At 42.1% G+C, this 144179-nt stretch overlaps 1 protein-coding gene across 4 annotated transcripts; it reads right to left on the bottom strand.

The window, feature by feature from the left end:
* Window positions 1-10972: 10972 nt before the first annotated feature.
* Window positions 10973-111855, bottom strand: NGF (nerve growth factor). Of its 4 annotated transcripts, none has more exons than XM_040421858.1 (3): window positions 111726-111855; window positions 19524-19642; window positions 10973-12100 (listed from the first exon to the last, which is right to left on the bottom strand). In XM_040421858.1, exon 3 carries the CDS (start codon window positions 12086-12088, stop codon window positions 11390-11392), a length of 699 nt encoding a protein of 232 aa, XP_040277792.1. In that variant the 5' UTR covers window positions 12089-12100; window positions 19524-19642; window positions 111726-111855; the 3' UTR covers window positions 10973-11389. The 4 variants fall into 4 exon arrangements, with proteins under 4 accessions (XP_040277792.1, XP_040277791.1, XP_040277790.1 ...); XM_040421857.1 differs by having other exon boundaries at window positions 19524-19645; XM_040421856.1 differs by lacking the exon at window positions 111726-111855 and adding an exon at window positions 106999-107203.
* Window positions 111856-144179: the final 32324 nt, after the last annotated feature.

Here is a 144179-nt window from a genome sequence, read left to right on the forward strand (position 1 = left end):
TTAAGTTAGAAAAATAAGTAATTGAACAGTCTGATTCAGATAGAGAACCTAACCTCAATATACAACCTTTGGGAACTACTTGAATTGACTGTAAAGACTGCATTTCATGTGAATAGCGCTTGTGTGGATCACCTGCTGATCAGCTTCTGTAAAGTACTGTGGATTTGTTAACACCGGTCTCATGATTATATCACCCTACATTTGCACCACATGGTGCTAGCATCACAACAACCTGGACCCTGCCGGGCACAGTAAAACAGCACCATCAAGGGCTCAAGGCCACCTCAGCTACCATCAGGCAGGAGAACCGCAGAACCAGAGTGTGCCCCAAAGGGAAGAACCGGTGTGCCCTTCCCGTCACTGTACGTCGGCCCAGGGAGCATCAGGAAACAGTGATTATGACTACTGCACCCATCCAGCCACCCACACTCAAGGGCGCCTCTGCGGCTCAGACACTGTACATATAAATACAACAAGGCTAAAAGTTTCATGGTTCGCAGTCACTCAAGAAGTTGAGGGCACAGTTCTTACAATTACGTTACTGTTATTGATGCTTTCAGTGATTTCTCACACAAATTTCTGTGACTAGTAGACCTCTTGTACTGTGTCATACATAGAGGTTTCAAAACTCACTACTTCAGCTCAGTGCTAATAACCCCCTGTACTGGTAGCCAGGCATGCTGGATTACGTCTCTGGACTTGTACTACGGAGTGTCTCTTCTTCTTACCCCTTTCACTTGGTCACTTTCCAGCTGACCCTAACATTAGGGCTGTAGTGCAAACCCCACATACAGGCTGCAACCAGGGCACCTATTGTCTGCCCTCATAGCTACGGCATACATCACCCAATTTGTTGGCAGACAACCCATTATAACAGTTACCTATTACAGCTTTACCTCCTAGTGGCACAATTTATGCAACCTTCAGCCACCAGAAGATACCTCTTCCCATAGGCCACTGACTCCTACTAGCTAAGGTCACTTTCATACAGTTAGTGTTTGGTCATTGGTTTTCTTCACTGACTGTTTGCCAAAACTAGAAGTGAAGCCTACAGAAATAACTATAACATTATTTATTATTAGTTCTTTATTTTACGCACTTATATAGTGCTGCTATATTCCGTAGGACTTTACAGACATTAGCATCAAGCTGCCCCCAATGGGGCTCACAATCTAAGTTCCATATCAGTATGTCTTTGGAGTGTGGGAGGAAACCCATGTAAATACAGGAACATACAAACTCCATACAGATGTCCTTGGTCGGATTCGAATCCAGGACCCCAGCGCCGCAAGACCACCGTGCTGCCCACATGTAAAATAATGTTCCTAACAGGTAATTAAAGGGCAAAAAGTTGCTTAGTTTTACACAAAAGGCAGTTTAGACAAGACTAAGTTATGTTCTTATGTCATGATTTCTTTAGAAACATATTGTGAAGATTTAGAAAAGACAGTTCTGTTTACATATAAAGACCAAAGCCAATGGTTGTATAACCTGTTATTTCACACAGATGAAAACTGCCAGAGGCTTAATATAAAAACTGACATCACAGAGAGCCTGTTTCAGTATTTTCTCTAATGTAAGTGGTTAATAGGAATCTACTGTAAACTTAAACCTGATATTATTCTGTTCACATGGGTGGTATTTTGCCCCAGAGTATTCATGTGTGTTCTTATGCTAAACTGTTGAGTAGAAAGAAATGCACATGTGATATAATATCCTCAAAACATTATTTTTGTTTTCTGCACTTGCTTTGTGGCCTCTCTAGGCCATTTATGTCTTTAACTTTAGTGCAACAATAAGCCATTGCATCCCAGAGATGGAGGAGACCCACTTATTTTGCTCCTTTTTTACCAACCTGGAAAGATGGCCAAAGAAGAACACAACATAAAGCCACCAAATACTGTATGTTGATTTAGACTAGTATTGAGTGTCGTGGACTTCGATCCAAATTCCAGGGAAAAATCAATTTGCCACAAAGCTGAATTTCCTCATGCTTCTTGGTAACAAATCGATTTTCCCTGAATGGTGGTAAAAAAAAATCCTAATTACCTCATCCATTTGAGCGGGAATATCCGGCCGCCGCCATCTTGATTGAAGGTCCTGGGTGAAATCCTGTGCACGGTGATGTATGACGTCACCACGCTGGCCGACTTGATGACGTCATCACAGGCCGTGTGAGATTTAACGCTAGATGTTTAATCAAGATGGCTGCGGCCTGCTCTTCACGATCAAATGGATGAGGTAAGTATGTAATATCAATGTCAGATGCCGCGGTCAGATATGAACACAGCATCTAGGGGGTACAATGACAGGGAGAGGGGCAATCGCTGCTGCCGTCATTACACCCACTACTTACAAAGAAATGCGCTTCGTGATGAAGTAATTCACCACAAAGCAAATTATTTATTTTTTTATTCGGTAAAGCAGACAAATGTAATTTTCCAATACATCGCTCATCTCTAAATTAGACCAATTACAGTGTGAACCATAGTAAAAGTTACATAGACAAATTCTGATCGATCTTTAGTTTGGATGGATGAAAATCTATACAGCAGACACAACATATTTACTACTTCTGTCAAATATTATATTTGGCTACAACTGTATGATACAATTGATGAATCTTTCTATGTTAGACACTGTGCACTATCTATTGGTTGGCTTACTCTGTGCAAAAATGTATCTTAACACATAAAAAAGTGTACACACAGGCACATCATTCCCTCATTCCCTCCTGCTGCTGTGCACCGTGCTGACAAGCGCAGGAAGAAGGTAGCTTAAACTGTTGTATCTGTGCTCAGCGCCAGAGCTTACTTTCTGCTTTAGTCCAGTACTGTTTGTTAGGGTGTGCACAAGCGTGTCTCTCCTCCCTTGAGAGGCAACACTTACACGCCCTCCAACTCCACAGCTATGGCTGGATTGCAGGCTCTATTATAGGCGCTTCCTGCCCCGGGAAGGTGCCTGAGCAATCTTGGTCACTAGTCTAGTTCCTTGTGTGAAGGTGTTTGGAAGTTTCTGCTTCTCGTATTTTGCTTGTTTGCCACCTGCCTCTGACCTTGGACTTCGATTACGGACTTTACGTGATCGCTGCCTGCCCTGACTCCATCTTTCCCCTCTGTGCTTGCACCGGTATCTCTGACTCCGTGCTCAGCTGCCACTGATCTGGAGTGGTACCTGGTAACTACCCTAACGGCCCAAGCCTATCCTCACCATCAGAAGCTCTGGTGAAGGCCAGGTAGTTACTCAGTCATGCTCCTCCAGGGTATAGCCGGGGCACAGTGGATCCACAGCCGCCTGCATAATACTGGCACAAATTAAGGCTACTTTCACACTAGCGTTCGGAGCGGATCCGTCTGATGTTTCATCAGACGGATCCGCTCCTATAATGCAAACGCTTGCATCCGTTCAGAACGGATCCGTTTGCATAACAGTTTATTTCAGATCTGATTTTTCACTTCGGAAAACTCAGATCCGACAGTATATTCTAAACACAGAAGCGTTCCCATGGTGATGGGGACGCTTCAAGTTAGAATATACTGAGAACTGTGTACATGACTGCCCCCTGCTGCCTGGCAGGTGCTTCCAGGCAGCAGGGGGCAGACCCCCCCCCCTCCTGTATTTAACTTATTGGTGGCCAGTGCGGGCCCCCCCTCCCTCCCCAGTATTAATTGTAAGCAGTGCGGCCCCCCTCCCTCTATATTCATCGGTGGCCAGTGCGGATATTAAATATGAGCAGTGCGGTCTCCCCCTCCCTCCCTCCCTCCCCAGTATTAAATATGAGCAGTGCGGTCTCCCCCTCCCTCCCTCCCTCCCCAGTATTAAATATGAGCAGTGCGGTCTCCCCCTCCCTCCCTCCCCAGTATTAAATATGAGCAGTGCGGTCTCCCCCTCCCTCCCTCCCCAGTATTAAATATGAGCAGTGCGGCCTCCCCCTGCCTCTATTCATTGGTGGCCAGTGCGGATTCAAAGTATTGTGATCAGTGCGGCCTCTCCTCTCGACCCCCCCTCCCCCCCCATCATTGGTGGCAGCGGAGTGTACCGATCGGAGTCCCAGTTTAAATCGCTGGGGCTCCGATCAGTTACCATGGCAGCCAAGACGCTATTGCAGTCTTGGCTGCCATGGTTACTTAGCAACAAATAGCAGCATTATACTTACCTGAAGAGCTGCGATCTATGTGACCGGCCGGGAGCTCCTCCTACTGGTAAAGTGACAGGTCTGTGCGGCGCATTGCCTATAGACCTGTCACTTACCAGTAGGAGGAGCTCCCGGCCGGTCACATAGATCGCAGCTCTTCAGGTAAGTATAATGCTGCTATTTGTTGCTAAGTAACCATGGCAGCCAAGACTGCAATAGCGTCTTGGCTGCCATGGTAACCGATCGGAGCCCCAGCGATTTAAACTGGGACTCCGATCGGTACTCTCCGCTGCCACCAATGATGGGGGGGGGGGGGGGGGGGGGTCGAGAGGAGAGGCCGCACTGATCACAATACTTTGAATCCGCACTGGCCACCAATGAATAGAGGGAGGGGGAGACCGCACTGCTCATATTTAATACTGGGGAGGGAGGGAGGGGGAGACCGCACTGCTCATATTTAATACTGGGGAGGGAGGGAGGGGGAGACCGCACTGCTCATATTTAATATCCGCACTGGCCACCGATGAATATAGAGGGAGGGGGGCCGCACTGCTTACAATTAATACTGGGGAGGGAGGGGGGGCCCCACTGGCCACCAATAAGTTAAATACAGGAGGGGGGGGTCTGCCCCCTGCTGCCTGGCAGCACCTGCCAGGCAGCAGGGGGCAGTCATGTACACAGTTCTCATTATATTCTAACTTGAAGCGTCCCCATCACCATGGGAACGCCTCTGTGTTAGAATATACTGTCGGATTTGAGTTTCACGATGTAACTCAAATCCGATGGTATATTCTAACATAGAGGCGTTCCCATGGTGATGGGGACGCTTCAAGTTAAAATATACCATCGGATTGGAGAAAACTCCGATCTGATGGTATAATCCTGACTTTACATTGAAAGTCAATGGGGGACGGATCCGTTTGAAATTGCACCATATTGTGTCAATGTCAAACGGATCCGTCCCCATTGACTTGCATTGTAAGTCTGGACGGATCCGTTTGGCTCCGCACGGCCAGGCGGACACGAAAACGCTGCAAGCTGCGTTCGGGTGTCCGCCTGCTGAGCGGAGCGGAGGCCAAACGGTGCCAAACTGATGCATTCTGAGCGGATCCGCATCCACTCAGAATGCATTGGGGCAGTACGGATCCGTTCGGGGCCGCTTGTGAGAGCCTTCAAACGGAACTCACAAGCGGAGCCCCGAACGCTAGTGTGAAAGTAGCCTAAGTCAGACGTCTGGAGTATTTAGGTTAGTGAGGGAGATTTCACACATAGGTTTTTGCTGGCATTTTTAGTTGCATTTTTGGCTCTAAAAAAAAGTTTTATAGGAAATATGAAACACAGGACCCAACAGTTTTTTTTTTGCTACTGATGATTTTGCTGATTGCTGAGGTGGAGTTCTTTGTTTTTCTGGCTTCTTTTAAAAAATGTAGCATACCGAAGCTCTTGGCATTTTGTTCAGGTGTTTTGACATATCTTTTTCTATATGAGAAAAATGTTATGAAGAAAACACTATACACTGTTTAAAACCCTAGAAAAACCACCACAAAAAAATGGGAAAAACCACATGTGGCCAAAAAAAATGTGAGCGGTTATTCAATCCTTTATTAGTAGCTTAAAAATTGCAATTGCCAAATTCAGACTAGTTTAATTTATAGGTTTATTCTTTATTTAAATTAACACGTGAAATGGGCTATGGCTACGTGGCTGAGTACAGAATGTTTTCATGCTACTGATCAGTAGTGACAGCAATATTACTATAATAAATTCATGTAATGGTCACTTTATTTTAATTTTTAGATATGCAACTTTTCTGTGAACTTCCATCACCTAAAGCATGGAATCAAATTTTGACATAGAAAACAAAATCACGTCAGAATTGCAGTCATTACTTTGTTGCACAAGTTCTTTTGCAGCTCGGAACATTTGCCAAATATTTCTAGGATTTATTTTATTTATACAGAACAACACCTGAATTAACAAAAGAAAATCTGTCCATACTAATGCCAATTTTGGTGGCGTCATTACTGAGTATTTGTTTAGCCATGCTAATTATAATGTTCCCATCACTGGATGTAATTCAAAAATCCTCCTCGAGGTTATCCCTAACACTTGTACTCAAATACTTATTGCTGAATTACACTGGTGTTAAAATGTTAATAGGCAGCAATAAATGTTGTCTAATTAGTGTGTTGACCAAGATTATGAGATGGCAGGTCAGCTATACAAACTGATGAATACCTGGATTTATTCTTTAAAAGTAGCACTCCAGGATTTTTTCTTTGCCTATATAATGCATAATAATGCATTATTAAAGAATAAGATAGAGATTCTTGTGTATACCTGTTTTATTTGATGTGTAATTTGTGGGTTGTCAGCCATATTGATTCCTTCTCCTCAGATATGGTTTTCCTAATGAATGCTACTTTTTCTATCATGCCTAGCTTTGCAGAGACATAGGGACCGGAGTCTCACCACACTACACTGTCCTGTGTCCTCTGAGGGCAGCCATGACATATTCGCAACACAGCTGATATCCCCCCTTACACTGCAGGTGCTCCATGTGATTCTATGTGATGTAGTTTGAGCTTGTACACCTTCTCTGCCATTTCATCTCTCTACAGTAGCTACAACTACACTGGAGAGTCATCACACACAGTATAGAGAGGCAGTGTAAGTCAGGAGGTTTATATAACTGCATCTAATCACTGTATACACTAACCTACTATAAATCTATAATATTGGTTCTCTAGATAGGGGAGACATATCTCTTCGACAAAATACATAATATACAGGAGGAGTGTGTAGAGGTAAGGGGCTGGATATGCAGGAAGGATCTGACTGGTGATGATGTCATCCTGTGGTTCACAGGAAGTCAGCCACATGGGAGTGACTGTTTACACAATAGAGCAAGTAGTCAGGCTTCAGATGACATGACCAGGCTCTCAAAATGAAAAGGTTCAAAATGTATGGCTATAACAGAGTTAGGTAGGTGAGTTAGTAATATATGTAAAAAAAAAAAAAAAAACTGGAGTGATTCTTTAACCCTAGAAAACGTACCCTTAAGGATCACTGGGCTTCTAGCCCAAAAGAGGGAGCCTGGCACGGCAGACCAGTTCCTCAATTGCTGTTATACGTTAGTTCAATATGGGATTCATTGGGCAATCACTTGGATGTAGACCCACCATAATGTTGAACATTTACCTACTCATATGGACCTACAACATGTTTCCTAATTTATTATTCTTGTTTTGTTTTTTTAAAGGGGTTATCCTTTTATTATAATATCCATGGAATAAAACTATTGTTATTTTTTTAATTTTTTTATGTACATTACATTTCTGGTAGAATCCCCCACTGTTTCTCCTCTGGCCAAAGCCTTGTCCCCACCACCACCCTTCGCCTTTATTCAGTGGTGGGCTAAACTTGTGCTGCAGCTTTCCTTCTCCCTCCCTGCTCTCAGCACCAAAATAGTGATCTCATACTGAAGCAACCCAGGGATTTTTCATTCATATCTATATCGACCTCTAGACAATGAAGGAAATGGGAGAAGGGGTTAATACCAAAGCGGTAGAGCTAGGGCTGTCAGCTAGAGCTAACTGCAATGCACCCTTGGGATATGCAACTGTTTGATGGTCACATGAGACAAGCTACTGCCCACCCACAGAACATAAAGAGACCAGAGCTGCAGAGAAATTAAAGGAGAAGCAGAAATAGGAGAAAATTACACTTGAGAGAAGGTCTTTTTTGCATTGACATTTAAAATAGTGATGTGCATTACTGCAGATTTTATATATATTTGTCAACCATGTGATAATGCCTTTAAGCCACTAAAGAAGAAATAAATGTAGCTATTTGTTATTTTTAAAACAAAAATCTGAATAGACACTGCAGCAGAATGCCTGTGCTTGTGACAGAGAAATGTCAGAAATAATTGAAGTGAAAAAGTACAACCCCCTTCCCAGAGACCAAAAAGTAACAGAGGAGCTGCAAACAGAACTTTCTTAGTTATGTCCCTTTTTAGAACTAATTGAAGTTAATGGGGCTATTCACATGGATGTTTTCTAATGGCCAGTAAATAGTGGCCATCAAAAAACATGGCCGTTTTCATAACCAGATGGACCCTGTTGAAATAACCTAACGGCCATTAAAAATGGTAACACTAGTGGAAAATGGCCTTTTAGGAGTTAAAATGATCACTGGGAGAGCATGGGTACGTCATCACGCTGGGAGTGCAGGTCCTTCAGTATCAAGAAAGGAGCATCTGCCTCTGAGCGCAAAAGTGGATGAGGTAACCCTGTACATTCTGCTGGGGGCCACTCTGGGAGACATCATGTATACTGCAGGGGTTAAGATTTAAATACAAAAATTGAAAATCATTCATTTTAAAAAGTCATTAAAAATGAATGCAAAATGGACATTAAAAATAGCCAGAAAATGGATGCAAAAATGATTGAAAAATGGCCATGAAAAACAGTGTGTCCGTTTTTAATGACCATTTTTTTCCCACTGTTATGCGAATGAGTGTGTGAAGTGTTGTTATTCTACTATATCTGGGCTTTCAGCCATGCAAGAGAGCTGACATACCGTACACTTCCTCACCCTCCAGTAAGCTTACGCTATTAGTTTTCAAATCTTTGCAGAAAAGCTGACAAATGAGCTCCAGAAAACATTTGTTGTGTCCACTCTAGTCACTAGTGTAAAATTCTGGACAAGAAAACCTTAATAAAATAACCTGATTTTAAACTATATCATTTTAAGAGTAGATTCCCTTTAAAAGTTGACAGTACATTTTTACTTAAAATTTTTGAGTCTTTTTCAAATCGAATACTCAATATTTTTAACATTTTCAATTTATTTTCATTTATTAAGCCGTTGGTAATTATTATAGTTATGGCACATCACTTTGATTATTCTATATAAGAGATTATGTGTTGCCATAATCAATTGTTCTGCCGACATTGACATAGTCAGGGATATGTGGGGATTTATAAATAAAAATTATAGAAAAGATCAATCATATTTATAAGGAAAGGATTAAACTAGTATAATACAAATGAAAAATAAAGGGCTTGTCCAACCTCTTGATTTTTTCCCTGCTACAGCAATAACATATCGACCTGACATGCGTCCACTGCAGTCAATTACTGGCAGCAGTGGTATCCTCAGTGGTGTCAACAAGTCACTGCTACAATGGTCAAATGTCATGTCAACATATCCTGAATGGAGTACGAAAAGTAGAGGCCAGTGGGGGACCAGGAAAATACTGACTCCAGAGTGGCCGGTGAGTGGTAATGTGTGTAGGATTCCTTTTGTTTTTTCATACCATTGTGTTGTGTTTTTTATTTTATTTTTATTTTATTTATGTAGTTGGACAACCCCTTTAAACAATATTAATCATAGGACACCCTTTTTATCTTCAACTATGCAGCCCAATTCTCCCAATCATTGTGAAATTAAGCCATGGGGCACCATTTTAAAATGTTGATGTCTTAAAGTCCCTTTGCAGTGCTATGTATATACCTTTTATGACTAGTACAAAATTAAGTTATGTAAGCTGGTGCCGAAACAATGGGAAAAATGTATCATACCAGAAGTGCCAGAATTTCTGTGTAAAATGGCAGTGGCCTGCCCTTTTAGTGCAAAAATAGTGAATTTTTTTGGGTGATTTTACATCATTCTTGTCACTTTCCAGAAGTGGCCAGGAAAGTGAAGTGAGCTATGTTAAATAGGTGCATGCCAGATGACTGCAACTCTAGTAAGAGGGTTGCATACAAAAACTGGAGTAACATCTCTAGACAAAAGTGTTATGTTTAAAGATGCACCAAATTTATCCAATACTTGCAACATTTGACACATTTGTCTCAAATGAGGGAAGCACAGACTGAAGAAAAACTGACTTCAAAGAACTCCCTTAATGATAAATGAACCTCATATGCTTCAAATACAGTATACCAAGTTTGATAGTACATGTAGATGTTGTTAAGTCTACACCACCCAAATCCTTGCATATCACAAGCCTATCTTCAGAAACTCAGGAAAAAGCAGATATTCCAGATGACAATAATGTCAATATTGCCATAGTTGGCAAGATTCATAAAAATATAAAATACTGCAGTTTTCTTATGTTTTAACAGATGAATTCAGTTCTGCAGTGATTCATTTAATCTCATCATTAGAGTAGGAACTTTTCTCAATGGGGAGGTTAACGTATCTCAAGACAACAATGGATGGATGAAATGTCTGAATTCTGAAGAGTATGCCTACCAATAACACTGACTCTACAAATATTGTGTAGTCAAATTGGCTTTATGACTATTTACAAAATCTCATTATTCTGCACTAGCAATGCTAATAGCCATGATGAACTCTACACTTCTATGGGAGCGCCGGCTCAGCTATTTTTGGAACTCCCATAGAGGTGACTGAAGGGGTTGCTGCTCTTCGCAACACGCTCTGCAATCACTTCTATGGGAGTTCTGAGAATAGCCAAGCATGCTTGCTCGGCTTTTTTTGGAACTCCCATAGAAGTAAATGGTAAGCACGCTACGCATTCATGGTGCAATCTCCTTTGCTATGAGGTCCCGTTCTAGAGATAGATGTGGGTTCCAGAGGTAGGACCCGCACCTATTGGACATTTGTGGCATATCCTAGTTCATGAAAAAGTTTTCTAAATGATTATGGATATATATTATGCTATGTTTTTATACCAAACAGATTTAGATAGTAAGTAATTTAAGTACTGTACTTTAGAAACAAGTCATAGACCACCAACCAAAGGCTGCACCTATTAGACTTTTGGTCTCATGTTTTGACTTAGGTTGCTTTATTTTATATGCAGTATGAATTCTTAAAAAACTATAAAATTTCCAGCTTAAAAAAAATAAAATGATACATACAATATTTATTATCATTAGCATATCATATTTTCTACTCATTGATAGTGAACAGCAATGAAAATAATTTATCCTTGGCAATTAAATTATAAGAAAATATCAACGTCTAATAAATTCTATAAGGCATATATGTTTTGGTCTTTTTATTTCATGTTTCCAAATTAGAGGGCAAACAGACATGTTACCCCCAAAATGGTAAGGTATAAAAAATTACAAACAAACCCATTTTGAAAAGTTTTTAATAAATAGTCTCTTTTTTACAGTAAAAATTTTAAATATATCATGCAGTCCATATAATTTAAAATAATTTACAGGCTGAGGTAGGGGTGGGGAGAAGATGAAAACAGCAAGAAGGGTCTATTTATGATCGGCTCTTCCTGCTGAGCACACAGACACAAGCTGTATCTATCCGGATGAACCTCCATGCTGCTTGCTTCCCTTCCATTGTCAATGCTTTGACAAATGTATGCGTGGTGGTACAATAGGAGTTCCAATGTTTTGAATCAATCCCACGGCATCCACCTGAAACTGGTTTTGGGTCTCTACACTTGGTCTCAAAAAAGTACTGCTTAAAAACGTTATTATTTATATTGACTTCCCCCAGCACAGTTACTTCCTTTCCCTTGATGTCAGTGGCTGTGGTTTTTTCACCAACCCACATACTGACGCTATCGCATACGGAATACTCCCCACGATGTAGCACTGGATGCACCGTTCTTTTCGCTCGGATAGTTTTATTGAGGGATTCCTCATCATCTAAATATTCCAAGTTCCGTAGGTCCTCTGACAATGGTGGAGGTTGGGTGCTAAACAAAACCCTTGGAGAGCGGAATTTCCTCCTCCTGAAAAGTTTAGGGTCAACTGTAATGTTGTGAAAAGGTGCAGGTTCATTTGTTTCTATTCTGCCATGATTTCGGTGAAGAGACTTAGTTCGATGTGTATGATGATGCTGAATGCGATGCTTTGTTGATGAGCCGGCTGGGGCATGGTCCTTGGTCTTTGGTGCAGCCTGTATGCCGATCAGAAATGCTATAATCAGAGTATAGTACAACATGGACATTACTCTTTCCGCCTAGGGAAAAAAAAAAAAAAAGCTTAAAGAAAAACTGACACAAAAACAACTGGTTACATAATTTTGATATCATTTGCAACAAAAAGGTTTGACTCGCAAAATTCAGTAAATACTAAAATATGAACTTTTTAACCACAAATACAAAAATTCCAAAACAACTTATTCCTAGAGTGCTATTAGTATCTTTTACTAAGAAATTTCAAGTAAAATGTAAAAAACGCAAGCAACCCTGATGTGATATAAATAACATTCTGGCTACATACAGCCACCATAGGCAACCAAGCCAGTTTTTCTTTGCATTAGTTTTGATAAGGGAGAGATTTGATTAATTTGGTTAGACATTTTGTTTAGCCCTGTGTTCTTGCACCAGCAGCAAATCAGCTCAGCGGCTCGGCATCTTTGCAGTGGATCTGATTACTTTCTGAGCCCATCAGATCCAGATGCCCTGTGCAGAGTCAGCGAGATGACTTGGCACTTGCTAAATGCATCTTGCAAAGTTCGAAAAGCAACTATTCACCCTAGAGAAGTAAGAAACATTGTTTTACTCTGCATGATCAACCCTACCAGGCAATATACCCAGTTTAATAGGGTTGATAATGCTGATGGATGCTCTTTAAGTAATATAAATTGTAATGCTATGTTTCAATATCCAGACAGGTATTCACATTCCTTTACATTTATTAAATTCAATAATTTATACATATGTTTTACATCACCTCATTGTTCAATTGATAAAACTATTCCTAAAGATATACAGGTGAAACTCGAAAAATTTGAATATCGTGCAAAAGTCCATTTATTTCAGTAATGCAACTTAATAGGAATTGCATTAATGCAGCTTATAATTAGAATTTTGTGAAAAGGTTCAATATTCTAGGCTCAAAGTATTACACTCTAGTCAGCTATTAATCCATACCCCCTGAGCAAGGGGTACATCAAAATTGTGACTTTGGGGTTTCTTAAGCTATAAACCATAATCATCCAAATTATAACAAATAAAGGCTTGATATCTCGCTTTGCATGTAATGAGTCTATCTCATATATTAGTTTCACCTTTTATGTTGAATTACTGAAATAAGTGAACTTTGCACGATATTCAACTTTTTCGAGTTTCACCTGTAGTGGGTGTTCCTTACTTTTATTTACTTGCCTGGCTAAACAAACACTTTCAATAGATCTCTACATGGACCTTTTATGGATTGTGATTAATTCACCAGTTAAGTTGTCTTTCTCCCAAAGCAAAATTACCACAATCGATTCAATTGTGGATGCATTCTAATAAAAACTTGTATGAATCTCCCAAAACTCTCCATTTTCACCTAATCCAAAGTTTTGGGCATTTATCTGGCACAAAATCAAAATAGTGTCTGATATTTTACATATTCGAATACAGAGAAGTTGAAAAAGGAGGATCACATGACACCATGCTGGCTTGCCTTGCAATCAACCTCCATTTATGAGGGACTATAGCTGTGATGTCTGGGGATGTGTCTTAGGCACTATATCAGATCCGAGCCAGGATCTTCCATGTTTTTCTGGGCTTGTACATTGAAGGGATAACACATCTGTTAAATAGAGGAAATAGATCTTAAAAACAGGGTATGTTTTTTAGGCTACATTCACACAACCGTATGTGTTTTGCAGTCCGCAAATTGCATTACATCTGTATGCCATCAGTTTTTGTTTTTTTTGCAGATGCATTGTAACAATGTCTAAAATGGATAAGAATAGGACATGTTCTATTTTTTTTGCGGGTCTACGGAACGGACATACTGATGCGGACAGCACACGGAACGGACACGGAAACAAACAACGTTTGTGTGCATGTAGCCTAAGGGTTATTTCACAGTGAAGAAAAAACAATAGGTAGTTAGATTTCTTCATTAAGTGACAGCGATAGGTTTTAGAGAGGATAGGATAAAGTTTGTCATTGTGTAACCAAGGCCTCAGGATGACTGGCAGCTATTTTATTAAGAGTTGTATGAAATGCTCCATTTATTATTAATGTGAATCACTCCAACACCCCAATCTTCATAAAATAATTTCACAATCACAGACAGTCAGACAGCTGTCAGCCGTTTTACTAGGTGCTGCGTCATAGTTCTATGCATTGCAATTACAATAGACTCTGCTCAATTGACCATTTTGTCAGTCAATTGACAAAAGAAACTATTCCCCCTGCTGCTACTGCTACTACGACCAGGCCCATCGCTAACAGACAGGCAAAACAAGCAATTGCTTGGGGCCCCGAGCTGGTGCTTGTTTTGCTTCCTTTAAGGCTGCAGCCACCTGAGCGCTCTATAGAGAGCCTCAGGCGGCTGCAGCACTCCTGGTTACCTCCCGAGTTCCTCCTCTGCTGACTGCTGCTCTGTAGCGTGGCCGAGCTCTCCTCCTCTACCTCCTGGCTGTCACTCAGTCCGGCCGGGTACCGCGCGGTACAGGAACAGGGGATTCAGTTTCCTGTTCCCGGCCGGACTGACAGGAAGTGTACACTGAGTGCTCACTTCCTTTTAGTCCGGCCGCGGCCGGGAACAGGAAACCGAATCTCCTGACCTGTACCACGCGGTTCCCGGCAGCACTGAGTGACAGCCAGGACTGGAGGTAGAGAGCGAGGAGCTCGGCCACGCTACAGAGTCCAGGGAAGGAGCCGGAGGACTGAATTAACTTAGGAACTTATCTAAGGTAGGGTAGGGAAAAAAAAAAAAAAAAAAAAAAAAAACAGGGAGGGGGAGAGTAAGTAGGACACAGGGAGGGGGAGGGGGAAGTAAGAAGGACAGGGGGAGGGGGGACTAAGAAGGACATGGGGTAGTGGAATAGGAAGGGAGGGGGGAGTAAGAAGGACATGGGGTGGGGGAATAAGAAGGACACAGGGAGGGGGAGGGGGGAGTAAGAAGGAGGGGGAGTAAGAAGGACAGGGGGAGGGGGGGACTAAGAAGGACATGGGGTAGTGGAATAAGAAGGGAGGGGGGGGGAGTAAGAAGGACACAGGGAGGGGGAGGGGGGACTAAGAAGGACATGGGGTAGTGGAATAAGAAGGGTATGGTACAGTGGTGTTTTTTGCAAATGTTCATTTGTTGAAAATGTTCAAATTTCATGCACATTAAATGCAACAGCAGTATTTGCACTGTAAACCTCCTTTTTTATTTATATAAAGTGTGGGTGAACTTAAACTGTATGGCTATACTGTGGTTCCTGTAGGCTTTGCCTGCGTAAGGTGGGGAGGGCATGGAGAGGGGGGGGCTCCGTGTCTATTTTGCTTGGGGCCCCTAAATTCCTTCAAACGGCCCTGACTACGACCACAAGGCAGCACATTGCTTACCTTGTCAATCAAGTTCTATACCGTGCTGCTTTTGCCAGTACTAGCCCTCTACAGTCGCACACCTACTGCCTAGTCCACCATGTTCGCTACTGTGCTCCTGCTTCTACCATTACCCTTACACAGCTTTAACATCATACTGCGCTGCTGCAGGAAACCCTACACTGCACAGTATAAAAAAAAACGGAAACTGCTTAAAAAGATTTTTTATAATTTTTTAAAGCTTTTCTAATTAACCATTGCTTCTTCACTTTCCAGGTTTATCATTGATTATTTAAAATAACATCAAACCTGTTGCTATTATCACTGGCAGGCATTACCCCCAAAATGGGATAATTTTTGGACAGTTTATTTTTATTAAAAATCTGAAACTTTTTTAAGAGAACTCAGAGTGTCATATACAACTTTTCATGGCAATTGGGGCACTTTCTATTCAGTTCGAATTCATTTGGACAGAATCAATTCTGATGGCCAAATCAATGGAATCTGAACCAAAGTGAATTTCAGGAAGTTTGCTCATCTCTAGTTCTAATGTCTCAAAATACTGCATTCCATCCATTGTGATGAAGAGAAATGGCTCATTCACACAACCCCTTTCCACATCACATGAAAATGATAAGCTGGGGGGATCAAATATACAGGGTGGCCCACGAAAAAGTAGCCTGCCTCCAATATCTCGAACCATACCAAATAACGTGTGTGCAGGAACTGAAAGAGTCTGACAAAGCTAAACGCATAAATTACTGGACTCGGTTGCTATGATTGCTGACAGACATTTCGACCCATTGCTGTACTTCATGACAAACAAAGTTTGGTTTCATTTATCAGGTCATGTTAATTCCCAGAATAAGAGGTCGTGGTCTGCTGAAAATCCCCATTTGATTAGTGAAACACCACTTTTGTAGTAATTTCTTATTTATTTCATTATTTTAATCCATCCGCATAGTTAATTACTGGCCAACGTTTCGGTCCCACACGGACCTTGTTCACGGCCTCAGTGTTTTGGTCATCTTGGTCCGTACTACAAAAGTCTCTTGCGAGTGCCGTGGTCTATTAATACTATTTCTGGAGGCAGGCCACTTTTTCGGCGGCCAACCTGTACATTTCAGTCAGGGAAAATGTAGCCTTAAGTTATACAGCCATTGAAACTCATTTGGCTGTCTCCCCTACCCCCCCCCCACACACACACGTACGCACGCACCCACGGATACTCAGGAGTCAGGAGGCCCCTCCGTACACTTTAGATCAGATTGTTCCACCAACCTTGGTTGATTCAACTAACGTTAAAGGGGTTATAGAGTATAATTAAAAATCTGCGGCAGGCAGTAGTGTGTTAGAAAAGATAAATAAGAACTAGACTAAACTCACCTTTTTAACACCTCTCCTCCAGCACAACAGCTCCTGGAGGTTCCCACTAGAATGTAAGTGACAGGGCCTCTTCTTGGTCATAAGTCTGCTGCAGCAATCAATGGCCTCAGTGGTCACATGTGCAAGAGCAGGTCACTATCACTAAGTCCGGTTAGGACTCCTGAGGGTGCTGTAGCCAATCTGTTGCCTTGGCGATGTGTTATTCTTGAACATATTACCATTGAGACCAATGATTGGTTGCAGCAGTCTCATAGACAAGAACTGGAACCCATCACTTTCAGTCCAGCAGGGACCCCTGGCAGCCATACAGCTGGAATGGTAAGCAATTTAAAAGTTGAGTTAATTTTTTTTATTTTTAAATTATTTATTTATTATTGCCTAATGACTGTGTTTTAACTATGCTGGACAACCTATTTAATCTACTATAGTCAGCTTTAGATCCTTCCCACTAAAATACATATACACAATCGGACTCTTCGCTACACCTCTTAATTTATTTATTTCTAATGTATCCGAATGTCCTAACAATGCCTATCTTAAAGGGGTTGTCTCATTTCAGCAAATTGCATTCATCATGTAGACAACATTAATACAAGGCACTTACTAATGTATTGTGATTGTCTATATTGCCTCCTTAACTGGCTTGATTCATTTTTCCATCACATTATACACTGCTTATATCTAGGGGTTACGACCACCCTGCAATCCAGCAGCGGTGGCCGTACTTACACACTATAGGAAAAAGGTGCAGACTCTCTTGGGCCGGGACCATGGGAGTGCTTATAGGCCAGAGCTTTTTCCTACAGTGTGCAAGCACAGCCACGGCTGATGGATTGCAGAGTAGTCATAACCCCTGGATACGTGCAGTGTATAATGTGATGGAAAATTGAATCTAGTCAGTAAAGGAGGCAATATGGACAATAACAATACATTAGTAAGTGGCTTCTATTAACTTTCTGTACATGATATATGCCATTTGCTGAAGTGACACAACCCCTCTGGCAAGTGGCAACCCATTAAGTTCCTGAATACTATCCAGCTTTGGATCTCTTTTTATGCTATTAAATAATAATAACTAGTCTAAAAAGAATAGTTGTATTTTGTTCTAAAATAAGTAAAAGTGAAATAAATCACATTGTAAAAAATGGAATGTAATTATGCTGTCAGTTTGTGTTAATGACAGGAATTGAGATAAATGCAAAAAAATGTCTTTAATACTCCGGAATCTGAGTCACTGGTGTTAGTGATACTGTTAACATTGCTGTACAATATATAACACTAATTCATCACATACTGACATTGATACTGAGAAGAAGACAAAGAGTCAAAACTTGTCAATCAATCCATGAGGATTCCTTTTCATGAACTCTTTAATCCTATGAATTTACTGCAATCCCATAATAAAGATGACGAAAAATGTACGTAAAAGTCATTTTTATATGTTTGTCTTACCTAGAATGATTATGTCTACTACCACCTACATGCATTGCTTAATATCCTTGTGGCCAATGTAATGTAAATCAGATGGCTTAATACGTGTGTTTGAGTTTCATCCCTGGTAAAGTTAACAAGTGACCTATTTGTCATGAGGAAGCTATTATAGAGGCCATCAAATCAAAGCGTGCACAGTTTTATATAGCACATCAAACACTTTCTGCATTTTTTCCGCCTTGGAGATACCTGGACTATTCTAGTATGTAATCCAGAACAGCTCTCACAGCATGAAATATTCTAGCAAAGTAAAACCAGTACACCACTTCAAGTGTTATATGCTTACATATACGGTTATACAGCTTTAGAACAGAAAAACAAGAAAACATGAAAGGAAAAAAGGATAGTGAACAGAAAGCATACAAATTAGAAGGAAATGGAGCTATGGACTATGATCACTTGACAAAACATGAACGTTCATCATGTCAAGCGATGCTAAACACAAATGACCTAGAGACTATTAAGCTACTTTCAGATGGGCAATATTTCTGTTCGGATGCTATCAGAGTTTAGAACAGACTGAGCACTGACTCATTAAACTGGGTATATTAATATAGGCAATTTTCCACGTGGCCCATTGCTCCACACAGAGAGAATCGCAGTATGTGCTTTCCTGTCCATAATCCTCACTTGAAAAAACGAATGCATCTGCAGTAGAGATGAGCAAATCAGTTCTAAACAAATCAAATTTGACCCAAATTTTCCAAAGTTGGCGTCAAATCAGAATACAGATTTATCATAGACCGGCAGTGTACGTCAGTCTACGATAACCAGGCGATCTGCCAGAAGCGGTGTCTAATTTATGATGAGACGTATGTCTTAAAGTATGATGGGGTGGACAGCACACCTAGTAAATCAGTTGTGGGTGCACATCTCCCGGGAAAGTGGTAAGCCTGCCCATGTAGAGTAATACACAAGTAAGGTAAAGGAAAAAGATGCAATGTTTTGGCTAAGGAGCCTTGGTCATAAATTAGGCACAGCATCAGGCAGTCCGTGAGCCTATACTGATATGTACGTCAGCCGTAGATTTCTTTGTTATTTTATACCACAAAACTGGCCTAATAGATGATAAATGTAGCATGGGCCTGACCCTGCTCATTCCCTCACCACAGCCCTTTGTGGGAAAGTGTTGAAGGCAGCTGAGAGAAATCACTTGTGCAAAAGTTTTTAAGCAACTGATGTTGAAGATGTCGCAAACATGCAATATAGGTTTACAATAAATTAGGCCCAATATGTTGAATGCCCTACCTTTGGGTGTACAGTGTACAAAGCTGCTCTGTCCCAGAGGCCTTTATTCCATCCAAACACTGGGCTGGCTTGAGGCCCAGCATACCATCTGTACAAGGAGGTGTCTTGGAGGTGCTTTGCTGCTGATGGAACCAAAAAAAAAAATATGACATTAAGCAACTATTTAAAAAGCTAAAAAAATAAATAAATAATATAATATAATATAATAATATATATATATATATATATATATATATATATATATATATATATATATATATATATACACACATACATACATACATACACAGTACAGACCAAAAGTTTGGACACACCTCATTGAAAGAGTTTTCTTTATTTTCATGACTATGAAGGCATCAAAACTATGAATTAACACATGTGGAATTATATACATAACAAAAGTGTGAAACAACTGAAAATATGTCATATTCTAGGTTCTTCAAAGTAGCCACCTTTTGCTTTGATTACTGCTTTGCACACTCTTGGCATTCTCTTGATGAGCTTCAAGAGGTAGTCCCCTGAAATGGTCTTCCAACAGTCTTGAAGGAGTTCCCAGAGATGCTTAGCACTTGTTGGCCCTTTTGCCTTCACTCTGCGGTCCAGCTCACCCCAAACCATCTCGATTGGGTTCAGGTCCGGTGACTGTGGAGGCCAGGTCATCTGGCGCAGCACCCCATCACTCTCCTTCATGGTCAAATAGCCCTTACTTTCAAAGTTTTCCCAATTTTTCGGCTGACTGATTGACCTTCATTTCTAAAAGTAATGATGGCCACTCGTTTTTCTTTACTTAGCTGCTTTTTTCTTGCCATAATACAATTTCTAACAGTCTATTCAGTAGGACTATCAGATGTGTATCCACCTGACTTCTCCTCAACGCAACTGATAGTCCCAACCCCATTTATAAGGCAAGAAATCCTACTTCTTAAACCTGACAGGGCACACCTGTAAAGTCAAAACCATTTCAGGGGACTACCTCTTGAAGCTCATCAAGTGAATGCCAACAGTGTGCAAAGCAGTAATCAAAGCAAAAGGTGGCTACTTTGAAGAACCTAGAATATGACATATTTTCAGTTGTTTCACACTTGTTTGTTATGTATATAATTCCACATGTGTTAATTCATAGTTTTGATGCCTTCAGTGTGAATCTACAATTTTCATAGTCATGAAAATAAAGAAAACTCTTTGAATGAGAAGGTGTGTCCAAACTTTTGGTCTGTACTGTATATATATATATATATATATATATATATATATATATATATATATTAGAAGACGCTACACCCCTGATCTGCAAAAGCAGAAGAGTTTCTGATCTATTTCATTTCTGTCTATTCCAACACAAACTATAGACAGTTTAATTTATTTGATATAAGATTCTCAACATAATCAGAAAAACTTAGTTTGCTCATTTAAAACAAAAAATCACTAATGGATCCGCGCAATATAATACCGATGGTTGGAAATGTATGAGGAGACTGATCGCCAATGTCTCTTTTCATATAACTCACAAATCCGTGTGATGTCAGGCCGTAACTTTTCCACTATCGAGTCTACACGTTCATGTGCTGTGTACACGTGTTCCAAGACAGAACTTCAATCGTTACTCCAGCTTGCAAAACCTCAATATAAAACAATATTTTATTGCACTTACAAGATAAAAGTCTTGATTTCACATAAAAATCCTTGCCCGACCCGAGTTTCGCTTCTGGGGTGTGTCATAATTTGTTTCACAATCGGGTGCTATTTAGCCCTCCTTTAAAACGTCATATCCGCATATTTAAATCTTAATACTACGATATCATTTAAATATAAATAAATAAATGCATGATAATACACATTCAAAATATAAATTATCCTCATAATATCATCTCAATATTAAAACATACATTGAAATATATTCCTTGTCTAACAGTGATTGTATACTATGCACATTTCTCCCTACAGCCTCTCTCCCTACCCTAAAGTCCCTGGTAGCTGAATATAAGTGGGATCCTTATCTACATATAGTAAACTTTTCTTTAATAATAGTATTATATGTTAGCTACTTTCATAGGTGGGTTTGCAATCAGTTAGATTTTATTTCGACTAAGGGCTCTTTCACACTTGCGTTGTCCGGATCCGCGTGCACTCCATTTGCCGGAGGTGCCCACCGGATCCGGAAAAACGCAAGTGAACTGAAAGCATTTGAAGACGGATCAGTCTTCAAAATGCGTTCAGTGTTACTATGGCAGCCAGGACGCTATTAAAGTCCTGGCTGCCATAGTAGTAGTGGGGAGCGGGGGAGCAGTATACTTACAGTTCGTGCGGCTCCCGGGGCGCTCCAGAATGACGTCAGAGCGCCCCATGCGCATGGATAACGTGTCCATGTGATCACGTCATCCATGCGCGTGGGGCGCCCTGACGTCACTCTGGAGCGCCCGGGGAGCCGCACGGACGGTAAGTATACTGCTCCCCCGCTCCCCACTACACTTTACCATGGCAACCAGGACTTTAGCGTCCTGGCAGCCATGGTAACCATTCAGAAAAAGCTAAACGTCGGATCCGGCAATGCGCCGAAACGACGTTCAGCTTAAGGCCGGATCCGGATTAATGCCTTTCAATGGGCATTAATTCCGGATCCGGCCTTGCGGCAAGTGTTCAGGATTTTTGGCGGGAGCAAAAAGCGCAGCATGCTGCGGTATTTTCTCCGGCCAAAAAACGTTCCGGTCCGGAACTGAAGACATCCTGATGCATCCTGAACGGATTTCTCTCCATTCAGAATGCATTAGGATAAAACTGATCAGGATTCTTCCGGGATAGAGCCCCGACGACGGAACTCTATGCCGGAAGAAAAGAACGCAAGTGTGAAAGGGCCCTAAGATGTATAAATGAAAGAACAAAAAATCTTTATTATACAATGTATAGACTTTTGTTTGAGACTAAATTATTTGTGGTTCAAATTATACATTTTACGTGCAGAGGGTTGGGACGGCAATGGGTGGGAAATTCGCACCCAGCTTCGCAAACCTTTTTATGGCTTTTTGGGAACATCTCTATATAGATCCATTAGTGAGCGAAAAGGAAGATGATAGGAAGATATATGTGGGGAAGAGATATAATCGATGATTGCATCTTTCTGTGGAGGGAAAAAGAAGATGATCTGGGGGACTTTATCAATTCTATTAACAGTAATGATTGAAATCTTAACTTTACTGTAAATACCAGTAGAACAACAATTCAATTTTTAGATTTAGAAATCATGGTTGAGGAAGAATCTTTGTATCCAAAGACCTATTTTAAGCCAACTGATAGAAAATGGTATATAGATAAGAGTAGTTGTCATTATAGACCATGGGTGGATAATATACCCAAAGGTCAATTTTCGGAGGATTAAAAGGACCTGTACAAGATTGATGGATTACAAAAAGAACAGAGTGGAGTGATTCATCAACGTTTTAGGAAAAAGGGATATGAAGAAAGTATATTAAATAAAGAGAGGGAAGAAGTAGCTCTTATGTACACAGATATAGAACCACAAGTTAGGGAAGGGAATGGAGAATATGTTGGTAACAACAGGGAGATCGATAGGTACAAAATTGTATTCTTCACCCAATATTCCACCCTCTGTACATCAATAAAACGCATTATTCTAAAAAATTTGAAAATATTGCATAACGATCCAGTATTATGCAAAGTACTCCCAACAAACCCAGCATTTATTTAAAAAAAAGTTCCCACCATTAAAGGGATTCTGTCATCAGATTTAACCCCTCTGACCTAAACATATGCTCATGTCCAGACTAATAAGAAGAATCCTAAGCTGGCCTTATTAAACCTCACTGTGGCTCTATTTGACAGGTTATAAAAACCAGTTTTTTGGGCAATCACTTACTTAAGGTGCCCAAGGGGAGGTCCGTTAATACAGGGTGCCCGGCCGCACCCATCACCATCCGGTGCCTAGCGCCGCCTTCCCTGTCTTCAGCGCCGCCTCCGCAATCCTCCCTGTCCCTCTGCCAGATCCCGCGCCGGCGCATGCACACTTCTCAATAAAGCCGCTGCCAGGAGTCCGCACGGGCGCATCAGGCTGAGCCTAGTGCGCAGGCGCGGGATCTGGCAGAGGGACGGGGAGGATTGAGAAGGCGGCGCTGAGCTGTAGAAGGCAGCGCTGAAGACAGGGAAGGCGGTGCTGAAGACAGGGAAGGCGGCGCTGGGCACCGGACAGCGAGGGGTGCGGCCGGGCACCCTGTATTAACGGACCTCCCCTTGGGCACCTTAAGTAAGTGATTGAAAGGTTATAAAAAACAGTTTTTTGGGCAAATAGAGCCACAGTGAGGTTTAATAAGGCCAGCTTAGGATTCTTCTTTTTAGTCTGGACATGAGCATATGCTTAGGTTAGAGGGCTTAAATCTGATGACAGAATCCCTTTAAGGACAAAACGGTTCATAGTTGACTTGCGTAAAGAACCAGATCTACCATCTGGAGCATATTACCAGAGGAATCCAGCAGGCTTGAAGTTTATGGGTGTTGAGCTTGTAGGTAATAGATTGGGGGGGGGGGGGGAATCCGGTGGAGCATATTAATAAAAATGAGGTGGAGTGGATATACAAAATGTGCACTCTGCAACCCACTGGTATGAATATTGAGTGGTATGTGAAAGCAGTGTCTATGTATTAACCCACTCCACAGTATTCACATATGGTGACGGTACCAGAGCGGCACCTGTGAAAGTTGCTAACATATTATTAGAGAAAAGTTTCCTATATGTAGATAAGGATCCCACTTATATTCAGCTACCAGGGACTTTAGGGTAGGGAGAGAGGCTGTAGGGAGAAATGTGCATAGTACATAATCACTGTTTAGACAAGGGATATATTTGAATGTATGTTTTAATATTAAAATATTATAAGGATAATTTATATTTTAAATGTGTATTAGTATGCATTTATTTATATTTAAATTATATCGTAGTATTAAGATTTAAATATGTGGATATGACGTTTTAAAGCAAGGTTAAATAGCACCCGATCGCAAAACAAATTATGACACACCCCAGAGGAAGCAGAAGCGAAACCAGGGTCGGGCAATGATTTTTATGTGAAATAATCAAGACTTTTAACTTGTAAGTGCAATAAAATATTTCTGTTATACTTTGAAACGGTGAGCACTATGCAAATGTTTTATATTGAGATTTTGCAAGAACACGTGTGCACAGCACAGGAACGTGTAGACTCGATAGTGGAAAAGTTACGGCCCGTGGGCTACAGACATCAGGCAGATTTGTGAGTTATATGAAAAGAGACATTGGAGATCAGTCTCCTCATACAACATTTCCAACCATTGGTATTATATTGCGCAGATCCATTAGTAATTTATTGTTTATAAGAGGAGGACTGGGACCACTACTTTTTAGGATTCTGCTGCAAATTGATCACACATATATCAGATATCTAACTAATTTTTCTCTCATTTAAAACAATGTTTTCTAAAGCTTCCTGCCACGTGAAAGTGTCTCTGTGGAATCACACAATTGAGTAATGAATGGTCATCATCCTCATGCATTACAAACACAATTTCCAAGAAGGATTTTCTTACTGATGGAGACTAGTGTTTGCACTCTAGATAGTTCTTGCGTTAGAGCCAGAGGAAATGATCTGATATCATGCTCCTGCTTTTATTGGAGCTGTGAACTGCCAGCATGCTCCAATGTCTCATTCTGATGCCAGATCACAACGTTTGAAACAATACAGAATCTTGATGAGACTTGTTAGCATTTCCTAGAGTTGTGTAACCATTTTTTACTGATCATTATTTCCACCTGTACAGATATATTCACCAGATAAAATATGACTAAATAGACCATGTATCATAAATAGCATTGTATACTGTAGGGACTAACTTTTTTTTATACCTTTTTTGGTTGCTCCAAATCATGAGTGAAAAAGTCTAAGGGCTGATTCACACAACAGTGACCGACCTGGGAAACAAGGTCCTTGTGTTTTCTCCTCTGTGTTTTATGATAAAGTCAGTTTATATCTGATGGTGGATTTATTGTACAGTACTCACATGATGACTACAGTACAATAGATTCACCATCAGATATGAACTGACTGTCTCATAAAACACTATGGTACAGTTGGTTCGGATCAGAAGAGCCGTAGTTGACAAAGGAGATGCGGTCGATACATGGTCTGCATTTCTTAGTCTGATCATGGCGATGGGAACCAGTTCTTAGTCTACAGTTTTTTGAGGTACAGCTTGTATGCAGACCTATGGGTCTTTTATATCATCTTATTATTTTTTGCTGGTTATCAAAAAGAGCAGGCAAATGAATGGAGTAACACGTGAATACAGTATATAAAGGTAGACAAGGTTTGTTTGCAGTTTCTGCTTTCTAATTTTTTTAAACAAAATTAAAAGACACATTAGAGCAATGCAAAATTTTTTGAAAAGAAGTGCACATACCCTTGAAATAACTTCCTTCTATCTAGGAGATCCCCAAAAATTACAATATTCATTATTTAAACATACAATGACACCATTATATGAATTCTTGGATGGGTAACACACAAACCTGTGTACCATACATGACACTCCTACAGTACATACTCCGTTAAATTCAATTTCAAGACATTAAATAAATAGGGCATTTGAAATGAAGCATTACTTTAATATACATGCAATAAAATATATAAATTTGTATGAGCATTTTTCTCACTAGTAGTGCCCCCTGCTTCCTCTCCAGTGGCTGACATTCTGGTTCACCTTCTCATGCATTCGGTGGTGAACCCGACATGTTCAGTAGCTTCGCTGCTCCTTACTTCCTCCCAGTGCTGGCCTATATCTCTGTCTATACAGTAGAGAAGTTAATTTTGAGGGCGGGGGGGGGGGGGGGGGGGGGGGAGGATTATTGTATACCATAGTGGTATGTTAAGTAAAATCACTAAGAAAGTGTGTTTTCTAAGGAATGAGTTACCAAGAGCAGGTGCAGGTGCTTGATGGTCACCTAGGATGAGCTTCTGCCAAGGACACAACAAAACTAAAGTTTACATTCACATGACCGTAAAATAACTTGCTTGCACAGGGACACTTGCTCTTCACTGGAGGCAGCAGGACCTGATGCTCCCAGCATGGGGATGTCATCAAGCTGGGAGCACAGGTCCTGCTGCATCCAGTGATGAGAAAGTTTCCCCTCACATGCAACTTTAGTGACTTTTGATCAATAGTACTTCTGTATTACAATGCATAATTATTTTAACAGAAAAAGATAACACATCCTGCCTGAGACATCCATCTGAAGGTAGGATGCATTGGCGGATGGGACATGGCCATGCCAAGTACTTGGTACTCTGTGACTGCATTTGCAGGTTGCCAATCAGATGAAATAGGAAGCTCCTTGCCTCTGTCTAACAGCTCAGATGCCACAGTCACAATTGAGTACAGCATTTGAGGGGTAAAACTGCTGGGATCAGAGTTATCTCTGATCCCAACAGTGATGGCTGGGTGACTGCTCTGTAATAGCAGATAGCAGGCCCAGCGCCTGAGCCTGCAACATCGCACACAGAATAAATAACAATATTCTGTAATGTAAGTTTCTTAACCTATTTTCTATTGCAATCCACCCATTTACTTATAGGGGTTCTTTGGGAATAATGATTTTTTTGTACGATTTCCATTTTATTCTATACTTGCATATATCTGTCCTCAGCGATGATGTATATAAGTATATGCTTACGTTTGTGACTATACTTATCTAATGTATTTCACATTAGATTTGTCTTGACAAAGGTCTATTGTAGCCCAAAACTTTGCTTAAAAGAATCTGGATTCCTCTGACTTATGCTGACAACGATATGATGTTATCACATGGATTAATTTTCTGTTACTCAATAAATGTGGTTTAATTTACATCTTCAAAGAAGTGTGCCGCAAATTTCTTAACTGGCAGTAATTGCATTGGCATTTGTAGCTATGTTGGTGGCGGTAGAGGAAGTGGTAGCGATAGTGGAACCCGGGGCACATACAGAGGAGAGAATCAGGAGGGGGCCCTCCATGAGATATCACAGTCTTAAAAAAGTGGTGATGAGGACTGTGTGTTGGACAGGACCTGAACGCTGGAACAGAGTGCTGAGGAGGAGGTGACATCAGAGGAGGATGGCAGTGTCCGTGGTGGTAATAAAGAACATAGGCGACAACTCCCAAAAACTCCCCAAAATATTTCAGGGCCAGATTTGCTTCTATTGTGCTCAGCTCGGGAACTGGTGTTGCTGCTAAGGCCTCATGCACAGACTGTTGTGTGTTTTGCGGCCCGCAAATTGCGGATACGCAAAACACGGATGGCATCCGTGTGCTTTCCACAATTTGCGGAACGGCGTGGACAGCCATTAATATAACTGCCTATTCTTGTCCGCATTACGGACAATAATAGGACAGGTTATATATTTTTTTTGCGGACCACGGAACGGAGCAACAGATGCGGAAAGCACACAGAGTGCTGTCCGCCTCTTTGGCAGCCCCATTGAAGTGAATGGGTCTGCATCCAAACCGCAAATGCTGTGGCTCGGATGCGCACCAAAACAACAGTCGTGTGCATGAGGCCTTATACTGTGGATGCAGACTCAAAATATGCCAGACCTAGGCTAAGCTTGGCTGCTGCTAGCTCTGTGCTAGTATCTGCCGTATGGCATTTTATCTCCCAATGCCAGCATACAGAACCGCATCACTTTCCAAGTTCTGCATGATGAAAAAAGCTGTGGGCGTTCAAACACAAACATAGGAACCAGGCAGTGGCGTAGGGATCGCCATAGCAACCATAGCAGTGGCTATGGGGCCCTACACCACTGGGGGCCCGTCCGGACCGCATAATTATTTTTTTTTTATTAATACACACAGGCAGCCAGGCCCGACCGCCCGCCCAGTGTAGTGGGCGGGAGCAGGCGGTCCGCGGCTCAGGCCTGGCTGGGGGGGAAGCCAAGGAACTAAGGAAGGAGGAGTACTGTAGGCCTAGAGCAGGCGGGCCCGGGGCGCACTGCCGCACAAGGAGAACATGAGGTAGGCGGTGGAGGGGGCGTAGCGGAGGCGGAGCCCGGCTGGCACCAGCGCCGCAGTGCAGGAAAGATTTCCTCCGGGCCCCCCCAGCCTGTGTGTGCGAGTGCGGCTGTGTGCTGGCTGGGCCGCCCGGCCGAACTCGTAGTCAGGGCAACATAGCAGCAGCAGCTAGGCAGGCAGAGCTAGATGATCACAGATGAATGATAGATATTCATTCATTGGCTCAGCAGCGCCGCTCTGGCTGCCACTACTAGTGACAACTCAAGTCACCTGACTTGCACAGGGGGGGCGTGAGTAGACAGTCACACAGGCAGCTCTAATCAGATTAATCTGATAATTCTGATTCAATTTCTTGGCGGGCGCGGGCCGCGGCTGCCGTCTGACTCTGCTGAATATATTATGTCTGAGTGACTGAATGAATTCTGATCTAATTTAGATCAGAATTCAGTCACTCAGACATAATATATTCAGCAGAGTCAGACGGCAGCCGCGGCCCGCGCCCGCCAAGAAATTGAATCAGAATTATCATCAGATTAGATCAGATCATGATTCTTCAGTCAGTCATATATATTCAGGCTTCAGCAGAGTCAGTCAGACCTTCGGACAAACGCACACTGGCACTCTGGCAGGCGGCAGCCAGCAGCAGCGCAGGAGACGGCACTCGGCAGGCTTTCAGGACAGGACAGGGGTCAGGACTTGTTAGGGTAGGTTCCAATTGAATTTTGAATGTTATTTTATAATAATTAATATGATCATTTGATTTAAAATTAATTCAAAATGTTGAGATGAGCGCCAGGGCCATGTGAGTGCAAAGCGCTAGGCTAGCTAGCGCACACACTGAGGCGCTCAGGATTAGCACAGCATCAATGATGTGTTAAATTTTTTTTATGGGGGGGGGTCATGCCGTGCTAATCCTGAGCGCCTCTGCTCTGGTGCTAGTTTGCGTGACCGTGACACTGACATGATGGAGCCTGGAGGGAGGGCCGGGGGGGACAATGTAAATGTCTGTACTCTGAGTATGTCACTGTATGTGACATGGGAATGGGGCCAGGCCGCCAGGAAGGGCCGGCCTGGGGGGGGGGGAATGATGTGCCATGGGGATGGGGGGGGGGTGTAAAATGTGACACAATAGGGGGTAATGATGTGATCATGGATGGGGCCAGAGCCGTCCGGGCGGGGGGGGGAGAAATAGCCTATTGTGTGTCACATTTCTCCCCCCCCGGCCGACCCTTCCTGGCGGCCTGGCCCCATTCTCATGAAAAGAAAAAGAAGGTAAAAAAACATCTACCGTATGCACAGGAGGTGGGTGCGGTAGGTGCATTGCGTGTTTGCGTGGGAGCTCTGGAAGGGGTGGTGGGAGGCCCGATAGATATGTGGGGGCTGGGGGGGCCCATAAAATTTTTTTGCTATGGGGCCCATGCATTTCTAGCTACGCCCCTGGTACCAGGGCTCTATTGCAACACATGAATTGACATCACTGGTTCCAAATCAGAACAAGTCAGTCTTCCTTCTCCTGATCTTTTTGGCAGCTATGTCACATCTCCAAGCAGTACAGTGTCCTTGTAGTCATTATCTGCTGCTTTTTCTCCTACTTAGACTCCTCCTTGCCCTCCCCTCTGTCGTGAGATATCCATAATGGAATGCATGGCCCTGAGAAAACTATTCACGACCAGCAGTTAGCTTCTGTGCAAGCTTAGTTAGTTGTGGTAATTGTGGAACAGATCTGCGCCTTACTCAAAATTGAATTCATGAAGCCATTGCTAGATCTGTTGAGCTCCCCGCACAACCTCTCAATCAAGGAAATGTGGCATAGCTCTGTGATGACTTTTTGTCAGCCAGGTGCCATCTGTTGGAATTTTTGCCAGGTGTTTGTAAAAATTGCCTTGTCACTATGAAAATGTAGCATAGTTTAGCCCCTTCTCCAAAGCTTAATTCTACTGTATGATATTAGTACTGTTGTCCATTGTCTAAAATAGGCTATAATCATTCAGAAAACTAGACAATCTGACACATACCCTGTATCTTGAATCCTTAGACATTTGGGTAGGCAGATTGGAATTGGCCAGAACAGGCCCAGTTTGCTTTCAGTGTACTATCTTGTCCAGCCTCCAGTGTCACCTCAGAGTTTTCAGCACGGCAGTTGGCGTCATTAGACCCAAATGGACAAACTTGTTTTGTACACTGACAGAGGAAATCACTTTTGTCAAAATGAATGAGGCATGGTACCTTGAGGATTCTCACACACTTCTGGCTGAGGCTAATAAATAGATTAGCCATTGCTGACGGTGGCTATTTATCGCCAGCCCCAACATGCCACTGCGACTGTCTGCCTGCCTACCATCATGTTCCGTACTGCAATGCTGCTGCCACTGTCAACGGTGCTACTCTTTCTACTGCAGCTACCTTTAGCTCTACCCAGACACCACTATTACCCCTTCACAGCCACACATGTACTGCTGCTACTAGTGCTGCCACATGAGTTCCATAGTCTCACTGCTCTTACTGTAAAGAATCCTCTTTTATGTTTGTGTAGAAACCTTCTTTTCTCCAGACACAGAGGATGCCCACTTGTCACAATCACAGTCCTGGATATAAATAGATGATGGGATAGATCTCTGTACTGGCCCCTGATATATTTATACATAGTTATTAGATCTCCCCTCAGTTGTCTTTTTTCTAAACTGAATAACCCTAATTTTTACAATCTTTCGGGGTACTGTAGCCCACCCTTTCCAGTTATTACTTTAGTTGCCCTTCTCTGAACCCTCTCCAGCTGTGCTATGCCCGTCTTGTTTACAGGAGCCCAGAACTGTACACAGTACTCCATGTGTGGTCTGACTAGTGATTTGTAGTGACAGGACTATGTCATCACGGGCATACCCCTTTTGATGCACTCCATTATCTTATTGGCCTTGGCAGCAGCTGCCTGACACTGGTTTCTACAGCTTAATTTGCTGTCCACTAAAATTTCTAAGTCCTTTTCCATGTCACTGTTACCCAATGTTTTACCATGTAGTATGTACTAGTGGATCACTTTCAATTCAGGTAGAATCGATTTGGACCAAAATTAAATGTCTTGACTCATTTGACACAAAACTAATTTCAAGAAGGTTGCCCATTTCTAGTACCAACCTTTATTATCCGGTTCCAGTCAGGAACTTGCCCCCTTAAAAGCTGTCCAGTTTCTTTTGATTAGACCTATCCCACATAAACCCGTGCTAATGCTGTATTCTCAGGTTATTTTCACTGAGATATTCCAGGATACAATCTGTAATAAAATCTTAAAACATTTTAAAGTCTCACTTTTTGACCTCTTTTTGAATGTCGGGGCTACATTTTCTATATTCCAAAAATGTATTTATTAAGACCCAGCTATATAGTTGTATAAATGCTTTTCAAACATCTGATATAAAGATATTGTATATGTTTTATTCTGCTGGAAAAATATTTATTTTTGGCCATAAAAATGTTGAATTCATGAATTCTAAGGACATCATGTAATAATTCTGTGATTTACAATGGGCTTGCTAATCCTTTACTTACTGAGTAAAACAATCACAGATTACCATCATTGAGCCAACAGAAGTAAAAGCTATTAAACCAATAATAATTGAAAACAGATTTTTTGTTCTTTACATGCACTCGTTGAGGCAGTCTGGTTTACAGTGGTTAAGAACCTTTTAAAGTGGCTGGTGGCACATGAACAAACAGGTGGAGAAAACTTTGTGGTTTAGTCACCTGAAGAAAACTTCATGCTTCTTTTGAAGTATATTGGCCATTATAGATCTTTAGATTCAGATTTTTCAACATATTTTTTAGCTATTAATGCCATTTTATACATAAATTATAGGTTAATGATTCATAAATACTGATGATAACTAAGTGGGGCATTAATAATGTTGTGTCTTATAATTTCCAACTGTGATTAATGTCTTTGTGTATAAACTGTTAGAGGAAACGATTTCAGACTTCCTACTATATAACTTCACATAGACATAAGATCAGTTTATTAGGTATGGCAAGTGCTGACAGATGAGATTTCAAAAACCGGACCAGGCTTGAAATATCTCGCTTTGCATGTAATGAGTCTATCTCATATGTTAGTTTCACCTTTTAAGTTGCATTACTGAAATAAATGAACTTTGCACGATATTCTAATTTTTCGAGTTTCACCTGTAATAATCTAATGTGGAAGGTTGTATATCCAATGAGTTGACCCAAGCGCAGGGGGTGGAAGGGGCACATTCACAACTTGTCTATCTAAATCTACGCTGGACAGGATTTACTATATATTGTGTTAATATGATCTGTATGTCCCTGTTGATACAGAAAGGTGGCGCTGTTTGTTTAAGGTCAAATTTATTTGTAAATCAATAGACGTCAGAGAAACTTAAACTCTAAGGAACCTTGTGAATATTGTAAAAAAAAATCTGACCATGTCAGATTTTTTTTCAATTTTCCCAGGGTTGCTTGACACCCCAAGCAGTGGTAATGCTATGCTTTAACCATGAATTGCTGGTGACTGTGTTGCTTTAGCCTTCATCTGTTTTATCATGTTGATTGTGGATTATTTTGTGTCCTCCAGTCACAGTACCATATGGCAGGATCTTAGATCAGAGATCAATCATACTGCAATAGTCTGACATCCAGGTTCTTACATTGATGTCACAACTAAGTTGTTTTATTGCCTTAAGAGCATTATTGTATGTCTTTTAATGATAGTATGTTATAATACACCACTTTCCTATTATACTATAATAGACAATCCCTTTAACTAAGCCGTTTACAATTGAGGGAGGGATTTACTATCCCCTGCACTCCAGCATTCTGTCTTCAAAATGTCGCGAAATAGGACTTATAGGACTTTTTTGTGGGTCACTTGTAGTGTTCAGCGAATCAAAGTATCCGAAGTGGACTTCAGGAAAAATTTGGATTTGCCACAAAGGCGAATTTCCTCGCATTTCTTGGTAACGAATCAAGTGGTGGCTGAAAAATAAAAAAAAATAAAAATAAAAAACCTCGTCCACTTGCTCGCAGAGAGGCCGCCTGCTCCTGTCTTGATTGAAGAAAACCTCTTTCGAGCATCATGACATCACCACGTGATCAGGCTAGGAGAGCGCAGTGATGTCATCACACGTGCCCAGCATGATCACATGGTGACGTCATCATGCTTGCAGCAGGTACTTTGGCAGTTTTCTTCAGGCAACACGGGAGCCAGTGGATCAGGTGAGTATTATTTTTAACTCGAGAAAGGCTAAATGACAGTCACAGATGCCATGTTCAGCGTTGAAAGCGGCATCTGAGGGGTTAAATAACGGGGAGCAGCGCAAACTTCGTTCCCCGTCATTGATCCCGCTCCATACAATGGGAAACCATTCGTGATTAAGTCATTCGTAATGAATCAAATTTGGCAAATTTGGCAAAGCTGCCGAACTGAATTTCGCTAATCTCTAGTCACTTGCAGAGAAACTCCAGTATGGGGTTAGTATAGAAAACTGGGGTAGCATTTCTGGATAAAAGTGTAAGGTATAAAGAGGAGTCAAATATAACAAACAACGTGTGACATTGGATAAACTTGAGACAAAGTACACCAAAGCAGACTTGAGCAAAACTGGCTTCAAAGATTACCCTCATGATAAATTCCACCCATTGCATTTACAGTCCTAAAAAGATGACACAGATGATATATCTTGATTAAAACTATTTAAAGGGGTATTCCGGTTACAACAAGTTATCCCCCATCCACAGGTCAGAAGAATAGGTGCCCCATACCCTGTGCAGCTGATTGGAAATGTGTGCAGCTGCTCCATTCAATTATATGGGAGCGCCGGAGATAGCCTGTGAATAGGGGATATCCCTTTAAGGGGAGCCCGTCACCTGTACTATGGCGCCAACACTAAAGACAGCATAGTGTGGTGACAGACCCACTGATTTCGGCAGTCTGTCATTTCTGAGCTGGCAGTCAGTACTTTTATAGTACTGACCTGCCGAACAGTGCAGCGTGCACCAGTGCCACGAGGGACAGGAGTCTAATGAGACCGGTTAACTGTACCCACCATCGGATGATGAGTGACGGGTTTCTTTCCTATGCGTAACAGGAAATAAATCTATCACTGATTGTCCAGAAGTGGGGGAGGGTGGGGGCTATCAGTCTCATTGGACTCATCTCCCTCGCAGTGCTGGCGCATGGTGCGGGGTTCTGCATGTCAGTACTATAAAAGCACTGAATGCCAGCTCAGAAGTGACAGGCCACTGAAATCACTACACTATGCCCCCCTCAGTGAGCCTAGGGTAGTTGACAGGTCCCCGTTAAGATTTCACATAAATAATATTTAATTGCAAATTAAAGAAAAAAATCATATCAACTAAATAAATACTAGATGTGTTCAAATCTGCTGTGAACACAGATTTGTAATTGACAGCATTACGAATGAATCTGCATAGGCCAGCCACATGGTCTATCACAGTTATGTTTGCAGGATTCCGGAAAAGCATGTGAATATTTGTGGTTTTGTCTTACAACGAAGATCCAGTTTAACAGCTTTTACTGAAGGCTGGCTGCAGGCAATGAGTATTAAGACGATCTAAGCAGAATTTATTAGTAGACAAAAGGAAATTGAGCACATAGAACAGTTTGTGAATTAGTACTGTATTTTTAGAATGGCTATCAAATACCCGTATACCCAGTGGGAAAAATGATCTCTTACCTATCAAGCAAGTTTACTCCGTTTTTTAATAACTCAACCATAGGAACCTCGGAGGAGAGTTAAGAAGTGCTCAAAGGTTACAAGGGTTTTCCAAGATTGTTTAACTGATGGCCTTTCCTCAAGCTAGGTCATCAGTTTCTGGTGGGCATCCGACACTCGGGACCCCTGTCGACCAGTTGTTTGAGAAGGCAGTGGTGCTTGCAGTACATTGTACAGTGGTTGTGCTTTGTATTGCAGCTCAGCACCGTTCACTTCAAAGGGGCTGAGCTGGGCCTAGGCCATGTGACCGATGAATGTGACATCACATGGCCTAGGCAAAGCTGCAAGGACCAGTGCCAGCTGATCGGCAGGGGTCCAGAGTGTTGGACCCGTACTGATCACATACTGATAACCTATCCAAAGGATAAGTCATCAGTTAAAAAATCTTGGAAAACCCCTTTAACCTTCTGGAAAGTATTGCATGGCCATTTGTAAACCCTGCAATTCCATGAAGCCACTATCTCCAAATGAAGAAGACATGGAATGGTTATTAATCCTTCTCATGTAACCAGCCTATCAAACTTTTTCCAAGATAATAGTGATTACTGGTTTAAAAGTAGCAAAACATCCCAGAAAACATATAAAAGAAATGCTCACCTCTGTAACCTCAGCTGGGGTCATTGCTTAGGACTCACAGCAAATTCGGCCATACGCCTTCAATAGCTGTTGGCATTTTGCTTGTTTGGCCGATAAGTTATTCCTCCCAACTCCCCAAGACATGCTCTGGTCCAGCCAAATGTGCATGTGTTTTTAAGGGAAAAAGTGAAGTAATCCTCTGACAAACACTTGTGGTAGTGGCTTATCTGTCATGATAACAGATTATCAGGCATGTTGAAGCTCAACATGCCTGAAGGCGGGTTTAAACGTCCCGATGTAACAGCCGATTGCTTCCTTCCCAACAGTGGGCTACCCGTTCAGTGAAGGAAACCTCTGTATTTACATGCAATGATTTCCTTCACAGTATGAGGACAAGGGATCGTTATAGTGATCTCTAGTTCCCATAGAGAATCATTGTTTCTGGGCAGCAGATCACTGTTTAGACCACCCAATCTGCTGCCCAGGAATGATAATTGGTGTGCCTGCACAGGATCACCCGATGAACAAGTAATCTGGATTCTTAAATGGACCCATATTGCAGTACTGGTATATATCACATGCCTTACTGCCTAACCAGGATTGGACTGGCCCACCAGAGTACTAGAGGATCTGCTAGTAGTGGGTCCAGGTTCTTACACAGTTATGAGCCCCAGAGGTCCAGTAGAAGATAACCCCATTTGATGTAGATCTGGAGTAAACCACTTGCCACTATGGGCAGTTCTTGATGTTAGGCCCTAATTTCTTGTAGTGGACCCAAATTACCTTAATTTGATACTATGCCCAAGTACCAAAACAACAAATTGAGAATGTCTCAAGATCTGCCCATTTGCTTAAGTTTAATTGAGTTACGCAAAATAAGGATTCCGAAGCAAAGAAGCAAATCTACAATTCTACAATTTAAGGTTAAAAATGGCACTTGGTTGTTGCTTTGATAATTCTAGAAAAAAAATCTGTTTTGAGTACTGCTTAAAGAGGTACACCAGGTATGTTGACATTGATAATGTATCCTTAGGAAAGGCCATCAATATCAGATCAGTGATCGTCCATCACTCCGCACCCTCTCCAATCATCCATTGTGTACTGGATAGAGTTGGTAACTGCAGCTCTTCTCTCATTCACATCAATGGGAGCATTACAGCAGTTAATAGCTCCGTCCACTACATAAAAGTGGAGCTCTGTAGTGGAGCTGCCGGCTAAAGGACCTGTGGTGACATCACATCACATGGTCCAATCACATGGTCCATCACCGTGGTAATTGACCATGTGATTGGACCATGTGATCTGACGTCACCACAGGTGCTTTAGACAGCAGCTCATGATTAAAGAAGTAAGGAGAGACCGGCAGCTATGCGATCAAGAAGAGAAGGTGAGTTAATTATTATAATTTTTTTAAACCCTAAATTGACCACCTACTATGCATTCTGTATTAAAGAATGCTATTCTTTTCCCTTATAAACCATGTTATAAGGGAATATAATAACATCTACACAACACCGAACCCAAACCTGAACTTCTGTGAAGAAGTTCGGGTCTGGGTACCACAGTCAGTTTTTTATCACGCGCGTGCAAAACGCATTGCACCAGCGCGATAAAAACTGAACAACGGAACGCAATCGCAGTCAAAACTGACTGCAATTGGGTACCTACTCGCGCGGGATTTCCACAACGCATCTGGACCTGATCCGGACACGCTTGTGTGAACTCAGCCTAAAGGGGTTGTCAAGCTGGATTATTTTTTTTTTTTTTAAAGGTGTCACCACCTGGTCCCTCCAGATATGGGGATATTTTTTTACTGGCTGAGGTGGGTCACCGCTGCAGATATTAACTGACTGAACAGTCATTTCCTGGGTGTTGAAAGGGTCCAGAAAATTATGGACTAGTCTCCGACAATGTCAGAAGCAGTAGGAAGTATCTTTTCTGTTTCATTTTTATGCCTTTCCAATCCTTTACCAGCCAGAAAACTTTGGAATCTTCCTCATTTTAGCGCATGCTGCAGATTTTAAAATCCACAAATGCTCGATTCTTTCGCAGATTGTATGCCAGGTTTACCATTAATTTCCATTACCATAAAATGTAAAGATGAAATCTGCGGCAAAATCTGCCTGTAATATTTGCATGTTAGCACTAGACATGCATACATTTTCTGACTAATATAGGTGTTTTACATAGCAAAAAGTAGCTTTCATTGCAGTAATAGCAAATGCAAGAACTTTCATTGTATTAGCACCATGCATAGTGCTTAGTCACAATCAATACAGCCGCACACAGGCTATAAGATAAGGGTGTATCAGCAGATACGGATATGTTCTACCCTGGTTTCAAAGAGGTGCATAGTCCATAAGCATAAGAAATTAACATGTAAAAGTTATTTCCACTTAGGGCAGTTTTATAATTGCAACAGCATGCCCTGTGGTTTATAGAAGAGATCTTCAGTGGGTGTAATTAGAACAGAAAGCCATTGGATCTGAGCCCTAGCTCCCAACTAAACAAAGGGAATCAATTACCCAATTATAGTCTATGGAGGTCTAAATGTAAAAAGGAAAAGCTCAGCCTAGATTTTGCAAGCTTGGAACGCATAACGCATATCGTTAAAGGGAAAGGGCATCTAAAATGTTTATCAAATTAAATGTCAAAGTCTAATTAGGGTTTCCATGCATAAAATACACTACCAGTAAAAGGGATATTCCCATCTTCGACATTGGGGGCATGCCGCTTAGGATTTGCCCCCAACGTCCCACCTCTGGGACCTGAACCTATACTTAAAACAGAGCCCGCATAGTGCCAGAGGGTACACCATGTATTCCAGAGGTGGGACCCCCACCTATCAGATATTGGGGGAATTTCCAAGTTGGGAATGCCTCCTTAAGCTTTAGTTTGGAGCAATTTAAAATATTATATTAAGGAGTTATCAGGAATTAAATATATATAAATAAATATATTCTATTCTTTCTTTCGTTGTGATTTTTTCACATATTATACAGCTTAAAGGAAACAGGCATAAAAGGACATAAGCCTTCAGGGCAGTAGAGGAATGAATTTCCGGAACACTCCTTTATACAGGCACCTTAGGCTTTGCAAGTGGCCCTTGAATTTCACCATAATTATATGTTGGCATTTGCCAGTCATACTAAATCGCTTATACACTAGTGATGAGCAGCATAGGCAATATTCGTTTTCACAATATTTCGCTAATTTTTCGCATAATATTCACAATAAATTTGCAAATTCTAGAATTCGTGATCTCCAGTGATTATTTTTGCGATTGCGCAAATCGGCACTAATGATGCGCAATACATGCAACTTCACATTTTATCAGGTCTGAGTAGATATTACTGATTGGTGCACTAAGTATTGTTGGGACATCACAGTACTATGTCTGTAGCATGTATGTATGGTCAGCAGAACCTACCACACTACCTTAGGCTACTTTCACACTAGCGTTTGGTGCGGATCCGTCATGGATCTGCACAAACGCTTCCGTTCAGATAATACAACCGCATGCATCCGTTCAGAACGGATCCGTTTGTATTATCTGTAACATAGCCAAGACGGATCCGTCTTGAACACCATTGAAAGTCAATGGGGGACGGATCCGTTTTCTATCGTGCCAGATTGTGTCAGTGAAAATGGATCCATCCCCATTTGCCTCCGCATCATCAGGCGGACACCAAAACGCTGTAAGCAGCATGAACTGATGCATTCTGAGCGGATCTTTTTCCATTCAGAATGCATTAGGGCAAAGCTGATCCGTTTTGGACCGCTTGTGAGAGCCCTGAACGGATCTCACAAATGGAAACAAAAATGCCAGTGTAAAAGTAGCCTTACACTGGAACCTATCAGTTACACTATATCACTATATATATATATATATATATATATATATATATATATATATATATATATATATACACATATATATATACATATATATATACATACATACATACATACACTAACTATCTATCTAATGTAATTGGATAAGGAATAGGATCCAGATGAAAGCACAGAGCACAGCAATGTCACTGCTGTCTCTCTCAGAACTGCAAAAAAAAAATAGAAAATGGCTGCTGGGGAGGTTCTTATATAGTGAAGGGGTAGGCAACTTTCCTATTGGTTGCTAGGGATGTTGCTAAGCTCAGACAAGGACATTGCAGCCTTCTCATTGGCCCACAAGCAAGAAGGGAGGTTACGGATGGAAATAAAATCTAGAATAATCGCGATTACGAATCTATAGCACTATATTCTACATCTTCGAGAATTCTTGAAGTGCGATATTCGCGATAAAAATTTGTGATTAGAATATTCGCGATCAACACTTTTATACATGGTGCATTTACAAAAAACAGGCTACCTTAAACCGCACCTGCATTCTGCTGATGGCTCCTGCAGGGCATAAGCAGGAATTTTACCTCCCTGCAGTTTGGCAGCTTTATTATAAAAACTGCACCTAAAAGAGAATATTTTCTCATACAAAATAGTAGACTGCTATGAATCTATAACAAGCTCTTTATGCTACTGTATGCTTATTATGGAAGTACATAGGGGGACATTTATAGACCGGCGATTGATATCGCAGGTCTTAATCCCTGTGCGCTACCGGTGGATGTGCCTAATTATGTGGAGGCATGGCCTCTATATAACTTTGGTGCTGCAAAATGCTTTAATCTACCATGCTTTTATCTCTTGCTGGTCTAGCTTAAGATAATTCAGCTCTAAGAGCGTTCCGGAGACAGCCAAGTACAGTGCACAGCTATTTCTGGAACTCCCATAGACAGGAATGGAGCGGAAGCCTTGTCCCCAGTCTTGTGATTGCGATCTAATAGTTATATTATATCCTGTGGATAGGAGATAAGTTGTAACAACCTTAATACCCCTTTAATAATATCTATGGGACATACTTCCACCACAGTGCATCAGTTTTCACCTTAAAGGGGTTGTCCACTTTTTACTCTTGGCCTATCCTCAGAATAGGTCATCAATATCAGATCTGCAGGGTCCAAATCCCGGAACCCCTGCCGATCAGCTGTTTGAAGAGATTGCATCGCACATATGATCGCTGCCTTCTCTGCTCTATTTACCTATTCACCACAGAAACTGCAGTTGTGAGAAGGTGTAATTAAAAGTACGGGGTCCCTATTCACTTCTATGGGACGGCTCTGTCTGTTCATGTGAATACTACAGAGCCGTCCTATAGAAGTCAATGGGAGCACTATACTTTTAATTACAGAGCAGATAAACAGATCAGAGAAGGCAGCGCTCGTATGAGCACTGCCTTCTCTTTAAACAGTTGGTTCCCGACACCCTCTGATCTGATATTGATGACCTATCCTTAGGATTGGTCATCAATAGTAAAAAGCTAACAACCGCTTTAAGATATACTGCAAAAATATGGCAGTATGGCCTTCTCTGAAGAATGACTATATATGCATTACTAGGCAAGCCATTCATTTGAATATCTGGCATGTAATGCTACATTTCGCCGGCATCTGTCAGTGTAGGGAGAAATGTACAGCAGGGACTACCGGTCCATGTTGCACTTTGTCCAAGTCAAAGCAGTGGGAAGACCAACTAAGTTCTCCTTCATGTTTTCCCATGAATGGTTCAGAAAACAGAGCAGAAAATAGATGGGCAAGCATTCAGGTAAAGGCCATTTTTAATGCTGAGATTTGGAATGTAACAACATCTATTGTATGTGATAACACAATAGCACAATAGGAATATTTAGTGTACGTGAAACTCTTTGGCCAGAAAGAGGCATGTTAAGACACACACAAAGAATTGCTAGTACAGTAACATATACCTTTTCTCCTTATAAGTACATATTTCCACAGCCTTTTACTAAATGGTCTGTCTGCTGGAATGAATACAGAACCAGAGAAGGAGTCTTCGCAGTGATTTAACTGTGAATAATCTCTAACTGAAATGTGAGGATATTTTAGATCTAGATTGCTGTGAAAAAAAATTCTCTTTTGTAATTTGACAATAACCCTGAGAAAAGGTCCTTTTTAGGGATGAGCGAGGCAAGCTTCAGATCCGAAGTCACTTGGCTCAAAACTTCGGTTTAATGCGGTACGGAGATCCGTCTCAATACAGCATTAAAATTGTGTTGCCTCCGACGATGCAAAGTGAGTTATTCCCAAAGGGCTCATACACACGACAGTATGGCTTTTTCAGTGTTTTGCGGTCCGTTTTTTACGGATCCGTTGTTACGTTTTTTTTGTTTCCTTTGTGTTTTCGTTTCTGTTCCGTTTTTCCGTATGGCATATACAGTATACAGTAATTACATAGAAAAAATTGGGCTGGGCATAACATTTTCAATAGATGGTTCAGCAAAAACGGAACGGATACGGAAGACATACGGATGCATTTCCGTATGTGTTCCGTTTTTTTTGCGGACCCATTGACTTGAATGGAGCCAAGCATCGTGATTTGCGGACAAGAATAGGACATGTTCTATCTTTTCACGGTATGGAAATACGGAAATACTGAAACGGAATGCACATGGAGACACTTCAGTATTTTTTGCTGAACCATTGAAATGAATGGTTCAGTATATGTTCCGCATACTGAACTCAAAAAACGGCCAGTATACTGAACGCAAAATACTGTCTTGTGCATGAGCCCAAAGTCTCACCAGACTTCGGTGAATTACTTTGGTATTTGATTGAAAATTTTTAACTTATTGATTGATTGAAAGATTTGAACTGAAAAGCCATTTTAAAACTTGGATTCCAACTTGGCTTTGGTTCCGAGGTACCAGTTTAAAAACCAAATACCGAAGTTTTTCACCGAAGTTTCGCAAGACTTAGGTAATAACTCGCTTTGCCTCGTCAGAGGCCACACATTTTAATGCTGTACGGAGACAGATCTCCGTACAACATTAAATCAAAGTTTTAGGTGAAGCAACTTCGGATCCAGGATCTGAAGGTCACTTCCCTTATCACTAGTCCTTTTACATGGGTCAGTTATCAGGAATGAATGCTTATATAAATGTTCCTTGCAAACAAAAAATCCTGTGTAGATGTGGTCAGCTGACAATGCTCAATTGTTGGGTGACCACATCTTTCATGGTGCACCTAAAATCCTTGCTTTCCGGCAACACATTGCCCCGTGAAAATAGGGATGTGCTCCCGACAAGCAATGAACTGTATGGGATGGATTGATCATAACAATAACAATAACAATCTTTCATCCCGAAACAGTAATCATTGATGCGTGTAAATGCAGCTAGTAAGTGGGTAATGATTGAGAACGAATATTCTCATTCCTGATCAGTGCAAGATCTATCAGCCCATGCAAAATGGTCCTAAGCCTTCCTACACTGCTGTACAGGCTTAGTCTTACCCCATATGTACAGACATTCTCTCCTAGAAGCAGCAGAGCATGACACCATTTTTTCCATAGAGGTTCAGACTGGAAAACATGTGTATGTCTCCATATGAAAACAGTGGCAGACAGAGGCACAGCAGAGGACTTTATCGCAATCTTACTTGAGCACTGACTAAGGCCTCATGCACACGAATGTATTTTCCTTCCGTGTCCGTTCCGTTTTTTTTTTTTTGCGGACCGTATATGGATTCATTTCAATGGGTCCACAAAAAAAATGGAAGTTACTCCGTGTGCATTTCATATGTCCGTTTTTCCATTCCACAAAAAAATAGAACATGTCCTATTATTGTCCGCACGGACAAGGATAAGACTGTTCTATTAGAGGCCAGATGTTCCGTTCTGCAAAATACAATGCAAAAGGACATCATCCGTATTTTTTGTGGACCGCAAAACACATACGGCAGTGTGCATGAGGCCTTAGACAGGGCCGTAATACTATTGTATGCATGAGCCCTTACGCACATAAGTTGCACATTCAATTGTATTCTGTGAAAGCAGAAATATATTTGCCTTGAATGCAGTAACTTCTGCTATTGATGAATCAATGAATAAACTACACTGGCCAACATACAAGACATTCAGAGTTCATAAGTAGTGTTGGGCGAGCATGCTCTGCCGAACACCAGTAGTTCGGCTCGAACACCGCGTGTGCTCGAGCGTGATGCTCGAGTCTCCTCCCCGCATGTTTGTTTGCTGCTACATGCAGGTAAGTTCTGCCATTCACTGTGATGTCGTAGCCATGTTGGCTACTGGCATTACAGTGATTGGCTGGCCGGAACGCATCATCGGGTGCTATATAGCACCCGATGACACGTGTTCGGCTCAGTCTTAGGGCTCGTTCACACGACCGTTGGTGTCCCATTCCCATATTGCGGACCGCATTTGCAGATCTGCAATACACGGTCACCATTCCATTGTCATTCAGCATCATTCATTTCAATGGGTCCGAAAATGCGGAACGGAAGGCATACTCTATCTTTTTGCGGAAAGGAGGGATCGTGGATCCATTCAAGTGAATGGGTATGCGATCCCCATGCGCCTGCCCCACGGAAGGTGCCCGTGCATTGCGGACCGCAATTTGCGGTTCACAGCACGGGCACGGGACACCAACGGTCGTGTGAACGAGCCCTTAGTCAGGGAGAGTTGTGCTGAAGAAAGGACAGATAGTGTAGGGAGTGAAATAGTAATATTTTAATGAAAAAAAACTTGTTAGAGGCCCAAAAGTCCTTTTAAGGACTATTGTATCTGGCAGCAATATATAATTTTAGCGCAACCTGTGATAAATAGCTTGCAATTGTTTGGCCACTGCAGACAGCGACATTATCTGCGCTACATCTCCTGTGTAACGTGTGCGCAGCCTATAAATATCTGTGACATCCAATGTACTTTTTCCGTAGACTTTGTCTGCTGCGGATAGTTACATTACCTACACTACATCTCCTGTATAACGTTTGCCCATCCTAAATATCAGTGACAATAATTCAGTGTAATTTTTCATTAGCCGCTGGTGACATTACTTGCACTATACCTATAACGTTTGCGCATCCTAAAATTTTCTGTGACATTCAGTGTACTTTTTTCATAGACGCTGCAAACAGCGACATTATCTGTGCTACATCTCCTGTTTAACGTGTGCGCATCCTAAAAATATCTGTGACATGCTGTGCACTTTATTTGTGCATACACTTATAAAACCTGCGCTACTGTACATGTGACATACTAGAAAGCATATAACATTTAAAATGCGCAAAGCCAGCAATAAGGGACGGGGAAGTGACCGTGCACACAGAGTCCATGGCCCTGGGCACAGTGAAACTGTGCCTGCTGCCAGAGTACAAGAAACACACTCATCCACGATACCTAGCTCCATGTCCCAGTTTGCAGGTCGGGCAGGACACCACTCTCAAAGTCAGACCAGTGCGACCAGGTGGTCGGTTGGATTGCTGCAGATAATACTTCCAGTCAGTTAAGCACCACTCTGTCTTCCACAAAGTCCAGTCTCAGTAGCCAAGAGTCTGGTCAACAGAATCCTCACCCTGATACTCCTTCCTCCTACCATGGAGAGTCTTGGCAAACAAGTGATCCCACACTCGGATATTCCGAGGAGCTCTTTTTATCGCCATTTCTTGATTTGGGCCTCTCGAAAAGCCCGCTTGAAGAGGGACATAAAGAGATATTGTGCCCTGATTCCCCTTACTCTTGAGCATCCACAGTCAGAAGATGATGGTGGGGAACGGCAATTAGTGTTTCACGAGGTGGATGATGATGATGAGACACAGTTGCCAATAAGTCAACCACAGTTAGTGTCTCAAGAGGTTGATGAGGATGAGACACAGTTGTCAATAAGTGAGGTTGTTGTTACGTCAACAATTCAGGAGAATAAACAGAGTGAGGAAATGGAAAAGGAGGTGGTGGATGATGAAGTCACTGACCCAACCTGGGAAAGTGGCAAGCCGAGCGAGGACAGCAGTACAGAGGGGGAGGGATCCGCAGCACTGCAAAAGGCTGGAAGAGGCAGTGGGGTGGAAAAAGGCGGACCACACCAAACAGGCCCGCAACGGTTTCCTGAAGCACCGCCTTGTGGCACTCTCCCTTGCCAAGGGGTAGGTATTCTGCTGTCTGACTCTTTTTTTTGAGGAAAGTGCGGACGATAAAAAAAAATTCATTTTCAACCTGTGCAGTACTAAAATGAGCCGGGGAATGAACACTAGCAACCTTACCACCACCAGCATGATCCGCCACATGGCATCAAAGCACCCTAATAGGTGTGCCGAACGACTGAGTCCGCAATTAGTGTCTGCGCATCACACCACTGCCTCCTCTTCCCATGTTACGTGCTGGCCAATCTCCTGTCCAAGATGCAAGCTCAGATGCCTCCCGCCCTGCACCTGGACCTTCGCAAGCACCATCATCTACCACATCCACTTCTGTGTACCAGCGCAGTGTACAGATGTCTGTACCCTAGGCCTTTGAATGAAAGCGCAAATACCCACCCACCCACAGGCCATGGCACTAAATGCGCACCTTTCAAAATTGCTGGCCCTGGAAATGTTGCCATTTAGGCTTGTGGACACTGAGGCTTTCTGCAGCCTGATGGCCGTGGCCATCCCGCTTTACTCTGTCCCCGGACACCAATATTTTTCACGGTGTGCAGTCCCAGCCTTACACCAGCATGTGTCCCGTAACATCACCCGTGCCCTGGCCAACGCAGTTATTGGGAAGGTCCACTTAATGACTGACACATGGACAATTGCTTTTGGCCAGGGATGCTACATTTCCCTGACTGCAGACTGTGTGAACGTTGTGGAGGCCGGGAGCGAGTTGTACCCTGGAATGGCACAGGTGCTATCGACGCCAAGGATTGCGGGCCTTACTTACACCAGGGTTTCCGCCACCACCTACGTTAGTGGCTGCAACACCCCCTTCTCCTCCTCTGCCTCCTACTCCACTTCCACCTCTGAATTCTCATCTTGCAGCACCAGTCAGTAGCTGGAAACAGGGTAGAACTACAGTGGGGAAGCGGCAACAGGCCGTGCTTAAACTTATTTGCTTAGGTGATGTAACGGACCGTTTCCGCAGACAAGGGGTTAAAATCCGTTTAGGCGATAAGCCCCTTTCTGAGAGACAGGCACAGCTACTGCAGAACACCAACTCCCGAACTGGATACAAAGTAGCACTCCAAACTGGAACCTCACGAATAGCTGCTAGCAGACGAACAGGGATCAGTTTACACTTCTGGCAATCGGTCCTCTAACAGCATACAGTGAATCCCCCCAATAACGAGACAAGGCTCCGTGTTGAGGGTCAAACAGTGGTCTGACTGTACTTCACGTACAGCCTCTTTTATTCATAAACCACAAACATAGTACTGCCCACAGGGGTTTGAAATACAACCAATCAGTAATTTACAAAACATACAATGTAACTACAGCAACCAAGCTGACAAGTTACACTTATTATAAATTGTTATAACTTTGTGAGTTTACATTGGCCATACATATAACTAACATCAATTTAAACAGTATAACGTGGGGACAAACCTATCCAAAATTCACTTGAATAGGTTCAGGGGTTTAAAAGTTAGTATATGGCCCATAATCCAGGGGCAAGAGGCCAGCAGCCAGTCCTCTCCAAAACCCAGTGGCGAGGTTGGTTTCGCCACAGGTGACAAACAGCAAACCACCGCAGAGCTGTGGCAGGGGATAAGGGACCAGACTAAGCTGTGGCTCTCACCACCCAACTTACAACCAGACATGGTTGTGTCAGATAATGGCCGTAACTTGGTGGCAGTTTTGGAGCTCGGCAGGCTCACACACATACCATGCATAGCCCACGTGTTCAACCTAGTGGCTCAGCGGTTTCTCAAAACCTACCCCAATTTGCCTGAGCTACTGGTGAAGGTGCACCACGTGTGTGCCCATTTCCGCAAGTCATCAACAGCTACCGCCACTCTGGCAACGCTGCAGCAGCATTTGCAATTGCCAGATCTCAGACTGTTGTGCAATGTGAGCACGCGCTGGAAATCCATGATCCACATGTTGGCCAGGCTTTGTGAGCAGCAGAGGGAAGTAGTGCTATACCATCTGCAACATGGTCGTCGCCTTTCCAGTCAGCTTCCACTCTTCACAAGCGGCGAGTTGGCATTGAGGTCTGACCTCTGAGGTTTTATGCAACTTTGAGGAATCAACACAGATGGTTAGCGGGGTTAACGCCATTATCAGTGTAACCATTCCACTTTTGAGTTTACTCAAACGCTTGCTGCTCACAATTAGCGCAGACCCATTAGTAATCCTGGGCCAGTCATGCTTTTCTCATCCTGTACAACCACTTTAAAGATTTTTTTCCATTTGTGACTGGAGAATATTAGGGAACCTGCCACAATAAATATGTATCCAGTAGGCGAACAGCATGTTATAGAGCAGGAAGAGTTTAGCAGAATCAGTATATGTCAAACGATTTAGCATACGTAAATTTTTTATTAATCTAAATCTTTGCTCAGAATGCTTAGTAATACAATGGGCCATCTCATTCAGTGATCAACAATTATCCTTGTATGCTTTCAATCACTAAGTAGGACCTCCCACTGGACTTCTAAGTGTACTTTCACACTTGCGTTAGAGGATAGCATTTGTTGCCGGATGCAGATCTGTCTGGCAAATGCATTGAAATACTGGATCCGTCTCTCCGGTGTCATCTGTAAGAGGCACTGAACTGAAGACATCCTGATGCATACTGAACGGAATGCTTTCCAGTCAGAATGCATTAGGTTAAAACTGAAGCGTTTTTTTTCTGGTATTGAGCCACTAGTACGGAACTCAATACCAGAAAACTTTAACGCTAGTGTGAAAGTACCCTTAGTGCAGAATGAGCAGAGATTTAGATCAATAAATTACAACTTATTCTGACTCTTTTCCTACAAAACAATATATCAACACGACCGTTGTTTGAATCTGCATCCGAGACGCATTTTTTGCGGTTCGGATGCAGACCCATTTACTTCAATGGGGCCACAAAATATGTGGACAGCATGTATGCGGTCTGCATCAGTTGCTCCATTCCTTGCCCCTCCCCCATCCAAAAAAATAACAAAATAAAAAATAAAACGTGTTCTAGTCTTGTCCGTTTTGCGGACAAGAATAGGCATTTCTATCATGGACCACCTGTTCCATACCATAAATTACGGAATGCACACGACTAGCAAACGTGTTTGGCAGATCCGCAATTTGCACTGTTGTGTGCATGAGCCCTAAATCGGACTGCTTATTCAATGTGACAGCTTCCCTTTAAACTAACTGTGATCTTTCTTACTATTGAGAACTACTGATGACACATACAGCATGTTGATGTGATAAGACCTCCCTTCCACAGTTTAATTTATATCTGCATTTCGGTTTTTTTTGTGTACATTTTCTAGATTCCACTAGCATTTTTTCATATAACAGACAGCTGTGACAAACACATTAAACGGGTCGTCCGGTTTCCCATATTGATGACCCATCCTTAGGCTAGATCATCAACATTGGATTGGTAGGGGTGCTGGAAGTAGGACCCCCACCAATCAGCTGTTTGAAAAGAAAGCAGTGTTACTCCAGGAAAAACACCACAAAAACCACAGCAGAAAACAAAAGTGCTGCTTGAACATATTTTGGTATTTTTTTTTTGTTTTTTTTCATGTGTGATTGGACCGTAAGGATCCTAAACCTGGGGAACATGCCTTCTCCATGAAGATCACATCGACTTTTCTCAGCATTTTTGAATCTTCTCAAATGCCCAAAAAAGTTGTAAATCTATGTACAAACTTTGCATGCACCAAGATCTGCCTTACTTTTCAAGGCTCAGTTTACACCAAAAACTGGCACACATTGAACAATAAATGAGAGTTGGTGTGTTTATACAAATATATATTTAACAGTTTAAGACAAGCATATTGAAATAAACATATTGAAAACAGTATATTGGGCCTAAGGCTGGGTTCAGACCTGAGCGTACTTGATATGCGTGTTTAACGCGCGTTTTTGTCGCGCGTTTTTATGCGCGTTTTTTGCAATAGTAAACGCGCGTTTGACGCGCGTTTGTGTGATTGACTGCAGTGTCCTAAGGCCACAAACGTGCGTCAAAACGCCCCAAAGAAGCTCAAGAACTTGTTTGAGCGTAGGGCGTTTTTCAGCGCGTTCAAACGCGCTGTAAAACGCTCAAGTGAGAACCAGGGCCATAGGGAAGCATTGGTTTTCATGTGTTGAGCGTTTTACAGCGCGTTTGAACGCGCTGTTAAACGCTCAAGTGTGAACCCAGCCTAAAGGGGTTGTCAGACTAGACTGCTGAGGCCAGTGATTGACTGCAGTGGTTACATCATTAGGCAGCAAGTGATCAGCTGCATGAAGTATATGAAGAATGGTGGGAACCATCGGATCGGAGGTGCTATTATGGTAGGTGTTTAAAGGGGTGAGTTCCGTTGTATTTAATATAATAAAAACATTAAGAAAAAACGTAAGGCGTACAGCGGCTCACCCCTGTAGCGTATGGATAGGTGCTCACCCTCTGGTCCTACCCTCAGGACCCAAAAGAGAGAATAAAAAGCTATGGAAATGAGGGGGCACTCTCAAAAGGGATTACTTGATATAATCAGATATTTATTATAATATTAAGAACAAACCCTTAAAAATCATTAAAACATACATAAAACAAATGTGCAAAACGTCACTGGTGATGCTCCTACCACCAACTCTGGATGTGAATATGAGAATGCCAACAATATGTAACAATATGATGGCAAAAATGAGTGTCCCAATAAACGTTCTGTTCCACACAGGTGTAGGAATAGCACTAAAGCCAATGACGTAAAACAATAATGATACAATCACTGCCGGCCCTGTGGCACAGTCCTAGTGGAGCGATGATAGAGTTAATGTCCCTTTATCCGATATTCTGGACATACAGAGATGTAGGACAAGTTCAGTACTCACAATCTCTTGTCGCTTGCGATGTTCCGGTCTTACCCTTCTGGCTGACTCTCCGCAGCGCTGATTTTCCAGGCGGCCGTACACTCACAGCGTCCCGCGTAGTGTACACGGCCAAGACGTGGCGTCCCACGTGACCTGGTAGTCTAGGGTGCCGGCTGGACGCTGAGATGACGTCACTGGTATGCGACTTGAGCTCCGGTACAATGCCGGAGACGAATCTCGTATGTCAGTATCTTTCAAGTGAAGAGCTTTCTTGTTCTTTTCCAGAATCCACGCTCACTCTGTCTTTGCCAAGTATCTTTCAAGTGAAGAGCTTTCTTGTTCTTTTCCAGAATCCACGCTCACTCTGTCTTTGCCAAGTATCTTTCAAGTGAAGAGCTTTCTTGTTCTTTTCCAGAATCCACGCTCACTCTGTCTTTGCCAAGTATCTTTCAACTGAAGAGCTTTCTTGTTCTTTTCCAGAATCCACGCTCACTCTGTCTTTGCCAAGTATCTTTCAAGTGAAGAGCTTTCTTGTTCTTTTCCAGAATCCTCGCTCACTCTGTCTTTGCCAAGACAGAGTGAGCGTGGATTCTGGAAAAGAACAAGAAAGCTCTTCACTTGAAAGATACTGACATACGAGATTCGTCTCCGGCATTGTACCGGAGCTCAAGTCGCATACCAGTGACGTCATCTCAGCGTCCAGCCGGCACCCTAGACTACCAGGTCACGTGGGACGCCACGTCTTGGCCGTGTACACTACGCGGGACGCTGTGAGTGTACGGCCGCCTGGAAAATCAGCGCTGCGGAGAGTCAGCCAGAAGGGTAAGACCGGAACATCGCAAGCGACAAGAGATTGTGAGTACTGAACTTGTCCTACATCTCTGTATGTCCAGAATATCGGATAAAGGGACATTAACTCTATCATCGCTCCACTAGGACTGTGCCACAGGGCCGGCAGTGATTGTATCATTATTGTTTTACATCATTGGCTTTAGTGCTATTCCTACACCTGTGTGGAACAGAACGTTTATTGGGACACTCATTTTTGCCATCATATTGTTACATATTGTTGGCATTCTCATATTCACATCCAGAGTTGGTGGTAGGAGCATCACCAGTGACGTTTTGCACATTTGTTTTATGTATGTTTTAATGATTTTTAAGGGTTTGTTCTTAATATTATAATAAATATCTGATTATATCAAGTGATCCCTTTTGAGAGTGCCCCCTCATTTCCATAGCTTTTTATAATAAAAACATTCCCTGCCTTTTTATTTATTTTTTTATCCCACAATGTTATGATAGTTCGTATTTATTGTGTGCCAAATCTAGTTACTGCTGGACCAGACTCAGCTGCTCGGAAGTTCTGTTTTGTACACAAGGTATTTTATTGAAATGCATTATAATAGAAGCAAGTGATCTGTCTGGTCAAACAAGTGGTTGAGCAATTGGGATGTTTCCCAATCCATGTTGTGTGACATTGCCGTAGCTTGTCACAGCATGTTGCTCAATAAGATAGGGAAAGCTTTCTAGACAGGTGCAAGAAATCAGTATAAAGGTATACTGTGCACAGAGTACAGCGCTGGGCTACTGCTGCTAGAGTTGCGCTGCGGTATGCCGGAGCCAGAAATGTCACAGTCTAAAAGAGCCTTCTGCTCTGTACACTTTATAGTTTATGGCACAACTACTACCTGAAACAGCGGATCTGTGGAAATGCCAGGTGTTGGACCCCTATTGATCTGATATCAATGGCCTATTCCGAGGTTATCAATAGTGATGGACAAACATTGGCCGGGACGGTTCTCGAACGTGATCAAATGTTCGCGAACCGCAAGTTCGCGGCGGGCCCCTATTCACTTTAATGGCAAGCGAACCTGAAAAAGACTGAATATAAAATGGCAGCCAGATCAGGTCTATTTATAAGGTAGGGGGTATGTCCATGTGCTAAAACGTCTCAATTGGCTGTCCTGTACCACCTGATGGATGTGTCATGGGTCAAAGTTCTTCAAAATGTAATAGAATATGGCGCCGGCAGACATTGCCATATGGTCTCCCATTCGGCAAATCGCGAACGAGCAAAGTTCTCCGCAAAACGACCGCCGGGCGGACCGCAAGGCCATCTCTAGTTATTAATATCTGTAGCTGGACAACCCCTTTAAGTGTATTTAGCTTTTCAGTGCTTACAAAAAAATACTGGTGGTGCTGTATTATTATTTTTAATATTGATATATTGAAATAATGATATAATAATAATAATAATAATAAGATTCTGAATAATGGCATGATAATGGTAGGTTTATGTGCTGTGTGCTACCAATGAAGCTTAGGGAAGATCTAGTTTATCAAATAGAAAAACAGAGTATTTTAGATGCAGAATTAGGAGGACAGACAGAATCATGGTAAGAGGGTCTTAGACCATATGGTTTAATACACTTTTAGAGCTCATGGCAAAGTATGCTTTATTGAGTAGAGATATGGATCTTCTGACATTGAGACTTATGAGATTTTGGTTGCCTATAAAAGTTATGTTTTAAGACTCCAATATACAGTGTTCTTAAAACTGTAGATGGAACCATATTAAGTGTCAATAAGTTGATTAAATATTGAGACGTAAGCATAGCACATGGTTGGGCTTGTGCCAAGTTGTACTGTTTTTTTAAAATTAAATCATGTCCAAAAATGGCTAGGGCAGCGCTAAAGACAACCCATCAGTGCCAGTGACGTCGCCGGGAACGCTGCTAGGTGGAAGTCTCTGTCTGACAGTGTAAAATATCTAAACAAACAGCCCTTGCACTGCGATATACAGTGCAGGGCAAGGGAGAGCATCGGAGCATTCGTGCATATCAGGGGGCTGCCTGGGTAAAAATGGGGATATGTCTGGGTTCAGCTCTGAACCCAGACAACCCCTTTAAGAGGTTTGATAAAATGTGCCTTTTTTCAAGCAAATCCGTCACCAGCGACCTCTTCAATTGTTTGTATAGACACATAGCTGTGGTTCACCTGATTAAAACAAACACAGTTTTTCTTTGGTTGATCAGAGGCTCCGTTACAGAGTTAGGATACTGTTACTTAATATGCAAATTAGGCCTTTGGTGCAATGAGGTCAGACTCGTCACCACCGCTTTTGTTGCACCCAAACTACACTTATTTCTGTGCCCAGGGAGAGGCTGGCCACAGAAAGGAGAAAAGCTTGGGTGCAACAAGAGCAATGCTGATGCCCTCATTGCACCAAATGCCGGATTTTGCATTGTAAGAAAAAGTATCATAAATCAACAAATGAAAAACAGCGCTTCAATCAGATGAACCACATCTATGTGTCTATACAAATAGTTGGAAATGGAAGTCACTGGCGACAGATTCCCTTTAAGCAAAATATTGGTTTATAGTATGGCAACCCTGAGGTGGCATAAGAATGAGAGGTGGCTAACATGTTTAGCCACACCATTATGATACATTTGGCTTAGTTTCATTCTGTCTAGTTTTTTTCCTGCCTTACCTCATAACACTTAATAAATTAGCCCCAATTTCTTAGGGTACTTTCACACTAGCCTTTTTGTTTTCTGGTATTGAGTTCCGTCACAGAAGCTCAATACCGGAAAAAAACGGATCAGTTTTATCCTAATGCATTCTGAACGGAGAGCAATCCGTTCAGGATGCATCAGTTTAGTCTCTTTTACGTTTTTTGGACGTAGAAAATACCTCAGCATGCTGCAGTTTTATCTCCGGCCAAAAATACTGAACACTTGCCGGAATGCAAGGCATTAATTTACATTGAAGTGTACTGTATTAGTGCCGGCAAAACGGATCTGGCTTTTCGATCTGCGCATGCGTAGACCTTCAAAAATGCAAAAAAATTGATACCGGATCCATTTTTCCGGATGACACCGGAGAGACGGATCCGGTATTTCAAGGTTTGCGTCCAGATTGCCGGAACTGCCTGCCGGAATCCTCTGCCGCAAGTGTGAAAGTACCCTTAGAAGACAGACAGGCTGCACTTTAAGACAAAAATAAACCTGCCTAATGTCACCGGTGTTAATTGATGTCTAACCGCTTCAAAGCTTGATAGTTCTTAATAATTACTAGTCATGTGCAAACACCTGGGTAACCAAGTGCTAAGCAGGTGTGGTATACTACATTGCCATAAATGAGTATTGCGGATAAATGCACATAAAGGCAAACAAAGCAGATCTGTCACCTTAATATGCAGCCATATGTAAGTGCAATTATTTTAGCTACAGGTCCATACTAGTACTAACTAGTGTTGAGCGAACTTGTGTTTCAAATTTCGCATACAAGGTTCTGGTTATCTAAAAATTCTGTTATGGATACCACTTCCACTCACCATGGTCCGTGGTAGCAGAAAGATTTATTTGCCAAATGCCCCTGCCCCTCAGTGCTACTACTTAGCAGCTTTTATATTAATGATTAGCCTGTATACTATGTGCATCTGTATAATCCTGGTCCAGTAGACAAATGGCACTTGCTGAGGGTCCCTTACGGTTAAAGCACCTTAAGCATTTAAAAGTTACACATCCTCCTAGGGTATATATCCTTTAGTGTCAAGTTATTACAGTCTATATGCAGCATCCTGCTCCAGTGGCGCAATATACTTCAAACTGCTTTAGGCATAGAAAAAGGTCTAAATGTAAGACAGCAAAGAAGCTGGCTTACATTTAGACTGGCGCTGGATGCACCGAAGTTATGTAGAGGCCGGTGCGTCTTCATAACTTCGGCGGATACACTGCCAGATATAGGGGTCACTAAGACCAGGGTCTTAAAACACCGGTCTTAATAAATGACCCGAAATATTTCTGTGTGATGTATACATTTACTGAATTTTATGTATGCACATGGTAATACCAGGCCATATTTATAGTAACCACTAGATGGGGCTGCTGTCACCGTCTATAAATAGGAGTAGTCAAAATGTTCTAGGGAGGAGTAGTTTAGACTATTTAGGGCTAGGAGTAGGAAACACATGTGTGTTGCTGAGACTGTAGCTCATCCTAAACCTGGTACCACTTAGAATAGACAAACAAAGCAAACGAGATGTAAAGAGAAAGGTGTACAGAAAAACCAGTAGAGATAACCAGTCTGAAAATGGCTTCTTGAAACATCCAGTGCCTGAACACACTATATCAAAGTTTGGCCCTCTTAACATCTCCACATCCCAAGGTGGATAATAGAGATGAGCGAATGTCATATTTTTGATTTTTATTTGTTCACACTTCGTTTGGTGGTAAAAGGTGAATTGCGTTATGGATTCCGTTACCACGGGCCATAACGCAATTCTATGAGGCATTCAGTTATTCATTCCATCATAAAAGAAGTCTATGGGCTGCAAAACGAATGGGTATAACTAAGAGCTAGGCTAGCTTGTAGCAAGGTGTGATAAGGTTATATACAGTAGGAGCCACATGTCAGTTCAAGTCACTAGTCCCTGATAAAGGGAACAAAACTTGTGTTAGGGGGTCTGGCATGCCAGGGTAAGGTTTTTGTTAGGCCTTACATTATCTGCACTATGCATTATCTGCACTTGACCCCCAATGCAAGTCAATGGGGACACATCCGTTTTCTCTGCCACAATAGAAAATGGGGGTTGCAGAGTGCCATTGCATTTGTGTCTTTTTCTTTCACAATAGAAAATGGATCCGTCCCCCAATGACTTTCAATGGAGTTCATGACTGACCCGTCTTGGCCATGTTAAAGATAATACAACCGGATCCGTTCATAACGGATGCAGATGGTTGTATTATCAGTAACGGAAGTGTTTTTGCTGAACCCTGCCGGATCCAGCAAAAACGCTAGTGTGAAAGCAGCCTAAGTTCCCAGCCATACTGTACTTGCTCTCACAAAAACCCCACCGGCACACTACTGCTCTACAAATATTACAAACCTAGGCACACAAGGTCCCGGGTGACCCAATCTGATGCTACCGGCCACTCAACAAAATTAAACAGTCTATCCTCGCTGAGGTTTCCTGCTCCATCATCAAACATCATTCTCTGGTGTGTTTGACCAGGGCTGAATTAAAGGCTGATACACTTACTATACGAAAATCATATATCTCTCTTCAGCCACTTCCCTCTCATCAGGTCCTTTCTTTTCCGACCTCTTCAGCCCTGCCGCTCCTGTTCTCTCATGTGACGTCAGCCACACACTGACTCACAGATCCTATTTATAATCTATGGTGCTACAGAGCCATCTAGTTGCAATCATTACAGGCATACATTCAGTGTATTGAATTGCAGAGCCAATATGAAACATTGGTATATAGAGTTATACAATTGACCAGGGACCAGTGTGACGCATGTGGTGGTGTTGTAAGGTTTCATTTTAGTGGTTCTTGCCCTTTAATTATATTATTATTAGTTGTTAGTGTAGTGAGCAGATACAAGACCCTATAGTTCTACAGTTACCAGGATAGGTAACTGGTAGTAGGCCACATTTCTAAGGGCTGAGGTACTGTACATACGTACTGCACACTGGAGAGCTTTTAGGGGTGGATATTGGTCTAGAAGATATAAGTCTAGGCTTGTGTATGAAGGGGGGGGGGGGGGGAGAGGATATGAAATTACAAAAGCAGTCTGTCCTACCTGGAGAATTACAGGGTTGCATTGTGTATGCTCTGAAGTACAAGATCTTGTTTGCACTCCGAGACTAGGCCATTCAGTCTTGCTTATCTCCAAATACTAAAGTGAATCACAACTCTTAAGGAACTTTGGCATTAAATGCACTGTATTATGAGTGGCAGAAGGAGTTCTCTTATATAATCGTATTAACAATTTACCTTTGTGTTTTGCTGCCAGCTCACTGTGGTTCAGTTGGAACATAAGACTGTCAGCAGATAACTACTGAAAAGAAATATTGAAGTGCTCATTGCTAGAGACCTCTATTCTAACACTGGAAATGTAATGGATCATCTTTTCAGAAGTATTATGAAAATTAACTCTTTTATTTAAAGAAGTTTTCAAAGTTAAATTTTTATAACAAATGCAGAGGCATAGTTAAAAAATGTACTCACCTACACAGCTTCTTCCAAAACCTAGACGCCCCTAATGAAGCTTGGAGCGAAACTCGTGTCGGGCAGGATCGTTGGATTGGTTTTAATGTATTGCCTGTAACCTTTTTATGCTTGTGAGTATAATAAATCCATTTTATACTGGTTTTTAAAGCGGTGCTTCACTAATGGAGCGATTTAAATATTTTATACAGCTACACAGAATAAAAGAAAGGAGAGGAAGGAAAGTGAAGCCTCCGGATTTGTTTGATGTGCCTGCATGTTCATTTGAGCTCGTGAGTATAATCATACGAGTATCATTAGCATTGGATTACAGTGTTTCACTATCAGTGCATTTTCTGATATCCCACAGGAATATCTGGGGGAAAACAATATTGGTGGGACCTGATGTTTTGCCTATATGTATGAAATTGGATGATCTGAGCTTGAAGAGGCTTTCTGCTGATTGGATAGGGAACGCGAGGTCCCATATAACGCATTGACTGAACTGTTAATTGTTCCCACTTCACCTTTGGGAAGGACTGCGGTAAATCCTGGTAACAACGGACTTGGATTTTAAAGCTTTGTTTTACATAGATATTAACTGGCTCCAGTGATGTATGAGACAAGACTGCTGAGGCCAGTGATTGGCTGTGGCGTTAACAAATACTGCAGCCTGCCAGAGGGGATGGAGCAATTCCACTGGTTCAGAGGGGGCTGGGAAGGAGAGTTAAAATAAAAATCTTTAAGAATGTTTTGCTCATCTCTACTGCAGGGACAATTTGTACAAATCAAATAGTTCATCGTAATAAGTTCTTCACCTGCAAGGGCCTTTCCAGCTGCTAAAGGAGCCCTCCCCACTGCAGGCCTGTGCAACTGCTCCGAGTAACAGTACAGAGCAGCAACGGTTCATGCGCCACTACCCGGAAAGTGTAGCGAAGCATGCACAGTGGCTGCTCTGGCAGTGGAAGCAGAGCGTCTGCTCTTGGGGTACTACTTGGAACAGCAGCGCAGGCGCAAGATGTAAAAAGTACGTAGGTTGCAAAATATATAAAGTACCTGTTAACCCCTCCCCCCCCCCCAACTGGTCCTATTAATCTAAATAAAGGATTTGCCCCTTATCACAGTCATTTCTATTAACAGTTTCATATGGAAAGGCTTGGTGTGTCAGCTTTGTTACAGCAAATTTGGTATACAGTGTAGACTAGTCATCTGTTGTAGTGTACATCTTCGCAGGGTGTAAACCACTTTCATCTTAACAATGCTTTGCATTTTTGCTCTAGGCCAAGGTGTCAGATTTAATTAATGTTCCATATTCAGGTTTTCAAGGTAAAGAAGTCTGAGATTTAGTCAGCCAAACAACGATACTGGAATCTTTCTGTACACAAAGCTTTACAGACAATACTTGGAAGGTGTGGTAAAATCTTTTAGGAAATCAGCCATTGTATAAGATCAGACCAGATCATTAAATAATTATAGACACATTACTCTTAGCACTCTTGACATCCTTGCAGACTAGAAAAGCATGTGTAATGAGAAGTTTTTGCACCAATTCTATAGTTTATGAAGATGTAAAGCCAAAATGTACGTTAATCCAGCAACGAAAAGGAGTATCAGAAATGTCAAGTCCTCTACCAAGATCTTCAATAATCTGTTCTGGGACCTTATGGCTGGGCTTATGCATACTAGTTTTCTGATGCAGTTTATAGAGCTAAATCCAAGAGTAGAGAAGGAGCAATAAAACATTAACTTAGCCAAAAAAATATATATAAGCCTTCAAAAATGCAACACATAACCTCTTGCATTTTTTCAAGCAGGGAAAAACAATGACTGTCTATGGACAAAAACATCAGAAAATGAAAAAATAATAATAAAACGCCAGACTTTGCATGCTGAAACGCAGCTCAAGCCTTAGCAAAAACACCACTATAAAAAAAGTCAATGTTCGTGCTGCTTTAATAATTCGAATAGACTAGGCATTTTATTGCCGAAAAAGCAAAAAAAAAAAAAAAAAAAAATTTTAAAATTCAAAATGGCTAAGAAAATACTATATAAATAGTTAGAAATGAACAAATAAATTCAATGAGAATCAAATTTGTTGTGTATTACCCAACCCTTTAGGAGTGTGTCCCACACAAATTGCTTAAGACATGGCGTCCACATTTTTACAGCTCAGAGGGCAGAAGATAGCATGTTTGGACAACTGTTTTTCATTTAAAAATACAGCAGAGCAGTGTATTTTTAAACATGCTGTTTATTACCTTCTGCTGTGCTCCGATCCATTTACTCATAGCCATATACAGTGCCTTGAAAAAGTATTCATACCCCTTAAACTTTTCCAAATTTTTTCATGTTACACGTGTATTTTATTGGGATTTTATGTGATAAAGCAACACAAAGTAGCAACTATGTGCGAAATGAAAATAAATTGATAGATATTTATTAAAAATTTGTAAAACTATATGAAAATTGTTCAGCCGTCTGTACTCAGATACCCCGAAATAAAACTTACTGTGACCAATTACCTTCAGAAGTCCTAAAAGTATTGCCTCATAGAGGCTGAATACAAATGCACACCACATTTTCCAGATTTTATTTATAACATTTTTTAAAAACTATATATCAATTTCTTTTCACTTCACACAGACTTTCTACTTTGTGTTTGTTTGTCACATAAAATCCCTATAGAATACATTTAAGTTTGTGAGTGTAACATGAGAAAGTGCGAAGAAGTTCAAGGGGTATGAATACTTTTTCAAGGCTCTACATATCACGGTTAGTGTTGAAAATTCTATTAAGCTGCTTCGTCACGAAGTGCATTTCTTTGTAAGTAGTGGGTGCAATGACAGGAAACCGCAATTGTGCCGCTCCCCATCATTGTACCCCTCAGATGCCATGTTCATACATTATCACGGAATATGATATAAATTACAAAGTGTAAAATAAAAAAATAAAAATAATAATAATAATAATAATAAATACTTACCTGATCGATTTGCTTGTGACAGGTCTTGATTGAAGGTCTGGCACAAAATCTTCCAAGATGATGTCATCACGCCGGCTGGCGCGGTGACATCATAAGTCGCCGCACAGGATTTCGGCCAAAATCTTTAGTCAAGATGGCGGCAGGCGGCCCGTTGCAAGCAAGTGGATCATATAAGTATTATAAATTTTTTTGTTTTTTACACTATTTCAGGTAAAATCAATTAGTTACCGCGAAGTGCAAGGAAATTCGGCTTCACGGTGAATCAAATTTATGGCATCTGACATTAATATTAAGGTCTACAATAATTTAAAAAATTAATTAAAATCATACTTCCCTCATCTATTTGATCGCGAAGAGCCCACCGCCGCCATCTTCATTGAAGATCCATCTTGATTGATGATGTGATCACGTCGGCCAGCATGGTGATGTCATACAGTATGTCACTGCGCACAAGATTTCACATGGGATCTTTAATCAAGATGGTGGCTGCGGGCTCTTTGCGCTCAAACGGATGAGGAGAGTATAATTTTATTTTCCACCCTATTTCAGGGAAAATCAACGAAGCACAAGGAAATATGGCTTTGCGGCAAATCAAATTTTCTCTGAAATTTGGATCAAAATCTACTCCAGACACTTCGATTCACTGAACTCTCTAATCATGGTCACTTTGACATCACTGAAGCTGTATCAACATAAAAGACATTGCAGCACTTTCAATTCAGGTCAAATTTATTCACACTGAATTAAATCTGCAAGCAGATTCAACCAAATTGTACCAGAAATTAATTTTGGATGGTTTATTTGGAAAAATGGCACTGCAGTTTTTTGTTTGTTTTGTTTTTTAGCCAAAACGTTAGACAGCAGTTGTTTAACTACCATGTCAAAAAAGCAGATTTGGCTTGTGGCTACTCCTAAAGGCATTATCCTGTTAGTCCTTGTCTATACAGTGATCTGTACTCCGATGCAGGGAACACAAGGCTGCTATCTTCTGGCGTAGTCTCTGTTTAATTGCTGACCCATGGGGGTCAAGAGACACCAGGGTGTAACACTGGAGAGGCAGAAATATCATGGTCAGTAACAGACTGAGGTTGGGGCATGCGGAGTTCATGAAAGTCCAAAAACCTGTCCAAGGTCAGGGTAGTCAGCTGAGGGTCAACACGAAGATTAGGCAGGGGTCAGATCAGTGAGTGAATGATCAATTTGCAGAACACAGGCTGAGGTCAGTACACAGATAAACCAAATAGTGTATGAGACACTTTTTGCAGGAAACTACCAAGTAGAACCTATGCCTCATATACTGTACATTGAGAAGGTCTGTCATAAGCTGGGGCAAACTAGGGTGTGTGAATGGTAGCCCTTTAAGAGACCAGCAGAGCAAGTGCATGCACAATATGGACAGGCAGAAGCTCCTGACTTTGGCACATAAAACTGCTGCATATTTCCAACACTGCAATTTACCGTTTTAATTTTTTAAGCACATCTAGTTGGGCCACTCCTTAGCAACAGCCCACACCCAAAGATAACAATGCTATATCTTCACACCCTTTATGGTCATTTAGTTGGAACTCTAAATCAAAAGGCTGTGGCCCATGCTCATATGGCCACCTGTACTTTAGTTATCTTAATCATGCTTTACTAATAATAGGCATTCATTCTTCTTTTGTTTTTATTTTCCGATTGTAGATTTTTTTTTATTTTTTGTAGACTATTTCCTGTACATGATTATGGAAAGATGTGAGCAAATCAATTCTATGGAATCAAAATGCCAGAATTTTTCAAAAAGTTCAGATAATATAGAATCATAATTTCTTGAGATTTGATTAGTAAGAACTGAGATATATAGAAAGAGATAGATAGATAGATAGATAGATAGATATCCGTTCTCTCATCGTTATTTATGGAAGGTGAGCTGCTGTTAAAACAGTTAGAAATATTAAGATAATTGAGCAATATGTAAAGGGACAATTAATGGACCAACTAAAATGTAATCATGACATAGAACCCTTTTATTATTAAAATAACTCAAATTAATAATAAGCAATAAAAACGTAAATACATAAAATAAAATTGAAATTAAAACTAATAAAAAGGTCTTGTAAATGCGGCTCTGTGGCAAAAAAAACCCTCTAGGTTGGGGTGTTGTACACGCTATATAATAAACCCTTATTGTATGGGTAATATTCCCCAAATATACACAAAATTGAGGACTATTGTAGGAAAAATTCAGCCGAATATAAACATAGATTTGTACAAATCACTCTATTTTCGTGGTATAATGTTCCTGTATATTTGAACACCTCTGGGGAATATAATCTAGGTTTCTACTGAATATATATGGATTTGACAATTTCACAAGACGCCCCTCCACTTTTTGGGGCATAACATAAATAAAAAATAAAAAATGCTTCTGGAAACGTCCTGTGATTAAACGGTAAATCAGGTGCATCATTCTATTTAAAAGTACCCGCTGTATGGGCTTCACACATGAAGAATTGTTCATAACTTTTGCGCTCTCAGCCTCTTATTGGAGTATATGGCCCATATATTATTTGTACAAATATAATCAAAGTTTAGTTATAAGTACAGTACTTTACCACTCTCCGAACTCCGCATCGTTCGTGAGGTTAATTCCTTTTTGTGCTTCTAGGGCCTACGCAGCGTCCCACGTGATCCGCAAGCCTCCATGTGGCGTCCCACGTGATCGAGGCGGTGGATATTCCCTGGGTCTTAGCGTGCGTATCAGAAGGTATAGCGGTCTTGTGCAATATTCTTGGTCGGTCACACTTTAAATGTCCGTATAATAGATTTATATGAGTCCAATCGTTATCCTCATGCGTCTCCCTCACTGTTCATATACCAGACGCATTTCAGTGCCAAACGTGCCCCTTCCTCAGTGGTTGAAAAGTGGGTGTTGCAAAGCTACCTCTTATACATGGAGGATAAAGCAATGATTGCTGGGACAGTGGGGTAGACCCAATACGTGGACCTGGAGTTTAAACAGTCTATAAAATCCGATATATTCAAATGTCCTCTATATCCATAGATATGATATATTGCTCTATATTGTCTTAGAAAAGATTTTCTACTTGCCACTGCTATTATGCATAGAACACTCTGCACTTACAAATGCAACAAAGTGGAAATAGAAATATCCAATATGCAAGACAAAAACCGCATGTGCGATTTAACTGCGTTTTTTGGAGGATACCACTGCACCTCACATTATGCATCTCATAGTACTGGATATATTTTCAAAATAAGTGCTGAATACATTTTTTTTAAAAATATATTGCTCTTTTAAAAAATGTATTCAGCATTCAGATGTTCAGTGACTTCTATGGGGGAATATTGTGGTTATGCCCTGTTTCCTGTGCATTGTGAAGGAAGGATAAGCTGTGACCATCACCTACTGTGAATAGTGGAGCCTGTCTCATTTATATATACATAGCTTTTATTGTAATCCTGCCTGTAAAGATAATAAGATGACTAATCAAGGGTGATCTATACAGAACAGTGAGTATTAACACTATTATTAGACTTAGTGGTCAGTGTGAAACAGGCCTTGGCATTCAATGTACAGTATCTGTGTTGAGACTTTGCAAATCATCTCTCAGTAGGGATTTCTAGGGCATCCTAGGGTTTAGGTTCCTGAGAAGAGCAGCCCCTTTGGGGGCAATGTCTCAGCTTTTTCTTGAGATTTTAAGTATATGACATTCTAGGGAAAGGCAGGATTTACTTTGCACACCACACCCCCATGCCTTGATGCACATAAGCATGAGCCAGGTTGTTAAGGTTTTTGGCCTACTTAGATTCTGACTGAGGTTCTTTCTGGTTAATGACCTGTCCAGAACTTGGCTGTGGTATGTTGTAGCTAATGTATTGTACCAACCTAAGGGTCATCTGAGATAATATCAGGATTCCTATATTACTTTACTGGTCCACCCTTTTTTGCTCCCAAGACTTTGTTGTGTTTACAATTTGACTATTAAAGACTTTAGAATAAAAGCTCCATTTTAGGTATGATATTATCTGTTCTTTTTGATGCAGTCCATACTTTTTCTTTTCCCAGTGATTTGTTAAACATAAAACATGATTTAAAGTAAACAAGACCATTTTCTGATAATGCATTCACTTTAACATGACAAATTATTTGGCAACCAAATAAATAGGGCTTTGAGACTTTCTGGGCTTACTCAATCTTACTCCAGTAAAGGAGTGACATAGAAAGTGGAGTAGCATCTCAAGACAGAAATGTTAGACTTAAAAATTCACCAAGTTCATAAAACATTGTGCACCATTTGATAACTGTGGAAAGTTACGGAAATGTAGAGGATTAAATGCATCCTCCTCCTCCTCAGTATACGGAGGAGAGATCGTTATGCCATTGCTCTTCCCTATACTTGTTTGCTGGCAACAGATCGTGATTAGACACCATGATCTGCCGCCTGCAAACAATAATTTTTAAACCTGTCAAAAGATTTGGATTGCCCGATGAACAAGTGCAGTATTACACTCGTTAGCGATCATTTGCAGAAAATTTGCGGGTCTAATACAGGCTTTAATCCTTTCCTCTTGCTCCTTGTCCTGCGGCTGATTTACGTGCCGATCTGACTCCCTATTTAACACGGGTGTTATGCTTCCAGATCCTTGCCTGGGTTTTCAGGTTTATCAGTTTCCAGTAACCAGCAAAGGTGTGATCCCTGACTACCCATGTACTGTACCCTGCCTGCTCCTTGCCTCCTGCCTCTACCTTGGAACTGCCACTTGGACTACGCACCTTCTCCGCCTGCACCGTCCATGGCATTGCTATCTGGAATATACTCCTGAAGGTAGCGGCCTGGTTGGTTCCTTGCAGTGAAGCATCCAATATCAATAAATAATGTAAATTGCAAAGGACATATCACCTCATTCTTAAAGTGGCACCAATGATGCCAGCACCCAGATGGGGTAAGCAGATGGTCAGATGTGCATGCAGATATATTTTTTAATATTTTTGTGATATTATGCACCCACAATGTAACAAGAAAATAATCTATTCACAGCCAAACATTAGAATTCTTGATCTGCCATAAAAAACATAATAACTTTGACATCATTATCACCACTTTGAAGAGAGAAAAATGACAGGCTGCGTGCATGAACAGGAAAGGACATTTAATTTCCTCATTTGCTCTATGGCCGGTGGTTAGTTTTACCAATCATCTCTATCTAAGCTCTGTTAATAGGGGAAATACAGAGTGTGTTTTAAAGGAGGAAATAACTTCTCTGAAAGCTATGCTATAAATTAATACAATTTCGTCATTCTTTTCTGCTTGAGATAACACCTTCAGAAAATGTTTGCAAAGGAATCTTGTTATCTAAAAAATCCCCACACCCCTGTTCACTCTGCCGTATCTTGTAGTAGTAGGCTACAGGGGTGTATATCTGTCAGGTTTGTCTAAAAATGGACAGTTTTTAATTATACCTCATATAGTACGTGTATCTACATATAATATACAATATAAGTGCATAAAAAAAATAGTCACATTAATCTGTACGTAACATTGTGCTTGATTCCCATGTGACTCAGACATATTCAGATACACTTTGAATGTATTCAATGATTATTAACACAGAAGAAATAAAAGATATAATATAGTATTAAGATAATATAGATATAGATATATATATATATATTATATATATAAATATATATATATATATATATATATATTATACACTACACACTCACACATTTTTTTTTTTTTACTTTTCCCACACACCATCCTTAAACCCCTTGGCCTTGAGGCCTATTTTTATTTTTAAGTTTTGGATTCCACCCCCCCCCCCCCCCCCCCCCATGTTCCAATAACCATAACTTTTTTATTTTTCCATTCACATAGATATATGAGCGCATACCTTTTGCGGGACAAGATGCATTTTTTTTTTTTTTTTAAGGCCACTATTTAATTTACCATATCTTAAATTAGAAAACGGGGAGAAAAGAAAAAATGATGTGGCAAAATTGAAAGAAAAACTATTCCGCCAAGGTTTTGACATTACAACATTCACTGTGCACTAAAAATGACCTGACGTCCTTATTCTGTAAAGAAGGACTATACAGTGTGGTCTTCATTATTAAATGAAAGGCATCTGCAGACTAACTGGCCATGTGGTTCTTCACTGCAGCATGGCTGAAACCCTGCCCGCAGCACAGCATGTGGCCATTCCCAGAGTGGCCTGGGTATACCTGAACTATAGCGATTTGTGATGAATTAATTCATAACAAATAAAATTTCTTAGGGAACTTCGGCAAAGCTGCCGAATAAAATTTTTCAAAACTGCTCATCTCTACTAACTACTTTTTGACTTTGTTCATCTCATCCTATTTTATAGAACATAACCTAGGAAGTTACGTGCAGTAAAGTCTACACCTCCTTGCAGTATTTAAGTGCAAACAACAAAGAATTCCTCAGACTCAGTACCCCATTGTAGCCTGCACCAAACAGATTATTGCTTTGAGACTTCACATTTTGGTATGCAACAATTCCACTGTACATTGAAGCCATGAAACTATTGCAAATAGAATCTTAAATCTAAGAACTTTACTAATTTTATTGATACTTTTTTCACCTGTCTCACTTAGATTTTCACCTCTAGGTTGTTTTCTTTAGAGAAAGTGGCCTATTGTTTAAATCACATTTTTATATTAAGCCCTTTTCTTTAGAATTGTTGGTGAATTTTGTTTTAATAAAAATAAAAAAATAATAAAGTCGTGCAGTGACACATTCCCTTTAAAACTGAGTAAGGGTCTTCTGAGTTGACACAATGCACTGTTCCATGGTAACTAGAAAGCGGCATAATTTTGTCTAAACATAGAATAAAATATATCATAACCAAACAGCAATATAAAGATAAAGATGAAAGTAAAAAGTACAGTTTTAATTGCTATGTAAATTTGAACTACTGAAACTTGAGAAGCAGAGAGTTCCCTTTTGTCCATCAAAATGGAGACTTTGGGGCCATCTAAACAAAAGTATCCAATAGTACACAAAGATTTTACAACATGTTGAAAAACGTCTATACAACTGTGTGTCATAGGGCCCATTCACACGGCCGTATGAACATTTATTTCAATGGGGCCGCAAAAGATGCGGACAACACACCGTGTGTTGTCCGCATCCCTAGTTCCATTCCGCCGCCCGACAAAACAAAGATAGAACATGTACTATTAATAGGCATTTTCAATGATAGTGTCGGCCATATGCTGTCTGCAAATTTTAGAACACACCCAGGCCGGCATCAGTGTTTTGTGTATTCGGCAAGACACTACGGTCATCTGAATGAGCCTTTAAACTGTGTTATGAACCCCTAGTTGATGAGGTCCAGTTGAGAACAATTTTAACAAAAGTGATTTTATGTCTCCCTACAGTTTTGTCAACCTCCAGTTTAATGTTCTATTGAGTTGATGAACTTTCTTTGTTTTTGGCTGGTGAGGTTCAAGCAGAAAAACCTTGAGAAGTCCTTCTGTACAATATACCTGATCCATCATTTTTTCATTGAAAGCAGATCTGAATACATTTGCTCCTTTCCCCCTGGCAGTAGAAGATAATTTTTGCTTTGTGATGTGTACACATACACATCTATTACCATACACTTCTGGAACATGAAATTAAGGCTGTGTCATTGACACCTGTTCTTGTAAGTAAGCCACTTTACTTTAGAATTAGCTCAGCAAACTACACAAAGCTTTTAATCTTTAAAAGGGGTTATCCAGGAATGGATAATAATGACCTATCTTAAAAATTTTTTAATGTTACAAGGAAACAGGTAGAAAAAGAATGTCACTTTTTTCAATTTTTATCTTTCTTTTTACATTCCTATTCAAGGTTTCCATTATTTTTGGATGCACAAAGTGCAGGGATCGCTATTGTAAATCCCTACTTTTTATTGTAAAACTTATTTTAACACTTTTTTTTACAAAATAAACAGACATATAGGGCTAGTTTCACACTAGCGTTCAGAGAGGATCCGTCTGGTGTCTGCACAGACGGATCCTCTCCTATAATGCAGACGTTTGGATCCGTTCAGATCGGATCCGTCTGCATTATATAGTTTAGAAAAAATTCTAAGTCTGAAAGTTGTTCAGACGGATCCGTTTTGACTTTACATTGAAAGTCAATGGGGGACGGATCCGTTTGAAAATTGAGCCATATTGGGTCAACTTCAAACGGATCCGTCCCCATTGACTTACATTGTAAGTCTGGACGGATCTGTTTGCCTCCACACGGCCAGGCGGACACCAAAACGCTGCAAGCTGCGTTCGGGTGTCCGCCTGCTGAGCAGAACGGAGGTCAAACAGTGCCAGACAGGCATTCTGAGCGGATCCGCGTCCACTCAGAATGCATTGGTAGCTGGACGGATGCGTTCGGGGCCGCTTGTGAGACCCTTCAAATAGAGCTCACAAGCGGAGCCCTGACGCTAGTGTGAAAGTAGCCTTAGGTGCACACCAGCACTTCTCCTTTGATGGTCAGTAGTGCTGAGTGAAGCAAAGCATTCAAAGCGGAATTCAGTCCGAAGTTTAGGAAAACTTCAAATCACAACAAACCCGGTTACAAATCAGGTTTTCCTACAATGGCGGCTGCAATTCTTACAAAGTGAAACGAAGTGTAGAGGCCAAGAAACAAAGTATAAAACCCAGGAACGCAAGATCACCCATAATGCCGTGCAGCCAGCCAATCCACACATGGCCATCGCCTATGATGTTACAGCCCTATTAAACCCTCATACTGCGCTGTCTCCGCCATTGTCCTGTGAGCTGAGAATAGGGAGAGACATGACAAGCGCTCATGCACTAGGGACAGTGTTGCTGAAAATGATTAATAGAAGAATATTGTAGTGAGAGAGTGCAGGGAGACTTATACTGCGTCAGTTTTATTTATTCCTACATCATCTGAAAATGTAATTCAGTACCAATAAGATGGAATCCTTTATTATTCTGGTGCCAGCATGCCAACCAATACCATCCAGTGTGCACCCCTTAGGGGGGCCAGGTCTTAATAGTGACCATCATAATTTTTTACTGGCTTTACTTCCTAGAAAGAAGAGGAGGAGCTGGATATTTCTGATAACATATTCTCATTGATATTATATCATGTGGAAAAGGAGGAAAAGCAGATGACAGAAGAAGGGCTCCCTTGTGTAGGGCAGGAGAGCGCTAGGGTTGGATAAGTGGTTATGCAAGTACTGATCAATATTCTGTGTTTACTGTCAAATAACTTGTAGGAGATTGCAGGCCAGAACAGCAATAATATGCATATTGTCCCCTGACCTAACCAGCCAAACCTCATACCAGCAACAGACCCTGTTTAAAGGCACATCTAAGGTGTTGCACAGCCTTTAACAATGAATACCAGCTATACAGTGTGGTCTGCATTATTAAATGAAAAGCAGCTGCAGGCTAATTGGTTGTGCAGTTCTTCACCGCAGCATGGTTGCAACCCACCCACAACATGGCTGCGCCATGTGGCCATATCCTAAGGCAGAGTGGCCTGGGTATACTCGATTTATAGCGATTTGTGACAAATGAATTGGTAACTAATCAAATTTCTTTGCAAACTTCAGTGAAGCTTCCAAATCAAAATGTTCAAAAACTTTGCTGATCTCTAAAGGTCAGGATGGATATTACCCATTGGACTGGTAGGGGGATATCAATCACCCAACCATCAGATTATTATGACATGACTGTTTACAATTGTCTATTTTGAGATACACTTTAGAGGCCAATATGGTTCAATAACCCTTTAGAGAATTTCCATGCAATTGCCTTTACTTGTGGGCTCTTTTGTTTTAATTACTGCTACGACACTACCATCTTTAATGCACTACACAGCGTACATGAAGTGTGGAGTTCCGGCAGCTCCTAAAAACAGCTAAATGAATAGTCAGACCCCAGCCAGTCTGATAGTGATGACCTATCCTAAGGATGGATCATCAGTATTAAACTCCCTGAGGATCCATTTATTCTTTGCGGGTCAAATACAATAAACTATGAAAATATGTAACAGTTCCAAGTCTACAACAATTCGGTGCACCAAAAAGTCCTACAATGGCTTTATCTCTGTGCATCATACAAAATCAAAAAGACTGGTTTGCCACATATAATTCTTCTGGTAGTTTTTTCTACCCTATGCCAATATCCTTTATAAGAACTACTGAATCACTGGCACATTTCAAGGGTAGCTGCATATGAGAACTTTGGAGGAGAACTTTTTCCAGACCACTTTGATAAAAATTCCACATCTTCAAAATTTTATATAATTAGTCTTAAATAAAACATCTACTATGTGCTGGATGAAAAAGTATGAAATAATGTATTGATGCAAAATTTTAATCCAGTAATTACCCAATGGAATTAGTGCATAGAATTTTTTCAACTCCATTTTAGCTGTGACCTTATCACAATGCACAGAACATTCAATAGGAGGGAATCTAGGGGTCACATCAAATACCTATTAGCTAAATCCTATTGCTGCTCTTTGCCGAGGCTATAGTATTTGATTTGAAAAGTTCACAGCCACAAAGACATCTATTCATTCAGTGAGATCCTCATCTTTTCTACAGTTCTTGGCATTATATCCAAGCTAATTTTTTTCAACATTTATAAGACTAAGTCACGCAATGCAGTCATAAAATATATAGCCATACATAATATACATTTGTTCATGGACCATTACCCAAAGAGATAGTTTTGTGTCATCTGCATATGAACAGAATTGTACATTCCATGGGAGACAGTGGAACAGGAAACAAGCAATAAAAATGCACAGCAGCTGTATGTTCTACGGACAGAAGACTGCAATTGGAAAGTTAGGTGTAAATTGCTTTATTATTCTAATCTGTCAACTCCTTTGTCAGCATGGGAGTAGTTCCTGAGTTCTGGGGATGCTATTTTATACAGATGCATGCACTTTCCATTATTGTAGATTGTCTCTTTATAGAAAATAAAATAAAGTAAATAAATGGGCAGAATAAAATAAGCTATTGCAACCATATCTAATCCCTCTTTTCACCCCAATAGCTGCCATCAGAAAATTGGAAGGTCCTCATATACAAACAAGTTTTCGGGTGATTCTACCTAAATTGACGGATTCAACTGAATTATCTTCTATAACATTGTGCAGTTCTTTTTAGAAATCAGTGTCTGACTTTCAGAATGTATGAAATATCAGATTTAGAATTATGGCTTATGGATATTGTCGTATTATGTCTCCCATAAAAGATTTGACTGGACCTTTAAATTTCATACAGAGGACTACAGAGATTACCTTTCCCTGATTTTTTTTTTCTTATTATACAAATTTGATGCGTTCTCATGCATTCTCACACACACACACAGAGCATAAACAATGTCTGACAGAGTAAGACACTAAGGGGCACATTTATTCAGACCAGCGTTTGAGACACCAGCCCTATAAGCCCCTGCGCTGGATCCGCCGAAGTTATGTAGAGGCGCCAGCCTCTCTATAACTTCGGAGTATCCACCACTGATTCTAGATGTAAGACAGCTTCCTTGCTGTCTTACATTTTGATAATTTTCTATGCCTAAACCAGGTGTATGATGAATGAGACGGGCCTGCTGTCCAGTCCCCTTCCCTGCCCACATCACGCCCTCTTTTTTAGACCTTGCATGAGTGGAGAAGAAATCTCAGATTCTTCTGCAACATGACGCGTGACAGAATTGGCGCCAGATATGCACCGCAAAAGTGGAGTATATTTGATTGTAAATTATCCTCTTTGTTTTTAAAGCTAGTCGTCTTGCATCACTCATCTCGGAACATAATTCAAGCCAAGGTGACAGGTATGGAAGGACACATCTTTATGGCAAGATCCATCAGATTCCATATGTACAAAGGTATACAAAAAGTAAAGCCTACTAAGGAGACAAACAGCCTCCATGCACCATCATACAGACTGCATATAATTATGTTATTTTGCTAAATGATACAAGTTGGCTACAGAATTGCCACATTTCACAGCATTCTTCATAAAAAAAAGGGTGGATTTGATCTACCAAACTTTTTGCTTTTTTTTTTTTTTACATATTTACATTGCCAACATTTTTGTGTTGCAATAGTTTTTATGCTTCATTCTCTGAAAGTATGTAATATATTATCATTCAAAAGTATTTGTCCTGTGAGAGAATTGCTTGAGTGCATCTTAGCATGTCATGGACTGTTCTAACTTGGCAGACATTCTTACAATATTTTTTTCTGCACTTGGCTGTATAGTATATTTTTCACATTCTAAATAGTGGGAACAAAAATGTACCATTGGGAAAGGACGTTCAATAAAACTTGGCAACAAAGCATGGAAATACTTTTTTTTTTAAACTGAAGTAGTGAAATTTTGATCATGGATCAGAGGATGTCAGAATGTAAAAAGGATGCTCATCTCTATGCCTTGGATTATCACCTTGAGGATTGGGCCAATTTTGTCCTTGAGGACCAAAAACATTAGTTTTTTCTTTTTGCATTTTGGCAGCCATAACTTTTTTTATATTTTCTTTTTGACAAAGCTGTATGAAAATAATTGTACTTTATGTAGATGCTATTTTTGGAACACATGCTTCAATATTCTTATTAATTTTGGCATGAATGAAGAAAAAAATTGCAATTAGAGTTTCATTTTTTACAGCATATATAGCTATAGGCCAGTAAATAACATTGCACACAGACAGCTGCTTGTACATACCTTTCTACGCCCAAACAAGTTATATGATCAGAAAGCCCTGAGGACCTTAAATGGACCCTTGACTGTCTGCTAAGATGATATAGATAGATGTGTCCCTGTGAAATTATCCAATGAGGTCTCCACTCACTCCCTATAAATACTGTGATCAGCATTGTCTGATCTCTGCCATTACAGTAATCCCCCTGCTTCTGATCACAGAGGCACACGTGATCAATGGAATGAATAAACTTGTTCTCCAAGTTAAAAAATGCATACAAATAATTTTGTCAAAGATTATAAACAATATCTGTGTGAAAGGGGTTGCATTTCAAAGTTCCAAGTACTAGCGAATTAGTAGTTCAGAACGGCAATTAGTTGATAAAAAAATATTAATTATTTTTGTTGATGTTCATTCATTAGGGTACTTTAAAAAAATCATTGAGTGTTTTTGAAGTCCTATAGAGAATCCTATGAAAATGTCAAAAAAGCACCATACCTAGTGTAAATTACCGTATTTTTCGCTTTATAAGACGCACCTGATGATAAGACACACCTAGGTTTTTGAGGAGGAAAATAAGAAAAAAATATTTTGAACCAAAAGGGGGGCTTTTGGTAGCTTTTGAACTAATGGTGGTCTGTGGATGACGCACTGTTATGGGGGGGGGGGGTTCTGTGGATGACGCACTGTTATGGGGGAATCTGTGAATGACACTGAGGGGGGGGAATCTGTGGATGACACTGAGGGGGGGGGAATCTGTGGATGACACTGAGGGGGGGGGGCTCTGTGGATGACACTGAGGGGGGGGGCTCTGTGGATGACACTGAGGGGGGGGAATCTGTGGATGACACTGAGGGGGGGGGCTCTGTGGATGACACTTATGGGGCTCTGTGGATGACACTTATGGGGCTCTGTGGATGACACTTATGGGGCTCTGTGGATGACACTTATGGGGCTCTGTGGATGACACTTATGGGGCTCTGTGGATGACACTTATGGGGCTCTGTGGATGACACTTATGGGGCTCTGTGGATGACACTTATGGGGCTCTGTGGATGACACTTATGGGGCTCTGTGGATGACACTTATGGGGCTCTGTGGATGACACTTATGGGGCTCTGTGGATGACACTTATGGGGCTCTGTGGATGACACTTATGGGGCTCTGTGGATGACACTTATGGGGCTCTGTGGATGACACTTATGGGGCTCTGTGGATGACGCTTATGGGGCTCTGTGGATGACGCTTATGGGGCTCTGTGGATGACGCTTATGGGGCTCTGTGGATGACGCTTATGGGGCTCTGTGGATGACGCTTATGGGGCTCTGTGGATGACGCTTATGGGGCTCTGTGGATGACGCTTATGGGGCTCTGTGGATGACGCTTATGGGGCTCTGTGGATGACGCTTATGGGGCTCTGTGGATGACGCTTATGGGGCTCTGTGGATGACGCTTATGGGGCTCTGTGGATGACGCTTATGGGGCTCTGTGGATGACGCTTATGGGGCTCTGTGGATGACGCTTATGGGGCTCTGTGGATGACGCTTATGGGGCTCTGTGGATGACGCTTATGGGGCTCTGTGGATGACGCTTATGGGGCTCTGTGGATGACGCTTATGGGGCTCTGTGGATGACGCTTATGGGGCTCTGTGGATGACGCTTATGGGGCTCTGTGGATGACGCTTATGGGGCTCTGTGGATGACGCTTATGGGGCTCTGTGGATGACGCTTATGGGGCTCTGTGGATGACACTTATGGGGCTCTGTGGATGACACTTATGGGGCTCTGTGGATGACACTTATGGGGCTCTGTGGATGACACTTATGGGGCTCTGTGGATGACACTTATGGGGCTCTGTGGATGACACTTATGGGGCTCTGTGGATGACACTTATGGGGCTCTGTGGATGACACTTATGGGGCTCTGTGGATGACACTTATGGGGCTCTGTGGATGACACTTATGTCATCCACAGATCCCCATAAGTGTCATCTACAGATCCCTCATCAGATGCATCAGTGTGGAGGGAGGAGGCGGGGACACTCATGGCGAGGCCCGGTGCAGTGACTCTACTCTAATACACCAGGCCCCGCAACTGTTAAAAGGGACAGACAGAGGGAGCTGGAGCAGACGGCGCATGAGGAAGGAGGTGCAGAAAGCGGCGCATGACCGAGGGAGATGCCGTCTGCGCCGTCTTAATGCTATACTTACGGTACTACAGTAAGTACCGTACAGAGCATATACAATTAGATATAGATCAGATTGAATGTTTAACAGTTGCGGGGCCCGGTGTATTAGATTAGAGTCACTGCACCGGGCCCCGCCATGAGTGTCCCCGCCTCCTCCCTCCACACTGATGCCGCGCTGTGCAGCATAGCGGGCAGCGAAGTATTTGCTTTATAAGACGCATGGCCATTTCCCCCCCACTTTTGGGGGGGGGGGGGGGAAGTGCGTCTTATAAAGCGAAAAATTCGGTACATTAAAAAGGTAAAAAGAAAAACCGGAATTAGACTTACCGGTAATTCAGTTTCCATGAAATCACCATGACGGCCACACAGGAGATTGACCCATGACCTCTGTGGGGGCAGGAAACAGAAGAGGTTAAATTGCCCCCTCCCACCACCACACCTCAGTGTTACAAAGATATCAAGTGCCAGAGCAAAATTATTAGTAATTCCCAGTATTACTTCATACCAGGTGAAACTTCATAAAAAGGGGAGGGAATATACGGGCAGTCATGGTGATTTCATCGAAACTGAATTACCGGTAAGTCTAATTCCGGTTTTCCCATATCACCATGACGGCCACACAGGAGAGTTATAAAATTACTTCTTATGGGGGGGGGCAACCGCCTGAAGACCCTTCCGACCAAAGGAGAGGCCAGAGGTTCCAGATAAATCCAAGCGGTAATGTCTCACAAATGTGTGAATGCTAGACCAGGAGGCAGCCCTGCATATATCGTCCAGGGAAGCCCCTGCTCTTTCAGCAAAAGTAGTGGCGACAGCTCTGGTAGAATGTGCCCGAATATTGGATGGAGGATCCAGATTTTGATTCCTATAGCATAGAGTAATGGTGTCTTTTATCCATCTTGCAATGGAGGATTTTGAGACCTTGGATCCCTTATTTTTCCCAGCAAACCGGACAAGCAGGCTGTTAGACTTCCTAAAATATTTAGTGCCATCTAAATATTTAAGGACTGTACGTCTAACATCAAGGGAATGGAATTTCTTTTCCTCCTGATCCTTAGGATTGTTGAAGAAAGATGGAAGAAAGATCTCTTGGCCTCTGTTGCGGTCTGAGGCTACCTTTGGGAGAAACCTGGGTCTAATTTTAGTACAATTTTATCCTCAGTGATGGAAAGGTATGGTTCACGAATAGAGAGAGCCTGAATCTCTCCTAGTCTTTTAGCGGAGGTAATTGCTATAAGGAAGGTGGTCTTAAATGAAAGTAACTTAATTGAACAGTTCTCCAACGGCTCAAACAGGGAACGCATAAGGTTATTGAGTACCAGATTCAAGTCCTAGGTCGGGGTGCGAGATCTTAAGGTGGGTCCAAGTCTACAAGCAGCTCTTATAAACCGCTTAATCCATTTATGGTCTGCCAGGTTGGTATCAAAATATGAAACAAAGGACCGGCACTTCACTGAGTGAAGTGCCGGTCCTTTGTTTCATATTGTGAGTGGGCTTTCATACCCTGGACACGGGCACCATGACTCTGCCAGAGGAGTGCCGACCGTCTTCAATTTTTGTATTCAGGTTGGTATCAAAGAGGGCGCTTAATGCGGAAATCTGAACTTTTAAAAGGTAGACGGAGAGAGACCTAGTTCAAGCCCATTTTGTAGAAAATGAAGAATCTTTTGAATGTTAGGCCCTTTAAGGTTTGGATTCTTTTCACCTGACCATGAGCAGAACCTTTTCCAGATTTTCAAATATAATCGCAGATGTCACCTTTTTCCTGGAGCATCTCAAGGTGGCTATGACTTTGTCAGACAGGCCCGGAGACTTTAAAATGGAGACCTCAGGATCCAGGCCGTGAGTTTCAGTAATTCCGGATGAGGATGTAGTAAAGGACCCTGGTATAGGATGTCCCCTCTAAGTGGGATTCTCACCGGGTCGTCTATTGCCAGTCTCAGGAGCGGAGCAAACCAACTCCTCTTGGGCCAGAACGGGATGATCAATATCACTGTGGTTCTCCCTTCCAGTATCTTCTGAATGAACTGGGATTACTGCTCCCTTTTTCACCAGGTCCTGGACTCCCTGGAAAACATTCAGGTTGGAGGATCTGGAAGGCATCCTTGTTACAACAAATCTTGGAGGGGGAAGGGAGGTGAACTCGATCTTGTATCCTGACCGAATGATATTCAAGGCCCAAGGATTTTTTTATGTAAGCGCCCATGGACCTAGGAAATCCTTCAGTCTCCCCCTACAATGGCGTCATTGTTAGTCTTCAGATTTAGATTGGGGCTTAAGAAGGAAGCCTCTTCCTTTACCCCACTTGGGATAAGCCCAACGGCCTGACTTGCCTTTCCCTCTACCAGTCTTATTTTGTCCACCATATGACCGAAAGGACTGGTTCCTTCTATAAGATCTTTCTTTGGGGAATCCTTTTTTCCTATCAGCCGCTTTCTCTAGTAGATACTAGCTTCTGTTCGGATATTCTATCACCCGACCAGGACTTCATCCATAAAGCCCGTCGAGCCGCATTGGAGAGTCCAGCCTCTTTAGCACAGAATCTAATAGATTCAGCTGAGGCGTCCGCAAGGAATCCTGTAGCTGACTTAAGTAGAGGGATAGACTGTAGGATTTCTTCCCTAGAAGTCTTGTTTCTTAGGTGATTTTCTAGCTCTCCTAGCCATAAATACATAGACCTAGCTATCGACGTGGCTGCAATGTTGGTCTTAACATTATACATCGAGGCTTCCGAAGACTTTCTCAGAAGGGCATCTGCTTTACGTTCCATAGCATCTCTTAATTGAGCAGCATCCTCAAACGGCAGGGCAGTCTTTTTATTTACTTTCGCCACCTGCACGTCGATCTTAGGGGTCTCATCGAATAGTTTGGACTGAGAAGGGTCAAAAAATTATTTTTGAATTTCTTGGATATTTCAAGTCTTTTCTCTGGTTCTGATCACTCTTCCAGAATCATCTCTTTTATATTTTCGTTTATGGGGAAGACCCTGGATTTCTTCACTCTAAGGCCCCCAAACATTTCGTCCTGAATAGATAGAGACTTAGGGGCTTCTTCAATCCCCATTGTCGCTCTGACCGCTTTTAATAAGTTACCCATTTCCTCCGAGGAAAAATTTTTTTTTTTGTTGCTTTCATAGATCTCTCCCTCAGAGAGAGAGGAATCATCTTCCCATTGCATAGAAGTAGAAGCCTCATCATCAGCGTCATCAGATTCCGAGGAGGAAATGATCTTAGAACGTGGATGTTTGTGAGAGGGCTGGCCTTGGGAATCAGATGGAGCGGCTGTAGCGGCCCTAAGTTCCTCCTGAACCACGGATCTAATACCATCCATAAGGGAGGGTTACTCCTGCCGGATCACATCAGAAATACACTCTTTACATAGCTTCTTTCCATATCCATCAGGCAGTCTTTTAGCGCAAGAAATGCAGCGAGGAGGTTTTTTAACCTTTTTTTGAGCCTCTTTAGCCTGAAATTAAATAGAGATATGGAATAGAGGCATCAGTAAAAACCCCAGGCGGAAAACTTCAATTGAAATGACAAGCGGACCCCCAGAGGGATACTTACAGGAGGCAGAGCGGGAGCATCAAGCTCCATTGAAATTTGCAGATCGGGACCCGACATGCTCTGGCAGAAGGGGACAGTATACACAGTACCGGTACTTACAGACCTCAGATCAGAGTTCCGTGGCCGTCCCGCCTTTTATTCAAACACCTCTTCCTTCTGCACTTGTGCTTCCGGGTTGCGTCACATGACCGGACCCGGAAGTGACGTCGGCATGCGCACACACCGGCCGCTGCTCAGCCCGTCCCACCGGGGAGGGGGAGGAGGGGGAGGAGGAGGAGGAGGAGGAAGGAGGAGGAAGTTGCGGCCCGGGAGCAGGCTCCAGACCAGCCAGAGCGAGCCCTCCCGATACCCCCCAGCCCAGCATAAGCACGCGGCCGCCGGCGGACTGGGGAAGCTCAACTTGAGCTTCAGGTAAACCAGGAGACCGTCCTCGGACCCTCCTGGAGAACGCACAAAATAAAAAAAATAAAAAGATGGGTGTAGGAAAAAGTTCAATTTCCCATCTTCATCTCCCTGCCAGACCGCAGGGAGACTCTTCTCTGACCTGGCCACAGTGGGGACAGGAACACTGGTGGTGGTGGAAGGGGGCAATTTAACCTCTTCTCTGTTTCCTGCCCCCCACAGAGGTCATGGGTCAATCTCCTGTGTGGCCGTCATGGTGATGATATGGGAAAGAAATGTTGTGTATGTAGACCTTTTAATGTTTTTGCTACAGATTTATACAGAACCTGAGCACAAACATTTTTGAATTAAAAGAATGCTATGAAAAAACCACCACTGAAAGTCCCAAGAAAAACCATTAAAATGCTGTGTATGAATCAAGCCTAATGCTTAGTTTTCCATGTTGTGGTGCCACAGAGAAATTAGACACTTAGGGCTCATGCACACAAACTTTTTTGCGTTCCATATACGGACGTATTTTAATTCCGTATACGGAACCCTTCATTTCAATGGGTTCGCAAAAAGATGCTCGTTCCATGACCCCTTAAAAATTATGAGACATGTCCTATTCTTGTCCATTTGCGGACAAGAATAGGCATCTCTATAATGGGCCTCCAGTTTCTGTTCCGCAAATTGCGGAAGGCACACGGGCGGCATCGTTTTTTGCCAATCCGCAACTTGCGGACCGCAAAAGACGGCACGGTCGTGTGCATGAGCCCTTAGGCCTCATGCACACAAACTGTGGTTTGGGTCCGCATCAGAGCCGTATTTTTTGCAGGACAGATGCAGACCCATTCCCTTCAATGGGGGCCACAAAAGATGCAGACAGCACTCCGTGAGCTGTCCGCCACTCCATTCCATGGCCCAGCAAAAAAAATTAAATAAAACATGTCCTATCTCTTGTCTGTATCATGGACACGGATAGGACTGCTATTTTTGTGGGCCAGACGTTCCATACTGCAAATGCGGAGCGTACACTGCCCAGTATTTGTGTTTTGTGGATTTGCCATTTCTGGACTGCAAAATAGATACGGTTGTGTGCATGAGGCCTTCCTGTAAAGTTTCTCACCAGAAAAAAATCTCAGGGGTCTATAGTGGTGACAACCCCTTTAAAGGGTAAGTGACAGCACCTTTGACCTTGCTAACTGCTGACAGTTCTAGGAAGGGGCTGGGCAAAGCACAAGGAAAATACTTTTGTGGAGATTTTCTCATCAGGAGTAGTGTGAATATGAATTTATTCTGCCAGATTTACTTCTGCAAGTGCTCAGGGTGGGGCTTCTCTGTAAAGTGCTCTCTGCCTTCAGCCCCTCCCCTCTGATCTGTAAAAGCTGTAGTGGGTCTCTTGGCTGGATGTACAGTTGTCATCAGAGCAGTGGGGGAGAGGCTGTAAAGAAGCACAATGTTCAGAACACTTTAAAGTGAAGCTCTGCCCTGATGTCACGGATGATGTTGCAGATAGCTGGAACTTATGAATAAACGTCCGACTGGCTTGATCCCAAACTAAGGAGCATATAGGTGAGCCCTATAAAACCCTAAGAGCTCTCCCTGACTGCTATGCCCATGCAAGGGTCTCAATGGTAGACGATTACATGCCCATGTACCTAAGACTGTGTGACACCTGAAAACCTTATAATAGTGAGGGGACACGACCACCGGCTCCCTGCACTTAATATGGACGGAGTCAGGGTCACCTAGAAGGAAACACAATACATGAAAAGACTTATCTGAGTAAACAGCAGCAGCAGCCTCCTGCAGTGAACACTTCATCCAGGAAGTAGTATAAACCGCAAAGTGAGGCAGTATGGGAGGGAATATAAAAGGGAGACAATTAGTCTAAATAGGTGACACCTGGGGGAAGGAAAGGAGATGACAAAGTGAAACCAAAACAAAGAACATCATGCAAGAGGTAGAGAAGGACGTCTGCCAGAACTTCTCACAGAACTGGCGGTGACCCCTGGATACTTCAACGGGCAGAATAAAACTTAATGATCACACTATTCCTTATGAGAAAAGCTCCCAAACAGATATGCTGTACTGCTCTCTAGCACCTACTGTTATCAGCAGTTTAGCATGACCAAAATCCTGAAAAAGTCCCATTAACACCTGGTTAATTTTAAACCTTGATAACAAGAAAAAAAAAAGCTATCATTTACAGAGAGCCCTATCCCCTGTACACATCGAACAGGTTCAAAACATTACAGCATGAGATTACAGATTAAAAAATATACTCAAAAACCATGAACAGGGAAGCCCAGACCAGTGAATATGTTGAAGTGAACCCCAGATCCAGGAATGCTTTGATTGCATCGTATCATTCATACCATATTATAATAGAAGAGACAAGTCTCAGAGCAACTGAACATGACATGTCAGAGCCTGTCAAAAAAGTAGCTGCGTAAAATCAAATTCAAATAATTGGGCGCATCTTGTTAAAATCAATTTACGGCTTATTCCTGATGAATATCCTCTTCAAATCTGTCAATAAAGCCTACAATCACAGAATGACCAGATAAATCAGCAACTTGAAAGACTTTCCTTACTATTGTTTTTGGGTGGTTCCAAGTCTCACTATATTGTTCATTACCTACATGTATTATTACTCTTTGTCTCTTTACATGGCTCCTTCACCTAGTCTTAGAGAGCCGCAGCATGTTATTATGAAATCTTACAGTATTATACAGAATACATAGACAGCTTAACATGCGATTATATCAACAAGGTGGATTTCAGAATAAGAAATTGACTTTTAGGTAAATATGTGATAGACTAAAAGAGCTGCACAAATTAGTTGCTTTTCAGCTGACGTAGTCAGAGGATACGACAGATAAGGGCTAGATTCTGACAGCCATTCCCTACTTCTGTTTGTAATCCACAAATAGATATCTGGATGTCAGTATAGTGTCAGGTGAGTCAGTTTTTATTCTGGACCCCATTTATTTAGATGAATGAGTCTCAGACGGAAAAAGGACACAAATGGTGCACACTGCGAATTTCTAAAGCACGGATGATTGTTGCCCAAAAAAAAAACTGATTATGATTATCTTTAAACAGGTCCCATGTGTACAGTCAGATCGATAAATATTGGGACATCAACACAATTCTACCATTTTTGGCTCTATACACCACAATGGATTTGAAATGAAACAAACAAAATGTGCTTTAACTGCAGGACTGTCGGCTTTAATTTGAGGGTATTTACATCCAAATCAGGGTGAAACAGTGTAGGAATTACAAACAGTTTGCATATGTGCCTCCACTTGTTAAGGGATCAAAAGTATTGGGACAATTGGCTTCTCAGCTGTTCCATTGCCAGGTGTGTGTTATTCCCTCATTATCCCAATTACAATGAGCAGATAAAAAGGTCCAGAGTTTATTTCAAGTGTGCTATTTGCATTTGGAATCTTTAGCTGTCAGCTCTCAAGATGAGATCAAAGAGCTTTCACTTTCAGTGACGCAAGCCATCATTCGGCTGAAAAACAAAACAAACCCATCAGCGAGATAGCAAAACATTAGGCGCGGCCAAAAACCAACTGTTTGGAACATTTCTTAAAAAGAAGGAACACCACCGGTGAGCTCAGCAACACCAAAAGAACCAGAAGGACCACAGAAACAACTGTGGTGGATGACACGAAGAATTATTTCCCTGAGTGACGAAACACCCTTCACAACAGTTGGCCAGATCAAGAACACTCTCCAGGAGGTAGGTGTATGATGTCAAAGTCAACAATCAAGAGAAGACTTCACTGAATACAGAGGGTTCACCACAAGATGTAAACCATCGGTGCGGCTCAAAACCAGGAAGGCCAGATTAGAGTTTGCCCAAACGACATCTAAAAAAAGCCTTCACAGTTCTGGAACAACATCCTATGGACGATGAGACCAAGATCAACTTGTACCAGAATGATAGGAAGAGAAGAATATGGAGCAGGAAGCAACTGCTCATGATCCTAAGCATACCACCTCATCAGTGAGCATGGTGGTGGTAAGTGTCATGGCGTGGGCATGTATGGCTGCCAATGGAACTGGTTCTCTTGTATTTATTGATGATGTGACTGCTGACAAAAGCAGCAGGAGAATTCTGAAGTGTTTCGGGTAATATTATACTGCTCATCTTCAGCCAAATGATTCAGAACTCATTGGACAGCGCTTCACAGTGCAGATGGACAATGACCCCAAAGCATACTGCAAAAGCAACCAAAGAGTTTTTAAGGAAAGAAGTGGAATGTTATGCAATGGCCAAGTCAATCACCTGACCCTGAATCAGAATGAGCATGCATTTCACTTGCTGAAGACAAACTGAGGGAAATGCCCCAAGAACAAGCAGGACCAGAAGACAGTGACAGTAAAAGCCTAGCAGAGCATCACCAGGGATAAACCCAGTGTCTGGTGATGTCAATGCGATCCAGACTTCAGGCTGTAATTGACTGCAAAGGATTTGCAACCAAGTATTAAAAAGTGAAAGTTTGATTTATAATTATTATTATGTCCCATTACTTTTGGTCCCTTAACAAGTGGGAGGCACATATGCAACTGTTGTAATTCCTACACCGTTCACCTGGTTTGATGTAAATACCCTCAAATTAAAGCTGACAGTCTGCAGTTAAGCACATCTTGTCTTGTTTAATTTCAAATCCATTGTGGTGGTGTATAGAGCCAAAAATGTTCAAATTGTGTCGATGCCCCCAATATTATGGACCTGACTGTATGTGCGTGCAGTCCAGTCGGTCAATAGATGGAAATTTATTCTATATAAATTAGACCTAAAAACTTATGGTTAAAAGGTAACTGTAGACAAGTGATTGTTGCTATTTTCTAATCCCACAACAATGCAGGGGCAGCTCATCTGATGTGCATGCTTATATTAATGTGGAGAGGGAGGGAGACAATTTCAGACCCTTCGGGCAGCAGTTTAAAGATGTGTCCATTATTGTCTTTGACAGGTCTCAATTGGACTATGCAGAGCCAAACATTCCCTACCTGTGACTTGCTTTCGGAGGTGAGTCAATAGATAATATTTATTGAGGAAGAGAATAATTCTGCTCTAGATGTAAGCAAATCAATTTGAACAAATTGGATGCGTCACAAATTTAGCAAAAATATTTCTGCCAAACTAATCCAAAGTTTCGGTGATCCGCTTAGAACAAAATCACATGAAAATGGAACCCGCATTTTACACGTAAAATTCATTACACTAGTGAGGGAAACAAGGCAGAGGGATGAAGATTGAGGATCACAGGGCCAGCATGCCCACAATACTTTGCAATCAGCATGACAGCCAATCACGAGGGAGGATATTGGTTTGTCCATTGGCCTTTATGTTAACTCTGAAGCACAGACGCATTGTGAGCTCAGGCACCGATGTGATAGGATGTGTCTGCTATGTTTCTCACAGACACCAATTATACACACAAGCCAGCCACGTTAGGGTCTTGAAGGGAGAGTGTAGAGATTGTGAAGAAGATATATTTAGTTAGATTGAATAACTAGGTAGAAAGTCAGGTTTTATCGTTAGGGACAGGATAGGATGAGTTAGTCTACTGTCTGTTTGAGCTGTTCACAAATCACATGTATACAGGCTGATGCATATAGTTCCTTAAAGATTCAGTACATTATTAGTTTTATGTGCAGGAGAAAGTCCTTTTTCCAAAAAAAACTGTTGCAATTTGTATACAGTTTATAAGTGAGCAAATACAGTGAGGAACAGAAGTATTTTAACACCCTGCGATTTTGCAAGTTCTCCCACTTAAAAATCATGGAGGGGTCTGAAATTCACATTGTAGGTGCATTCCAACTCGGAGACAGAATTTTAAAAGAATAATATTAAATTCAGGACATCACATTGTATGATTTTTAAAGAACTTGTTTGTCTTGCACTGCTGAACATAAGTATTTGAACACCTGAGAAACAGCAAGAATTCTGGCTCTCAAAGACCTGTTACTGTGCCTTTAAAAAGTCCACCTCTACTCCACTCATTAATCTAACTTAGTAGCACCTGTCTCAGCTCTTTAAAGACACCTGTCCACCCCACAGTCAGTCAGACGCCAACTACTGCCATGGGCAAGACCAAAGAGCTGTCAAAAGACACCAGAGACAAAATTGTGGACCTCCACAAGGCTGGGAAGGGCTACGGGACAATTGCCAAGCAGCTTGGTGAAAATAGATCAACTGTTGGAGCAATTCTTAGAAAATGGAAGAGGCTAAGAACGACTGTCAGTTTCCCTCGGACTGGGGCTCCATGCAAGATCTCACCTTGTGGGGTATCACTGATGATAAGAAAGGTGAGGAATCAGCCCAGAACTACAAGGGAGGAGCTGGTCAATGACATAAGAGAGCTGGGACCACAGTTTCAAAGGTCACTGTCAGTAGAACACTACGCCGTCATGGTTTCAAATCATGTCTGAAGTTTGCCAATGACCATCTGGATGATCCAGGAGGCGGCATGGGAGAAAGTCATGTGGTCAGATGAGACCAAAGTAGAACTTTTTGGTCTAAACTTCACTCATCGTGTTTGGAGGAAAAAGAAGGAGGAGTTGCATCCCAAGAACACAATCCCTACTGTGAAGCATGGTGGCGGTAACATCATACTTTGGGTGTGCTTTTCTGCAAAGGGGACAGGACGACTGCACTGTATTAAGGAGAGGATGAATGGGGCCCCATTTATTGTGAAATTTTGAGCAACAACCTCCTTCCTTTAGTCAGAGCATTGAAGATGGGTCGTGGCTGGGTCTTCCAGCATAACAACGACCCAAAGCACACAGCCAGGATAACCAAGGAGTCGCTCCGTAAGAAGCATATCACGGTTGTGGAGTGGCCTAGCCAGTCTCCAGGCCTAAATCCAATAGAACATCTTTGGAGGGAGCTGAAACTTTGTGTTGCTCAGTGACAGCCCCGAAACCTGAAAGATCTAGAGGAGATCTGTGTGGAGGAGTGGGTCAAAATCCCTGTTGCAGTGTGTGCAAACCTGGTCAAGAACTACAGGAAACGTTTGACCTCTGTAATTGCAAACAAAGGCTTCTGTACCAAATATTAACACTAATTTACTCAAGTGTTCAAATACTTATGTTCAGCAGTGCAAGACAAATAAATTCTTTAAAAATCATACAATGCGATTTCCTGATTTATTTTTTATTTTTATTCTGTCAGAGTGAGAATGCACCTACAATGTGAATTTCAGACCCCTCCAGGATTTCTAAGGCTGGGTTCAGACCTGAGCGTATTTGATATGCGCGTTTAACGCGCGTTTTTATCGCGCGCTTTTGTCCATAGTCAACGCGCGTATTACGCGCGTTTGTGTGATTGACAGCAGTGACCTATGGCTGCAAACGCGCGACAAAACGCCCCAAAGAAGCTCAGCGTAGGGCGTTTTTCAGCGCGTTCAAACGCGCTGTAAAACGCTCAAGTGAGAACCAGGGCCATAGGGAAGCATTGGTTTTCATGTGTTGATCGTTTTACAGCGGCATTTGAACGCGCTTGTAAAACGCTCAAGTGTGAACCCAGCCTAAGTGGGAGAACTTGCAGAATCGCAGGGTGTTCAAATACTTTTGTTCCTCACTGTAAGCACATTTTGTCTATTGTCTATTGTTTAGTTGCACTCACGGAATGTCTAGTTGGGTGTAATTATATATATTTTTTATTTGTACTTTTTTTTTTTTTTTTAAAACCTGTTAACATTTTTTAGAGATTAGCAAATTTATTAAAATTCGATTCGCCGAATAAAAAAAAATAATAATAATTTACTTTGTGACGAATTACTTCATCACGAAGTGCATTTTTTTGTAAGTAGCGGGTACAATGACAGGGAGCTGCGATAGCACCGCCCCAGTCATTGTACCCCTCAGATGTCACATTCATACATGATCGCGGCATCTGAGCGTAAAATTAAGACTAAAGATAAATAAATAAACTTACCGCCTCAATTTGCTTGCGACGGGGAGGCACCTCCATCTTGCTTGAAGATCTCGGCCGACCGAAATCCCGTGCTGCGCAAGATTACATCATCACCACTTCAAGCAAGATGAACTCTGGCAGCCCGTCGCGAACAAATTGAGGACGCAAGTTAGAATTTTTTTGTTTTTTATACTATTTCAGGTTAAAATCAATTCACTGACATAAAGCACGACAAAATTCGGCAAATCAAATTTATCTGAAAATTCGGATCGAATCACACTTATAAAATTTTTCAACATTTTACGTGTGCAAATAAATCATATATTAGTAGGTCAATAGATTTTCTTTGATTTTAACTATAGTCATAACTGTAGAAAAAGTTAATTTGAGAGGCCATGGTGCAACTTTTTAAAAGTCGCAATAAAGTTACCAACTTCATCTAGACATTCCCGAGCATACTTTATTGAAATAGGCACAATCACATTGCACTTGCGCAAAATGTATTACCGTGCAGATTTTCAGTGGTATAAAATGCTGTGTGTGTGTGTTGTGTGTGTGTGTATGTAGGGACCCTTAAGACTGATTTCACACAGAGTTTGTAGTGTTTTTCATGATTTATGTCCAAAATATAAAACAAACATTCATATTTTTTTGTGGTGTTTTTTTTTCTGACTGCCAGTGCATTTTTGGGTGGCCAAAGCGCTTTTTACAGCAGCTTTGATTATGGAATTTTTTTGTTAGCACTGTTTTTCCCCCAACTTGAAACACAAAAAAAATGCATGTATTAATATGTGTCACTATTTAATGCCTTTTTACACTACACAGTTTGTAAAAAAGCCACATAAATGGCACAAAGAGCCTCATAAAACTCCATAAAAACATGTAACAAAAATAAAATAGAAAAATGGACACAAATCCATTGAACCGAATGAAAGAAGGAAGTTGTGAGGAAACCCAGAGTTGCTTATACTTAGCGGTGCGGCATGGTTCAGAAGTAATAATGTTTAGAAGGCAGTCATGAATTGTAATCCACTTTGATAACTTTTATGTGATATTATGTTGAAAACATCCTAGCCCAATGAGCAAGAAAGGAGGACATAGCTACGTGCAGTCTTTCCATACAACAATTTGATTCCAGTGGCTGAAATAAAATAAAAATAAAAAAAGCATGCCAAATGTGACTAAGACGAAATTGTTTTGCATGGACAAATGAGCTACAGCGTCTTGACTCATTTGAGTCAGCAATATGCATAATAAAACACTCTGTGCCAAGCCTAGAGATAGGATTCATGACATGAGCGAAATATACTCAGGATAGTTCATGGATATCAGATCAGATGGGTCCCAAGATCAACTTGTGGTGCACTGTGGGCACGTAGCCCTTGTTCCTAGGCCAGTAACTCTCAGCGTTCATTGGTCACATGACCTAGGCACAGGCACTCTGGGGTTCGTTTAATGTGGTGCTCCACGTCTAGGAGTGGCAATCCACATCCATGTGAAGAAAAGACCGGCACTCACTTTATAGCAGATATATTGTGCCGTTTATTGCCACATTATCTTAATCAGTGACGCATTTTGACTCCATGAACCTTCCCTAGACATTTAAGTGAAGGGGGGCTGAGCTGAAATACCAAGCACAGCCGCTATACAATGTACAGTGCTTTGGTAAGCTCGAGGTCCGGTAAGTACACCGGCCTCTTTTAAACATCTGATCGACAGAGGTGCTGGGAGTCAGACCCCAACCAATCTGATATTGATGACCTGTCCTGAGAATAAGCACTAAATATCAAATTCCTGGATAACCCATTTTAATCCAGTAGTCTCCAACCTGTGGCTAAACAGCAGTTGGGAAAGAATGCTCAGCATGCCAAAACAGCTGGAGGCTTTCAGGGCTTACTGAGAGTTGTAGTTTTCTAACAGCCGCAAGTTAAGGACCATTGGCTCCACAATTGTTTGTCGTCTAATTAAAATGAACTTCACAATTCACTGGACAACATGACACTTTTACTTCAATTTTTTCAGTGTCTAAATCTTCATATGATTTGGTAGGTCTCTACATGCTATGGGGGTAACATATTGTGTAGCACAACTTCTATATTAGAGATTATCAAAACACAGCAGTTTTCTTCAAGAACACTGCCATGCCTGTCCATAGGTTATGTCTAGTATTGCAGCTTAGCTTCAATATGTGAATAGTGCCAAGATGCAATACCACACACAGTTTTGTCGTGTTTTTTTTTTTTTTTTTTGGAAGAAAGCAGATATATTTTTCTAATCCTGTAAAACCCATTTATATATCTTCATAATCAAACTCATCAAAAAAATGGATTGACATGAGGTCACAGGTCTTGTGTACTGCAAAAAGGGTATCACCTTGCTAAATGACCAACTGTACGTCATGTATTGTGTAGCTAAATGCTCTACATAGATAAGGAAATTGATACGTATAAAGGAATGCTAAATTTTTGTACTGTGTTTTAATAGTTTATGTAACATGTGCTTATTTGTACCACATGACATACAGGTCATCATTAATGAAGGACAAGAGACAAACTTGCACACTGTCTTGCACCAGAAAAGGGTCAGTGTTGCCCTTGGACAACAAAACCAATTTATTGTACTGCTTACAAAAAGCCACAAAATATGCATAAAAATGCAATCTGGAAATTAAACATTTCCACGTCTGCTTTATACTTACAAAAAAACTAAAAAATAAAGAACATAACCCTGTTACAATTTCATGATATGCCATACACACAAATAAATATTTCTGTGAAGGTTCTCATTTATCCAGGTCATGGTATATCTGTAAAGTATAAATCAAGGCAACTGGACTTACTGTAGATTTCTTGAAAACGTTTCACTCGTTCTTCCAACGAGCTTTCTCAATTCTGGCAGACTATAGAAACTGGCAGACTATAGAAACCACCTCGTTTCAACTTCAGATGCCGAAAACAGGGGCTGGTACCATGCAGCATCCGTTTGGACTCCACGGTGAAGGGTCACAGAACTGAGATGATTCTACAAAAAGCCCAGAAGCAACTACTAAATGAACGGGTACGACAGACCCATTTCACAGTTGAAGCCTTGAAACAAACTAACTATCAGTCAGCTGGAAGAGGACCTGACTTTGCAGCCACCCACTGAAAAATGGAGGGAAGTAGCAGATTTCACAGTACATGCACAGCTAGCTCAGCACACTATGAGCAAGGAGATGGAGAAGAACAAGTTCTGCATTTTGTTATCCCGAACTGCAAACAGCCATACCAGTGAGGAACTGACATGGAGGCAAAAAGGAGGAAACAAGGACAGTGCAAAACAAAGAGAAATGGATGCAGAATCTTTCAGACCGGGTTCTCACCCAGCTTGAGATGGATGTCCTTGCTAAAGGGTTGAATTTTGCAATCACACCAAGATCCATACCAATAGTTGATATCATTTCAGCCACTGAAGTCTCAATCCACAGCAACAAAGTGCCACAGGGTGAGGCTGAACAACTTTGCCTTAAAGTGTCTGCAGCTCTGGCCAGTGCCAAACCACCTCCTTCAAACTTGACTAGAGAAGAAAGGAAGGTGGTTACCTTCCCTGAAGAAAGACACAAACATCACCATCCTGCCTGCGGATAAAGGAAGATGCACGGTTGTACTTAATACATCTGACTACGATGCCAAGGTACCACACTCCTGGATGATAACAACACATATGAGGCCCTAAGACGAATTCCAACCAGTGGCTACAAGAAGAAGGTTATAGAACTACTACAACAACAACTAGAAAAGGACAAAATCCATTGATCGGGCCATGTATCGTCTCCTCTACGTGGGAAGCCCCTCCATGTATTTATGGACTTCCTAAGATACATAAGGATGGGACCCCTCTCAGGCCAATTGTCAGCAGAATCAACTCTGTGACCTACAATGTGGCAAAATACTTAGCCAGAATCCTAGCGCCCTTGGTTGGAAACACACAACAACACATACAGAACTCTCAGGATTTCACCACCAAAATCCAGACTTGGTATTGGGCACAGAAGAAACAATGGTCTCCTATGATGTTACATCCTCTTCACCTGCATACCCACTACAGAGGCAATTGAAACGTCAGGAAACAGTTGCTACTAGACAATGCCTTAGGCTGCAGAAACAGAACTTAGCCCAGACCAAAGTGTGTGCCTTACTGGACCTTTGTCCGAGTACCACCTACTTCAAGTATAAGGACAAGTTCTACAAGCAAAAACATGGCTGTGCTATGGGATCGCTAGTCTCACCTATTGTAGCGAACCTGTATATGGAGGAAGTAGAAAGGAAAGCCCTGACCACTTTTCATGGGAATTACACCGAGTCATTGGTTCAGATATGTGGATGACACTTGGGTTAAAATTCATAAACAAGAGTTACAGGCTTTCACCGACCACATCAACTCAGTGGATCATAAGATCAATTCACACGGAAGATAGCAGAACAACAAACTGGCGTTTCTGACTGATTTATAACAGTGGAAGAGGGAAGGAAGCTGGGAATAGAGGTCTATCGAAAACCAACACACACAGACCAGTACCTGCTATTTGATTCCCACCATCATCTAGACACAAAATGGGAGTCATCCAGACTCTACACCACCGGGCAGAGAAAATCACCACGCACAGAGGCCAAGGCGAAGGAATTCAAACACCTCAGAGGGGCACCTTAAAACTTGTGGGTATCCAGATTGGGCCTTTGTCAAAACAGAAGGAAGGAGAAGAAAGAGCCCAAGACTACCAGTGAGGAGAGAAGCATTACAGACGCAAGAATATGGTTATCCCATATGTAGCTGGGGTGTCTGAGAAACTCAAAAGGATTTTTAATAAACATCACATCTCTGTCTGCTTTAAACCCAGCGACACACTGAGGCAACACTGGTTCACCCAAAAGACCCAACGCCTAAACACAAGATGGACAACATTGTGTACGCAGTCCAGTGCAATGAGGAATGCTCAGAACTGTAAATCGGCAAAACAAAACAACAACTACATCAGCGTATGGTCAGCATAGAAGAGCCAAAACCTCTGGTCAAGATTCCGCATGTACTTACATCTACACGAAATCAGGTCACACCTTTGACGACAGTCAAGTACGTGTTTTGGATAGGAGGCCGATTGGTACAAACGAGGTGTGAAGGAGGCCATCTACGTAAAAATGGAGAAGCCAAGCTTGAATAAAAGGCGGGGAGGTTAGACATCTATTGTCTGCCACATACAATGCTGTCTTGACACCTTTTTCTGGGAGGTCATTATCACCTACTGACTCCAATTAGGATAATGAATCAACACCTTTGACCTCATGCTGGGTATAATGACCTCTGACCCCATGCTGGGTATAATTACCAGATGTTGATTCAGTTACATATTTATTCCCTGAGAATTCTTGTCAGTCACTCAGAATTGAGAAAGCTCGTTGGAAGAACGAGTGAACCGTTTTCCAAGAAATCTACAGTAAGTCCAGTTGCCTTGATTTATACTTTACAGATATAAATAAATATTGTTGTCTATATCTTTAAAATCTGCCAAGAATACCAAAGAAATTAAAGAATCTTCTTATTTTAAAAGAAATTAAAAACTAACCAGAAATCTCTACCATACTAAATATTAAATCTCTTTTCTAGATTCTATGCGTCAGACAATGCCCGGACATACTGTATCATATAAAAACCTGCTTGTTTGGGAATCAAACATAACTACAAACCCTGGCAAAAATGATAAAATCACCACACTTACACTTAAGGCATGTTCTGCAGGCTTTCTTACTTTGTAGCAAATACACAAATTATAGGTATAACACAAAACTAAAAACTAAATAGCTGGACAGTCTAATTTTTGGAAATATAGCTAAAAAAATTAAAATTTCACATATGATTTTCTAGAACACGTAGATGAAATTATGGAATCAACCAACAATTCCATTTATCATATGCTCTGGCTTTTTTTTTTTAGCTATACTTCTTTGAGGTATGGGCATTCACTATTTATAAAAAAATATTCTTTCAAACTTTTTGTAGGATGGAGCCTGATCTTAAACCTTATTGCCACCATAACTTTTTAATCATATTGAGATCTGGACTCCTTGCTGTTAAGTAGGGATGAGCAAATCCTGGAAGTTAGGGTTTGCCAGGCTCGGCTAAACTTCAGGTCAAAGTTTGGGTTTGCGACCTGAACCCGAACCCCACTGAAGTCAATGAGGACCCGAACTTTACTTTATTATTTTCTGTTATAATATGGTTATATTGGAAAATAACATAATACTTAACATGGAATGCAAAAGGGACACCTTTAGAGGCATTCCATTTTCAAGTCTATTGGAGCATAACAGATCTGTTATGCTGCCCATAGACTTCTATTATGTTATTTTCCAATATAACCAGCTTCTAACGGAAAATAATAAAGTAATTATAAATCACCCGAACTTCAGTGAAAAAGTCCGGTTTGGGTCCGGGTCCCCGAACTTGCAAAGTTTAGTACGAACCCGAACTTTGCAGTTCGAGTTGGCTTATCCCTACTGTGAGTAGATTCACCTTTTGTCAAGAAAAAACTGTTGAGTTTATCATTCTGAAAAATGTACTTCCTCATCTTTGAACCTCATTCCATTTTCCATGAATGGACTGAGAATCACTTCTATGCACACATGCTCACTGGCTGTTTAGGTACCAATTACTGTCTGCCTAGTCCTTTACTTGACATTCATTCAATCCCTCAACCCTTATCATGCATACATGAGGAATTGTGATTTTTTTTTTGTTTATTTTCAGGCAGTCATGTTTGTTTCTTGAATGGTTCCAGCATCTTCCACTGCAGTCAGATTCATCACTGAATATTATGTTCATCCAATCATACACACTCCACAATGACATATCTTGAGCCCAATGTAAACTTGTTTTCTTCTGTTTGGGCCTTTGCATAGTTTTTTTGTTTGACTTTTCTATATGTAAATACCATAGCATTTCATTGATGTCTTGCAGTTTGGCGTGAAACACTTTCTCCTGTTTCTACATAGAAACATAGAATGTGTCGGCAGATAGGAACCATTTGGCCCATCTAGTCTGCCCAATATACTGAATACTATGGATAGCCCCTGGCCCTATCTTATATGAAGGATGGCCTTATGCCTATCCCATGCATGCTCAAACTCCTTCACTGTATTCTGCCCATTTTTTTGTTGCATGTTTTTTTTTTTATATCTTCATAGCATGTCACAATAGCAAAAAGGATTACATGTCTGTCAAGAACAAATTTGACATGAAAAATTGGCATTTCCCACGAGGAACTTTATTTTTTTTTTTTTTAACTCTAAAATGTTTATTTGGTTTAGAATTTTTTTTAAATAGCGAGTATCTACAAAGCAGCTCTCTGCCAGTCTTAACACATACAGCATATACAGATGCTGTATATTGGGAAGACCATTCATAAAAATGGGCACCTTGTAATGCTTAATTTCTGCTGCCAGGCTGCTCGGAGCTGAGCATCTGCTGTCAGAATTCCCTGCGAACTACAGTTGGTTGCAGAGTATCCTAGGACTGGGATATCTGAGATGAGCTTTATTTTCTATGGATCGTTCATATAAAAAGGGATGGAACCACCCCTTTAATGTACTATTACTTATTTTCTAGTTAGACACATATTTATAGAATTAATAGATTTACACATCCCCTTCCACAATAGGAAGCAAGGGTGTAATGCCAATTCACAGTATGAATCATCACATAACTGCAAATCCCTGGCAGCCTTTCTTTTTAGTTTTTTTGCATGTATATTTTAAGGGTTTATCCCATGACTAATGTAAAAAAATAAATAAAATAAAAAATTTAGACAGACATTGTATAGTACATGGCAATCTCTTTGTAATAAACCTAGAACCAACTCTGTACCTGACATGGATACAGACAGCCCCTGCTTCAAATGCTCTGCTACATTTATTTCAGGCTAGCAGCTTCAGGGGATGTGTCCTTTCTCAGTAAGTGTGGACCCTTCTCAGTGTGCCCTTTCACAGCTTCTAACAGTAGATAAGGCTGGTGGCAGTTGAAGGATGGAACCGAGTATGTGTGTCCACCTTAGTGAGGTGGACAGGGAATTGAGGAAAAGAACAAACAGCAGGAGGCGCTATACAGATACATTTTATTGAATAACTTAGGGCTATATTAAGTTTTTAATTACATGCAATTATAAAAGTATTCAGATCCAGTGCTAGTTTGAAAAATTAAGATATATTTTATAGGACAACCCCTTTAAATCACAGCAGCCAAGACTAATGACATAAAAGGATAGTATACAATAGCAAATATAATAATGCAACCAAACTCCAAATATTTTTCCATTTCTATTCCATAAACACTTTTCTGGAATGCCCTCCGAATATGTGCAGTTGTTTTTGGGTATATCCTAAATGCAGGATGCTCAGCTCCTGACAAACATTTTATCTTCACCAGTATAGGACTAAATGGACGCCATAAGATTCAATTGTCACGTTATAGAATAGTAAAGTAATTGTATTGTGTTGTTTATATCCAATTTGCAGTAACCACAATGGGACAATTAAAGTAGATTATTACAACGATGAAATGCCCAAAGTGACGCACGAAACCTCTGACACTGCCCCAGGGTGGATGCATTGTACAATAGCATCACTTCTACAAAGCCATTAATCACCACAATCAATTAGTTTTACAGTAGGGTGACAGGACTGAATTCAAATTGCATGAGGTGGCGTTTATACCCATGGTCACCCATTTACAAATACTGTATATACATAAGCATATATAGGTGGGCTACCAAAATGTATTTTCAACATTAAAGCAGAACTCAGGACTCCTTTTTACTAAGGATCATTAGGCTCATAGAACCTTTTGGAAAGTTGCAACAGCCAATCTAAACAACAGATCTGCAGTGTAAAGCATGGTGGAGGGAGATCAGCAGCATTCTAACCACAGATGAGGCAGAAATGAAGGTAAAAAGCAGTGAATACTGAATTAAAAATAATAATATTATCATCATCATCATCATCATTATCTACAACTACATTGTAGTTCAGTTCAAACTGATGTAAATAATTGAAAAAAAGTCAGTCAAGGTCAATTAGGGAAGTGTTGCTGTGATGTTGGGGGAAGGGAATATAAACATTTAAAAATAAAAATTCATTGATGTTTTTAATGCAGATGCATTTGTATTATGGGTCCAACAGACAGACTTCCTAAGTATAGTTCAGTAGAACCCCTGGGGATTTAGGCTGGGTTCACATGGTGTTGTGGGAAAAAAATGCGGTAGCGTTCCGGGAAAATGCACGATTTTTTCTGCGCGAGTGCAAAACGTTCACTTCACAGAAGTTCGGGTTTGGGTTAGGTGTTGTGTAGATTTTATTATTTTCCCTTATAATGTGGCTATAAGGGAAAATAATAGCATTCTTAATACAGAATGGTAAGTAAATTAGGGATGAAGGGGTTAAAAATAAAATTTAACTCACCTCATCCACTTCGTCTTCTTTCTTCTTCTTCTTCTTTGAGGACCTGAGAGGACCTGTTTAAGTGTAATGTACCTGGTTCACCAGCAGATGGCAGCATTTATTGAAGAGCTAGTTTGTCTAGAGTGGAATCTGCTTTCCATTCTAGACCCCTTTCTAGAGAGGGAGGAGTTCAGGTAGTTGGAACGAGTCGAGAGTACCCCCTGCAAGGGGAACAGTGTGTGCAAGCCAGCAGAGCACAATTTTAGCTTGGCTGGGTATAGAGGCACAAGCTACAAGCCTCAGCAGCCAGGAGTGAAGTTCCCTGGATAAAGACAGAGTCAGACTATAGAAAGTAAAGTTCAGCAGAAAGGAAAAGATCCTATTTAATCCTGTTGTTACAGCAGAGATAGAGAGTACAGATGTAGCAGGGCCGAATGTGTTGGCCTGCCAGAATTTATGCCAAAGCTTGCTGGCATAAAGTTGGAAGTTTGTTCTTTGAGGCAAGTTTGTTCAAGTAAGGCCTTCGCAACGGCATGGGCACCGACTGAGTGCCAGTCACATGAGGATCGCAACCCCATTCACTTGAATGGGGTCCGTAATCCGTCCGTTCCGCAGAAAGATAGGACAAGTTCTTTATTTTTGCGGAACTCTGTAGTGCTTCCGTTCCGTGGTTCCGTTCCGCACCGCATCTCCGGATTTGCGGACCCAAGTGAATGGGTCCGCATCGGTGATGCAAATTGCACATGACCGGTGTATTGTGGACCCGCCGTATGCCAGCAATGGGTCATGTGCAAGAAGCCTAAAGCTGTTGTTAACTTTTATACAAGTCTAGACTCATTTCTTCATCCTACTAATCCTTCAACTATTCACCCTATTTGCACTGCTTCGGACGAAAAAGTCTGGGCTTCCAGGAGATCGAGGTAGGAGCACCGTGACACGTGCACAGCCACAACACTTAAATGGACATTATAGGCTACCCTTGCCCCACTCTGGCATTCCTACACTTGGGTACCCCCTATCACCAACACCATCTACTTAAGGGGACCCCGTTCCCTGTTACTGAAATGCAACTGGCGTCACGACAAAAAACTCTTTCACTTTAAGGGACCCCTGGTAGTACCCTGTCCATTGCAGAGGCCTTGAGAATCTTCCTGAGAAGCTACAGACCAGGTCCAGTACTTTTATCCTGTGTATCCTGCAAGTGGTTGTGAACCACTTTCAGTGTACCAAGATGGGTGGGTGCTTCGCTGCTCAGCCTGGGTTAGCAGAGTCCAAGTTAGAACCAGGCCATGGAGGCCCTGTATGGACTTGTACCATGAGTTGCTCTGGGTATGTAATAGAAACTCTATTGCCAAGTTGTTTGCCCATTAGATACTGTAATTGGCTCTCTGTGTGCCATTACTTGAACTCCCAAGTAGAGACCCCATTAAATATTTCAATCTACAAGCTAGGTTTCCAATAGAGACTAACCTCCAAACTATGTACCAATCTCCAATAGAGACTTTGTTTAAACTATACAAATTATTAAAGATTTTTTAAATTATTAAATTGAGGCAGGGGAAGAAACAAGGGAACAAACAAGAGAAAGCAACAAACCTTTCACAGGAAAGTATAACACTTTTGGAAATAACCTAATCTCAGAGATCAAGCTAAAAGAAACTTTAACCACCAAGCTGTGTTTGCAGTCCTTGTAACCACCAAGCCCATTGCCATTGTTTGTAACCATCACGCCTTTTGCCCTGAGTAATTTCCTGTTCTTTCGAACTTTGCTGTGTCTGCCCCAATTATTTTGTCATCCATGTGTGGGCTACTGTGTCAAGTTCAAGAACCATATATGAAGAACTGAGCATCTTACACATACATGGTGGAGGCCACATCACATGGCTGGTTCTGTGCCACTGCTGTAGTAGTTAATCTGTCTTACCCTGATAAGAACAAAATCGCTTATTCTGAGATCTACTGGTCATGTTCCACGTGCAGCCTGGATGAGAGCGGCATACGTTATATTACAAAGGACACAATCCTTTGGAATCCCTTTACAAAGTTGATAAAAAGCTAATGTGTCACTTTGACCCCGTGTTTATGTCACTACTTGTCTACAGTTTCACATTGTCATGTCAATGATGGGAAATATGACTGCACTGCTTTATCTAGATTACTTTGCATGGCCATACACATTACATACAGCACTATACCTGCCAACATTTCTGATATCTAAAGTGGGACACTTGAGGTCAGCATGGAAAAAAATAAAAGAATTTTATCTGTGGAAATGTCTAGATTTCCTAAGGAAGCAGTCCACCTTCATGGATTTGTGTTCGCAGTTGATAGGTTTAGTAAAGATTTCAGCAGATGAAGACGCAGCAAACTTATTAAGAGGCACATCTTGGGCTATATGTGTGCAATAAACATGAATTTACACTATTAGCTAGTATAGATTTCAGCTGTAATGTAGGCCAGTTTTGTGGTCTAAAATGAAGATTAATATATCGGGTCTAGGAAGTATATGCTATAACCTGCCCCTTTTTAGAAAAGTAGGCTGAGAACTCTAAACATTCCAAAATACCTGTGTAGACAGTTGATAAATTCCCCCCAATATGTTTGAAACAATAATCATCTAAAGCAGATATGAGAATACACCCTGGCTTCAAGAGGCTTATAAAAGGGTTCCAAGGCAAGTCCTACTTGGTTGGTGGACCTAAAAATAAACTCGATTGCCCCCCCATGTCTTCAGGATTATTGATACTTTTTGTGAATGCATAATACATTGTAATGTACCTTTGTGCTGCACAGAGTCCGAGCACCTGCCTTGTGTGTCGGATATTAACTGCTGAACCCTTCTCAACAGCGATCTCGTCATCTCCTTTTTAGTACGAGAACTTTGGGAATGGAATTTCCAGATACCATCATACAGGAGGTGGTGTTGGTCAATGGGGACCATTGTCTTGATGCCCTGCATTGATGTGAAGGTGAATGCTGTGGTGCCAAGAGTGCTGCACAGAACGGCTTTCAGGTGGAGTTTAGGCATGTCCATATAAGTGTGTGTGTTTGTTGCCAAGTGAGCGAGTGTGTACTATGAATTGAGAGTTGCAGTCATGTTGTCATTAAAGTACTGATACCAAATAATAATACCTCCACATCCACAATACCACTGAATAATGACTAAATACCACCTTCATAGTGTTACCAAGTAATAACTCCACACACACTGAGATCATATTACTGTCAAATACAATATACAATGACCAACATTACCACCATACAGAGACCATATAGTGGGTAGTGTCAGTTCTACACAGGCACTTTGCAGACAAAGTAATATAGTACAGTTAAAAAATCAATGCATCACAAGTGACATATTACCTGATCGGAATCATTCACTTTCCTTTTCTTCTCCATCTGATGTGATGGCGACTTCTCTAGACCATTACTTTCCACCACCCTCTGCATCTATATTCACCCTCTGCACAAACTTCCCATCTGCAACGTCTTAAAACCACCAAACTGCTGCTTTCCTAAATACTGTGCCTGCTGCTGCCCTAGGTGCCCCCCATATTTATATATACTTGTCTAAAAGTTAGTGCCAAACAGATCGTACCCTAAACAGTAATTATTCAATTATACAATAATAGTGCCCCGTTTGTTCCCTACATATAAACAGTTCCTCCCTTACTGCACCACACAGCACTAGTGTCCCCTTAACAGCTCAAATAAATATTCAGTGGTAGAAGTGTATACATCCAAAGTAATAATCCTAGAAGCAAATAATTTGGTTAAGGACATTGAAAAATCAAAATAAGTTTTATTAATAATTTATGTTAAAAACATACAAAAAGGGTGTGTGACCTAAAAACATGGTGTGAATTAGGCTGACTAAAGGGTCAAATGGAGGACACGTGTGTCTCACACAGACTGGATAGGCGTCGCTATAGTTTAGCGCTAGACACCATTCATTTGAATACCAGTCAAGTGATCACAGTCCTCTAATTGATATAGACCCAAACAAACTCTTACCACCAGTAGCACTTACCACTTAGGCCTCTTTCACACTACAGTTTATTTTTTTCGTTTTGCGGGCCATTTTTGCGTTCCGTATACGGAACCATTCATTTCAATGGTTCCACAAAAAAAACGGAATGTACTCCGTATGCATTCCGTTTCGTATTTCCGTTCCGTTGAAAGATAGAACATGTCCTATATTTGGCCGCAAATCACGTTCCGTGGCTCCATTAAAGTCAATGGGTCCGCAAAAAAACGAAATGCATACGGAAATGCATCCGTATGTCTTCCGTATCCGTTCTGTTTTTTGCTGAACCATCTATTAAAAATGTTATGCCCAGCCCAATTTTCTCTATGTAATTACTGTATATGCCATACGGAAAAACGGAATGGAAAAACGGAACGGAAACAAAAAAATGGATCCGTGAAAAACGGAACGCAAAACACTGAAATCGACATACTGTAGTGTGAAAGAGGCCTTATCCAGTTGTCAGACTGTGGCTCTTATGTAGCCCAGAACTGGATACTGTGCCTTGATCCAGGGGTATTATCACATTGGGAGTTTTACATAGTGGCGCAATATGCAGTAGTCGCCACTTACTTGCCTCATGTGATTTACACCCCTGTTTGTTTGGGTCTATATCAATTAGAGGACTGTGGTCACTTGACTGGTATTCAAATTAATGGTGTCTAGCGCTAAACTATAGCGACACCTATCCAGTCTGTGTGAGGCACACGTGTCCTCCATTTGACCCATAAGTCAGTCTAATTCACACCATGTTTTTAGGTCACACACCCTTTTTGTACGTTTTTAACACATATTATTAATAAAACTTTATTATTTTGATTTTTCAACGTCCTTAACCAAATTATTTGCTTCCCCTTAACAGCTCCACATAGTTAACAGTGCCCTAAATATGTCCACATACAGCAATACTGTCCCCTTTTCTTCCCCTTGGTAAAAGTGCTTCCTTCTCTGTGGAATCAACAAAGTAATAGCACCCCTACACATTAAAGCCCATTAATAATTCCGCAGCGCTTCACGGACATTAGCATCAAGCTGTCCCCAATGGGGCTCACATTCTAAGGCACCTATCAGTATGTCTTTGGAGTGTGGGAGGAAACCAGAGTATCCGGGACAAACCCACACAAACACAGGGAGAACATACAAACTCCATGCAGATGTTGTCCTTGGTCGGATTCAAACCCAGGACCCCAGTGCTGCAAGGCACCAGTGCTAACCACTGAGACACCGAACTGCCCGAACTACGCTCCTCTATTACCCCCACACAGGTATAATGTCCTTATTCCAGCCCACACAAAGTTTGTCCCTTAGTTCCCCCCACACAGTAAAAGTGGCCCCCCAAAATAAAATAAAAATTTATAAAAAATAAATGAAAAATTACCTGACCCCATTGCCACTATAGACAGATCAGCTCAGGCTACAGGCCTCCTTTAGCCTGCAGTTTGCTCCGATAGTGGCATGGCGTAACAAGATGTGATGACATAACTACATCATGTATATCTGTGTCCAGCTCCAAAGTGGCCTGCAGCTTACTAAAACATATGCCAGGGCATGATGGACCCATGATACATCCTTCCCCAAAGAAGTCAACAGGTTTGCATCCTAAAGGAAGCTGATACATCTAAAAAGTGCAGTGTTTAAGCTGGCAATTTTAACAGTGTAAGCACCCTCTTGTATATGCGCCTTGGCAGCAGCCTGGTGCTCCTGACATCTTCTCCGATGAGGTTCAGACAATTAATAAATTGGTGTATGTTGGATTTATATTCTCTTAATTTGCTTCTTTTTTGACAGAAGCAGCACCAGAGGTGTTTGGCCCCCTGCCTTCTACATAGACATTAATATGAGCATGTTAGGAAGAGCTGAAGGTGATCAGGAGATTCAGAGCTGACAACAGTCATGACTATGGACATCTTGGCAAGTACTATGACAGAGATTGCAGGGTCTACTTGCATTTATACTCCATAGCACAGATGATGCACAGATGTAGTCCTTCACACACACAGAGGGAAGGTACATTTTTTTTATGACATGAACTGTGAAACTGATCCATAAAGGTTGAAGGTTGAGAACTCCCATAAACTACCGAGTATGTTAAAACTTGGCCTATTGCTAAAACACTTATATTTACGTGGAATTTTTCTGTTGATCAGATCAAAACAGGAAAATACTCTTCTCAGATTTTTTCTAATTTACAGGACTAATCTCCAAAATGTGCATTTTCAGATTTATCTAAGGTTAATCAAAAGATCTCCTATCCTGAAAATAATGAAAAGGGAACGTATAGAATTGTAGGTTCCCAATATACTACTAACATGGACAGTAAATAAGGGCATATTTAGATTTGGCACATTGGCTGTAGAAATTTGTGTAACTTAAAATCTGCATCAAGCACATGGTTTATGTAAGATGAATGGATCAGTCGTAAATATTTCTGCAACAAGTCCACCAAGTGTGAAGAAATCCTAAATGTGATGGGCATGGCCAGTGGCGTACCTAGAGAAGTAAGGGCCCTATAGCAAGGATCAAACCAAGCCCCCCACACAGGACAGAAGGGTTTCTGTCTAAACCCCTTTCAATGTTCCTTGGGCCATTTTTTCCCCTGCTTCATTTGCATAAAGTTGTTCCTTAGGGTAGAGTCCTGACCAAGTTTTCTCCCACAGTAGAAGAGGGGATGATCCCAACTGGACTCCTCTTGCCCTGGGCCCCATAGCAGTTGCATGGTCTACCGCTATGGTAGCTACACCCCTGGGTATGGCCAAAAAGTTGAGACTGGGGGGTATCATCTGGTCAAAAAAGATCAGACTTTTCAATGGCTAGAGCCCTGGAATTAGTCTTCATCCGGAACTACCAGTTATTTCAATAGGACATGTTTGGAATCTGGCTAGGTACATCCTCATCATGGCTCTGCAGGAGATCTGCATATTAAGCACAAAAATACAACATGATTTTGCAATGTTAAAGGGACTCTGTCACTTTAGACAAAAGCCTTATTACCTACACTAATGTATGAATAGTACAGCTGACGCATAGTTCAGGTCGGTGATTTGCACTTACCAGGATTTCCCCACAAGCTGGCTGTGTGATGCATAGAGAGAAAAGAGGTGACAGAGTCCCAGAGTTGACCATGGTAAACTTTGACAGCGCTAAGAAGGGACTGGGCAGAGCAGTACAAACATACCATTCATGTAGTTTTTATCAGAAGCAGTGTGAATATGAACTTTAAATCTGGCTGGTTCTGCTCCTGCAAGTGCCCTGGAGGTGGTGCTTCACTTTGAGGTGCCCTCTGCTTTGAGCTGGTTCATAACCTTGCTCCTCTGCTTTGAGTGACATCCGTTGCATCCAACCAGGAGATTCTTACAGCTGTCAGTCAGAGTAGACGGAGATAAAAGTGTAAAAAATATGGAAACTCCGGGCACTGGGAGGAACATCATGTACTAGGGACAAACATTTAATTGTTGAAGGAGTTAGGCTACTTTCACACTTGTGGCAGAGTGATCCGGCAAGCAGTTCCGGCGACGGATCTGGCAATCTGCACGCAAACGGACAGCATTTGTAGACTGATCCGGATGCGGATCAGTCTTACAAATGCATTGCAAGAACGGATCCATCTCTCCGGCACTAATACATTTCAATGTAAATTAATGCCGGATCTGGCAATCCGGCAACTAATCCGGAATTTTGGACGGAGATAATACCGCAGCATGCTGCGGTATTTCCTCTGTCCAAAACACCGTTCAGTGACTGAACTGAAGACATCCTGAACAGATTTCTCTCCATTCAGAATGCATGGGGATAAAACTGATCAGTTCTTTTCCGGTATTGAGCCCCTATAATGGAACTCTGTGCCGGAAAATAAAAACGCTAGTGGGAAAGTACCCATACACTAGGGGAGCACTACGACTCTTTTTCTACTCAGAGTAGAGGGAAAGGTTTGTGAAACATCTCAATAAAGAAAACAGAGCGATTCACAGTAAAACACCACCTCTGCAAACCTATAGTCGCCCAGTTTTTTGCTTTTGCACAAAAACACATTCTGCTTTTACCTTTTGCATGCCAAAAGTTGCTAAACTATGAGCAGACAGACCAGTGGTGTACAGACTATAGAGGCAGACCATGTGACTGGGCGGCAGCTGGCTTTTGGGGGGGGGGGGGAGTTCGGGGGGAACTGGTATTGAACAGCTTCTTCTATTTCTGACATAGAGCCACAGCATTTTGCACCATTCGCCACTAGGGGGAGCTCAGTGCATAGAGATTCTGCAGCTTTCTTTGACTTAAATGTAGACACACTGAGCGCCTTCTAGTGGAGGCTGCAATCAGCCAGTTTTATAATATTCTGTGAGAAGGGAAGCAGGTGATTTATTAATGCATTATAAAAGTCCTCTGGTGTATACAATAAGAAATATGCTGTTCACAATAAACTGCATATTTATGAAGCACCTGTTCCAGGTTTTCATTTCAAATACAGTAGGTGAAGCATTGCACTTTAAATTCTGTAGTTCCATACTGGGAGTGTTTGATGCACACCTACTGGGAAACTGGGTGGGGCAGGGTGGTTGATACTAAGTTTTGCAATGAGGAGCTATGAGAGTGATGGCCAACCTGCGGCTCTCCAGCTGTTGTCAAACTACAACTCCCAGCATGCCCAGACTGCCTACAGCTATCAGCCTAGAGCAGGGCATGGTGGGAATTGTAGTTTTACAACAGCTGGAGAGCCGCAGGTTGGCCATCCCTGCCCAATGAGATCTGTGTGCGTCCTGGGCCTTGAAAAAATCTTTACACAAATTTACGTCTATGAAGGGCAGAAAATAGTACACATTTTGCCACAAACCCATGCCTGCTTTATAGTAGGTGACATGTAGATTTTATTTCTGACTTTTAGAACAAATTAAGATCTGTGTGCTTTGTAATACATCTGTTGTGATTCACTTGGACTTTTTTCTTAGACTGGACTATGAAATACTGGTATCAATATGAATTCAAAATGAATTTTCATGCACCAGAGTAGAAAAAATATATATATTAACTATCAAATGTAATAGTAATAAGGAATTTAGGTGACGGAATCAAATATTACATATTACAATGGATATACTATATATCATACACACTGGATGCGTCCTAACCTTGGTTTAAAAATCAATGTGCAGCATAAAATCAATTACAACTAAATTAAATGCTTGGACTAGTCAATATTCAGCTTCAAAGTTCAAAGTGTATTATTGTGAGCCAGCTGTAATCCAAACCACACTTAGTTTCATAATGAAACTCTGCTTTAAAAAAAAAAAGAAGATTTTCTTTCCTGGAAAGTATGGCATTTGAAACTGTATTGAAACTCATACTATACTCATTGAGACAGCCACCTAATTGGTTTGAAGGTGGTCTTCTAGGGGGTGGTCTTCTCTAGGAAGAAGAATGCATAATATATGGTGAAACAGAAAATCTGTCAGAGAAAACCAGTCTGGATAAGGGAGAGGTTTTAAAGAAGGGGTCTTTTGGAGAGGTTTTACATAATGTCCTCATCTTATGATTACCAAAAGCAAGAGGAGACTCCGAGCAAAAGATTCTCATTGCAGGTCAACACATTCTATTAGCATATTTAATTACAAGCTCTTTGGACTCTTTGTGCCACCTGCTAAAGACTGATCTAGTTCTATGGAATTAAATGAACACGTAATGCCATATCAGAAAGGTATAGAGTACAGGTGACCTGAAGACAACAAGGAAAGCTGGATACAGTGTAGTTGTGCAGGGTTAAGGTAAGGTACTATAAGATCATGTCACATATATGGTGTGATTAAAAGCTTTTGAGTAGACGCAAAGTTACTGATTAATGTGATGTACAATGTCACTAAAATGATCTCTAAAGGGTCCAACACCTTAGAGTGTGTGTAGAGGGATTATAAAGACTTGTGAGTTGATAATAGGGAACAAGAGGCATTTCCACCTAATATCTTGGGTCTGATGGGAAACAACAAAAAACATGTTTTTAAGAATATGTAGCATTGTACACCTACCAGAAGCAGGCACAAATACATAGGTTGTAGTGGTCCAATCTCCCTTCGCTTGCAATGTGGATAATTTCCATAATCCAAAGAATTGAGTCAGTAATGAACACTCTAAATCTTCAGTTAAGTTGTTTATCCAGAGTCTCCCCAGATAAAAGAAAAGAGACTTTAAAAATAGAGAAGCCTGATAATGGAGATATCTAGGGATGCTCTCCGAAACCTATGATGAGCAGAATGAAGGTTAGAAGACACCAGAGTCCACCAGACATTGAGCAGAAGGCACAATTGGCAACATAGAAATCCTCTCTACTACTGGAGGAGGTAACGTCTAAGGGGTTGGGTTTCACTAAATGAGACAACCTCTTAAGATTAGGGCTAAAAGAGGAGGGTGCATGGGGACATAGTCAATGGCCTACCCATCTGATGCTTTATTATATTTTGCATTGTAGATACTGTAGCTTTGAACAAGCAGCACATGTTCGAGAGAAATAGAGTATGTCTCTTCTATTCAGCACCTTAAACGGTCTTGACCATCACAAGCAAATTACCAAAAATTACCCAATTTGCTTGATGAAAGGAACAAAAAAAAGTCTCATTAATAGAAATTAAAATAAGTAGTATTATATAAAGTAATCTAAACTAATTGGTCATCTAAATGGCCTACTGTAAGTGGCACCACTTCATTGAAAAGCACAATGTCATGAAATCACCCAACAGACACTCTTAATATTGAAGGGGCTGCCTGATTAAGACAACGTATCCCTTATCCTAAGTGTCTGAACCTTGGGGGTCTGACTGCTAGCCCGTGCTCCCATTTGAATGGAGTGGAATGAGATAAGTCAATGAGAGTAGGTCCACATAGTGCGGCCATGGTGCAGCTTGGTCCATGCAACCCTACAAGCCAGGGTGGTATTCAACTAACTCATTATAAACCGTCATTGTTAATTGCAATGTCGCGACCCACAATACCAGCATGGAGGACCAGTTTAAGCCACACCATAGCGGCGTCCCAGTATGGAACTACAGCATTTGACACACTTTTATAAAAAAAAAAAAAGAAAATCCGCTTTTGCTGCCTATGCCAACCAATCACAGGGCAGCTTTCATTTTGTATGAGTGTTGTAAAAAAGAAATAAAAAAAAAATTAAGCTGTGGCGTCATTGGTTGCCATGGGCAACAAAGGCAGTTTTTGTTTTAGACTGTTTTGTAAATCTCCCCCATTATGTTCAGATAGCGAATTGTAAAGACAGATGGAACAGTCGTAATCCCAAATTCAATCATCCATTTCCATGAGACTATTGTAGGCATTAATACGTCATCTATTAAAGTTGTAGAGCTAGGGAAGAGGGACAATCAGATTTATATACTGGATAATCCCTTAACACATCTGTATGCAGCTACCAGCAGATAATCTGGACCAGACCCATTCATTTTATGGGCTCACTCCAGTCTTTTCCAAAAAAAAGCTGAAACTATAGTCAAAACGATGTACAAAAACAAGTTCAGGCAGCAAGAACATCGATTACAGGCTCAATCCAGTCTCCTAAACTCAGGAAGCCATCTAGTTTTCCCTTTTTTAGACAGGAACTGGCAAACTATGCTCCAAGGTATTTATAACTACTCCTGGCTACAAGGTGATTAATCCCACAGGCCAAATTCGCCCATATCTAATCTCAGAAACCTAAATTACATTTTTATATTCGGCTCCAACACTGTGCCAAATTCCACTCTGCTACATATGCTTCGCATACAAAGTTGCAGTTTGACTATATTGAGCGTTCTAATAGGCATACAAACGTATTTTCTTTCCGTGTCCATTCCGTTTTGTTTTTTTTGCAAACTGTATGCGGTACCATCCATTTCAATAGATCCGCAAAAAACAAACAAACGGAAGTTACTCCGTGTGCATTCCATTTCCGTATGTCGGTATTTCCGTTACATGTCCTATTATTGTCCGCATTACAGACAAGGATAGGACTGTTCTAATAGGGGCCAGCTGTTCCGTTCCGCAAAATAAGGAATGCACAAGGATTTTTTGTGGATCCGTTTTTTTTGCGGACCGCAAAATACATACGGTCGTGTGCATGATGCCTAAACCTTACATTTGCTTGGTTTAGATGATATCCCCCCATGTCGTACTTACTAAATGCAAACCACTAAATTAGAGCAAACCAATGCATTGCTCTATGTAATTGCAACCATATGCCAGCTTTACTGTCATAAACTCGTAAACGTTCACCACCAGATCACACAAACTATACCGTTTAGAGACTATTTTTCATGCATTCAAAGCTGACTGATGCGTTATGCCTGGCAAAGTCAGGGTTAATAACTATTGGCAAGGTACAGAGGGTTAGTATGGGAACAATCCAATCCCCCAAGCTGTCTCCGTTACTCTCGTCTGCAACAGATTCATAAAAAAAAAAAAAAAAAGGAAAAAGACGCAGTGATATGTGCCTTTGGCATCAACGCCAGAGCTATATGCAGGCATGTGTTGTATACAATAGGCACACTTGCTGAGCGCCCAGCCACACCGCAGAAATGCTATTCTATGGTTCCATCATCTATCCCATAGTACTATTACTATTCCACGTGGTGCCGATAGAAAAATTATTCTTTTCAAGCACTTTTTAAAAAAAAATCTGCCCCCCTAGACCCCCTATGAACCAACATGTGATGAACGCAAGCAGCCAACATAAAGCATGCTTCACTCTGGCTATTTTCGCAGCATTTCAAGCATTTTTATGGCATATTTTAGAAGCATGTTAATGGTGTTTTTTTTATTTTATATAATTTAAAATACTTTTTTAGCAGTTTTTTTCTATAGGAAAAACATCAGAATGATTCCATACCCACAGCATGTTCTGTTCCACTGACCCCAACAATACCGAAAACCAAACTCTCTGGGGGATTTATCATCGCCTTTACCCCCCCCCCCCCAGGTTTGTTACTTTTATAAATGCCATTGCGCCAAAATCTAGGTGTAAGTGGCATATCTATGGCGTCTCGCCACTTTCCGAAAAGGGGGACACGGCGGAGTAAAGTGTGGGCGTGGCTATCAGCTCCGGCACATTTATCATCATCTACGCCAGTTTTTCTGGCATAAATGATGATGATGATTTCAGTTTTGGCGCACAGACTGCCCGAGGATGCACCTGATCCATGATGAGGCATGTAGCTCGTCATAAATAAAGTGCATCCTCTGGCGGCGCAGCGTTAAACGCTCCCTCCTTTATATGTAGTGCGCTTTGTAATTCATTATAGTCTTTATCTGGCTTCCTAAACCTAATGGAAAGGGATCTGCGAGAGCGAATCTCGCACAGAACGGCACTTCAGCTTCATGCATTGCATCCCGAAACCTGATCTGCAAGTTGCTATTTGCCAAACACGTTCTTTTTACATGTTTCTATGATTATATAGCACAGGGACGGCATTACCCGGTTCTTAATGTGTAGACTAAAGCTGGCAGACTTTACATGGACTAATACGCCATGAGATTTAACTTAATGCGCTTTAATGTGTGAAAACACCCAATATTCAATCCTATAAGAAGTTACTTTTCGATCCACCAGCTTTGCAGGCTGAACGCTGGCAACCAAAGAAGATTACGGAGAGTAGCCTGCATTTCTTAACTCTTGAGGGAGTCGTGATGTACAGGACTAACTCTTTGATCTGTGCCCTTATGCCAGGGGAACTCATAAAAAAAAAATATATATATATATATATATATATATATATATATATATATATATATATATATATATAATTACGTGGGGCTGCACTTCCTTCCAGACTTGAAAGGGTTAATAATACACCCCAATGTTTGCAGGGAACCTGCACCACACCTTCTTATTCATGGGACAGTTCTGAAAAAGTATGCAACAGGCGGAAACCTACTACTATTTAAATCTGGGCTAAAACACTATATAAATGTGTGTAAAAGGTAAAAGGACACCTGCTGCGAAAGACACAACACGTTCTTACGACGTCTTGGCGTTTTTTTTTTTTTTATGTTAGGGTATTTTCACACTAGCGTTTTTCTTTTCCGGTGTTGAGTTCCGTCACAGGAGCTCAATACCGGAAAAAAAAAGAACTGATCAGTTTTATCCTAATGCATTCTGAATGGGGTATATTCCGTTCAGGATGCATCAGTTTAGTCCGTCTTACGTTTTTTGGCCGGAGAAAATACAGCAGCATGCTGCAGTTTTCTCTCCGGCCAAAAATACTGAACACTTGCCGGAATGCGCAGATTTCTAAAAATGCAAAAAAATAAATACCGGATCCGTTTTTCCGCATGACACCGGAGAGACGGATCCGGTATTTCAACGCATTTGTCAGACGGATCCGTCTGACAAATGCCATCCGTTTGCGTCCGGATTGCCGGAACCCTCTGCCGCAAGTGTGAAAGTACCCTTACTGGAAGACATGCAGCAGAGAGGAGTTTGTCACTCCTGCAGTAGCAGGTAAAACTGGCAAAGAGCCGAGTGACAAACACAGCTTTGCTACATCAGTAGGGGCAAGGAAAAGCATAAAAGGTTGTAATACGGGATTTGTGTGTCTAGATGTACTGCAAAGACTCAAAAGTAATCCAAAAAGCTTCAGGATGAGTCGTTTCTCAAGCTGTAAGTGATGAAGAAGCGTTGAGAATCAGTGCAGAAATGTAAAGCAAGGGGTAGGCTATTCCCCATAGGAAAGTTTATGCTGTGAGTATTCAGCTAGTGCAGGTTGATCCTCACCTGGGCTTTGGGGAGATCTGCCAGTCACAAGCTGGTGAAATCCTGGATGATCCAGTTGTCTTGTAGCCTCTCGCAGCCCAGTCCACAAAGTGCTTGGAAAGCCAGCTGAGCCATTCACATGTCTGTCCTCTCATTCACTGAGTAGTGAGCTGGGATCTAAGGCTGACTCACCAGGCAGGACTATTCTTCAAGGTCCTAGTGCCTTTCTGACATAAACCAGGTGTGTTTCACATTCTTCTCGTCCTCCCCGTTCAATCAGTGCAGGAATACTCCAAATTCAATACAAAAGAAGATGATATCTGTGGAATGGAAATCTCAGTCCAACTCAAGGGGCTTTTGCGCATAAACATTCAGATCTCGAACGCATCCTCTTCTCGTCTGCAGAAGAACAGCTGAAAATAACCCCCTATAGTTTAAACTGGGATTACGTCGGAGCCTATCAGCTTCATCCCAGCAGTGGTGTATTCGAATAATCGCTAGTCACAATGGCTTAACCCTTCCGCTCCCGGAGGGGGCTTATCAAGAATAATCCGAGGACAATGAAATAAGTATTCCTGAGTGAATTGACGCCGAGGGAATCGACGCGCAGTTCGACCCGCTACGGCGACACGCTTCGTCTTTTGGCATGATATTCTTGGCATGTGATTCACACTTCATTAGGCTGTAGGTGTTATTATATTTGTCTTATTAATGTCATTTACATTTGTACTATATGTGAAAAGACCATGTTCACATCAGCATATGACGGTTACTAATTGTTCCGCACAATTAGAATACAATTAAGGCTGGTACTATACGGCGACAGCAAGTCTCCGGAAAAAAAAAAGTGTGCAACTTGTCTACAACTTGCTGTTAGAGCTGTGATTTGGCTGTAAAAACGCAACCAAAATCGCAGAAAAGTCGACAAGTAAGGGCTCATTCAGACAGCCGTAGAGTTTGCGGTCTGCAAATTGCGGACCCGCAAAACACCGATTATCAGCAGTATGTAGAAATGACTATTCTTGCCCACGATTGTAAAAAAAAAGAATAGGACATGCTCTATCTTCTTTGCGGGATCGTAGAACAGAAATACGGATGAAGAGAGCACACAGTGTTTTGCAGCCCCACTAAAATGAATGGGTGCACACCCGTTCCGCAAAATTGCAGAACGGATGCTGACCCATTCATATGGTCATCTGAATGAGCCCTAAGTTGCAGTCGTGCTCAACTTAATGCGCATGACAGCAAAGTCTAGTGTGACTTGTGCCTGCGACCAAAAATCCAACAGTGTGGAAGTTTCTGCAATAGTTGTGTTACAGTTGTCGCACGCAGCGCAGCGATGTCGCACAATTTTGATGTCATGTGCAGCCCCAGCCTTACCATACCGTTAATCTATGACTTACATGTGAGTGTCGACTTTTTGTGTTACGTTACACCCCTACACAATAATATTACTGGAGGCGCTTTCTCACATTGGGGAACATTTATTTTAGGGGTTGTCCAGGATTAGGAAAACTGCTTCCAGCCACGCTTCTCCTGTGAGTCTGGTATTGCACAACAAGTCCATTGAAGTGAATGGAGCTGAGTTGCAATACCACGTACAACCTGTGGACAGATGTGGTGCTGTTTTCGGAAAAAAATAGACATGCTTTTCTAATCAATAGTTGTGCACAAACAAGTAACAGACAAGTCGCACAAGTGTGTTGTGCGACACGTTACCATGTAGTCCCAGCTTTAAAGGGGTTTTCCAGGCTTCTGATAGTAAAGGCCTATCTTCAGCATAGGTCATTAATATCTGATTGGTCATGGTCGACACCCCGCACCCCCGCGATCAGCCGTTTCTTGCAGCTTCTGGTCCTCGAACTAGCACTTTGAATGGAATAGGGAGCACAGCTCTGTTCAAAGTGTAGTGGCCGTGCTGGGTTACTACAGCCCAGCGCCCAATCACTTCAGTAGGATGTGAGCTGCAGTAACCCAGCACGGCCACTACACTTAGAACAGAGCTGTGTTTCCTGCTTCATTCAAAGTGCTAGTTCAAGAACCAAAGGCTGCAGGGAACGGCTGATCGATGGATGTGCGGTGTCGGGCCCACATAGCAGAAATGCTGCAGATTTTCCTTCTGGAGTTGCTGACGTACAATCTACAGCATGCTACAGTAGCAGCAGAGTAAATGAGATGATGAGAACAAAATTCATCCACATGTTTCGGGAAAAGCATCCACAGGTATAATAACACACTGCCGGATTTAAAGGGCATCTGTCAGAAGATTTGTATCTATGAAAATGGCTGACCTGTTGCTTGTGCGCTTGGCAGCAGAAGGCATCTGAGTTGGGACCGTGTTCACACGTGCCTGTATCGCTGGGAAAAAATGACGTTTTCTAATATGCAAATGAGCTTCAAGGAACAATGTTATTCTTACACCAAAAGGCTCTGCTCTCTCCGCAACTGCCACAGCCTTTCCACTTTGATTGACAGAGCCAGGTGGGATCACATTTACACTGCCTGGCCCTGTCAACTAAAGTGCAGAGGGCGTGACAGTTGCAGAAAAAGCAAGACACTAGGTGCAACGGCCACGCCCCCGTTGCTCCTAGAGACTCATTTGCATATGAACATGGAGCCAACACAGATCCCTTCAGCTGCCAAGCGCACATGCAATAGGTCAACCAGTTTCATAGGTACAAATCTGATGACAGGTACCCTTTAAATCTGCAGCGTCGAAATCCACACAAAAAATCTATGATTTTGCTACCGATGAGCTGGAAAATTAACAGATTTCTCTGTCCTGTGGATGTACCCTATAGTGTCTATATTATGTACCAGTATAGGTAAAGCCTTATGTAAATATGTATGCGGTACCTTACAAGATGCCCTTATTTATACTCTTTTGACTGATTAAACCCCCCCCCCCAATATATTCTTCCATACAAGTAGCGCTTCTGTACTTCTGAACTCTATGACTGAACGCTGCTACTATGAGGTCATAACCGTGGATTTTGGTAAATCAGTTCCGTAATTCATCTGCGCTCTCACAAACTGCCAGCCAGAAAGAATTTTCCCAAGAGATATGAAACATGGGAATTTGTATCTGAAAACTGTGGAGCTCTTATATTTACAAAAAGATGACTCTAGAGATAATGGATGAGAACATAGATTTCAACTTAAAAAATGGTTTACCTGTCCCTTCTCCCACCTAATTCATGTCCCCGTGTTTTACAGGCAACTAGCCATTAGAGAAAAGAGTTCATAAATATACTGTAGGTGGTATCTATTAACCCCTCCCCTTTCGTTAAAGGGGCTTTCCACCTTTTCGCTGTGGATGACTTTTCCTCAGTTTAGCTCCCATTCAAGTGGCCACTACACGTGTGCCTTCTGCTTCTGGCTCTGTTAGGTTTGAGGAACTGCCACAAAACAGATGTTGGTGGGGGACGCCATGTGTCAGACCCCACTGATACTAGTATCTAGGAGGCGGAAACCCTCTTTAAAATGCAATGTAATTAATAGAACAGGCTCTATTTCTATAATGAGGGCTGCTTTCAATGGATAACATGTAAGAGGGTTAAACATTCCTGTATGTATTCTACAGTACTAGGTTTAGGATGTAACTGAGGTCGCTTTTTCAGATAACCTGTCTGTCTGCTTATATATGTGGAATAAATATATTTCTTAATGTTGCAGATTGTACTGAGCGTGCTCAAACAGCCCAACAGAAAGTGCCAGAATGGAAGGGCGGAGCCTGGGCTGACAAAGAAGAGGGCTGTGAGGAACTGTTCTGGAGGGGTTATGGGAGGAAAGTCTGGAGAGGCTAAAGAGAGACCCCTGAGAGGACAGTCGTCAAGAAGAGCAGCAGAGGAGACTGAGACATAGCGGGAGGTTTATCAAAACTGGTGTAAAGTAAAACTGGCTTAGTTGCCCATAGCAACCAATGAGATTCCACCTTTCATTTTCCAAAGGAGCTCTGAAAAGTGAAAGGTGGAATCTGATTGGTTGCAAGTAAGCCAGTGTTCCTTTACACCAGTTTTGATAAATCTCCCTCTTAGAGTCAAGCACAACAGCTAAGAACAGCTGGGACAGAGCATGTCCCGAATTGCAGGGACTGCCCCTGATTTTCAGAAACGGTCCTGGCAAATGTGGGCTGTCCTGGGCAGAAAATGTAAATGACTAATGATAACACTGCCCATAAAATCAGGTTTCCGGTGGAGCTGGGGCATTCCCAGGGGTGGGGTTTTGGATGCCCCGATTTTGCCAACCTAAACATTGGTAAGTATCTGAGAGGTGGCAGTTGGGAAACCTGTGTCAGTGGCTTGTGGAGATCTGCAGAGACTGATATTATATCACCGCTGAAGCAAAATTGTGAAAAATATGCCACCTGCCTGGTCCCTGTGCCCATATACTAGCTTGGTTGTGCCACCCTTCTTTTATATTATATTGCATTTTAGAGGAAGATGTAACTTTGCAAGCTTTGTCTAGCGTGGGCATGTCTATTAGAGAAGACATTAGATTTGGGGATTTTCATACAATTTATCAGTGGGTACTGGTTGACAGTCTTCTGACATCTGCTGTGGTTAGTTTTTAAAGGGGACTGTCTTATTAAATATGTAGTGAGGTCTGCTGACAGCATGTCATAGAGCAGGAGGAACTGAGCAGATTGATGTGTAGTTTTACAGGAAAAGAATCAGTATAATCTGTATTTTATTCATTTAAATCCCTGCTTATTCTGTGGTTAGGGGTCCAGTAGGTGGTCCTCCTCAGCTAACAGACTTCCTGACTGCAGAAATGGCCGAGATTTAACCTAACCCCTGTAGATCAGACACCATGTTCAATGTGATAAGTTCCCTTTAAGTGTCACCCAAAATTAACTGGAGCCAGAAGCTTGTGGCATATCTGGCTCACTCTGCATGGTAATGGAGGTGCAACGGTTCATTTCTATAACCCTCACCTAGGCTTGAAATTCATGCCCCACATATTTGAAATGGTATGCCTATATAGTTGCATATCTTCCACTGACTACTAAATTTACTGCAGTAAATTTTTTATTTTTTTATTTTTTACTACAATTTTATTAAAATGCATAAGCGTAAATCAAAAGGAATTGAGGTATAATACGTAAAATGATAATAGCTACAGCCAGGTCCATAAATATTGGGACATCGACACAATTCTAACATTTTTGGCTCTATACACCACCACAATGGATTTGAAATGAAACGAACAAGATGTGCTTTACCTGCAGACTGTCAGCTTTAATTTGAGGGTATTTACCTCCAAATCAGGTGAACGGTGTAGGAATTACAACAGTTTGCATATGTGTCTTCCACTTGTTAAGGGACCAAAAGTAATAGGACAATTGGCTTCTCAGCTGTTCCATGGCCAGGTGTGTGTTATTCCCTCATTATCCCAATTACAATGAGCAGATAAAAGGTCTAGATTTCATTTCAAGTGTGCTATTTGCATTTGGAATCTGTTGCTGTCAACTCTCAAGATGAGATCCAAAGAGCTGTCACTATCAGTGAAGCAAGCAATCATTAGGCTGAAAAAACAAAACAAACCCATCAGAGAGATAGCAAAAACATTGGGCGTGGCCAGAACAACTGTTTGGATCATTCTTAAAAAGAAGGGAAGCTCAGCAACACCAAAATACCGGGAAGACCACGGAAAACAACTGTGGTGGATGACCAAAGAATTCTTCCCCTGGTGAAGAAAACACCCTTCACAACAGTTGGCCAGATCAAGAACACTCTCCAGGAGGTAGGTGTATGTGTGTCAAAGTCAATAATCAAGAGAAGACTTCACCAGAGTGAATACAGAGGGTTCACCACAAGATGTAAACCATTGGTGAGCCTCAAAAACAGGAAGGCCAGATTAGAGTTTGCCAAACGACATCTAAAAAAGCCTTGACAGTTCTGGAACAACATCCTATGGACAGATGAGACCAAGAACAACTTGTACCAGAGTGATGGGAAGAGAAGAGTATGGAAAAGGAAAGGAACTGCTCATGATCCTAAACATACCACCTCATCAGTGAAGCATGGTGGTGGTAGTGTCATGGCGTGGACATGTATGGCTGCCAATGGAACTGGTTCTCTTATATTTATTGATGATGTGACTGCTGACAAAAGTAGCAGGATGAATTCTGAAGTGTTTTGGGCAATATTATCTGCTCATATTCAGCTAAATGCTTCAGAACGGTGCTTCACAGTGCAGATGGACAATCACCCAAAGCATACTGCAAAAGCAACCAAAGAGTATTTTAAGGGAAAGAAGTGGAATGTTATGCAATGGCCAAGTCAATCACCTGACCTGAATCCGATTGAGCATGCATTTCACTTGCTGAAGACAAAACTGAAGGGAAAATGCCCCAAGAACAAGCAGGAACTGAAGACAGTTGCAGTAGAGGCCTGGCAGAGCATCACCAGGGATAAAACCCAGCGTCTGGTGAGGTCTATGCGTTCCAGACTTCAGGCTGTAATTGACTGCAAAGGATTTGCAACCAAGTATTAAAAAGTGAAAGTTTGATTTATGATTATTATTCTGTCCCATTACTTTTGGTCCCTTAACAAGTGGGAGGCACATATGCAAACTGTTTTAATTCCTACACCGTTCACCTGATTTGGATGTAAATACCCTCAAATTAAAGCTGACAGTCTGCAGTTAAAGCACATTTTGTTTGTTTTATTTAAAATCCATTGTGGTGGTTTATAGAGCCAAAAATGCTAGAATTGTGTCAATGTCCCAATATTTATGGACCTGACTGTATTTCCTACATTGTATAATGGTGTCGGTGATGTCACATCTCTAGGAACATACATCACACATATATCAGCTTGGTGTGCCTGTGCCCCCTAGTGGATTACATTGATAAAAAAGCATTAACGTGCCTAGGCAACCATGGCCAAATACATCTGCCATTAACCTCCAGACAGATGAACACCTCACTTCAAGGACACAAAGACAATTAGAACAAGACTTGGTTGTTTTCACTGTAGCCTGTGTTATATTATCTTCCCTGTGTCTTTTCCTCTTTCTGTCCTTCTGGAGTATGTATTCATTATAGAATTACTACAGTGTGCAATGTGCCAGAGCCTTCTGCAGCCTTCATTTCTCACTGCGTATTTATAGCATCGTTGTCTAGTCTCGTGAATGGCACCCTCCGTTTAAAACCATATTCTGACGTGCTGGAGATAAGAGGCCCTGTGGGAAGTAAATGGTAGCTTTAACTCGTCTGCTGCTATTGGGATAGCAGCATGTAACATGACATAAAGATAACACAGAAGCCTAAACACCTACAGCTCGGACGTGCGCTGTACCAACGATGGCGGCACCCTATGTATAGTAATGTAAGTGGCGGGATTAAGCTGTATTACATACAATTAACATGAAATATGATAACAGGGAATATACAAAACTAATTTATGGTGAATTTATTGAAATCTATCTATCTATCTATCTATCTATACATATATCTACAATATCTATCAGTGGCGTGTGCCCAGGGTGTTTGGCACCCCGGGCGGGTCATTTCTCTGGCACCCCCCCAATACTTGACCACATACCTCTTACATCCAGTGACATCTCCTGTCATGTAGACCTTCTCTTTCCTCTTCTCCTCTGTTAGACCGTCATGAGAAATTCTCAGTTTTTCCATCAACCTCCCCATCCTGGTGTCCCCACAGTGTCATCCTGCTGCCACCTCACTACCTGTGCCCGTTGTGCCCCCCACTGCCCCAGGTACTATACTGCTGAAAAAATAGTGACCCTAATAGACATAATTGGGGTCCTTTATCAAACTGGTGTAAAGTAGAACTGGATTTCCAAAAGAGCTGTCAAATATGAAAGGTGGAATCTGATTGGTTGCTATGGGCAACTAAGCCAGTTCTACTTTACACCAGTTTGATAAATGACCCCAAATGTTCCTATAGTGTCTACAGCAGCTATAATGTCCCCTAGAGTGCCCCCAGTAATTATAACACCCTATATTGTGCTCCAGGCAATAATCTCTGTATAGTGTCCCCAGAAATAATAGAATGGTCCCTACAGTGCTTCCCCAATAGAAAGGCCCCCATGCTGCCCCCACACAGTAATTTCCCCCACACTGCCCATCACACAGTAATTTCCCCCACACTGCCCCCCACACAGTAATTTCCCCCACACTGCCCCCACACAGTAATTTCCCCCACACAGTAGTGTCCCCCACACTGCCCCCCACACAGTAGTGTCCCCCACACTGCCCCCCACACAGTTATGTCCCCCACACTGCCGCTAGACAGTAGTGTCCCCCAAACTGCCCCCACACAGTAGTGTCCCCCACACTGCCCCCATACAGTAGTGTCCCCCACACAGTAGTGTCCCCCACACTGCCGCCACACAGTAATTTCCCCCACACTGCCCCCCACACAGTAGTGTCCCCCACACTGCCCCCACACAGTAGTGTCCCCCATGCTGCCTTCCATACAGTAGTGTCCTCCACACTGCCCCCACACAGTAGTGTCCCCCATGCTGCCCCCCCACAGTAGTCCCCCCACGCTGCCCCCCATATAGTAGTGTCCCCCACACTGCCACCTACACAGTAGTGTCCCCCATGCTGCCCCCTACACAGTAGTCCCCCACACTGCCTTCCACATAGTAGTGTCCCCCACACAGTAGTGTCCCCCACACTGCCCCCATACAGTAGTGTCCCCCACACAGTAGTGTTCCTCACACTGCCCCCACACAGTAATTTCCCCCACACTGCCGCTAGACAGTAGTGTCCCCCAAACTGCCCCCACACAGTAGTGTCCCCCACACTGCCCCCATACAGTAGTGTCCCCCACACAGTAGTGTCCCCCACACTGCCGCCACACAGTAATTTCCCCCACACTGCCCCCCACACAGTAGTGTCCCCCACACTGCCCCCACACAGTAGTGTCCCCCATGCTGCCTTCCATACAGTAGTGTCCTCCACACTGCCCCCACACAGTAGTGTCCCCCATGCTGCCCCCCCACAGTAGTCCCCCCACGCTGCCCCCCATATAGTAGTGTCCCCCACACTGCCACCTACACAGTAGTGTCCCCCATGCTGCCCCCTACACAGTAGTCCCCCACACTGCCTTCCACATAGTAGTGTCCCCCACACAGTAGTGTCCCCCACACTGCCCCCATACAGTAGTGTCCCCCACACAGTAGTGTTCCTCACACTGCCCCCACACAGTAATTTCCCCCACACTGCCCCCCACACAGTAGTGTCCCCCACACTGCCCCCACACAGTAGCGCCCCCCCATGCTGCCCCCCCACAGTAGTCCCCCCACGCTGCCCCCATACAGTAGTGTCCCCCACACTACCCCCCACACAGTAGTGTCCCCCATGCTGCCCCCCACACAGTAGTGTCCCCCACACTGCCCCCCACACAGTAGTGTCCCCCACTCTGCCCTCCACACAGTAGTGTCCTTCACGCTGCCACCACACAGTATCCCACCATATTTCCCCCCCCCCCCCTTGTCCTCCTGTGTGCACCCTCCTCATGTCCCCCAAAGTTGGCACATTATAAAATAAAATAAAAAATTGCCCCCACACAGTATCCCACCATATTTTCCCCCACACGTCCTCTGCCCTGTGTGCACCCCGGCCCCCTCATGTCCCCCAAAGTTGGCACATAAAAGAAAAAAAAAAAAAAGAAAAGACCCTAAAAGCTAAATACTTACCTGCACAGTCCCGACACAGGCGCGCGCGATGACGTCATCACGCGTACCTGCGCTGGGATTTCACTACCGCATAGGCTTCAGGCCTATGTATTGTATTGATGGAAGCGCCTATTGATTCTGGGCCTGCTGGCACCCCCGTCAGAGCCGGCACCCGGGGCGCACCGCCCCCCCCCCCCCCCCCCCCCCCCCCCGGGCACGCCACTGATATCTATCTATCTATCTATCTAACTATTTATCTCTATCTAAAGTATCTATTTATCTATCTATGCATCTATTATATCTATCTATCTATCTATCTGATATCTATCTATGCATCTATCTATTCTATCTATCTCTATCTAAAGTATCTATTATCTATCTATCTTTCTATCTATCTACAGTATATATTTATCTCTATCTAAAGTATCTATCTATCTATCTATTTATCTATCTAATATCTATCTATGCATCTATTATATATATCTACAATATCTATCTATCTATCTCTATCTAAAGTATCTATTATCTATATATCACATTCTGTCTGTCTATTTATCTATTTATCTAAACAAAAAAAAGAAAAAAAGCAGCACACAATGTCACCGGGTGCAAAACAATCCTCCTGGGGACCTGTGACCAAGATCCCAAATTGTATAGAAAGCGAAAGAAGGCAGCACTCCAAATAAACTTGAAAAAAGTGGACGGTTTATTCACTCATTCAGCAACGTTTCAGCTCTCTCAATGGAGCCTTTTTCCAGCTGAAAAAGCTAAACTTTTTTCAAGTTTATTTGGAGTGCTGCCTTCTTTCGCTTTCTATCTATTTATCTATCTATATAATTTTTATAATACAGCATTAATCTAAATTGTCAGGATTATGACATTTTCAGCTCTTGAAATTAGTTTGGGGTCCAATTCTAACAAATCAGTTGACAGATTTGATTCAGTTATGAATAAATTTGACCCTAATCAAAAGTGCTCAATTGGAGGGGTTCTGACCGCTGGGACCTCCACCGATCCCAAGAACAGAGGTCTCACTCTCCTGATCCTTGGGTTTGAGCTTGCGCCCTGCTGCCTCATTCATTCTCTATGGGACTGCTGGAAATACCTAAGTACAACACTGCACAATTTTTGCCAGTTTCATGGAGTATGAATGGAGCGGCAGGGCACATGCTCGACCTGCTGTTCCATTGCATTAGGGGGATAGAACTTTCCTACTTGAGATTGTGGGAGGCTCAGTGGTCTGACCCCACTGATCATTTAGTTATCCCCTGTCTTTTGGATAGGGGATCATTTGTAAACTTGGCATAACCCTTATAAATAGAAGTTTTTTCTTCTTGACAAATCTTTTTTTTCTATGCCCTACTATGATTTATAGATAACATAGAGGTTTCCTGTCCCCTTTGTGCAAGAGTGTAGAGCTGTCAACTGATTCATTTGAATGGCCTTCATATAAGTCAATATTTCTTCCGCGGTAGCCAGCTGGAGCTTCCACCACCAATAACAGTTGGTTGCCTGGTATTCTTAAGCTGATCCACGGTCTGGACTTAATCTAACTTGCTTCTTTCTGATGACAAAGGTATATTTAATACATTTCTGAATAGGGTTCATCAAGTATTAGAGATGTCTGAAAATATGGAACATTGGTCTAATTTTTCACCAGATATCTCCATATCTTACTTCAAATTCTGGGAGTTCTCAAAACTATAAAACGGGGGCATAGTTAAACAATTGCTGTATGTTGACATATGTATGACCTTATCTTCTCTGGCTTTTTTAGCCAAAATAATGACACAAGTATATCAGCCTGGACCTGTCATAGAGGCTTTTCTACACTTCAAACTGCAACATATTTATGGAGTGTCCTACAATATTTCCAGCTGCAATTCTAATTATCTGTACTTGGGGACTGTCTATGAACATGTACTGTATATACACATTTCTAGTTTTAGAGGTTATTCTCATCCAGGGGCTTTTTATATGTTCTAGGAGAAACTTAAAGTACAATGTTGTCAAGTCTGCAATAATGAAGACTTTATACTAATACAAAAATGCTTGTTATCATGTAACACAAACCTCAAAGCTCTGTTCACACTCATCGTGGGTTTCCTTTTTAAGGTTGTGTAATGGATCCTAAGATATCATTGAGTTTCCAATTTGTTCCACAATATAGAATAGTTCAGTAGACTATACTATTCTGCTCATTGAAGGAACACAAACATTATAAAACTGTCCAAAGCTGAACTGTTTATGGAAATCCTAACAGTTTTTTACCTTATTTAAAATTGGGATAACAGAAAAAAAGCAATATCAGGCTATTTTATGTGATCCTACTATTCATAACTTACCCATAATAGACCTCTTTTATAATCAAAAAGGTGGATGAGGTTGATTAGGAGTCTACAGATCTCTGATCTACACTCTAAACATGACCATGCACATTAGACTAGGGTCGGTAAAACCTGCCAATTTTGGTGGGACCATCTGAATATCTAATGTGATATTTGATTTTACTTTGGCCTATGTCAGGGAAAAAAGCACTGGCATGCTGTCACGGCCTCGGTGTGTGCCACAACATTTTCGCCGCGCATGCTGGTTAACGGTGGCAACTTGTTTTTATGCATGTGTGTGCGCTTTCCCTTTTAGGATGCTTCCTTTCCCTGCTTTGGTGTGCACCTGGTTAAGGTGTGCTTGGTAGGTGTGACCTCAGCCCTCCTATATGTTGCACTGGAGGGGTTTAACAATATGTGAAGGCCAATGATGCTTATCTCCAGATGGCAATTGGGAATGCTCCATGGCCCATTGGTGTGACTATGGTTGGTATTCATGCCCGTACAGGCCGTGAACAGATTTTTCCACGGACCCGTCAAAGTGTGTAGAATACAATGCATTGTGAATGTGTCTATGAAGCTTGTATTCACAACTACAGTTATCACCTATTTTTTCTATTGGAAAGATTTGTTAAATTATTAAAATTATTATACATTTTAATGAAAGAAAATTACGTAAAAAGAACCTTCCTGCCGACATTAAAGAGTCAGTCACAGACAGTATCATTCAGCCCAGGAGCAGAGCTCAACACCAAGCTGACAAACAACCAAACTGACACTCAGGCTCCACCACACCAACATATAGGAGGCCTGAGGTCACACCCACCACACCTACCAAGCACACCTTAACCCCGTGCAAACCAAAGCAGGGAAAGGAAATATCCTAAAAGGGAAAGCGCACACACATGCATAATAACAAGTTGCCACCGGCAACCAGCATGCGCGGCGAAAATGTCGCGGCACACACCGAGGCCGTGACACATGCTCAACTTCAACAAGGGAGATAATCTGCAGACAGAGTCTTCTGGCTGTAGTTTACTCTCCTTTCCTGATTCATACCACATGCAAGCTCAGCTTTGCATGTGTATGGGGGTGGGGCTGGAAGGAGGAATAGCTCATTTGGCTAGGAATAGCGAAATGATCATTCAGTGAATAGCCATTAAATGTGTACGGTCACCTTTAGAACCTTAAGGAGGTATGTATGCCAACACAGAGTCAAAAGACAGACTAGTCAGATGCAAGGAACAGACTACAACCATAGACAGTACCATATTTTTCAACAACAGAAAATTCGAAAAAAAGGTTTCTACTTATTAAACCTTTCCTGGTGGTTTAATGAAGTGAAGGATTCAAGGTCAATAACTTTGGGGTGTAGCACCGAGTGGGTATGCAGATAGCTACATGATCATTCTCCTGGATCATAAGGAAACAGTCATGGAGGTCTTGCTCTGTTGGACAAACCTGACTGTAGACTATAAGATGCAGGCACTTTTTTGCAAAATTTTTTCTTGCTAAAAAGTGTGTTCAATGGTATATTAAAATGGCAGGAAGTGTTCATGTATTGAAACACATTAGCTTTCAGGTGATTCATATCTTGCTTACTATGTAATGTCTATCACCATGGTGTTTTTTTAGAAGATCAATTAATAAACTCAGCTATTACATTATATGACTTGTGTATTACCAGGTTGAGTCATAAGTGAGTTGCAAGTCCTTACTAGTGTTGGGCGAGCATGCTCAGCCAAACACTTTTTTACTCGGGTCTCCTCCCCGCAGGTTTGCTGGCTGCTACGCAGCCAATAAACCTGCGGGGAGGTGGTGGCACTCACTGTAATACCGTAGCCATGTAAGGTACTGGCATTACAGTGATTGGCTGGCTGAAACTCATCATCGGGTGCTATATAGCACGATGACACGTGGTTCAGCTCAGTCTTAGTCAGGGAGAGCTGCAGCAGAAGGGACAGATAGTGAAGGGACAGGAATTGGTTTGTTTGTTAGGCATGTTTTACTGGTAAAAGGTGTTAGAGACCCAAAAGTCCTTTTAAGGACTATTGTTATATCTGGCTGCCATATATATTATTAGCACAACCTGCGCCAAATTGCGTGCAATTGTTTGGCCGCCGCTGACAGTGATACAATCTCTGCTACATCTGTTGTGTTACATTTGTACTGTGAAATTCAGCGCAATGGTTTGGCTGCTGGTGACATCGACATTACCTGCACTACATCTCCAGTATAACATTAGCGCATCCTAAATATCTGTGACATTCAGTCAAATCTTTTCGCTGCTGGTGGCAGCAACATTACCAGTGCTTTATCTCCTGTATAACGTTGGCCCATTCTAAATATCTGTGACATTCAGTGTAATTTTTTTGCTACTGTTGACAGCGACATTACCTGCGCTACATCTCCTGTATAACGTTTGCCCATCCTAAGTATCAGTAACATTCACTCTAATATATTTGTGCATGCACTTACAAAACCTGTGCTACTGTACGTGTGACATACTTGCAAGCATATATATTATTTAATATGCTGAAGGCAAGCAGTAAGGGACGGGGAAGTGGCTGTGCTGCTGATGGTACACGCAGAGGCCGTGGCCCTGTGCGTGGTGAAACTGTGCCTGCTGCCAGAGCACAAGAAACACACTCTTCCACAGTACCTAGCTTCATGTCCCAGTTTCCAAGGCGGTGCAGGACACAACTCTCGACAGCACACCAGTGCGACCAGGTGGTTGATTAGGTTGCAGCAGATAATGCTTCCAGTCGGTTAAGCACCACCCTGTCTTCCACAAAGTTCAGTCTCAGTAGCCAAGAAACTGGTCAACAGAATCCTCACCCTGATCCTCCTTCCTCCCACCATGGAGAGTCTTGGCAAACAAGTGATCCCACACTCGGATATTCCATGGAGCTCATTTCATTGCCATTCCTTGATTTGGCCTTCTCGCCAAGCCCGCTTGAAGAGGGACATGAGGAGATCTTGTGCACTGATTCCCAAAATCTTGAGCATCCACAGTCAGAAATAGATGACGGTGGGGAACGGCAATTAGTGTTTCACGAGGTGAATGATGATGATGAGACACAGTTGCCAATAAGTCAACCGCAATTAGTGTCTCAAGAGTTTCATGATGAGGATGAGACACAGTTGTCAATAAGTGAGGTTCTTGTTAGGTCAACAAGTCAAGAGGATGACCAGAGTGAGGAAGTAGAAAAGGAGGTGGTGGACAATGAAATCACTGACCCAACCTAGGAAGGTGGCAAGCTGAGCGAGGACAACAGTACAGAGGGGTAGGGATCTGCAGCACTGCAACAGGCTGGAAGAGGCAGTGGGGTGGCAAAAGGGAGAAGGAGGGCCACACCAAACAGGGCAGCAACTGTTCCCTGGAGCACCTACTTGCAGCAATCGTCTGGCGCTTTTTTGAGGAATGTGCGGACGATAAAAGAATTGTCATTTGCAACCTGTGCTATACCAAAATGAGCAGGGGTGTGAACACAAGCAACCTCACCACCACCAGAATGATCCACCACATGGCATCAAAGCACCATTATAGGTGGGCCGAATGCCTGGGTCCACAATCAATGTCTGCAGGTCCCACCACTGCCTCGTCTTTCCCTGTGCTACGTGCTGGCCAATCCCCTGTCCAAGACGCAGGCCCTTATGCCTCCCGCCCTGCACCTGGACCTTCGCAAGCACCATCATCTACCACATCCACTTCTGTGTCCCAGCGTTGCGTACAGATGTCCATACCCCAGGCCTTTGAACGAAAGTGCAAATACCCAGCCACCCACCCACAGGCCATAGCACTAAATGCACACCTTTCCAAATTGCTGGCCCTGGAAAGGTTGGCATTTAGGATTGTGGACACCAAGACTTTCCGCAGCCTGATGGCGGTGGCCATCCCAAGTTACTCAGTCCCCAGCCGCCACCATTTTTCCTGGTGTGTCGTCGCTGCCTTACACCAGCATGTGTCCCATAACATCACCCGTGCCCTGACCAACACAGTTATTGGGAAGGTCACTTAACGACGGACACATGGACAAGTGCTTGTGGCCAGGGACGCTACATTTCCCTGATGGCACACTGGGTGAGCGTTGTGGAGGCCGGGAGCGAGTTGTACCCTGGGATGGCACAGGTGCTACCGACACCCACAGCCCTACTCCCATCAGGATTTCCGCCACCACCTACAGTTGCTGCAACCCCCCTTCTCCTCCTCCTCCACCTCCTCCTCCACCTCCACCTTGAATTCTCATCTTGCAGCAAAAGTCAGCCATCAGTCAGTAGCTGGAAGCAGTATACCACTGCAGTGGGGAAGCGGCAACAGGCTGAAACTTATTTGCTTAGGTGACAAACAGCACACCACCGCAGAGCTGTGGCAGGGTATAAGGGACCAGACTGAGCTGTGGCTCTTGCCACTCAACCTACAACCAGGCATGGTTGTGTCTGATAATGGCCGTAACTTGGTGGTGGCTTTGGAGCTTGGCAAGCTCACACACATACCATGCCAAGCCGACGTGTTCAACTTGGTGATTCAGCGGTTTCTCAATACCTACCCCAATTTGCCTGAGCTACTGGTGAAGGTGCGCCGCGTGTTTCCCCATTTCTGAAAGTAATCTACAGCAGCGCTTTCAATTGCCAGCTCACCGTCTGTTGTGCAACGTGAGCACGCGCTGGAACTCCGCGTTCCACATGTTAGCCAGGCTTTGTGAGCAGCACAGGGCAGTAGTGGAATACCAGCTGCAACATGATTGTCGCCTTTCCAGTCATCTTCCGTTCTTTACAAGCGACGAGTCGTCATTGATGTCTGACCTCTGTGAGGTTTTACACAACTTTGAGGAATCAACACAGATGGTGAGGGGCGATAACGCTATTATCAGCGTAATCATCCCACTTCTGTGTCTACTGAAACGCTCGCTGCTCACAATGAAGGCGGACGCTTTGCATGTAGAAGAGGTGGAAATGGGGGAAGACAGTACACAGGGTGATAGTCAGACCACCCTCCGTTCGAATTCTCAGTGCAAATTGGATGATGATGAGGAGGAGGAGGCGGAGCAGGAGACGGCTGCCTCCGCTACAGAGGGTAGTACCCATAGCAGGTTTATTCCATCTGTTCAGCGTGGCTGGCCCAAGAGGAGGAAGAAGATGAGAAGATTGAGAGTTATCTTCCTGATGAGGACAGGGAAGTCTTGTCTGTTGGGACTCTGGCACACATGGTTGACATTATGTTAGGCTGCCTTTCCCGTGACCCTCACGTTATACGCATTTTGGCCAACACCGATTACTGGTTGTTCACCCTTCTCGTCCCCGCAACAAAGAGAACTTCTCATCTCTCATTCCTGTGGTGGAGAGGACAAGCAAAATGGTGCAATACCAGAAGGTCCTTGTGGAAAAATGGCTCTAAAAATTTCCAGCTGACAACGCTGGCGGCAGAGTATGTAGTTCCTTGGGCAGCCGAGGAGGGGAGACAAGGGGAACACACAGCAGTTCCAACAGAGGCAGGGCAACACTCTCCAAATCCTGGTACAGTTTCATGACACCCCACCAGCACCCTCACCCTGATACGTGGCCTAGTGTCGTAGGGAGAGAAAAGTTTTGGAAGATAGTGAAGGAGTTCATAGCAGACAGTGTCAGCATCCTCAATGATCCCTCTGTGCCTTACAACTATTGGGTGTCCAAGCTGACACGTGGCACAAACTGGCGCTCTACGCCTTGGAGGTGCTGGCCTGCCCTGCTGCCAGTGTTTTGTCAGAGCTGGTATATAGTGCTGCTGGGGGCATAATAACTGATAAGCGCATCCGATTGTCAACTGAAAATGCTGACAGGTTGACTCTTATCAAAATGAACAAGGCCTGGATTACCCCTGACTTCTCTACTCCACCAGTGGAAAGTGGCTGAACATGAAGTCACTTTAAATGTGGCTTTTATGGTGTATTGAATACACTGTATTCCCATGCACCCCTTCCACCACAAACAAAGGTATATGGTTCAATCTTCCTTTTCTTGTCCTCCTACTCATCCATCATATCAACATGCTTATTAGGCTGCCCTCGCCCATAATGTTTTAGATGGTCAGCTCAGCAAGAGACCCTCACCCATAATTTTTTAGATGGTCAGATCAGCAGCAGGCCCTCTCCCATAATGCTTTAGATGGTCAACTCAGCAGGAGACCCTCACCCATAATTTTTTAGATGGTCAGATCAGCAGCAGGCCCTCTCCACTAATGTTTTAGATGGTCAACTCAGCAGCAGACCCTCACCCCTAACGTTTTAGAAGGTCAGATCAGCAGCAGACCCTCACCCCTAATTTTTTAGATGGTCAGATCAGCAGCAGGCCCTCGCCCCTAATTTTTTAGATGGTCAGCTCAGCAGCTTACCCTCACCCCTAATGTTTTAGATGGTCAGATCAGCGGCAGACCCTCATCCCTAATTTTTTAGATGGTCAGATCAGCAGCAGGCCCTCACCCCTAATGTTTTAGAGGTTCACCAGCAGGCCCTTGCTCCTAATGTTTTTGAGGGTAACCAGCAGTCCATCAATTATAATTTTTCAAGGATGTGTATGATGCCCTCCTTTATGTGTAATAAAGGGTGTATTGGAGTGCCAGTTCCTTGTAATTATTGCAAGCCCTTTCACTTAGTGCATAGGCTTTATGAGTGTAGGAGTCCCACTACCTGAAATATTGTACCACAATGTGAATGAGGCCCTCCTTTATGTGATATACAGGTTGTATCGGAGTGCCTCTTCCTTGTAATTTTTGGCAGCACTTGCACTTTATATGCAAGTAAATATACAGGAAAGAATGTTTCCTAACTATTTTTCCTGTAAAATCAATTTTATCTTCGGTTTGGTGCGTATTAGAGTCCATTCACGTGTTCGTAGCGTGTTTTGCGGATCCACGGATCCGCAAAACACGGACACTGTCAATGTGCGTTCTGCATTTTGCGGACCGCACATCGCCAGCACTAATAGAATATGCCTATTCTTGTCCGCAATTCCGTATCCGGGCAGCACATCGTACGGCCCCATAGAAATGAATGGGTCCATAATTCCGTTCCGCAAAATGCGGAACCAAATTGCGGACGTGTGAATGGGGCCTTATTGTCAGTCTGTAAAAGTGGAGTAATACTCGAACAACATCGTTCCCAGCAGCGACCTGGGAGTCCAAGATGCATCCAGACATCCTCCACATGCTGTTCCTGTACCATTTCAGTAGTGTTTCCATCAATTTTTGACCTTTTCCTGTGAACCAGACACCCTCCCCTCTTCAGAGCAGGGGGTGCCTGGTTTAATGCTCGGGTTCTCCCATTGACTTCCACCCGATCATCTTAAAGTGTTCTACTCGAGCACCCGAGCACTTTGGTGCTCGATCAACACTAGTCCTTACCCTTATACTGTATGTCACTCATATGTTACTCACAGTCTTTGTCTTTCACTTAGTCTATGACACAGAGAAAATTGAAAGTTTGGGAAATTATGTTTGAAATGCTGATGTAGGATGCGATGAATCATCTGTATTTATGCCCAGCTGAAACTGACCCAAAAATGACATAGCTTTCCTACAGGAACTCTTAAGATTAGCATTTAAAGAGGACCGGTCTGTTCTACTGCCATGTCTGTTTTAGTAAATAATTATGTTCCACATGAAAGGACCATTGTGGACACGTTTTCATATAACTCTATGTTGTGCTATTCTTCTACTATTCCTTTACTGTATGAATGAAATGCCAACTGGGTTTCTTACAATCTTTGTGGTCACTGTTTATTCCAAATGTTTCCTATTGGAAAGGTGTCAGACTAAGTTGTTGGCTCTGATGGATGGCTCAAAGAACTTGTCACATATAGGGGCTTACATGGAAAGTCTTTGTTTAGTCCATTTACAGTATGAGAATTTTAGAGAGCACAATTGTTGTACCTTCTAGTGTAGTGCTCTTAGTCACCTACAATTTCAGTCTTGACTAGAGAGGTCCTACAAATGGATAACATTCTGCTGGCATTGAACTGTGAAAGTGTATGGGTAAGGGCAGAAAAGCCATCATTGGCGATACAGAAGGAGGTCAAACCTGTATTACAGCAGCATATACAGTTGAAAGAAAAAGTATGTGAACCCTTTGGAATGATATGGATTTCTGCACAAATTGGTCATAAAATGTGATCTGATCTTCATCTAAGTCACAACAATAGACAATACCAGGCTGCTTAAACTAATAACACACAAAGAATTAAATGTTACCATGTTTTTATTGAACACACTATGTAAACATTCACAGTGCAGATGGAAAAAGTATGTGAACCCTTGGATTTAATAACTGGTTGAACCTCCTTTGGCAGCAATAACTTCAACCAAACATTTCCTGTAGTTGCAAATCAGACGTGCACAACAGTCAGGAGTAATTCTTGACCATTCCTCTTTACAGAACTGTTTCAGTTCAGCAATATTCTTGGGATGTCTTATGTGTATCGCTTTCTTGAGGTCGTTCCACAGCATCTCAATCTGGTTGAGGTCAGGACTCTGACTGGGCCACTCCAGAAGGCGTATTTTCTTCTGTTTAAGCCATTCTGTTGTTGATTTACTTCAATGGTTTGGGTCGTTGTCCTGTTGCAACACCCATCTTCTGTGGAGCTTCAGCTGGTGGACAGATGGCCTTAAGTTCTCCTGCAAAATGTCTTGATAAACTTGGGAATTCATTTTTCCTTCGATGATAGCAATCCGTCCAGGCCCTGATGCAGCAAAGCAGACCCAAACCATGATGCCCCCACCACCACACTTCACAGTTGGGATGAGGTTTTGATGTTGGTGTGCTGTGCCTCTTTTTCTCCGCACATAGTGTCATATTTTATGACCAATTTGTGCAGAAATTCTTATCATTCCAAAGGATTCACATACTTTTTCTTGCAACTGTAGTTCACCTGCCAAGAATTTGTGACTCTTTGGATGCCAAACAGTTCAGGTGACCAGCCGCAGTTCATCATATTTTTTGTATTTTATTTCTGTTTTAAAAAATGTAACAAAAAACTAAATTGAAGAACTAGATACAGTCTTGATACAGTTGACAGTTTTGATCTACTCGAGGTTTTGGCTACTGGTGGTACCAGTGCTGGACATAGGATGGCATTTGTTGTTTTAATTGCTTGTTACTAATAGTGGACCTACACCTAAAAAGTCATTTTTGTTTGTGTCCTGGGGGGTCAGGGTAGGACCTATTTAACTGGGAGGCACTTAAGGTTTCTGTGTGCTGCCTCCTGTAGTCATATTTACCTAGCTTAGATTCAGTGGCATAATTAGATTCCTATGGGCCCCAGAACTAACTTTGGGTTGGGCTCCCCCCCACCCATTACACCTAAAAAAAATTGTGCCCCTCCTCAGTTAATTGCACAGACCTTTTATATTATTAAAATGACCTCCTGTCTGGTGTACTCATTGATCTACCTTAGCATGGCAAAAAAATTGTGATTCTTGTCTCTGTGTCTCTCCGCTACTCCCTGACTTCGTCTCCACTACCTACTAGAGAGACTTAGCAACCAGCCCATTGACTAATGAAGTTAGGTGTTATTGATACAACAGACAGGGCAGGGTGCAGCGGGCAGCAAATTAAAAAGCTCAGTCCACCAAAAACATGCTACAGCTATATTACTGTATATTTAGCATAATAATATTGTATGTAGCTTCTACTTTAAGTAGCAACTGGCCCAATCGCACTCCACAACTTTATTATCAATATTCATTGCCATGCCACAGTGCTACTTCCCCTTGGCCCAGCACTGCTGGGTCCTCCTGAGTCCTGAATCTGGCCAGACCTCCTGCCCATCAGTCTCCTCACTCTGAGGACTGTGGAGACACAGCAAGATGTGCAGGAAGGAACAAAGTGCCATGCTTGCGACCGCTGCAGTGACACTGACTTTTCCAGACAACGGAGGTCCGTGGAAAGTGAAGACAGAGAAGGCAGAGCAGAGAAGGGGAATGCAGCTGGAAGCTAGTGCTCCTGATGGCCTTTATTGAATGGTGTGGGGCTCATCATCATCACAGACAAGTAAGAGACAGACACAGTCAATCCTGCTGCCTGCCGCTAAGGAGCTGCAGTGAAGGATAGGACTCAGTGGTAGTGTCTTTGGCTGTCACAGACAAAGACAGTCAATGGCTTTCCTTACTCTTCTTTTGCTGACTCACAACTCACTCTAAGGTTGAGTTCATACCTCAGTTATTTGGTCAGTTATTTCCATCAGTTACTGTGAGCTAAAACTGAGTGCTGGTCAAAAACTCAGAACAGATGAATATATTACCTGAGTAGGCTTCACTACTGGTTTTGGCTCACAATAACTGATGGAAATAACTGACCAAATAACTGAAGTGTGAACTCAGCCTAAGGGCTCATGCACAAAAACGTATTTTCTTTCAGTGTCCATTCCGTTTTTATTTGCGGACCGTAGGCGGAACCATTAATTTCAATAGGTCAGTAAAGAAAATGGAAGTTACTCCGTGTGCATTCTGTCTCCGTTTGTCCGTTCCACAAAAAAATAGAACATGTCCTATTATTGTCCGCATTATGGACAAGGATAGGACTGTTCTATTGGGGGCCAGCTGTTCAGTTCAGCAAAATACGGAATGCACACGGACGTCATCTGTATTTTTGCGGGCCGCAAAATACATACGGTCGTGTGCATGAGCCCTAACTGAGCCAGGGTGGGATCCAGTATCCACACCCAAATTGCCTGTAGGGGTAGTGTCAGAGTTAATTAACTATGTCACTTCCAGACATTACTATACCAGGTACATAGAGCATAACATGACATTAAATAACATGCCAAACATTAAATTAGCAAGTTGCAAGTACCCTATGGGTCACTGCGCAAGCATGCAGGATGCTGAGCTGAAGCGCTGTGCCTATGCATGGCAGCGTAAGGGAAAGCTTGCAGCATTTGACCCAAAAGACTGACCGATGCGATTAGGGAACCTTTGCCTTTGGGCCTGGATGGGGTTGCACCCCCTGAGATCGCAATCATTACACTGTTGCCTTCATCCTCTCACCTTTCTGTTTTAAGGCAAAACATATATATATATATATATATATATTATAAGAAAAAGTAGCTATAAAAATGTTCAGAGGAATCTAATTCAAACCAGTTTGACACCACAACTCTTTCTCCCAGCAGGAAACATTGCTATGGGAGCATCCAGCTTTTCAGTCTGTTGCTTTGCTTACACGCTAATATAATTTTTCCAGATTGAATGAAAAGCAATAGCCATAAAAGGAAAAAACTTGTATATTGTCCTCACTGAACGACTTGCCTGACTACAAGCTTAACCTACAGTATTCCCTTGCTTACAGTAAATTGGTGTGGCTCATTAGGAAGTAATGGAAGCCATGTGGAGACACATATCTGTATTAAAGCACCGCAAACTGTTTTATGAAAAAGATGCATTTTCCAGAAAGTCCAAAACAGAGGATTTACTTATTTTTTCCCCAGGGGAATATGAAGCCATATGCAGCTGAGCTTCAGCTTTGATTTCTGCCACTGAAACATCTGCATGTGCTGGACGTGCTCTGTCTGCTTTGTACTTCTATGGCACATGGCTGCTTATCAATAAGGAATCTCTCATCCATCCAGTCTCACACAATAATCCGGCTTTCTCCATGGATTCATCAGATTTCCTTCTGTTCTTTACATCTGCCGCTATCTTCTCCACAGAATGCCTCTGCAGGATATCAGTTACCATAGCAGAGTGACTGAGAAAGTGTAGAGTATGAACTCCCATTCATCCATGAAAAGGATACATACTGACTCATTAGCTGGTTTAATAAACCTCAAATCACATATAAAAACTGTGATTTTATGTAATCTGGTAACTTTCCGCACCATAAATTATAAAAGCTGAAAACTCCAATAAATAAGTAATTTACTGATACCGCATTATCAATCAATCAATACTGCATTAGCTATTATCTGATATCTAGGGTTAAAGGGATTATGCCAGAATTATAATTATAACATAAAATCAGACATCATATAGTACATAACCTCTTTCTAACAAAGCTAGAACCAGCCCTGTACCTCTCATGGATCCAGAGATCTCCCTATTTGTTGCTCCAATTGCTCTGCTAAAGTTTCTTCAGGCTGGCAGCTCAGGGGCGAGTCCCTTTTGCTGTGGCTCTTTCCCTGTAACTGTCACAGCAGAAGATAGGGTGGTAGTCAAAGATTTAAACTGAGCACGTGTGACCACCTCAGTAAGAGGGACAAAATATAAGGAAAAGAACAAACAGCAGGTGGCGCTGTACAAATATATTTTATTGAATAACTCAGTGGATATACAAAATTTTTAATTACATGCAATTACAATAGTATTCAGATCTAGGGGCTGGTTTGAAAAATGTAGAATGTGTATCATGGCAGAACCTCTTTAAGAAGTATACCAACATGGCCAATACATTGTGATGTTAGATTGTCTCAATATAGTGATTTTTATATTTTATATTTAATAAGTTGCATATTTTGCCTATGAAAAAAGGTGCTGTTACTCTAATATGAGGTATTATTAATTAAATTATTACCTCAGTATTGTTTTGGTGACAATATCTCTGATACCATCAAACCTTCATTATACTAAATTGACTTCTCGTTGTTTAAAATTAATCAGGACCCTAGACCACCAGGAAGGCAGTCACTAATCTTTCTGCTACCCTCGACCACTAGGATAATGGCGTTAATCCCTTCTTTACCCTAGACCCCAAGAGAAGAAGTTATTTACTCCCTATTACTCTAGTCCAGCAGGAAAAAAAGATTCTTGCCTCTCCACGACCATTTATCCCTCTATGACCATAGACCCCTTCATTACCCCAGATGACCAGAGAGGAAACCATTAGCCCACCACACCAGAAGAGCACCAGAAAAACAGTTATTAACTATTTAGTCTGTAGTACCCACTGACTTGTGCTCTAGTGGATCTAGAATCCATGAATTCTAGCACCAAAGGGACGTAAAGGTTTTTTCCAGGGCTGACGTATACGCACTTGAATAAGAGCATCAGATGCTGTAGCTGAGAACACCACTTCAAAGCATATGGAGTTGTGGTGTTCTGGCTCTGTGCACTGTTTATTTCCAGAACATGTAGACCCCACTAATTGCTGATCTGTAGTTGGTGCCAAGTATTGTACCCCTACTGATCTCATTGGGTCCTGGAAAACCCCTTGATAGCAATTGAATGGTGTAAAATGTAATATATTTAAGTAATATCCTTGGTGACCAGTGAATAATAATATTTCGGAACTTTAGAGTTCGGTGAGTTTAGAGGTGTTGGAGATTGTGCATTGAAAATCCACAATGATACGGTACAATACAAGCGGAAGGGGTATACCAAGTCCAAAATCCATTCAGAAATCAGAGAGTATTAAAATGCACACATGCTCACTTCTCAGTATGTTGTGAAAATGATCCAGATTTTTAAGGTGGGTTTCAATCTTTGCAATTCAAAGGGTCAAATCCATGCTGAATTCACTGCAAAATCTGCTTTTAACCAGTGCAGATTTTGTCACAGATTTATTGGAAATTTGCTGCATATTATTAAAGAAAATCCACTCCAGAAATGACTGACTGAGGCCTTAGGAGGACATTTCGTGATCCTCGCCAATTTTTCCAGTGGTCTATGTTTAAGAGCTAAAAGTGAGATTAGACCTGGATTATGGCTCATTTATTGTGTGCGACTTTTGCAAAAGTCACAAAAAAGTCGCAACCTATGCCAGGCAACACTGTACTGTACTTTTACACATATAGGTATAAACCATATTACACTCACATTACATATATTATTAATGCGCACCAGTTCATATATTTGGTGCAGGCACACAAAGCAAAGCCAGACCTAAAACTGACACAAAAACAACTTAAAATGATAAATGACCCCTTAGTGTCTAAGTAGCAATAATCTAGCAACCTCTAATAATTAAAGGGGTTGTGCAGGCAGTATATATTGATGACCTATCCTCAGGATAAGTCATCAATATCTGAGTACCCCGCCGATCAGCTCTATGTGAGTGCTACCTCCTCTTCATTACACTTCACATGAATTCGAACAAATACTTGTAATTACACTACACCGTGCCAGGGAGACGACACCTAGCGTACTGAAGAGGAAGCAGCACTCACTTGGAGCACCGCCTCAACAAACAGCTGATCGGCAGGGGAGTTGGATGTCGGATCACCGCTGATCAGATATTGATTACCTATCCTGAGGATAGGTCATCAATATATACTGCCTGCACAACCCCTTTAATACATTTTAAATAACGTTCACAGTTAGATCAGGCATCATGGCATGACAGAGGTATTGTTATTCTCCGCTCGACCCATCTCAATAATTCGTGCCTTGCGCCTCTCCCTATCCCAAATGCCAGACCTTACTACCTCAATAAGACGCGGACACCGTATTGGATTAAATTGGCCACAGCAGCCATTTTATTAACATAAATACATATAAATAACTTTTTTATAAATACCATAACCATTAACTTATATTCCTAAATAAACACCCGTCACACCATTCCAGATAACTGCTACTCCTCCTTGTAACCAACCAGTCACAAAACCTACCTAAAAACATGGAGGGTGGGTGGGAGCTTCAGAATTTTAACAAAATGGCCCCTCTTTCCCGCCACACTCCCCTATTTAACCTCCTAACTCCCACCAATATACTTAAACCACCCAATCCCTTCCCCCTGGGGTCTCACTAAAACAACCCCCCGTCATGGTAGCCTCCCCTAAGGCTACCGCCCCCCGGTCCGGCCTTTACTTGATGGAGGTATTGGTTATTCTCCGCTCGACCCCATCTCAATACTTCGTGCCCTGTGCCTCTCCCTACCCCAAATGCCAGACCTTACTACCCCAATAAGACGCGGACACCGTATTAGATTAAATTGGCCACAGCAGCCATTTTATTAACATAAATACATATAAATAACCTTTTTATAAATACCATAACCATTAACTTATATTCCTAAATCAAAGGGGGAGGTCCTTAACCCCTTAAGGACTCAGCCCTATTTCACCTTAAGGACTTGGCCAGTTTTTGCAAATCTGACCAGTGTCACTTTAAGTGCTGATAACTTTAAAACGCTTTGACTTATCCAGGCCGTTCTGAGATTGTTTTTTCGTCACATATTGTACTTCATGACACTGGTAAAATTGGGTCAAAAAAGTTAATTTTTTTGCATAAAAAAATACCATATTTACCAAAAATTTTGAAAAATTTGCAAATTTCAAAGTTTCAGTTTCTCTACTTCTGTAATACATAGTAATACCCCCAAAAATTTTGATGACTTTACATTCCCCATATGTCTACTTCATGTTTGTAGCATTTTGGGATTGATATTTTATTTTTTGGGGATGTTATAAGGCTTAGAAGTTTAGAAGCAAATCTTGAAATTTTTCAGAAATTTACAAAAACCAAATTTTTAGGGACCACTACAGGTCTGAAGTCACTTTGCGAGGCTTACATAATAGAAACCGCCCAAAAATGACCCCATTCTATAAACTACACCCCTCAAGGTATTCAAAACTGATTTTACAAGCTTCGTTAACCCTTTAGGTATTGCACAAGAGTTATTGGCAAATGGGGATAAAATTTGAGAATTTCATTTTTTTGCCTAATTTTCCATTTTAACCCATTTTTTCCACTAACAAAGCAAGGGTTAACAGCTAAACAAGACTGTATCTTTATTGCCCTGACTCTGCCGTTTACAGAAACACCCCATATGTGGCCGTAAACTACTGTACGGGCACACAGTAGGGCGTAGAGTGAAAGGTGCGCCGTTTGGTTTTTGGAGGGCTGATTTTGCTGGACTGTTCTTTTGACACCATGTCCCATTTGAAGCCCCCTGATGCACCCCTAGAGTAGAAACTCCATAAAAGTGACCCCATCTAAGAAACTACACCCCTCAAGGTATTCAAAACTGATTTTACAAACTTTGTTAACCCTTTAGGTGTTGCACAAGAGTTATTGGCAAATGGGGATGAAATTTGAGAATTTCATTTTTTTTGCCTAATTTTCCATTTTAACCCATTTTTTCCACTAACAAAGCAAGGGTTAACAGCTAAACAAGACTGTATCTTTATTTCCCTGACTCTGCCGTTTACAGAAACACCCCATATGTGGCCGTAAACTACTGTACGGGCACACAGTAGGGCGTAGAGTGAAAGGTGCGCCGTTTGGTTTTTGGAGGGCTGATTTTGCTGGACTGTTTTTTTGACACCATGTCCCATTTGAAGCCTCCTGATGCACCCCTAGAGTAGAAACTCCATAAAAGTGACCCCATCTAAGAAACTACACCCCTCAAGGTATTCAAAACTGATTTTACAAACTTTGTTAACCCTTTAGGTGTTGCACAAGAGTTATTGGCAAATGGGGATGAAATTTGAGAATTTCATTTTTTTGCCTAATTTTCCATTTTAACCCATTTTTTCCACTAACAAAGCAAGGGTTAACAGCCAAACAAGACTGTATCTTTATTGCCCTGACTCTGCCGTTTACAGAAACACCCCATATGTGGCCGTAAACTACTGTACGGCCACACAGCGGGGCGTAGAGTGAAAGGTGCGCCGTATGGTTTTTGGAAGCCAGATTTTGCTGGACTGTTTTTTTGACACCATGTCCCATTTGAAGCCCCCCTGATGCACCCCTGGAGTAGAAACTCCATAAAAGTGACCCCATCTAAGAAACTACACCCCTCAAGGTATTCAAAACTGATTTTACAAACTTTGTTAACCCTTTAGGTGTTGCACAAGATTTAATGGAAAATGGAGATACAATTTCAAAATTTCACTTTTTTGGCAGATTTTCCATTTTAATATTTTTTTTTCCAGTAACAAAGCAAGGGTTAACAGCCAAACAAAACTCATTATTTATGGCCCTTATTCTGTAGTTTACAGAAACACCCCATATGTGGTCGTAAACCGCTGTACGGGCACACGGCAGGGCGCAGAAGGAAAGGAATGCCATACGGTTTTTGGAAGGCAGGTTTTGCTGGACTGGTTTTTTGACACCATGTCCCATTTGAAGCCCCCCTGATGCACCCCTAGAGTAGAAACTCCAAAAAAGTGACCCCATTTTAGAAAGTACGGAATAAGGTGGCAGCTTTGTTGGTACTAGTTTAGGGTACATATGATTTTTGGTTGCTCTATATTACACTTTTTGTGCGGCAAGGTAACAAGAAATAGCTTTTTTGGCACGTTTTTTTTTTTTTTGTTATTTACAACATTCATCTGACAGGTTAGATCATGTGATAATTTTATAGAGCAGGTTGTCACGGACGCGGTGATACCTAATATGTATACCTTTTTTTTATTTATGTAAGTTTTATACAATAACTTCATTTTTAAAACCAAAAAAAGTTTTAGTGTCTCCATAGTCTAAGAGCCATAGTTTTTTCAGTTTTTGGGAGATTATCTTGAGTAGGGTCTCATTTTTTGCGGGATGAGATGACGGTTTAATTGGCACTAGTTTGGGGTGCATATGACTTTTTGATCGCTTGTTATTACACTTTTTGTGACGTAAGATGACAAAAAATGGCTTTTTTTACACCGTTTTTATTTTTTATTTTTTACGGTGGTCACCTGAGGGGTTAGATCATGTGATATTCTTATAGAGCCGGTCGATACGGACGCGGCGATACCTAATATGTATACTTTATTTGTATTTATGTAAGTTTTACACAATGATTTCATTTTTGAAACAAAAAAAATCATGTTTTAGTGTTTCTTTAGTCTGAGAGCCATAGTTTTTTCAGTTTTTGGGCGATTATCTTGGGTAAGGTATGATTTTTGCGGGATGAGATGACGGTTTGATTGGTACTATTTTGGCGTACATGTGACTTTTTTGATCACTTTTATTACCTTTTTTGGGAAGTAAGGTGGGCAAAATTTCAATTTTCTCATAGTTTTTATTTTTTTATTTTTATGGTGTTCACCGTGCGGGGAAAGTAACATGACCGTTTTATAGATCAGGTCGTTACGGACGCGGCGATACCTAATATGTGTAGTGTATTTTATTTTTTTTATTTTTATTCAGTGATGAATGTTTTTTTTTTTATCTTTTTTTAACTTTTTTTTTGACCCAGACCCACTTGGTTCTGGAAGATCCAGTGGGTCTGATGTCTGTATAATACAGTACAGTACAATATATATTGTTCTATACTGTATTTTACTTACACTGAACAGATCTATGCTTTCAGCACAGATCTGTTCAGCACCATGGACAGCAGGACGCCTGAGCAGGCGTCCTGTTGCCATGGGAACCCTCCCCGTCTGCTCAGAACTTCGCAGACGGGGAAGGGTAAGCACAGGGCTGAGGGGGGCTCTCTGGGGGCTCTCTCCCTCTCCATCGGGGGGCTGCAAAGGCACAGCAGCCCCCCGATGGAGAGGGAGGGAGCTCCCTGACCGACGACAGTTAACTTTTTCCATACAGCGGTCCGTACGGACCGCGGTATGGAAAGGGTTAAACGGCTGACATCTGCACAGATGTCAGCCGTTTATACCAGGGTGCCAGCAATGTGCTGGCACCCTGGTATAACCACTAGAAGCCAACGATCATTCATGGGGAGGCGGGCGGGGGATCGCGATCCCGCCTGCCGCACCGCCCGCCTCCCGCACCGCCCCCACCGCATGCGACACCCCCCCCGCACCACCCGCCGGCATAAAATCGTGCAGGGGTGCAGGGGGGGGGTGAAAAATATTGATTATAGGCACTCAAAAGTTTCTGATCCCCGCGGTCAGGGACCGCGGGCATCAGAAACTGCAAAAAGCGCAGCAAACCGCAGGTCTGAATTGACCTGCGGTTTGCTGCGATCGCCGACACGGGGGGGTCACATGACCCCCCCTGGCGTTGTCACAGGATGCCGGCTGAAGGATTTCAGCCGAAATCCCGTTCCGTTTAACCCCTCGGGCGCCGGAATACTGAGTTCAAGTTAGGACGTACCGGTACGCCCTGAGTCCTTAAGGACTCGGGAAATAGGGCGTACCGATATGCCCTGCGTCCTTAAGGGGTTAAAGCCCCAAGCAAACTGAGTAATCCCGCCGGGGTGTCACGGATGGTGTACAGGAAACAAGACAATACCATATAACTATGTCTCTCTGGATCCACAACTAAGGAACAAAGAGAGACCCCTGCAATAGACCTGCCGCTCTCCCTCACTGCTCAGCCTATGCGAACACCCCAAAGGTGGATGGGCGCATATCCACGTTCCTCGGCTATCTATTACCTGAAGACCCTACAATAGTGAGGGGACACGACCACCGGCTCCCTACACTGACACGGAGGGAGTCAGGGTCACCTGGATCCAGAAAAGAGAAAATCATAAATACATAAACAGCACTTAACTTGCAGACGACTGACGACTGGGAACTGGGAACTGGGAACTGGGAACTGGGAACAGAATGCACACACACTCCAGGAAGTTGTATCAGCCGCACACTACTGCATTATGGGGAGGAATTTAAAGGGCAGCAATCAGTCCGACTGCATGACAGCTGAGATAGACTAACGAGATGAGAAACTAAACCAAAACAAAGAAATTCAAGGAGGAGGATCTGAAAAGCTCCTATGAGCGCTTCTCAGCTGTCTGGCTGTGACAGTACCCCTCCCTCTACGAGTGGACTCCGGACACTCAGAGCCCACCTTCTCAGGATGGGACCTATGGAAAGCCCTGATGAGACGAGAGGCCTTAATGTCCGTCACTGGGACCCACATCCTCTCCTCAGGACCATAACCCTCCCAATGAACGAGGTACTGGAGGGAACCGCGGACAAGACGAGAATCCACAATCCTAGAGACCTGAAATTCAAGATTTCCATCAACCATAATCGGAAGAGGAGGCAAAGGCGAGGGTACAATAGGTTGAACATAAGGTTTCAATAAGGACTTATGAAAAACATTATGGATCTTCCAAGTCTGAGGAAGATCAAGATGGTAGGCAACAGGATTGATGACAGACAGGATCTTGTAAGGCCCAATAAACCTAGGACCCAACTTCCAGGAGGGAACCTTCAATTTGATATTCTTGGTAGACAACCACACCAGATCACCAACATTCAGGTCCGGACCAGGCACACGTCTCTTATCCGCCACACGCTTATATCTCTCTCACATGCGCTTTAGATTATCCTGAATCTTTTGCCAAATAGATGACAAAGACGAGGAGAATCTGTCCTCATCAGGCAAACCAGAAGAGCCCTCTCCCGAGAAAGTCCCAAACTGCGGATGGAAAGCAGAAGAGAATGACAACCGAACCCCCAAGCGAGAACAGAAAGCCTTCCAGAATCTGGAAACAAACTGCGTGCCCCTAACTGAGACTATGTCTGAAGGAATCCCATGCAATTTGACAATGTGGTCAATAAATGCCTGCGCCAGCGTCTTAGCATTGGGCAAACCAGGAAAAGGGATAAAATTTTGCTAAAACGGTCCACCACCACCAGAATCACAGACTTCCCCAAGGAACGAGGCAAGTCCGTTATGAAGTCC

The sequence above is a fragment of the Bufo bufo genome, chromosome 3 (genome assembly GCF_905171765.1).
Source record: "Bufo bufo chromosome 3, aBufBuf1.1, whole genome shotgun sequence".
Classification (NCBI taxonomy): Eukaryota; Metazoa; Chordata; class Amphibia; order Anura; family Bufonidae; genus Bufo; species Bufo bufo.

Excerpts from the sequence above, each read along its gene's own strand:
- NGF (XM_040421858.1), bottom strand. The coding sequence starts at position 12,088 with ATGTCCATGTTGTACTATACTCTGATTATAGCATTTCTGATCGGCATA.